This window comes from Periplaneta americana, chromosome 9 (assembly GCF_040183065.1).
Source record: "Periplaneta americana isolate PAMFEO1 chromosome 9, P.americana_PAMFEO1_priV1, whole genome shotgun sequence".
Lineage (NCBI taxonomy): Eukaryota > Metazoa > Arthropoda > Insecta > Blattodea > Blattidae > Periplaneta > Periplaneta americana.
This window is the reverse complement of record NC_091125.1, coordinates 99,579,770-99,723,948: the sequence shown is the minus strand read 5'-3', so window position 1 is coordinate 99,723,948 and position 144,179 is coordinate 99,579,770. Positions and strand designations below refer to the sequence as shown.

The 144,179-nt window shown below is 35.2% G+C and overlaps 1 protein-coding gene and 1 non-coding gene across 2 annotated transcripts; one reads left to right on the top strand and one right to left on the bottom strand.

Annotated features, from left to right (window-relative positions):
- Positions 1-21,399: 21,399 nt before the first annotated feature.
- TRNAS-GCU (transfer RNA serine (anticodon GCU)) lies at positions 21,400-21,473 on the top strand. Its single transcript has one exon. It is a non-coding gene; the product is annotated as a tRNA-Ser (tRNA).
- Positions 21,474-66,441: 44,968 nt separating this feature from the next.
- LOC138705683 (uncharacterized) lies at positions 66,442-139,832 on the bottom strand. The gene is made up of 2 exons (XM_069834263.1): positions 138,961-139,832; positions 66,442-66,656 (listed from the first exon to the last, which is right to left on the bottom strand). Exons 1-2 carry the CDS (start codon positions 139,715-139,717, stop codon positions 66,574-66,576), a joined length of 840 nt encoding a protein of 279 aa, XP_069690364.1. The 5' UTR covers positions 139,718-139,832; the 3' UTR covers positions 66,442-66,573.
- Between the last annotated feature and the right edge of the window lie 4,347 nt (positions 139,833-144,179).

The window sequence follows — 144,179 nt, the reverse complement described above, 5'->3', positions numbered from 1 at the left end:
TGAATTTAATTAGTTTCGACTTAATACAGGGTAAGCACGCCATTCCATATAATAATAATAATAATAATAATAATAATAATAATAATAATAATAATAATAACAATAACAAGAACAATAATAAAAATAAATTACGAAATCCCGACGATAGAACAAGTATATAAACAGGATTTCAATGAGGAAGTGACGTACATCTGCACAAAGACTGAGCATGTAATAATAGCAATAATAGTAATAGTAAAAGTAATAATAATAATAATAATAATAATAATAGGATTTATTATTATTATTATTATTATTATAATTATTATTATTATTATATTTCACAGCGGCAATAAGTTAAAGTGAATTGCAGGAAAATACAGGAACATCATAAATCCAGGGCATGTATATTTTTTAGAGGGCAAGAAAAAAAAAGATTATTTTTCCTAAAAATACTAAAGAAAAATTTGAAGTTCATGTGAGTTATGCTGTAATAAAAAAAATTGTCACTTCAAAGTAGCAAAGGTTTTTGTAGATAATTTTTTGTGCCTCCTAAAATATTTACTCAAATGGACAAATGGAGTTTCTGTACTTCAATGTCGCTAGAGCTTGGAATTTATTACGATGTCTCATTCTACGAAACGTGCCATCAGTACTGCTTTTCTGTCAAGACAGACAATGGGCAGGTGTTACGAAAGAAAGTTTTGGAAGCACTTTATTGGCTTTTTATCCATTTATTTATTAATTTTTTTTGATCGAGTATGGCCCCTAGTCCATTTCACCGACTGTTCTCTTGTCTCTACTTAGTCTCCACTAGTCGACAAAGGATTTCAACTCCCTTAAAGTTATACTACGAAAAATCTTATTACTGACATATCTCACAGCTGGCGGGATTTTCAATAGCAGTACACATTTTGAGCGGTCGCTCTAAAGTAGCTGACGGCGACACAACCTTCAGTCGAAGGTAGCTGCGAAAAAAATGGCGTCATTCCCGACAAAACAAAGCTCTCAATGTAACAACGGAAGTTAGTTTTTGATTATCCCTCGTATTTTTGCGCCATGAATAATTTCAATTGATTTGCGCAATTCGAATTAGGATCTGCATCGGGGAAACTGGACAGTTTTTGGGGGTAAAAGACGAATGGGGCATGGCGAAGTACAATAATTATTTTGAAGGAACATTTTTTTATTCCATGTTTTAATTATACAGGGACATCACTTCATTTTTACTTGCATTTTTATTGTACCTGCGTTTCTGAATGTACTTGAGTCCCACCCCTTTCACTAATGTTCTTGCTCCCGTCAGCAACACAAACTTACGGCCGTTGTTGCATTCGAAGTATGCTAGCAGTGAAGTAAATAGTACAGAGTATAGTGTGTTTCAGAAATATGGTTACGTTTTCTATAGAGAAAGAGCCTATATTATTGAAGCTTATTTCCAGGGGCAGATATTTATGGAGATTAATGTTATCATTTGTGTTTTTTAATGTTGGTGTCGGCGGAGATTATTGGAGATTGATTTGTACTCTTGGTGGGTATTAATGGAAATTTTGGAAAATACAATTATTTTGAAATTGGAGTATTAACTCAGTATGAATATTACTTTCCAAATAATTAATATTAAAGGTTCGTTGGATTGTCGTAAAGGTGCGGTATGGCCAATAGACAATATTTGTTGGATTGAGACTGTATTTAACACATATTCATTAAACACGAAAAAAACTTGCAGCCCTCAAATTAACACTTTCAAATTATTAGTGAAATGTTGAATTCTCCGTCTTTTGAGTTCACTAATGTAATCAGAACACCTAGAATACCATGTAATGTAGCCTACTTGGATATATAACAGATTCAAAAGAAAAAAAAAGTTCTAAAAAGAACTAGAAATATGAAATTCGGTATAAAACGATGTAATAATAATAATTCGAGGATGTGTTCATGTTTCGCTATTAGAACTCTGTTTCGCGATTTGTCGCGATTGTTTTATCCGCATATTATTAATCAGAATCACTTAATTAGTAAAGATTAGTAAAAATCTATTGTATATCTATTATGTCGTGATTTTCGCGATTTCCATAAACTCCTGGCCCTGCTTATTTCGCACAAGTAACGTGTGTAGCATGACTGAATAACTTTATCTGTGTGGACTGTGCAGAAGTGAAGATTAGAGTTACCGAAAGTACAGTAATATGCTGAATAAAGTAGCCATTACATAATGAATATAACCGTCTGAAGAGTTGAGTTTGTGAAAAAAAAAACTGTTACTACTCTACTGTATTTTGATAAAATATCGTAAAATAATAAACAAACTGAAAATCGTAAAAACGTATTTCCCTGTAACATAAATGGATACACTACCTTTCTCTCCTCCTATAGCTACTAAAATTATTTGTTTACATATTGCACTAGTAACACCAAACTCCTGTAGTGGAAGGGGATAACAGTGTTTCCGAGTATAGACAGGTTAATGTTAAAAATGTTGGTAAAAATAAAGTGATGTCCCTGTAGTTGTGTAACATTAATGTCTTTATGTAGCCTAAATTCAAAAGAAATATCACATACCTTCTTTCAATATGCAAGAATTATTAACAATTGAAGAGTCCACTGCAAGAATGATGGATGTCATTTGGAATACATATTGCAGGAGATGCAACTGAAAGTTTGAAATGCTTAGCGCTCAAAGCTTAACTGAGATTTTCCGAGCATTACTGGACAATGACTAACAGTGTTAATGCCATATAACTCTCTATGTACATTCTATATGTCTTAAGCTATGCATTGATAGTCTTGGTTCATTTTCGACAAGAAAGTGATATCCATCATTCTTGCAGTGGACTCTTCAATTATGTTTATACGATCACGACAACTTTTCAAACAAATTAATATGTGGTATTACTTTTATGTTGCTGAATTTCCTTAGCAGTTAGGCAATGGCAACTTTATTCACATAATTACCCATCGGAGTATTGGCATCACGTCTTCGTGCTGTATCGCACATGTGGACGCGAACGGATATGACGTCACGAAGCCTGCCATTATTGACTCGAGGGACACCATCTGCCGCGCCTACATTGACAACACACTCGTGTGCACCTCCAGCATCAACACAACCCGCCCTCTACCCCAAGTCATTTTCAAGCATAGCTTTCATTTGTTTAGGGAATGGAGGCTTGACGCGTTTCCTCAAGTGGCGTTACACACGCGACATGGAAGGGAGTGAAATATGTCTCGGTTATCACGGAAAAGATATTCGTATAGACTGCCAATAAAATGTTTCACATAAAAAATCAGATTATGTGGCATAAAGTCGCATATCAAAATTGGGAATGATGATAAGGATGACAATGTACGAGTATGTAATGCTGATTACTACTGCAATAATTATAATAATAATAATAATAATAATAATAATAATAATAATAGTAGTAACAATATAACAATCATTTATTTTTATCTTTATTTTATTGTGTATTGTATTTATTAATATTTGTGTGCCGTACAACAGCCAGAGGCCAATACTACAGCACATAATACAGGGACATCATTTTATTTTTACTAACATTTTTAATATTAACCTGTATAAATCTTTGGATTAAAGGTCTAGAACCGGAAACACCGCTTGCTCCCCCTTCCAAGACTGGAGTTCGATGATACTGGCGTAAAATATAAATCACTTTACTAGGTATAGGAGGGAAGAAAAGTAGTTCATCCATTTATGTAAACTAGGAAATACCGCAATTTTAAGTTTGATAATTTTCATTAGGTTTTTGTTTAATCAAAATAGAGTACTCTATTAACACTTAGTGTTTTTACTCACGAATTGAGCTATCCATTCGGACTTATTAATTAAGCAGTGTATATTGTACTGTTACAGCACATTAGCGTACAATACAGAGAACGAAAATAAATTGAAAAATAATCATAATATGGATATTTAAACACATTCTTGAAAATGGTGGCCGTTCATTTCGATACAGGCTTCAGTTCTTTTGTGCATATTATCGCACTATAGACTATTGTACTTAATTCCAATTACCAGTTTCGTCCCTCTTACGAGTAACTCATATTGAAATAATTCTATTCCTACTCTAGGCTATAAAAGAGTACCTTGCGTACTGTAAATTTAATCTTCACTTCTGCCCGATCCGAAAAGATAAAATTACTTAGACATGCTATCTACTGTCCGTTCAAGTGGTTTTGTCGCAGGGTCGTAGAAAGGGGGGGGGAGAATCACGTGACAGTTAATTACTTAACGAGGCCCTTTTATTTAAGTTATTTTAAACAGTTGTATAATATTACGTAGACGTCCAATTCCTAAGAGGAATTAATGTTTTCAGAAAAGAGCTAAGACAGCCCAGCTACTAGACTTTACAGAGGGGCGAACAGAAGTAGGTGGGGGAAACCGGGATGTGACGTAGGCAAACGGACGACAGTACCTGCTGTGCGAAAATATGATTCAATATTGAAAGCTCTTTCGTCACTGGAAAACGCGAACATATTTCTGGAACGTACTATACTCACTAATTCAGTACTGCATACACGGCCTCGGTTCTGTGTGGAGAATGGTTGCAAGTTTAGTAGTAGAGGGGGTGGGAGTGAAGTACATTCAAAAACTCAGGTACAATAAAAATTGAAGTAAAAATAAAATGATGTCCCTGTACAATGTAAGACGAATTAAAAAAAAAACACACACACACACACAAACACACAAACACACAAACACACAAACACACACACACACACACACACACACACACACACACACACACACACACACACACACACACACACACACACACACACACACACACACACACACACACACACACACACACACACACACACACACACACACACACACACACACACACACACACACACACACACACACACACACACACACACACACACACACACACACACACACACACACACACACACACACACACACACACACACACACACACACACACACACACACACACACACACACACACACACACACACACACACACACACACACACACACACACACACACACACACACACACACACACACACACACACACACACACACACACACACACACACACACACACACACACACACACACACACACACACACACACACACACACACACACACACACACACACACACACACACACACACACACACACACACACACACACACACACACACACACACACACACACACACACACACACACACACACACACACACACACACACACACACACACACACACACACACACACACACACACACACACACACACACACACACACACACACACACACACACACACACACACACACACACACACACACACACACACACACACACACACACACACACACACACACACACACACACACACACACACACACACACACACACACACACACACACACACACACACACACACACACACACACACACACACACACACACACACACACACACACACACACACACACACACACACACACACACACACACACACACACACACACACACACACACACACACACACACACACACACACACACACACACACACACACACACACACACACACACACACACACACACACACACACACACACACACACACACACACACACACACACGGATGTTTAGGCATTTATTTTGTTTAAAATAGGCAGGCATATAGGCACTAAAAATAGTAAACACAGGCAGTGAAATAGACATTTATTATTCATGGAAACAGACAAAAAAATAGACAAATACTTAATAAACCATCCCACACGGTAGGCTACTCACTTTCCGTGGTTACATGCCACAACAAGATGCTTTTTTAAGTTGTCAGCTGTCAGAGAGAACGTTTTTCATGGTGGAAACAGATTTTTCTATTTCTACTGAAGTGATTGGAGCAAACTTAAAACAACTTATATCAGAAGGACCGTCTCTACTTTCTTTCAGAGATCGGGAAAAACCGACTGTGTACTGTTTCAAAAAGAGTGGTGTGAGAAGGGATTAGAGACTTCAAAGTACCCGTGACGTGTGCCTGCAAGCGACACAACAGTAACTGGACCTGGAGACTTGCTTTTAATACTTCCCTCAGCCCCTTTCTTTCGCTGATAAATCCTGAGGCTTATACTGTTCAAACATCTTTGTTAAGTGACATAAAAGATGGAATCGGTAGGGGAGAAAAGTTTACGACTTCTTGGAAACACATGTATTGCTGGAGAATAAGATTATCAGCAAATATCTGTGTGAAGTGAATATATATTTTTAATTTGTACAACCGTTCTTTTTTGTTTTGATATAATTTATGTGCGGTTTATTTTAAATGCATTAAAATATAGAAAATGTACAATAACGACGTAAAAAGGCAAAAAAGGCATTTAACCTTAAAATAGGCAACGGTAGGTAAAACAGGCAAAAAAGGCAAAATAAAAATTGAGCCTATCGTCCCCTAATGTGTGGAAACGTGTCTATCTCTAATAGGTCTTTCATACATAACCTCACTTTAAAAAAGGCATTTTGCCTAACAACCGGGCTCTAAGATGTGAAAATAATTGAATGAGATGTGTAAACAATTGAAGACTTTTTCAAATATAACTATAATATAGGAGTGACATTTGAAATTTCAAAGGGGAGATGGGATGAAGGGGTTAAACCTAAAATGCAATTAACGTTGGTTTTAACCTTCACCTTCAATATCTAAATTGATGTTTTGTTATTTAAATTAAATTAAATTAAATTCAAATAAATATTTATTTTTACTGAGAAGTTTCGAAATGAAAGTCCTCTATTCTATTATCACGTGGTTACTATGGTATAAAACTGCATGAAACATGCATTTCATGTCGCTTTTCCTTATCTATTTTTACTAATGGCACACCTGTAACAATAGTCGGATATTTATATAGGACTACTTTCCTGTACATTAATATTATAGACTCTTCTCATTTTGTAACCCGATTTAATCAGCACTGCAAGTTGTTATGTAGTGTTTTAAGCCCCCTCGAGGCTACATTACGCAACCGGTAACATAATTCTGGCGTTGTCTGTCCTCATTTCTGTCGGTGCACAATTATTTACTATTACGCAATGAATCAGCAGGCAGAGTGGAATGCCGTGTAGCGCGGCACAGGCTACCGTGAGAGGGGCTCCACTCATTTTCATAATAAATAATCAGACAGAGTGGTAAGTTTGAGCACGGACTACCGCTCGGCGAACGCACCCATTTGCTAAGCCGTGGCGTTTATTGGTGAATGGAGTCCTTCAAACGCTTTAATTACATTTGCATTGCTGGGTGTATTAATTATTTATGTAAAAAGCTATAGTATCTTAAATTTGCAAATATATATTTTTTACAGTGGATGAATATGGTGTGTTCCGCACAGAACACAATGATTCAGAAAAAAATTAGTTACTTTGATTTAATTTAAGATTAGACCTGTTTAACTTTTAAATATCTGGTCCTTAGGGTAAAGTTACAATGGCAAAGATTGTAAATTCCAGTGAATTTTTACAGATTAGGTAATTAACAGCAATTAAAAAGTAGCTATATCATATTGAAATGAAAGAAATAAATTTATATACGCATAAAAATAATTTAAGTATTAAATAATATAGGATGAACCATATGAACATTCATCATTTTATAACTTCCGAACAAAATAACGGGTTTTACTTCAGTTTCATACTGTAAATGTGAGAGAATCAGACATCTTCCATAAAGTCACAAAAATTATTGATGATGTCTTCCGCTTTAATATAATAATAGATCTGTACCCCTTGCACCATATTCAGTGCCGTTTGCTGAAGTTTATGGTTACCATGTTATTAACTTCATTCTGAGTAGGTGTCCTTGGATAATTTATGTACACTCTGTCCTTCATATAGCTCCGAAGAAAAGAATCCGGCGAGGTCAGGTCCGGTGATCTGGGGACCATAGATTCTTTGAAATTATATGAACACTGTTAAGCTGCTTAATAGCTTCGAGAACTCGTTAGATGTATAGCTTGTAGCGTCACCTTGCTGGAAGTAGCCCTCCGTCAACTAGAGAATTATCTTCAACTTGTTCCACGAATCCCGTTAAGATGCGACTGGAAATCCCTGTTTTCAAGGTTTCATTAAAGAAATTGGGACCAATGATTCTCAGGGAGACCCTGCACACCAGACACCAACCTTTGCTCAAAGTAGAGGTGGTTGATGGACAACTTGGGGATTTTCGTCAGCCGAGCGTCTGTTGTCTTGAGAATTGACGTAGTCTGTAAGGCAAAAACATACCTCACAGTGTGATTTTGTGCTCGGATGATTCATGGCGATTGTGGGACTCCCTTTTCCTGTCTGTAGATCTCCAAGTCGTCTAGAACTCAATATCACTGCCATCTAGTCTACTTATCCCTCAAGAAATCGCGAGGAATACTCATATGCCGACGGATGTTTATGTTTAACGCTCTTCTGTGAATTGAATTGATATACCGATGCCATGTTTTATATTATTATCAGCAATAGTGATTAGCACGGTGTGTATACTGAAAACAAAATAAGCTCTGAGCTGTTATCGCGATGTGTGGGCGTGTATTTTAGTCCAAGAAAATTTATGAATGGTGCAGTAAATCATACATGTAAGAATATAGCGAGTGCATAGCTTAAGTATCTAAGAGTTTTCAATGTTAACCTTTTAAGTGCGACGAAAATTAATTAGATCCCAGTGATGTTGTCCTTCAAGATAATCTTTCGCCTTGGTGGACTCCGGAGCTGTCACATACATACGTATAGCTGGCATCAGCGTTTTTGGCGTTTGTCCTAGATAATATAGTGTCCAGATTGTGAGCTTGTTGCTAGTGCAGCTGAAAATGGTACCACTTCCTATACACATCAACCATTTGCCAAAAACAATTGTCAGACTGACTGCGGAAAATGTAAAACATTCGCACTTAACGTTCCCATTACTTATTTCACACGCCAAAAACGGTGACGCGGATTATACATCAGTCGTCATCGCTGTAAGTCACATATCGGACAGAGATGGCGATTTCTCAGAGATGTGATTTTGGAACTATAGTCATAGTCGGAATCAGTGACAAATCTAGCAAAGCAACAAAACCACAGGTCTTTAAATCATACCCCACCACTACATGGTATGGATATCATAAAAATAACTTTTCTCGTTTGCGACTTCCCTTTGCCAGTCAATAAAGGCGCACACTGCGTATAAATGTTTGATATTCTAAGACTGTCATATTCCACTGGCATAAAATTATAGCTCCTATGCAGTCTGTTAAGGAAATACAGTATGTCCAATTATTTTTATAGATGATGAACAAAAATCAATACTAACTGAAAATTTACCCTCCAATATTTTTCCTTTCTCCAACGGCTTGAGATGTACAGTAAATATCGATCAAAAATGCATTTCGACCGAATAAACATTCAAAGGGTTTTAAGATTAGACTTCCAGCAAAAAAAGGAATAGTTTCGTTTTCCATTTGAAAACTTCCTAAATCACTATTTTCAATTCATTTACTTAGGAAGTCAACATACAGTGCGATGTATGTTGAAAACATGGCGTATTTGTAATGCATGTGTATGTAGAAAACAGTAGGATAAGTATCAAAATAAATAAAGAACATTTTACTACTTTTATTGTAGAGTAGGCTATTACCCAAGCAAATACTTGCATTTATTTCCCTAACAACCTCTATGTCTCTATTTTACCATGTTTATTCAACAACCTTTTTTAACGTTCGTTAACAGAAATAAGCCCAATTATTTTTGGTGTGTATTAGTAGAATGTGCTCGGCATATAAATCCACCTTTCTTTTATTACAAGAGAAGGAACGAGACAAGACCAGAAGTTGGCGTATTTTAAAGGATTTTAATTCAAATTGTCAGGCTATAATCCTTCTCCCAGCTCAATGCCAGTTACGTACTGACATTGTACATCTGAGAAGCGGTCTGACGTTGTTGGTATTAGTGCTAGCGAGATGGTATTTTGGCGGGATAAGTCCCGAGTAGTTTCCATGGGAGCATCCAACATTCGCTTCGCAATTTGAAAAAATTTAGATAAGCCTAACAAGGTAATCAGCCATCGACGAACGCAAGCCAGAACGCTGCCAGAGCATGGGTCGAACGTGTTACCCTTACACCATGTCAGTGAATAGAGTTATATATTGTAGGAGTAATTGGGAAAGGTCGTTGTAAGCCATTATCATATCAACTGAACGGCTTGGTCTGTGTAGTAAGATGAATCTATTTTATAGATCACAATTAAAAATTATGTGCTTAATTATATGAAAAGAGTCGGTATTGAATGTTGATGTAGGACTATCTCTTTGTACTTTCATTCATTCTTCTTCTTCTTCTTCTTCTTCTTCTTCTTCTTATTATTATTATTATTATTATTATTATTATTATTACACATTATCATCGTCATCACCATCACCATCATCATCACCATCAGTAATTTCGTGGATCAGACCTCTCAGCCTGTTCAGTTCTCAAGGTTAAACTGATCGTTCCAACGCTTCTCATGGCGTCCTCTTGCTCTTCTGTCCTGTGGTGTGTAATGTAGGAGTCGATATGGGATTCTGCTTGGAGACATTCTCTATATATGATTCTTCCAATTATTAAGCATATGTAAGCTAATTTATATTTATTTATTTAATTTATTTAAATTTATATATATACAGAATAAAGAATATAATTACAAAACAAACAAGAGAAATAGAAATAAAATAATACAAGCAATATAAAAAGAAGATACAGTAGTATTAACAAAATTTGAGGCCGAATGAGCAGCGCTCGTGCTCGGTCGCAGTTCAGATATAATATCACAATAAAAAAAAAAAAAATAATAATAATAATAATAATAATAAAGTAAAATAAAATAGGAACTAAAATATAATTACAGCGGCAATGGAATTATATAATATAATATTAACACTAGAGAAGAATAATATCGCACGTGAAAAGTAGGACTAATATATATTTCAAAATTATAGAATACAAATATAATATAGGTTGATTAATTCCTACACATAGGCTATAAATTTATGTAATCAAATTGAAGATATTAACACTTTCTAATTTTCTTGTTATATGTTAGTGGGTTACATGTTAGAAGTTCTGCGTGTAATTTAGTTAAAGCATTGTACAACCGAGGGCCAAAATTTATGCTATGCTTTAGACCAGCAGATGTGAGACTTATAGGTTCTACTAATGTTGAATTAATATTTCGTCTTATGTCATAATTGTGTGTCTGTAATACAAACTTATTACGATTTTTATGATAAAATTTTAACAGCGTATACTTATAAATTTGTTCAATATTAAATACATTAAATTCAGAATACATTAATTTAGTTGGATAATCGAAACGTTTCTTCAAACAAATTTTAATTATTCGTTTTTGTAGTAAATTTAACGGACTAAGATTAATTTTTGTACTTCCGCCCCAAACAATGATACCATATTGAATGATAGACTGAAAAATGGCCAAATAAACATTTCGTAGAACTCTAATAGGTAAGTAGCATCGAAGATTAACGAATTTATAAATTGTTTTACGAAGCCTCTTACAAAGATAAGTAATGTGATGAGGCCATTTTAAATTTTGATCAATAATGATATCCAGATATTTGACAATGGTGGACATTTACATAGTTTACATTTGAACATTACCATTACCTTGTATTCGGACAAAGAAACACGAATTTACACAAAGTAAGACGTTTCAATAAATAACGTATATACGAGTGGAGGTAGAAACGGATGAAATACATTACAGCCACTTGTAACAAAAATTTCCATTGGCGCCTTGAAACTTAGTTCACACTATTGAAGTATTTCACGCAATAAAATTTGCTGTAATGGTTATTCAGATTGAAAATATTCGTAGAAAAGCACTGAGAATTTAATTAGAAATATATTTTGCTTTCGTCGACTTCCAAAAATACTATTGATAGAGGGAATAGACAAAAGTTAATGAAAATCCTAGCACAAGACCAAGTTCCGCAACAATATTTACGCAATTGATAATATATCTGTGAAAATTAAAATAGGCTATCAGCTGGCAAAAAGTTTCTACGAGAATAAGGCAAGGTTGTGACCTTTAGCAACAACTATACATTATTTATAATTATAAGCATAATTATTAACGACTGGAGACAAAACACGTTATGGAAGTATAAAAATTAACAGAAATACACTAATTGATTCACAGTATTTTGTAGACTGTTTGTCTTTCATAGCATCCAGTAAACATCACTTGCAATATTCAGTACCTACATAATTTAAACGTCATAGCTGGTCAGTATGTAATGAAAATTAATGTAAAAAAGTAAAAAATAATGATATTCTCCAGACGAAATTCTGTATCAAACATTTTTTTATTCACACCTTTGGAACGAGTGAAACAATTCGTTTAGCTTGGATATAAATTACCATTTCGCATTCGCAATAAAATACTTATATCGAAAATCATATATTAATTTCGTGAATTTTTTCCAATATTGTTTTACTGAATGCCAGTATGAAATTATAATAAGGAAATAGTGAATTACCAAAGGTTTGGATACCTACTTATTAAAATATCTTACAGCAGTGTTTTAATAGCAAATAGCATATCTTTACAAATTACAATTTTCGAGTTACGGCATTATTTTACTGGGAGCGCGATTTGTTGATGAAGTTGTACACCAGAAAAATTGTCAAATTTATAAAAACAATAGTATAATGAAACTTATTATACAGAGAAATAATAGAATACGACTTTACGAGAATTTGGCAACAACTCTACTTTGCTGTATTACTGAAACAGAATGAATTAATGAAAGAGTAACATCTGAGTTGCGATTTATGGGACCAACCCCTGGCTATACAAGACAGGATCATAACAAGTGAATATATAGGGACATCATTTTATTTTTACTAACATTTCTAATATTAACCTTTGGATTAACGGTTGAGAACCGCAAACACCGTTCATTATCCCCTTCCCGACTGGATTTCGACGATACTGCGTAAAATACAAAGAAATCACTTTACTAGGTACAGGAGGGAAGAAAAGTAGTTCATCCACTTACGTACACTAAGAAATATCGCGATTTTGAGTTTGATAATTTCCATTAGGTTTTTGTTTAATCAATATACAGTACTGTATTAACAATAAGTGTTTTTACTCACGAACTGAGCTATCCATTCGGACATATTCATTACGCAGTGTATATTATACTGTCTACAGCACATTAGCGTACAATATAGAGATTGAGGTTAAATTGAAAAATAATCATAATATGGATATGTAAACACATTTTTGAAAATGGTGGCCGTTCATTTAGATAGAGGCTTCAGTTCATTTGCGCATATTATCGCACTATAAACTATTGTACCTAATTCCGATTACCAGTTTCGTCCTTCGTACCAGTAACTCACGTTGAAATAATTCTGTACCTACTCGATAAAAAAAGTACCTTACGTACTGTAAATTCAATCTTCAGCACTGCCCGATCCGAAAAGATAAAATTACTTAGACATGCTATCTACTGTCCGTCCAAGTGGTTCTGTCGCAGGGTCGTAGAAAGGGGGGAAATTACGTGACAGTTAATTAGTCAACGAGGCCCTTTTATTTAAGTTATTTTAAACAGTTGTATAATATTACATAGACGTCCAATTCCTAACAGAAATTAATTTTTTTCGGAAAAGAGCTAAGACAGCCCAGCCACTAGCCTTTACAGAGGGGCGAGCAGAAGTGAGTGGGGAAAACCGGGATGCGACGTAGGCAAACGGACGACAGTATCTGTGCGAAAATATGATTCAATATTGAAAGCTCTTTCGTCACTGGAAAACGCGAACATATTTTTGTAACATAATATAATCACTAACTCAGTACTGTTTATTATGACCGTAAGGCGACTTTGACCGCATATACGGCCTTGGTTCTGTGTGTAGGAGGGTTGGAAGTTTACTAGTAGAGGGGGTGGGAGTGAAGTACATTCAAAACTCAGATACAATAAAAGTAGAAGAAAAAATAAAATGATGTCCCTGTATAATTCAAGATCTACAGTTAGAACCTGCAACAGAGTATATCAGACATTTTCAGAATAATTGGAAGCGTCACCTACAGCGAATGAATCGCATTAGTGGTCCTAAAACCATATTGCATTACCACCCAAGTGGGAAAAGATCTCTGGGCCGTCCCAAGTAGTGCCTACTCGTACAGCATAGGACCGTAACAGACAACAGGGCCTAACACTTGGCAGGAAGAAGAAGAAGAAAAGAACAATAACAATTAAAATATCAATTAAAGGTATTCTGTTAAGCTTATATAAAAGTTGATTATCACTTCAAAATGATTGATCTTTAATTTATAGTACTGTAAATATATTTTCACGTTCAACTAATAAATTTAATGCGAATCTATTTTCTGTAATATGCTACTTACACTGATTCTTTTTTAAATAGCCACGTCGGTATACAAATTCATCTGACAAGTGAGTTTCTTCGAGCCTTTACTTTCAACGCTCCTGCTAGAGTCTCCAAATATAGACTACATGCACTACAAAATCGCACTTAGAATTGCCTGAGTCTAGGTCAGAATCCCTACCGTACCAAGCCGATGATCTAGGCGTTCCACTAAATATATTTGAAAATTACATTTACAGGTAAAATGTTCAGGAACACCCTGTACTTTATGACATCACTTGAGATAAACTTAGTTGGAGCTGTTCATCATCTAAGTCCTCAGAAGCTCCGTGACGCGAACTCTGACATTACACAACTTCGCTACTTTGTCCGGTCACAACAGGGATCGATGTCACCCCCCACGATGGGCGTCAACTCTTGGAATATATGACATATTAGGGAGACAGCTACCTTCCAGCTTTCTGAAGAACTTCGAGGCACATACAGCATGTGCTAGAATAAAACCCATGTTCAATCCGACTCTGATAATAATGTTTTAGTTACGGAGGATTCTATATCACACGTTCAACTAAGTTTATTATTATTATTATTATTATTATATTGTCCTCATTATCATTAACAATCATTCATAGTTTTCTCATCAAGTATCCTTCACTGTGAAACCTGCATTCTCCAATCTTCTCTATCTTCTACTTTCCTCTTAGTCTCATCATACCGATTCATATAATTATCTTAATGTTGTCTATCACGTGATATCTTCTCCTGTCTCGAACCTTTCTTCCCTTCACAATTTCTTTCAGTGCAACTTTCAGTAGGCAGTTTATTCTGAGCCAATAGTCCAGACAATTTATTTCTCTCTTCCTAATCAGTTTCAGTATTATTCTCTCTTCACTCTTTGTAGCACAGGTCCATTCCTTATCTCGTCTGTCTAATTCACACGCTCCATTCTTCTCCACATCCCCATTTAAGAAGCTTCCAGTCATTTCTATTCACTTCGTCTCAATGTCCATTTTTCTGACCTATACAATGCCACACTCCACACAAAGCACTTCGCTAGTTTCTTTTTTATTGTTAGCTCTTTTTCCAGAGGTCCATAGAATATGCTTCTTTTCTATTAAAAGCTTCATTTGCAATTGCCGTCCTGCTTTTCACTTCCTGGCAGCAGCTCATGTTACTGCTTATAGTACAGACCGATTATTTAGTCCTGACATCTCGACGAATAGAAAGATGAGAAGTAATAGAAGTAGTAGGGCGAGTTCCGGAGTAGAGATAGGGGAGAGCGGTCGGTAAAGAAATGCAGTACAGCTTAACTGTACTGGAAACATACAACTCTACCTCAGACATGATATCCGATCGCTCTGAAGGCAAATGACTGACTAACGCAAACATCCCTTGGCGTAAGTGGATTCGCCTCACCCAGGCGCACATTGCCATCGACTGTCAGGACTAAATGAACATACTGTACACCCCAATTTTTTAATCTGTCCACTTATTTTACTGTCTCATTTCGAAGTCCTACATTTACCTTATTCATAATTTAGCTGCTTAATTTAAGAGAATTTTATTAATTTTTACCATCTTACGATTATCATTAATTTATTACCATGTGTCATAAATCTCGACATTTCGTTATGCTTAACATTTATTCCATCCAGCTGGTTTACCATTAGCATTAACGGCGCAATTTTATAGCTTTATCAATATAACTGTTTCAGTAATTTCACCCTCTTAGTATTGTTATCATTTTATAACTTTACTAGCCGTACCCGTGCGCTCCGCTGCACACGTTAGAAATAAATATAAAGTAATTACATAATTAAAATAGGACATTTGATCCAGGGAACATTCGTGTTTGATAGAAGGATAAATCGTTTAATATGTTACTTAATTTAAATTGTATTTAAAATATTAAAATGCGATCATTTTGATCCAGAGGCCACTCATTTGGTGCAATGACAATTCCTTTAACATGTTTCTTAATTGTTATTACCAATTATTTTTGGAAAAGCGAAAATTAACAGAAAAATTTTGGCTACAGACTTATTATTATGTTGATATTATATTATATTATATTATATTATATTATATTATATTATATTATATTATATTATATTATATTATATTATATTATATTATATTATGTAAAAAGTGTGTTGATAACGGATGTACTCGAATTAGAAAGTTTTTAATTTGTTGTGGGAGCTCTTGAATCTCAGGAGGAACAGCTTTTACAACGGCGCAACATAATCTGCTTGGCTCATTACCCAATTTTTTTTTGCATTGCATTTATTGCATATATATTTTATGTATTTTAACACGATTCAATTGAGCATAGTTAAAATTTGAATTATACAATAATGGATTGCTAAGCTAACGTACTATTACTGCATACTAAATCAATACACTCTCGTTGTTCGTTAATTCTTAGAGATAAAAATGAATATGTTCATAAACATTATTTTAAGAAATACAGGAAATGAATATACAGAATAACCTATCAAGTTTTCTGTGCATAAGAAGTTATTTTAATCTTACCTGTCCTCAATTCACTCACAAGTTACTGTAATAACATTATAGCATTATGTCCATCCAGAGAAACTACACTTTCCAATGATGAAATAATAATTAATTATACAAATCGGTTAATTTAGCTTCCGATATTACTTCATACAAACACAGAAACATTGTCTGTAGGCTATGATTCATAGCTTTCGATTGTTGTGTCCAAGGCCCCTTATAGACGAAGTCATTTGTTTTTTATTTCAATACAGTTATTTTAATATTAAAACTCATTTATCTCATTAAATATCAGCCCTATAAAAATTTTTCAAGGACTAAAACTTATCAGAAATCATTTTTAAAGGAACTTTTGTTATGTAATATTTTTCATAAAAATCAATAATAAGCGAGATACTTCGATTTATTTAATTCAGGCCCCCTTATAACCCCCCCTTTTAAATAATGTATTTTGAATGCCACATAGCCTAAAATCTAAGTTACAACGAACTTAATTTATATTCCAATTTTCATCGAAATCCGTTCAGCCATTATCGCGTGAAAAGATAACAAAGATACAGACAGACAGACAGACAGACAGACAGACAGACAGACATACAAACATAAATTTCAAAAAAGCGATTTTCGGTTTCAGGATAGTTAATTATACATGTTAACACCAATTATTTTTGGAAAATCGAAAATTACCAGAAAAATTTTGGCTACAGATTTATTATTAGTATAGATTAGTAGTATTGTTACATCTTGATAAATTAAACGCTTTCTTTTAACGTTTAACTGCGAACCTGCGCTAGACAAAAAATGTAGACCTAAGACACGCAACCACCGCAGAGGTGAAAAAGATCAATGAGAGACTATCGCTGACAAGTAGGAAAAGAACATATAAACGTTATATATGTATGTATATATATGTATATATATGTATGTATGTATGTATGTATGTATGCATGTATTCAGACTGCAAATGGGTAAATACGCGGTGGCAGTGGTAATTAATTACACTCAATAATTACAATTTATAATAAATTAGAATTCATAATATTAATAATAAAATAATAATAGCAATATATAATAATAATAATATTAACAAGGGGCATCCTAAATTAAATGAAGCACAATCACTTAATATAACACAATTAATTAAAGTAAATCTAATTTATATCTTCACCCTAAGTTCGAACTCAAACCCACGAGTATATATGATATATGTTCATACTTGCATAAGTAAGGTAAATGTAAGACTTCGAAATGATGCAGTAAAATTCAGCACTTCATTCATTTCGCTATCAATTCACTCAATGCATTGGAACTATGAAACATTTCACTGACATTATCCTGATTTCACTAACACTTCAAAAACATTTCACTGTTCAAATACGTTGCATTACCACTATTAACTATAGAACTTCACTGACACAAACACACTTCACCGACACAACACACTTCACTGACACATTTCAAGTAACAAAACATAAATAACACCTTTATTATTCCGTAGAATTGCACTTACTATATCAATCTCAAATCGCTAGCCTAGACCACATTACAAGCAATTTAGGATGTTCACTACAACTCACACCCTTTCACTATAAATCTATCTCATTTCACTACCATTATAACTCTCAGAATTTATGTGATGAGGAAGAGTGAAACAGAGAAAAATTCTCTCCGGCACCTAGATTTGAACCCGGGTTTTCAGCTCTACTTGCTGACGCTTTATCCATTAAGCCACACCGGACGCTTATCCCGATTCGGATTGAATCCTCTCAGTTTAAGTTTCACCTCTTGGGTTCCCTCTAGTGGCCTACCTCATTCACTACGTCATAGACGTATGACAGTTGGCACAATATCCACACATGTGCAGAGGTGCACTCGTTATGAGTGACTAAGTGGCCGGGATTCGACGGAATAAGCGCTGTCAGCACGTAGAGCTGAAAACCCGGGTTCAAATTCCGATGCTGGAGAGAATTTTTCTCTGTTCCACTCTTCCATCATCATATGATGACGCAGAATTTCTGCACTGAAATATTCATATGTACTTCGGTACATCGTAATATCTCAGAATTTACTTTTAAGCTCACTGCGCTTACACTACAACACACTGCACACCAAATATAAATCACTGGAGATTCACTATGTTTCTCTGCTTACTCACTATACTTGTAAAGCCACAAAATAGTGTGCATAATATTATATTACCGTCTATTAGTAAAGTCCTTAAGCATATTTTAAAATACATTTTTGGTTATGTTTATTATTATTATTATTATTATTATTATTATTATTATTATTAATCAGCATGCAAGCGGAGAGGTTTAAAGCTTTAGAGAGAAACCGATGGCTTCAAAGGCTTCACCATTGTGACGGGAAATCTGATAGCTGCACACAGCCATTATCAGGAAATGATCAGCTGCTTTGCTACCAGTCTGGTTATAGAGCGCTGAGCTCTCTAATGCGTAATAACATATGCGGTTGAGCAAGATAGCTTCAAACATCTGCTATCTCATGCACTGTGTAACAAACTTTCCATAATGTACTGCAAACATTTTCTCCTATCTATAACATGTATCAAGGTGTTCTGTTCGAATACATCTGGATATAAATATATCCGCCGTGAAGAATATTAGAATATATTGAAGTCTGCCACCCTGTGTGCGTATTTTAAGAAGAGCATGTTGCTACCTGAATTTAGGCACTTGATTTAAAAACTAGTCATTTAAATAAAATTAAGTGTACAAATAAAACACTCAGTTTCTCCCATCATCATCATCATCATCATCTTTATATAATAATAATAAACTGCCCCTTACGGACTCGGTATATCCTCAAAAAAAATTATTATACATATGTAAACATAGATATTAAATTTTAAAGAAGGGAAACAAAGAAAAGGGCGTGAAAAATTACAATTGCTATTAATGTGGCACCATGTGATTAATTAGGATTTGGCAGTATTTTTTTAACACAGTTATCACAATGTCATCCCTCAGAGATGTTGGCAGAGTAAACTGCCGTCGAAATTCTTCGAAAAAAGCTGGTATTGTCCCTCGAGCACCTATGAGCAAGCCAAATATCTCAAAGTGAATTAAGGCATATTTCAGCTTGAAATAGTTGACTCATAGATCCACTTCTTCTCAAGGTAGACCTCGGTTGACTGATGACATTCTACTTCAAAACGTATCGTGGGGTCCACAATGATGCCCTGTTTAGTGTCAGCATTGTACGCTAAATATCTACTCGTCTCGTTGACCCATTTTCAGCTAGGCAGGAGATTTCTTCTTCTACTATCCAGCCCTTATTTCTTAATGCGGCAGCAATTTTAGATCTTACAAGATGATGTCTAGAGTCCCTCAAGAGCAATCCCTGTTCACAGAATCCCAAGACGTGTGCTAAAGTTTCAATCTCCGGGAAGCCATGTCTGCACCGGGTACCGTCGAGAGATCTGCCGGGAACGGAACGAACAGCTGCTAAATTTACTGTCATTTTGATATCCATTCACTAGTCGAAAGTCCTTTGTTGTTAGCAATCCAACTGTTGGCGGCTGTTACTTCGCTATAGCCACAAATTAAGTCACACAGTATTGTGTGCACTCATATTCAATTCAATTCAATTTATTAAGCCATTAAACATACAGTGATAGCCTTCGTCACAAAAAACATACATTTGAAAATACACACATAATTGAAAACAGTAATTAGAATGAAAACACAAAACATTTTGAAACTCTAAAATTAATTAAAACACTTCACTGTTATGTAATAATTGCAACTAATCTAAATAACTTTATTTATTAAAAAACAATTTCGTGTGAATTTATGTTAAGAAACTCGTCTACAGAGTAGAAAGGATTAATTTAAAGCCAATTATAAAATCTAGCTTTGAAACTATTGGTTGGTAACTTATAATATTGACTGGGAAGCTTATTATATAATTTCATCCCCACGACAGAAAAATTTGTACTAGTTTTATGTAATCTACAGTATGGAATATTAATTTGTTCACTATTTCTAATTTCATGATCATGTATATTGGCTATTAATGAGTAATTGTTCATATTTTGTCGAGTGTAAAGGACTAGGTCGTATATATAAATTTATGACAGTTAATATCTATGAGTTCTGGCGCCTTGTCACTCATTTGAGTTGTGTGGCTAAAAAAAAGGAAGAATTGTGACGTTGTCGTGTATAGTTCCTGGGGTAGCTCAGTCGGTAGAGCGTTCGCGTGCTAAGCGAAGGGTCCCGGGATCGATACCCGTCTCCGGAACAATTTTTTCCTTGAAATTATTCAAACCTGCTTTACAGGGAGCTACTACCTGAAAACCAGATTTGTATAATACATTCGTTACTGGAGGTACGTTAACAGAAAGCCACAAATTAAGTCACACAGTATTGTGTACACTCATAGTTGAGTTCTGCGCCTTGTCAGCTCATTTGAGTTGTGTGGATAAAAAAAAGGAAGAATTGTGACGTTGTGTATAGTTCCTGGGGTAGCTCAGTCGGTAGAGCGTTCGCGTGCTAAGCGAAGAGTCCCGGGATCGATACCCGGCTCCGGAACAATTTTTCCTTGAAATTATTCAAACCTGCTTTACAGGGAGCTACTACCTGAAAACCAGATTTGTATATTACATCTCAACACCTTTTCCCCGTCCTGAAAGGGTCTTCCATGATTCATAGTCACGACCTCTCAATTCTTCTCGAAAATTTCGAATTGTAGCTTTAGTAAAGTCTTCGGGAAAAGAAAGGCAGAGGGAATCACACGACGATTTGAGTTCGACATCTGTCTCATCATGTTAACATGCGGATTATCTGCTCTGATTCAGGGCGCTGTATAGATTGCGATGTTACCTAAAGCTATCGCAAGCAAAGCACCGACTTGTGTCAGTTTCTTAAAATTCATTTTTAAACTCTGTGCTACCTGCTGTCCGAATGGAATGTCCAATAGAAACTGAATCAATCACCCGCTTTATTCTAAACCATTGACACCAGCCTCGTCAGGCATTGCACTCAATGATGGTTGGCGATTTAGGAACATTCACTAAATTGTTGATGTAACTGAACTGGAGACGAGAGGTTAGAGAATGCCTTTTTTCTTTGCTTTGCACTCTCGCACTTTTTCCGTCTACTCTCTCTTTTTTTTTTTTTTGGCTCAATTTTCAGCTTGTCGTTTGGACACATCCTTTCATGTCAACTTCTCGTGCGTTCAGCAGCTGATATCTGCATTTTCCCTAGAAAAATGCTTCTCTACAATGGAATTTCTTTTTTCACTAATTTTATTTACTAAATCATATTCTTGATTTAATTACACATTAATTTACAAATGCAATTACAAATATATTATTATACAAAACGACATTGTTATAGAACGCAAGGGTACAATTATACCAGAACTTAAATATAGATGAATAAATAAACTTAAATGGTTCTCTATATATTATCAGGCAGTACATCTCACTTGACGTTATGTGTCAGAGGAAGAACAATTGGACGGAATTACGCAATAATAGACAAACCGACAATTTGAAAAAAAAAATGAGATACCTATTTGCACAAATCTGTTGATGGTAGGCTAATTTAACCGAGAAAAAATCAAGAATTCGATATCTGAATGTTGGTGTTATTTATAAACAAAAAGTCGTTTATTGCATAAAATTCATTTATTTATTTTGCTTTGAAATATTAATTCAACTGCTGGTCTCTTATTAAAAATCGGTTAACCTTTTTTGGTATTATTTGTGGTATTTTTTTTAAATATTATGAATGTTGTAATACTTCTTACATAAAATGTTTTATAAAAACAGATTGATTTCAATGACCAATATCTCGAAACAGGTTTTTGGTGCTTGGTCTCTTATTAAGTAACTCCGTCCAATTGTCTGTATGCATCTGAAGTCTGACTAGTATAATATGTAGCTTGTCAGCGATGTATGCAATGGAGGGGAAAAGGAACTTGCCATCTTACCCCATTATGTCCTGGCTCTAGTTGCCTCATGAGTGGTGCCTTCTTGGTATCACTTGTGAGGTTCAGACCTGTCTTCGGACAGTTGACTAAACAAAACATGGCTTTCTGACCTATAACTAATCACACTTAATACTAATAAAAGTTAAAAAGAGAAAGTAATAGTACATTTCGAATGAAAATATTTCGTGCTCAGAGATACAGTAGAAGTAAAGATCTTAGCACAGACGTGTAGTGTTTAAAAATGAAGAAGAACTGTTGTACTGTACTATTTAACACATAAAAATTTGTTGGAAACAAATTTTTGTTGAATTGCTCTGAAATGTGCCTTTTTATTTTACTCTTTTAATATTAGCATTACCAAGGTGAAGGAATTTTTCTACAACTTTGTTCTAATGTTGTACTATCTTTTACTCCTCTAGTAGTTTTAGACCTTTGTTCTTTTAATGTTTTGCGTCATTCCGATCGTATAACGTCACAACACCACACATAAAGCGCAATGCTCGATAGCAGCCCCACTGCCATTAATTTTTGCATTAATATGTGTAAATTGGTGAAAAACCGCAACACGAACTACATTATTTACGCGATAACATAGCAACATACATAATTCCGCAGGAACAATACGCAAAATCGCCTCAAAACCCTCGTCACAGAGTTTTGTTTCACGGTTTTTGCCTCAAAACATTCTAAAAAAAAGGTGACTTCAAAAAAGAATAAAGTAGAAAGAAATAAAAACCGAAGAAGAAAGATCGGGATAAACAAAAGGAAGGCGGATGAAGAAGAGTACAATAATGATAAATAAGAGCAGAAAAGGGTACAAAAGGAGAATAATATCAGGAGAAAAAGTGGGAAAAAGAAGATAAGGTGAAAAGGGCTAATAAAAATTAATACATGGAGCAAAATGTGAAGAAGAAACAAGGAAAGCAGAGGGAAAAAAGGGAAAATTAATTCAAGGAGAAAAAATCAACAAGGTGGAAGAAAAAGACGAAGTATGAGGAAGAGGTACAGACTCAAGTAGGGAGACTATACATGAGAACGGTGAAGAAAGAAAGGAAGAAACGAAAAATTTGGCAATAATAAATATAGAAGTAATGGAAAAAGATGTAAGAGAGGAAGGAAATTGTGAAAACTTCGAAGAAGATGAAGAGTAATGAAAGGAAAGGATAGATAATAAACAAGAGGTTGGGGAAAGAGAGAAGTAACAATGTGACGAACAGGGGAAGGACAAGGTATAAAACTGGAGAAATTCAGAGTGGAACTGAAGATACACAAAAAGATTTAATTGAAGACAAAAAGGTCTAACATGAAGCGAAGAGGAAGAGAAAGGAGGAAAAAGCAAGATGGAAACTAGGTTATTATTCTGTAAATGAGGAAAAACTTGTACGAGAAAATAGTAAAAGGAAGAAATTAAATGGAATGTTGACATTAGTTAATCTGCAAGGAAATATAATGTGTTGTCGGTCTATCAAATAATGCGCAAAAAGTGATCGCGGTAGCAGTGATTCAACTGTTTAGTATTAATTAATGCGCAACTATGAAACGGATTCTGAATGCTGCATTTTCCGCTCATAGCAGCAGCATGAACTGCTATCGAACAAACTCATCTCGATGCAAATTTATGTGAATTATATGAATCCGCAGATCTTTCTTGCAAACCTCATTTTAAAACGCTTGTTACCTACAGAAGAAGAAATTCAGTTCTGCGCTCTATAGAAAGTTCGGAGCATACCTCACTGAATAAGGGAATGTAAGAAGTTACAAGTTGTTATCTTCTGCACACAGTGGTTAGTAGAATTGTATACATGAACTCTGGAATTGTTTGTTATGCATATCTCCTGAAGATTCAGCCAGGTTCGGTCTGAAAAACTTGAACCGAGGAAACCTGTTATTCTTTTCTTTTCCCGTGTTCAACTCAACTTACAAGATACGCATTCTCCACTAGGTAGCAGAGGATTATTATTATTATTATTATTATTATTATTATTATTATATCAACAAGACTACAATAGTTCGTCCATACCGGTCTTTCATTTCAAAACTTCCCACCCTAAATGATTATTTACTTCCAATTATATTCCAGGTTTCACCCCCTTCCCTAACCCCACCCATCTCTGAAATTTCGAATGGCAACCATGTATTATTCTGATACCTAAATTTTAAAGAGTATTCATTTGTTTATACATCTTATTCATTAGTCCTCACATCTTTTGTTTTCTTTCGTCACCTGACATCCTGAATTGTTATTATTGTTGATTAAAGCCGAAAAGAATAAAAATACTGATGAACTGTATATAGGCCTACTGTAAATTGAATGGTAGTCTGTATAGCTCAATAATTGATGAATTGTATATGCTGTAAATTGTATAGTAGTCTGTATAGCTCAACTGATGAATTCTTTATGAATATAAATTGAATTAATCTACTTGATATTAATTGCACAAATTTGTATAGCTTAATGAAAGTATGCTTGTCAATTGAATTGATCTGCTTACTTTGTATTGTATATATTTGTATAGTTTTGGCCGATGAATTTTATATGCTTTAAATTGAATAGTAATATGTATAGCTCTATTCATAAATTGTTTGTGTTTGTAATTTGAAGTAGTTTGCATGATATGTATTACCACTTTCTGTATATCACAACTGATTGAATTGTTTATGCCTTAAATTTAATTAACTCACTTGTTTTGTATTATACATATAGCTCAACTGATGAATGATCGTTTGCGTTTGTAAATTTAATAATCTGATTGGCTACGTATTGTATATTTTTAGTAGAGCCATCGATGTAGCTGAGTCGGCAGATTCGCTGGGCTGCTGATCCGGAGCTGTATTCGGGCTTGGATTGGATCCCCCTTTGGTCTCATTGAATGGTTTCTTCCGAGATTTTCCTCAGCCGTGGGACTGAAGCCGGATGGTCTATGGCGAGTCCTCGGCATAAACCCCTTTCATTTGATTACCCCCCTTTGATTTGATTACCCGGTTGGGTTTTTCCCAGGTTTTCCCCAACCAAAAGGCAAATGCCGGATAATCTTTTGGCGAATCCTAGGACCCCACCTCATCTCACTACATCTCACCAAAATATTGTAAAACATTGCACAAAATTGTAGAAATTGTAGAAAAGTGCTAAATTGTAAAACTGTAACAATTGTAATTGTAATATTGTAAAATTTTCACTTGTTGCACATCTTAAAACTTCACTGCTCATGTAAGATCTATGGAATAGAATGAATGAATGAATGAATGAACTGAAAAGACTATTATAGATTACACGTTATTTGAGGTAGTAACACAAATTAATATTAAGGAATATTTTGCTTCTCTATTATAACCTATTCTTTAAAAATTTAAAACAGGATAGAGGATAATAAAAGCCGAAATTTGGACTTATGTCGTTACTGTCTGCATGGTTTTGATACTATGGCAATACTATACAGAGAAATTCCGAAATAGGCTAGATTACTGCCTAGTCAAAAATGGAGCACATTTTGAAAATGTAATTTAGTAAAACTTTCCAACCCATCCCATTATCTCTTGGCTTAATTGCCTCATGATTGATGCTTTATTGGTGTCAATCATGAGGTTCAAACCTATCTCCGGACAGTTGACTAACAACAAGTTAGTAAATCGTGTTGATTAAATTTAGGATATTGCCCAAAATAAACTATGTTTTCATTCTACAACCAACTGACAATAACAACAATCCAGGTTGCCAGGCAACGATAGAAAACAAATGATGTGAAACATTTGAATGATATTATAGACCAGTGCTCGTCAGCACTCGCTGAAATGGGTGAAGTGCAAGGAGTGCAACGAAATATGCTCCGTCGTGCAGAAGGGATAGGGAGACAGCATACCCGCCAGCAGCCACGCATGCACGCTAGTGCAATGTCATATCCACGGGTAAAAGACGCTAGCCCGAGGGTGCACTGTGCTGATGACCGCTGTTGTAGAAAATTGAATACTTTTTCCATTTTAAGTGTCAAAATATAATTAATAATAATAATATTTATTTATTCTGGCAAAGTTAAGGTTATCAGGCATTCTCTTCCACTTAGTCAGAAACAAAACAAGTTGATAGAATTTGCAATGATGCAAGTTAATAATAACCAACTAATATTTAGAGAACGCTAAAAAAATTGATGTAGTAGGAATGTCATTTGAAATTTAAAATGGTTGTTAAGGATAGGTAAGGGAGTGTTTAAGCGTTTTCGTAGCGACCAAATTCGTCACCGGTATGTTTCATCACGGTAGATTTTATAATAATGTTATGTTTTGTCACAGAATACGTTTCGTCACACGGTTTTTTTTGTGACAACGCGTTCCATCACAGCTCCTCGAGTGACTTGTGGATTGAACATCGGCGTAGCTCAGTGGTAGAGCACCCAATGCATAGAATTGGGAATCCTGGGTTCGATCCCCGGCGCCGAAGCGAATTTTTTCCGTTATTAATAAGACCAGTAAATTTCTAAGCTTTAGTGATCCACGATAGTTCTATAAATCAGCGAATAAAAGACGCGTGTTTTTGTAAATGAGTAATTTCCCTGGTCAAAAATTACAAAACAGAAGGAGTAAAAATTAGTATTTTCCTAGTGGACCAAATTTTTAGTAAAATGGCTAAGTACACATTACTGTGGATCACTACACCGATTTCTGTCAAAGGGTTTAAAGTATCCTTCGGCATTAAACTTCACTTCCAGCAGTATACATACGGTTCTACTGTAATATTCCAATTAGACTGTGGAGTCGAATACGATTAATAACTTATTGTTTCTCTACGCTTTGTTCACCTTTAATAGTTTACTTCGCGATAGTGAGATTGAAACTTGAATATGCTTCTGTAGATCGGAATTCTTTAATAACTGTTTTGGTTACCTTAGAAGGCAAGCAACGCAAATTCATATCGTAGTGTCGTAGTCTAAAATTTTTGTCCCGTTGACTCGAAATACAGTTATATGCAAAACAGGGATTTGTTGAAATCTCACAGTTTATATTCAAGACTTCAAGATCTAGATGCCCTGTTATCAACGTTCTTAAAATGTAATAAATATATCTGAATTTTTCATAAACAACGTCATGTTGGTGTTCATACGAAAGCATCAGAAATCTCAATCTTATCTACAACAGAAATGCTAAATTTACTACCCCCATGTCCAGGTCATTAAACTGTCAGCTTGCATGAAAATAAATATGGTCCATCGACCTGGGCCGGGATCGAACCCGCAATCTTGAGCATAGAAGGCCATCGCTATACTAACTACGTTATCGAGGCCGACGCCTGTCTTAATTTTGTCTATCATTTAACATCTTCTACTCCGAACTTTTCTCCCGTTCATTACTGTTTCCAGTACATCCTTCAGTAGGCAGTTTCTTCTTAGCCAGTGACCTATTCCTTTTACTCTTCGTGTTTAGTATAGCATTATTATTTGTTCACACATTCTTTCTAGAACATCTTTATTGCTTAATTGGAAAATAGCTTGTAATTACTAGTAATACACAATAGCATAATGGAAAATAACTGTGTAATCATTCTGATTTTTCTATAAATATTTTACTCAAAATTATCTAACAAGAATTCGCATGGGTACAGACAAAACACTTAACTTTATTTCTTCCACAATGTTAATAATGTCAAAACAAGTGGATATACAAATTTTGGACACTCGAACACAAATACGAAGGCCGTCCAGAAAGAAATTTTATCAGGGGCCGTTTACAGAAACAAAACACAATTTCATGGAAGGACTTATTGGAACAGCTACAGCAATTGTTGAGCTATTTTTTAACATATTTCCCACCGGAATTGAGGCATTTGTCATACCATGGGATCAACATTTGTAACCCTGTGCCGTAGAAGTCTGCCACCTGGGATCGGGACCAGTCTGTGACAGCTGTTTGCACCTCTCTGTTGATCCCACAGTATGACAATGTCTCAATTCCGGGTGGGGAATATGTTGAAAAATAACTCAACAATTGCTGTATCTGTTCCAACAAATCTTTACATGAAATTGTGTTTTCATTCTGTAAACGGTCCTCGTAATTGCGCTCGAGGGGACAAAATTTGTATAAGCTCTTGTTTTGACATTATTAACATAGTGGAAGAAAAAAAATTAATTTATTTTCTGCCCCCATGAGAATGTTTACTTGTAAGCTATAAGCTATGAAAAACGAGTTAAACTTCGTTAATAACTCTGTGTAAGTTCGTACTACCGCTTGTCCGTTATTGATAAGCAATTCCATCGACTCCTTAAGCACCCGCCCTTCACTAATGTCACATGATTATTCTACCCTCCTTAGAGAAAATGAAAATTTCAATCAGAAAACGTATGTGCTGCTGATACTGCAGTATTTATTTTAAATCTCCGATTCATTTTTTTCTAAATGAAAGTAGACTGTTCCTGTTTTGAACTGTGCTTCATTTTGAAGCGAAATTTTGCTACCACTTTGTAAAAAAAAGTGGTTTGTTTTTTTTTTTAATACTCAATATAGCCGCATTAATGGAAGGACGTTATGAAGCATAAAAATGAGTCGCAGGTTGCCTACATCGCCTCTTGCTCACAGCTGAGCACCAGATCGACGTTGCCGCGGTTGACTGGTAGCTCAATATTTAACACTCCCCTCACACACCCCTTACACGAGGAGAGAGAGACAGGGATACTGAGAGAGAGGGAGCCACCACTCTCCGCGTTTAAAAGTTTTAGATGCAGGTAAATGTTTTGCGAGGTCATTTTCACCCCATCCACCCACCCCCGTAACGTCACAGTCATGTGGGGATCACTCTCGCTTACACGTCCCTTTTTTTCCGGCAGCCAGCCATACACGAGACAGGGTGTTCATGAATAAACATAACATTTCATAACTCGTCAGATGTGAGACCAACCAGATGTCCATTCTCATGTATGAGGTCGGTAATGAAAATGGATGTTCCGTCGGCATATGCTAACGCTATCAACACCGCGCTACATAATATTCGTAGGACTCTGTCGCCGGTATTTAAGAATGCACAGACATGTAATGGTGCCATTGTAATAATTTCTCCTAACATACGTACTTTTGATTGGCGGGAAATGAAGAAGATATATATATATATATATATATATATATATATATATATATATATATATATATATAAATATAAAATTAGGTAGGCTACGTTCGTACCCCACAACTTCTGATATTGAAAACACGCCAGATTTCAACGTTCTTGATATACAAAATAATTCCTTTTACTGCCGAGCGAGTTGTTCGGATGGTAACGTTTGAGACACGCATTCTGGAGGTCCTGAGTCCAAAGTCCATGGCCGACTAATCTGACTAGAGTTTTCCATAGTTTCTCTCAGCGACAAAGGAAAACGCCGGATTGGAAATATACATGCCATGATCCATCACCACCTTAATTACCAATATCGTAAGTATTATTTTCTTTCTTCTTAACTTCCACAACAAACTGTCTAGCATTTATTAATCAGTTAATCTTTTAGTACTTTGATTTTTATTGTATTTGTAAATTTAATAGTAATTATAATTATAATTGTAATTTTATTCTTACTATTGTAGTTGTAATCTCCTGATATGCGGGAAGAGAAGGCCTGGTAGTCTTATTTCTACCAGGTTAAATAAATAAATAAATAAAATAAAATCTAAATCAGTTCCACGACCGCAAGTCATCTATAACGTACGACAATATAAACAGAAACTTAACAATAGTCAGGGACCTACTGATATACCCTTAGATCTAACATAGGTATGCGATATCACAGTAGTTGTTGAAGCATGTATAAAATAATCCTTTTATGCTCATTTTTCTGTTCGTCGTTTCAATTCACAAACGATATTATTTAGTATTTAGTATCCATAGCTTAATGATCTTACTTTTATATCGGTGTACCCTACATATAATAATAATCCGTGGCGCTACAGCCCATGAAGGGCCTAGACCCACCGACCAGTCGGCCTCACGCCCATATGCCGAAGCAGAGTACCCTACTTAGGTTGATCTCAAATAGCCGAAACTGGTCGAAATGTGTTCCCGGCGTATTCAAGATCGACAGTCGCGAGTCATAACCGGTTTTCATACGCAGTTCAGTTGTGAGCGTAGTGCTAGTTTGACACTTTTATTGTTTGTGCTCGATTCACTATGTAATATTGTGTATCATGGCGAGAATTCGATATAATTTAGAACAAACTATATTCATTTACAACCGTTATTTGGAAAGGAAGTTTCTTACAAATTCTACAAGATGAAATTTGGTTGTAACTATCCCGGAATACATGTTCCATCATCATAAACAATTTTTGGGTTTCTGTAAAAGTATTAACACTTGATATCCCCTTTAACTTTTATTTTTGAACTACATTCAAGCAAGAGGTGTAAGCAAATAATCCAGGCAATCAGGAGGACTTGAAGGAAAATAAATATTCGTGAAGTAATTTTTGCAATAAAGCACAAGAAATATCTCGACGTTTCTCCGCAATCTTTCAACAGATTAAAAGCAGAGGTTTGCGGAAACATACAAAAATTATGGCAAAACATGCAGCAACACTTTTGACAATATCTACCACAATATTTATGATAGCCATACATAAATTTTACCACGGAATCTTGAAATAATGCTAAATTGAATGGCTTACTGGGTTTCACCTGCGACCTCCTGCATTTTTTTAACACAGAACCTGTTTCTACAAATGATCTATACTACAACATTATGAAATCGTATTTAGGCACACTCTCAAATTTAGCATACCAAAGAACACATTGTGCCCTCTATTGATTTGTAGTAGCCATTTTAATCATCTACGATTTTCATTTGTCCTTTCATATTATGCATTGTTGATTGTCATATATGGAAACTCCCATCTTTTAATCATAATATAACCAGCAAGAAATTTTTCCTTTTATCATAATAGCTTTATAATAATAAATTAATATTATCCATACCCAAACGGATCAGATTGTAAATTAACGTTTCACCAATAACAATGCCAAAAACAAAGACTAAGAAGTTAAAAACTTTTTTTAACAGACCCCTTAACTAGCTGTTATTCATCCATTCATAGATGTCGCTAGTTTCGAAAAGTGTAGACGACATAATTCGTCATGATGGAGAATGGCTGGAATATCAGAGGGAAACCGGAGGACCCGGAGAAAACACTTCCGTTGACTTATAAATTCAAGCTGGAACGACCGAGATTTGAACCCGGACTCCTGGCAAGTTCAGCGCACTAGCACTGAACCTTAATGGCCATTATATTACATTTTGGAATTCTTTTTCAGGGAACAAAGATAAATTAAAATGGCAAGAACTTTAATATAAATACCTGGTTGGATGAATAAAAAAATGTAAAAGGAAGACACGTTGCATTTAGTCGTCTTCTAAATATAATAGCTTGGTCTCATGAGAAAATTTTCCTTTAATTTCTCGCCTCGAATGCTTAGTAGGTATTCTTAAAAGCTGACATACAGAGAGAAGCCGTATGACTGTTTTCAGGCAGCAGTAGTCCATGTTACGGCATAAGAGCATCGCCCAGCCGTAGAGGTATGAAAAATTCATATGCACGTTACTCCACAGGAGAGCGAGAGAGAGATAAAAAGTTTTAAATATTTTAGAGGCACTATTCATGAGCGTAACTTCACAAATTCACGTCGTAAAATCAGATTCAGAGTATTCCAGCTTCACTATGACATCGGAAAATTAGTGAAGGCTACTACGCAAAACCAGAGATAAAACGCCGTCAATCATTCGCCTTAAAAATTGCGTATTCCATTCCTCACAACAGTTGAAATATTATACAAACCGCATTTCATTAACCTACGTTCTAATATTTCTACACAACATTACTGTGAATTCAATTATTGTAAACGACAGTGCACCTACCTGTGTTCCTATGTAGGCATGAGAATAGTACGATTTATTACCCAAACAAGCACAAATGATGAAAGATGAAAATGACAACTTTTTTCCTTATCATTTTTTCAACCAAAATTTGAGAGCATGTTTGCTGTGTAGAGAACTAACAACGTCCAAACATTTAACTCCCAATGTTTTTGGCTATTGATTTTTTTATAGTTTTCTACTAATTAGAAATATTTTTAAACCCAAGGTTTTAGTACAAAATCTCAATTTTTAAGCTTCCTTTTTTTGGTTACATTCACAAGGAATAGGAACATTTCTATGAATCCATTTGATGAAATATCTCATTTATCAACTTTCAATATATTTTTAAATTTTGAAAATATTTTTATGCTCGACCATGCCGAAATGTAGTAATTATACACCTGGTAGCAGTCCTTTAATTCGTCATTAAAGTACACCTATTCATTAAAGTTCAGGTTTTCGATTATTCTCGGATATGCAATCGAAAGACAACGAGGGAAACGTCACGGAAATCCAATACTGTCGCAGAAGGTTATGTTCTGTTACTATAATAATTAGCGTTAATTGTAAATAATATTCAAATAAATTCATTTTGTCATCTCGTTTTTCAATTCTAAATCAATTTCCAGATTATATCAAAATTAGTTCATGTTACATTACATCAAGGTCAATGACATTATTGTTCCTCGGAAAAAATCAATACTTTCGCGTCTGCGCACATCTCACATTTTAAGAGCTATGAACAAGGTCACTTCGGATCTTCTGTCAGATACAAATAAAATGAATACTTCTGAATAATTTCACGTTAGAAATATGGTCGAGCATAAAAAGTCGTATGAAACTTGTCTATAATGGTAATAAAGACGCTCGTATGAAAATTATAAAACTCTCTTGCGCTCGTTTCATAAACATACTCGCGTCTTAATTACTGTCATTATAGGCTCGTTGCATAATGTACTACTATAGTTCATGAAAAAATATTAATAAAATATACTAGCAGCAATTCTTACAAAATAAATGCACAGAAACATGCAGCTATCTCATAAATACTTACAGTAAAAATTTCATCCACATTAATTAGTATTTGGAATAAAAAATTTGGTGTTGAATGAAGAAAAATAAACTTACGGAAACACAGATTTGAAAGTAAAATTTACATTTATGTAACACATACATATAAAAATTTTCCTCCGCTATATTCACCTAGTAATTTCAGGGAGCCAACTTTAGAACAAAAAGTTACTAGTTTATTTTGTAATCAGAAATTTGCAAAATAGAATTCTTTGATGAAAAAATAATTTTGACAGCTCTTTAAATGCCACGCCCCCTTCCAGCCTTAATAAAAAAAATAGAACATTTTGTAATCAGAATTGTACTAAATCAATTTTGGGTATGAAAATATACATTCTAAAGAAGTGAAATAGCCAATAAAAATGTTTTCGAAAATTTTCATGATTTTCAGTGGAGCTCCCCTTAACGCGGCAAGAAGATTGTTGGTTTCACCAACCTTCGCTATCTTTACGACGGCTATTTAACCCTCAACTGGTATTGCTTTTTAAATATACATTACGATATCTAGCCATATGGGTCTATATTGACCCACAGATACCAGTTGAGGGTTAAACCATTTAATTATTTGTTAGGATATTTTTATATTTCTTGGACTATCGTTTAGTCTAGCGCGTCTTTAAGCTTAAACTTACTTTAAAGCTAGGAAATTAATCAATTTGAACACTAACGATGCATTTACCTAGTAAACAACATGGAGTAATATTTGGATGCTGAAATTATATTTTGGAGAAAAATCTTCTATCAGCGTCAAAAATATAAAAAATATCTGCACGTACCGCTATATAATTTATAGTCTGTATATAAACAAATGAGATAGAGCTATATAATTTTTTTTTTTTTTGCAAAATTGCCTGAAATGTAGTAGGAACATGTTGTTTAGTCAACTGTCCAAAGACAGATCTGAACCTCAGAAGTGATACCAAGAAGGCACAACACAGTCTACTATATACAGTCGCGAAGCTTGAGGTGATTTTTTGCAAATCTCGCGATAAAGCGCTCCAAGCGGTTAGCAACTAGAAACAATAGACTGTTAACTGTCGACTTTGGATTTAGAGTCGACTGTGTCGTATTTCCATCGAGTGCTAGGTCGTTGCGTATTTCGCAATGATGCGTGTGAAGAAAAATCCTAACATCTATTTCTTATTTTACTTCTAGATGCAAAAAGTGGTTAATAAACAGCAGGAGCCAGGAGGGAAGATCTAATGACAAAAAAATGAAGCATATCTTTATAATAATATAAAGTTTTGCTCGCTTCATTTCGAAAACACACAATTTATGAATGAAAACAAAAATAAATTAATCTGGAATGCAGTTCGAACTTTATTTGATGTTTCAAATAAACCTGTTCTGTTATTACCTGCAGCTGAGAAACAAAATCTTTGCATTAATTCCACGTCTGTATCAGCTGATTCCTTGAATAATTGTACATTTTCAGACAACTTAGGCCTACTTTTTTTTTTCAAAGTATATGTTTTTAATTATAGCTGTTAATTTTATTGCTATTTTTATTTGTTACTTTACTAGAGACGTAGAAAAAATAAGTCTGTTACAATAAAATTTATTGATCACGTTTTATTTCCAATTCTGGTGTGATTATTATTGCTTAACCTCATCCCACTTTGTTAACTACGTAAGCCTACACTACAAGTACCGGTACAAGTAAGTTACTACCATTAATTCATATTTCCATTATTATTGTTATTATATTATTGTTGTAAAGGAAAATGAAAATTAATATTTATTGGTTTCATAGTTCATTATCGCTATAATCTTGAATGAGTGAAGCGATTATAGTAAATTTCAGTTCGTTTTGCACAAACAAAAATAATATTAACCTATTTCTTGCAGGTATCTTCGAGTTTATGGGAGAACTTAATATACTTCATTAAAATAATAAATGAATATTATATTTAATATTTCAATAATGGAAGGAAGGTGTTAATTTTTCCAAAAGAACCCGACAACGAAAGTGTAACATATTTTGTCGTCTGCTAGGAGAGAACTGTGATGATGAGGTGATAGTAGCGATCCTAGTGGTGGGCAACTACCCATGTTTGCATTTTTACTACATATTGAGCTTCGCGACTGTATATAGTAGACTGTGGGCACAACTTATGAGGCAACTAGGTCATGAGATAAAAGGGGTAGGGTGGCCACTTAGAGCATATTAAATTAACTCTAACTTTTAAAAATTATTCTAAATTAAATGAACGATTTCCTTACACTATCTTTATTAGCATTTTGTGTCCTAGCAACCATGTGTATTTTACAGTATCTCTTTCAGATCTCTATGTTCGGTTGAAACCGCAGCCTGATGAGCACGCCGCCAGAGCGCTCTACTGTGTGCAGCATCCATAAGTGAAAACATTTATCTAGTTCCTTAATCAGGGGTCAGGATTGACGAGTCAACGGCTCGCAAAGCGAGGCAATGGATCCATTATATAACGCTACCGCGAGGCGAAACAGACAGCAAAAACGTACGGAGCTGATCAGATAAGAGCAAATCTGTGTGTGGGCTGTGCAGCTGCGAGGAGAAGCCTGCCGCCTGGCGTCTCTTTGCTGATACACACACACACACACACACACACACAATTACTTGATGGTGCACAATCCAGATAATGCAGGGTAAACACTACGTCGTGCTCGATTTGTTTTCTATTCTATCTGGCACATGGACTGAAATAATTTGAGAAGTGAGGTAGAATGCATTATTGTTGTTGTTATTATTATTATTATTATTATTATTATTATTATTATTATTATTATTATTATTATTATTTGAATCAACATCATATCAGATAAATTCTTTAGAAAGAATCCAGTATAGGACAACTAAATTTGTTAAAGGTAAAACAGAAGACGGAAACGATACGATAAAAGAACTTAAATGGGAAACTTTGAAAAAAAGATGTAGAAAAACTAGAATAACATCATTGTATAGAGCATGTCTAGGTCAGAAAGCATGGGTAGACATAACGGCTCGGTTAGAGAAGCCAACGTACTATGGTAGGAACGATCATGATTTTAAAATCAAATGTAGGAAACAGAAAACGGATGTAGGTAAATTCCCATTTTTAAATAGAACTATAAATGATTGGAATGACCTATCTGCAGCGGTCTTTGAGGACTGTACTTCCTTAAGGAGATTCAAAAATAACTTAAAAAGTTGTGTATAAAGTTACATTAAAATTAAGGTAACATTTAACATTTAATTTTTTAAGGTGACGTGTATTTATTTAGCCTGACGAGTTACTCCCTTGGTTTGAATGGTAAATTATTTAAAAATAGCGTGTAAGAGGGTCTTAGACTAGAAATGTTTAGTTTACACGTAGTTCTGTTTATAAGTATGTATAAGGGTGTAATTATTTGTCTTATATCAGTGTTGTATCAGTGAAGCGTGGTGAGTCAGTGAAGTTATGGTTTTACAGTGCAGTGAATAGTTCCAATAAGTGATAATTTATAGTGTCAGTGAAATGTGGTCTAAGTGTCAGTGAAATGCGCCATAGTGCCACTGCAGTGAGTGAGATGAGAGTAAAGTGAAAGATTACAGTACCAGTGTGAAACATATGTAGGACCTACATATGTGTAAGTTGTATTGTAAAATTAGGTTCACTTATTAATTAGGCTATTTTATGCATTATTATTCATTGTAATTATTGTGTAAAATTTTATTGTTTATTCTTATTGTATTGTGTATTGTAAAATTGTATTGTGTATTGAATTGCAATTTTATTGTGTATTGTTTATATTGTGTATACCACTGCCACCGAGTGCTTGCCCACTTGCAGTGCAAATAAATACATACATATCATACATTATTCTCTATCATTCATCATCACATGGCACGTTACTTCGAAGGCCTAATTCAAAAGGAAACAACTCAAAATTTAAAGTTATGAGAAACCTGCATTTTTAAAACTTTATGTTGCTTTGAAAAATCGAAGAATCGTTGATATTACTCCATATTCTGTTAATGATGTTTTATAATATATACTACAAGTTTCAAATTGAGGTGTTTAGTTGCAAAATCAGATACATCACTAAAACATAATATTTCATTATGAAGGAAAAACGTATATCTTTACGCCTAAAACCGCACTGATGATCCCCAATAATTTCATCTCCATATGGAAATGTTAACACTTTGAGGATATGTTTGTTATGGAATATTGTAATGTTCCATGAAGTATGGCAGTGACATTATTGCATAATTAGTAGATAATAGAGAAAATGCATTTGATGTATCTGGTTTTGAAAATTGTTCTGTGATCCATCTGGGTTTGCAAATGAATAAAAGGACTTATCTTGGTTTGAACGCAAAACAACAATTATATTATACACAATGTATTATTTTAAAACCACTGTTACATTATCACAATTAATTTATTATAATTATTAGATTTTCATCATAAAAGAAACTGAATTATTAAACAACCAGATCACCTATTTCACAGGCATGGTCACACACATTTTCTTCTTCATTTATAGAAGAAATTTGATTTTCATCCAAGCTTTCCAGTCTGTTAACAATATGTGCATAGTAGATAATGTTTGAAGTGACTTCCAGTCATTACCAAAATGTTTTGTTAGAAAAGCAGTTACATAATTTATTTTTAGTTGTGATACTTGTATTCCTGGCAGCATTATGCTTGGTGATGCAACATTTATTATTTTTTGTTCTTCTTACAAATGTTCTTGTATTGACCAGACTCACTTTTGTAGTGAACTTCACCCTTCACCAGAACGCCATCCTTCTTCTTGTTCGACTGTAAGAAAAACCTTTTACATGGAAAGTGCCAGTGAGCAGGTGGCCGCACTAATTTGGAAACAGTTTTTTTCCAGTCTGTTTTATCTGACAAAGTTATGGCTTTACCAAAATTAAAGAACATATCTGTTATACTCGTTAGGAATAATGACGAAATCTTGCTGTTTTCTTTCAGCTGTTTCTGCAATGATGCGCTGTGAAAGTATGCGCAAACCCTTGATTTACCTGGTTTTTGAAATAAATTCACATGACGTATCTGGATTTGCAACCAATACTATTTTTTCATCATACAAATCCATGTAATGTATCTGGTTTTGGAGCATAATGATGCTATAGCAGCTGTAGACTCATATGAAGATATGAAACATAATATTGACTCATTTTCGAAAGAAAAAAAAAAGTGATATATCTGATTTTGCAACTACACGCCTCAATTAGAGTGTGTGAATTTGATTTTTCAAGCAACAAGAAGCTCAGGTTTGTCAAAACTTTAAATTTTGATTTGTTCCCCTTTTGAACTGGGACGTCGATTTAACAAGTTCTGCCTGACAGGGAGTCCTACCTTATTCTAACTGGGCTTATGTCACGAATGTTTTAGTTCGCAATAAATTATTCTGTTAGTTAATTAAACTGATTCATTACTTTAATAATGAAAAGTCAACATAAGACGTTACACAAAATTACTCCGAAGAAGGTAAAGCTCGTGTACGGGTATAGATCAGTAGTATTACACAAATTCTTTCAAAGGTGTGAAAGCTAAACTGTAACACTTGGAATGTAAAGCCCAGGAGGTGGGTCTTCGGATTAAATGTAGAAAGACCAAGCAGAAAGGTATTGGGACCACACAAATGGAAAATCTAATCCTAAACAGTAGCACAATCAAACGTTCACTTATCTGGGGCAGTGTCATAAATCACAATGGTGACGCGGACAGTGATGTGAAAGAAAGAATAAAAAAAGGCTCGTTACGCTTTTGGCCTGCTGAAACCAATTTTGATGAGCAAGGTATACAGAGTGGAAGTGAAATATCCTTGCAGATTTTCAGAGCGAATAGCTCATGTTATATGTAACAAAATACTATAATATCATTTTGGTGGAAAGTTAATAGTTTTTTTTTTTTCCAGAAAAAAAATATAGATCATGATTTTTGTTCATATCGATAGAAAAGTAATAAATAATTTACCTCCCTGGCGTATTTCAATATTGTGGACGGTTTTTGTGCAAATTTAATTTTGAAAACCTGTAATTTCAAGCCACTGCACGATGCGAGCTGGCTGCAACACAGCGCCAGAGAACAGCTCATCTAGCGAAACACACCGAGTTCGTTGACCTCTTACATCTGTATCACGAGAAGAGTGTGTATTAGCGGCGATGTTGCCGGACTGCTGAAACTTCAAACTTAATTTATTAATTAACCGTGCATTTAATCACAAAACGTAATATAAGTTTTCTATTAATTTCAGTGTACCCTATCGTCCCTTTCAATCTGCAAGGTAATTTCACTTCCACCCTGTGTAGTTTTAACGAAAAAAATTGATGATTTTAACACTAATGTCAAGTCAGTATAACTCTATGGTTTGAAACTTGGAACGTAAAGAAACATTATAAACCAGATACAAGTCACCATGAACAGATATTTGCGTAGCATACTAAGAATATTCTGTCCGGATCAGATTACAAATGAAAATCTGTGGGTAAAACTAAAGGAAGGACAACAGCTTAACTATGCTAGGTAAAGTAAAATAAATCATTATTATTAAATAAATTCGGCAGAGAAAGTGAGGATGGTTAGTACATACATTTCGTCTACATTCAAACGATATAACCATGAGAGCGCTCACTTAAAATCCACAAGGAAGTCGAGGAATACGTAGACCAAAATACATGAAAAAGTACAATAGGAGCAGAAGCCAAATGCAAAGACAAAACATGGGAAGAGATTAAAAAATAATGTCAGATGAAGGAGCTTCCTGAGAAGCCTATGTTCCACTCAGGAATGATTGAATTTTGATTGTTTGTTTAAACAAATTATACATAATTCACAAAAATATCTACATCGTTTCTAAAACAAAAATTTAAAATTCTAATACCAGGATCAGATAGTTAAGAGGAGTGCAAAGATAACAACATACTCGTACATAATTCAACTACCAAGATTTAATGAAAATCATCCGTCCTCAAGTGATGTTGACCACTGGGACCCAAAATTACAAGTACACTACTCAAAAAAAGTTCTGCACCAACTCACTTTTGGTGAAAGTGTGTGGATCACAGTTGACACACTTATGAAAACAAAACAAATTTTACTGTACAAACAATTAATGAAAACAAAGGAAATTATCTAGAAAGTGTTTCTGTGGTAATAGTCGAAATCAAAAACTTCTTCTGGGGGACTCTAGTATCGTGTTACTCCACCCCTTGAGTTGGAGCATGCTTGGATTCTCCACTGCATGCCGTTCAGAAGATGGTCGAGGCGTTGCTGGTCAAGCAAGTCCCATTTTTGTACAGCGGCTCTCCCGAGAGCTTGTAGGGTGCGTGTGGGTTTCTGCGGCGTCGTACTGCAGGTTTCAACATTCCCCAACCATGTTCAATTGGGTTCATGTCTGGTGACATCGAAGGTCATTCCATTCTTTGTATGCCAACCTTCTGGAGAAAGGTAATGATGAGACGGGAGCGGTACAGTCGCGCGTTGTCGTCTTGGAAGACAAACCCATCGCCTATACATATATTGGTTGTAGGGCCGAACAATGGGTTGGAGAATCCTGTCCCGGTACTGGGCAGCTCTCGAAGTAACCTCGACGATGACGTCCTATGTCCGTCCATTATACCTGCCCAAAACATCACTGATCCACTTCTCTGCTAGATCCGATGGACAGTATGCTTAAGTCGTGAACTGGTACCTGGTTCCCTCCACACTCTCTTACGACGAATGTCAGGCGTCAGATAAAACCTGCCCTCGTCGGACCTTATATTATTGATCCAGGTCCCATTGCAGGTGCTCTCTTGCCCATCTGTTCCTGGAGCCACGGTTGTAGTAGTGATGTTCGTATAAGACGTCTGGAGGCTAAATTGTCTGTGTGAAGTCTGTTTATTACTGTTTGGGTCGACAAAGCCTGAAGGCATTGTGCAGTTCCGTGCCGTTCTCTCTGTTCCTACGAACCATAATTCGTAGGTGTCGGTCTTCAGCTGCTGTTGTTGACCAGGGCGACCACTGCGAGGCATGTCTTGGACATTTTGAGTAACATGATATCGTTGACATGTTCTAACGACGTTGCTATGGTGTACTCCAACTTCCCGCACTGACAACCTTTCCTGTCGCAAAGTAAACGTGCTGATGACCGTTCTAGGCATGTTGACAAACTGAACAGAGCACTGTTTAATGCAGTTCAGGATTCCAGACACAGCGCATTCTACTGACATACCGAGGCCAGAAGCTTTTGTTCGACTCTCAATGGACAGGTGACAATCTACTATGGCAATGTCAATGTCTATTGCTCAAGAAAACGTAAACATAGATATTAACATGAACAAAATAAACAAAAAACACTCTAGATATACGGGTGTTGCAAAACTTTTTTTGAGTAGTGTATCAAAATTAAAAAGAATGAAATTAGTGAAATAATTATTTGCTTTGTAAGCTGCATTTAAAACAAAATTTTATGTGTTATCATACAAATGATAGTGTAGAATTTAAAGAGAGGCCTTCAGAATTTCCACTAACATTTGAACACAAAGAAGAGATGTTCATAATAATAATAATAATAATAATAATAATAATAATAGACTAGGCCCTACTAATAATGAGATAGTTTATATAATAAATTAAGAGCGAAGAAAAGTTTGGCATTGGCAATGATGATACATTAATATTATTGGTATTGTCAGCAACAAAACACACGGATATAATAACAAAGGTAACTGAGAGAAATAAAATAATATTATAGTCTACTTAGAAAAGAAATAAACTTGCTTTACAATACATGATACCTATAAAGTAAGGAAATGTCATACGAGCCAAAGTAACTAAGCCAATTTGTGGATGACGTTTTATTGTAGATTTATAGACGAGAACCGTAATTTGTAGTAAGCCAGCAAATAGGTTCAACTAAGGTAAGAATTTAATTCCGTCTTGTATTATTATAATGTAGTTGAGCTACAAATTTCTTTCGATTTTTATTAAAAAGTATTTATTAATTTGGGCAATCGGAATAGACTAAATTTGTTGGATAATCCAGTCGTCTTTTTAAACAAATGTTGATTATACGTTTTTTTTGTAACAATTTTTGTAGTAAAAGTAGGTCTTGTAATGCCTCCTGAACCATTATACCGTATTGGAAAGACGATTCAACTATTGCTAATTAAACTAAGTAAGTTCTTGTTTTATCTGTACGTACCAATTAATTTTAAGAGTTTTAATGTCGTTTCTAAGTCGAATTTATAAGGTCAATCAGAAGTAACTTCAAATTTTAAACCCGTATAAATATTACAATATTGAAGATAGGAAGAAAAAACATCACTATGATAGACAATGAATGCAGTATGCTACAGAACTCCCGTCACCCGTTAGCGTGGCATCATGACCTGGAAAACAATCTTTATGTAAGTTGGCGCACGCCCCCCCCCCCCGACTGTCACCAGTATAATATACTTTAAGATCGCCAGATCTTTGTCACCTTACCCAATACGTTTTCGTGGCATACCCAACTACAGCATATGAAAGACACTAACTCGCAAGAAATTGGGTATAGTCTAAGACATCGTCCACAAAATACTGTGCATGATGTTAAACAAGAGGAGGGTGTTTGATTACCGATGATTTGTGAAAACCAAACCCCACTGCATGTTCAACAACGTGATGTTTTCTTTTCTATTTCAAATTTTACCTATATTATTGATAGGCCTAATATCGCTTTAACATTTGAAGTGAATCTTGAATTATTATATTTCCACATATGTGCTGATATACCTATTATTTAACGACCCTTCGTCAATGAATTACCTGATATTAGCTTTGAATAAATCAGACCAGATATTCAGTCCATGAAGGATTCCAACACACGCTCGATCGAAGTTTTGGAGCAAGAGTCCAGCTCTTTAAATCTAAACTAAATTAACAATATAAACAGAAAAATCATTAAAGTATATCATCAATTAAAATTCCTCTATCCTTTTCTCTCAATCAATTTACCAGCGAATATTTCGTTCAGAAAATCCGTCACTTCTCTCCCAAAATGTGTCGAAGTATTATCTTGGTGAAAGAAAAAGTTCTTCTGAAGTAGGGCCTACATGGAAGAACAAATATCTGCAACCACGCATAACATAAAGTAAATCCGTAGCGTGACAACCCATACAGGACTAAAATCTACCAGCCAACTACTGACCTCATGTCCTGATGCTTCAGCGGAGTTCATAGATCATCTAAACAGTGTATGATAACGTGTGGATAGAACGATGATCTCCCCCAGCCGTCATAGCTTTCTTTCAAAACCGGATTTCGCTACTCATTATAGCTCCCAAAATTCATCACGATGCTGTCTGCGATGTGCCCTCCAACGTGGCCGAAATTTCGTGAGAAAATTTCTTTCCGCATGAGGACTCGAATTAGCGCTCATTTCGTATCTATTTTAAAGCATGATGCTCTAAATTTACTTCTATGATATGTGCGTCAATTTTGATGTTTCTCGCTACATCTGCCCACACATTGACTTTCCGAGGATGTTACTCGTATATGCGTTTGTGCCATTAAATGAGGGGTTTCGTGAGACCACCATCGACAGTTATGATGATGATTGACGCTGTCATTCAAACATAAGGTATGAAAATATGACGTGCGTCATCAGATGTGGATTTTGATTTATTTTCTGAATCAAAGTTTCCCAGAACTAAATTCTTGTATCAAACTCGTCTTCACTTAAATGTTGCAAAATCTGGATATTGCACGGGTTGTCATTTCTCTGATTTGAACTACGAAACTGACGCAAGACTGACATTGTATTCAAGTATGTAGGCCTACCAACTATTCTTGATATCCGCATGTATCTAGAATTATATCAAGGGAATTTTCTGTTTCTGTAATTAATTTAGGTCTTTCACATTTTGGTTCATTTTTTATTCTACCCGTTTCATTGAAATTTAGCACTATTTTCGAAACATCATCTCATATTTTGATTTATTTATTTAATCTCCCCGTTTCATTGGAAGTTAGCACTGTTTTCGAAACATCATCTCAGATTTTGGTTTATTTTTTAATCTCCCCGTTTCATTGTAATTTAGCACTATTTTCGAAATGTCCTCTCAGATTTTTTTTACTCTCCCCATTTCATTGCAAGTCAGCACTATTTTCGAAACATCATCTCCGATTTTTCTTTATTTTTTACTCTTCCCGTTTCATTGCAAGTTAGCACTATTTTTAAAATATCATCTCAGATTTTGTTTTTGTTTTTTTACTCTCCCCGTTTCATTGGAATTTAGCACTATTTTCGAAACTTCATTAAATAGTGTCGGAGATATGTAACTCGTACAACACATGTTAGGAATCATTGTAACATAATTTAATTGTGTGCATAATATTATTAATGGAAGTTATATGAGGCAAAGCACACATTAGGTTTCAGATCGATAATGGCATAGCCTACGCCGGGCATGCAAGCATGTATGTTCGCGTGTTCCCAGTCGGGAGGCGACCTGAATGCTCTATATTACTTGATTAATTTCCAACGACATTAGTATGCAGTATTATATCACAAATTTAAATAAATAAATTTATTCTCAATATTCTATATAATTTTAATAAGTTCTAAGCCTATATGTATATATACCAACACATGTACAGACCCAGAAAAAATTAGGGTGCCTAATTTGATTGTTCCAGACATAACGCATTACGCATGCGCAGTAAACAAGTGCGTCTAAATATATGCTACTTGTGGACACTCTTGCAAAGATTGTCGCCTACATTAAGGAGGTCTGTTGCCAAGACTCGACCCGCATTTTATTTCCTTATCTTACAACGTCTCTAAAATATGTCGTCTTATAAGACCGGCACGTTGTAGAAACATTACATAAATTGAATATAGAGCCTATCCTCTAACCAACACGTTTACTCCCTCAGTAAAATGGGAAACAACTTATGTTTGTTATCAATTGAAATATGCAACCCACGACTCTCTCCAAATATCTTGAAGTAGCCTTTTATAGAGAATCATAGGAACCAGTGCTGTAATATTATGATGACAAACTACTTAAGCATATTGTAGCATATTTTCTAACCATAGGGATAAAATTGAAAATTAGAGGATAGTTTCCTATACTTATTTACGTATAACTTGATGTCCACTATCATGTGTTGCTCATACGAAAATTACGTATATCCTTTTATATCATTTCTGCAATATTCCTGCTTTTTCATAATGCTTCCATAAACTGGTAAGCTGCATCATTAGTGATTGTCAATTTTATTCCTGATGTGAGAGTATTTCGTCGTCGTTCCTACAATAACTCCTATGTGACATATTTATTTATTTTCAGATTTTTTGCTCTATTAAATAACTTAAATAGTGATACAGCAAATAATAAAATCTCCTATAAGTAATTATATTTCTTTCTTTCGAAAATGTAAGAATTCACAGTCTCGTATGTACGGCTGCTATAGGATGAATAAATGTGTTTTTCTTCCTACTAAAAATTTTATATTTTGCACGTATTGCAGGAACAACGACGATTTACTTTATTTACTGTGCAGTTTACACAGTACAAAAAATTATTTACCATCACTCTTTCAATAACTTGTTTCACGTAGATAACATTATTCCATTACTGTTTCTCCCTTTCAATTGTTTATTTCGGTCTCATATGTGAACTGTTAGGTCTAGCAAGATACTTTAATCGGTTATCGACACTATCTCAACTACTACGTTATTTATTTTAGTGTCGATAGAATTGGTAATAATGATATATTTGGCCAGAAGAGTCCCAGGAATTTCCGTGACATTACCTAGCATTCGCCTTACAGTTGGGGAAAAATAGTCGTAGTTGTAGTGAGAAAGCGGGATTTTTTAGAATTCTTTCGTTGCAGTCTTGGTAAAAGTCAGAATGAACTTCGGAGCCGTTTTGGAAGTTTCCTCAACGAAAATAATCGCTTCAGTGCTCGGTATTGAACCCAAGAACTTCCAGTCTGTAGTCTATTGGGAAGGAATAATCTATGGGGAAAACAGATAAAAATGCGGAAACGCCAGGAGAATACCTACCGTATTACTAAACTTCGGAGTTATACTCTCAACTGTTTTTGTTAATATAGCTCGATCAGATTGCAGTGAAACTGCCTAAACATATGGTTAGCATAAACAAAGTCACCGTTTGGCAGAACACAGAAAAAGACAAGAAAGGTGCACAAAACCAATTTTCTACAAAATACACCATCATTCACTTCACTACTTTAAAATAAAGTTTCATCCTTCATCTCAGTGGTATATTTTCATATCCGTCACTGTAATTAATTCAAAATTGCATGTATTTTTCATTCACCTATATCCATCCTATGATAACATATATGCAGCTGAAAAGGAAAAGAGAAAATCTTTATACACCCCTCCCGTAAATCTAACCTTCTATAAATATTGCTCTGCAGAGATCTAAACGAAAAGCTCTAACAAAAACCAATCGCTCAGAGCCACGTCACAGGAGTCAAACTGTCACTATAACAACAATACGTACACACACTGTACCTGTTGCTGCAACATTGTTGTTCAAAGGGGTTGGGATGGGTGCAGTGACAACAAAATATAAACTTTGTTCGCACAGGTACAGGGGTTGGGGCGCGGGATATATGAACTCCATGTATGTGTGAGGGGTTGTAGGGAAAAGCAACGCGCAATGCATTTTAAGTGGTCTAGAACCCCTCATGGGGGTTGTAAAAAGCCCTATATAATACTCTAGTTACTCCCATAACGGGGGAAACTGCACATACTACAAACAATCGGTTGAGAGCAAAAACCGCTCAAGTGATCCCCCTTGTATCGTACTATTTGATATTCTTATGGGTGCTTACATTTCAGCACCACACTTTGGGGGTGTGTTACAGACAGAGAAAAAGGGACGTTACACTAGGGGGTGGATGGCATCTAGCGTTTTCAGATACCGTAACTTGAAAGCGAGAAACGAGTGAGAGAAGAAAACTTTTCTCTCTTGTGCTATGCAGAATATTTTGATAAAAATAAAAAAATATATACGCATTCAGACAGTTTCTATTCCCCTACTCTAACCCTCAAATTAAACAAGTTAGAAGGGTGGACAAAGTTACGGATTTGCTAGAGCGGAACTGAAATATGCAAGTTGGTTTAAAATATTATTTTAACGGTTCTAGGAACATGTTATACAGAGTGTCACACGTATTTCCACCACAACAGAAGAACTAGTTAAAGCAAAATGTATCATATTTATATACTTGTACTGTAAAGCAAATATAAAACTTTGATCATTAATATTTGGATTATTTCGGTCTCAAGTTGTACAGAGTATGACAGCAGCACACAAATACAGGGAATCACAAAATGTCGAGAAATAGGAAGACATACTGTGTGGTAATACATAGTATTAAAAGCAACAAGGATATTCGAATCCGCCCACCAATGGACAATGCAATCTGTCCCGCAAACAATTAAAAAGGTGATATTTCATTTAGAAACAAAATAGTTAATATAACTAAATGTAATATAAAGAATGTCCCAATAGGAATGTAAAATATTAATTTTCTGACATAGACATTGCTTGTTTGAATTCTTTTATTATGACTTTCACAAACCCTAATTAAAACTTTATAATTTAACATTTCATATAGAATCATTTGAGAAATTATAAAAAAGCAATAATCGGTGCAAAATTACATAAAACTATAAAGCTGTTTAGAGCAATCACATCCTAAATAGGGATGTGTTAAACTTACGAGGTGTGTGAAGGATTATAGTAAAGCAGCCAACATAGTTTAAATTAAAACAATTTGCCAAACAAACTGAGCAATCAAGATTAACTATCCGGCAATGGAATGTACAAAGAATGCGATTTAATGTGTGCACGTGGATTGTCTGTTATTAATATTCGACAAATTATTTATCAGTAGGCCTGTAATGTTGGGGACCGATTACACAAGTATATTACAGCAAGGTAATATGCCGGGGATGTAAGCTAGTACGAGGACACTGACTTGGTTATGCGATCGATTACACGCATAACAAGGTGCACATAAACAAATCTGGATAGTTCTAAAAGTAAATATACGCTAAATAGAATTACAAAGATATATCTTCACGTATCTTTCTTTATGTGCAGAAGAATTGTCATAGAATTATTCGTGAGTTTGAATTTCCGCCTTTCTTTTCGTGTGCTACAATGCCTATGTATATAATAACGCTTGTCACCTCGTATGTTTGTATTATATAATTTACATATAATATTCCCGTCATTCACATCAAAACATTCACCAATTCTCGCTGCAAAAACATGCACCTGAAAACCCTTAACCCTACATCATATATGTAACAGATAACTCATCGCTATGTTAAAATCGGCAGCACTTTGAAGAGAACAACCGCCAGGATCGCCACCTGTCCGCCGTAAACGAACACGAGATGGCAGTACATTCGCTAATGCAATTCAAATGGGAATTATGATGTGACTCCTTATGTAACAACTAGATGGCAGGGTAGTAAACCTGACAAAAGTTGTTAACGTCAAAGCCTATAAGGCCGACCTATCTGTTACATATATGATCTAGGCTTTAACCTTCGACATTATTATTCAGCAGGTACACTGTTTACGCGTGCTAGAGTACTGACTGGTGAAACGAATAGTCAACTTGAAATCACCGTAACGCATTCTATCGGTCCCCAACATTACAAGCCTATTTATCAATATTGACTTCATCACTGAGAGTAAAGTGGCCCCCATCTGTCCACATCATTCGAGATAATCAATCCAGTTAATTTTCTATCTGAGCTAACACATATAAAGAAAAGCTGCTTCTCTTAGCCATCTCTAAGACGGAAATGCGAAATTTGTTTGGGAATCATGTCATAAATCAAGAAATGGAGACATTCCTTGGCCTGCACGATGCCCTGTTTAAGAGCATGTTATTTCATTTTAAGGAGTATCTAAACCGCGAAATATTGAACTGAAGACAGCAATTCGTGAATAAATTAAAAACATTACAGTCCAAATGCTGCGAATTCTAATGAGAAACTTCAAAGAGCGATTAGAAGAATAAATGCACGTTGGTAGAGGGCATTTGAAGGAAATAATTTTCAAGAAGTAGTGGTTACATGCAAATGACTTACTATATTCGATATTTTCATGCAATAAAAATTAATTTAATACAATATCTAAAATTTCATTTCACTATTTAAGAATATCCCGTTTCTTTGGCCCTCGCTGTATGAATTCTCCAAAATGAATTATCTTGAGTACCGTTGAGTACGAGTACCGTTTCATCTAATTGATAATTTCACGGGTGAATTTTAGTAAGATCATTCAACGAATAAAATTAAATAATTTGCAAAACCGAATTACTTACGTAAATGATGATAATTATTATAAAACACAGTAATAAGGCACTAGGCCTATTATCTTTTCCTGTAATGAAGTTCAAAAACAAACTGCTATCTATCACAGCTATCTAACTTTATTTTAATTTTCTTTCTACAAATTTATGTAAGCATTTAATATTGTAAAATTCATGTAGGAGGGTATACTGAGTCCTTCTGGGCTACCTCCAATGGGAGGCAGTTATTATTATTATTATTTTATTATTATTATTATTATTATTATTATTATTACTATTATTATTATTATTATTATTATATATATAAATACTATTGCTAACTATTCAGAGCGGAAATATGAAACAACAATACTTAACCTCAAAAGTAAGATAAGCTGAAATATTACATTAACATAATAAAAGCACGAAAGGTTTTTACAGGCATTTATCTATTACTTGAAGTTACAGTTATTCAAAACGCAATTTCCGAAGTTAAAATTTTGTTGGCATTTCTTGATTTTATGTGATTGACACTGAAGTGGACTGGACTGACGTGAGCTGGAGGTTGAGGGAGTAGCAGTGGGATGGATAGAATTTCGTAATTTCTCTACGATAGATGAATGATTCTGTGTTTTGTGATTTTGATACATTTATCAGCTCACCAATGTCTTGAAACGACTCTTGGCCGAATCGTGAATTCGCCATGTTTGAATTTGTCGCTAACAAAGAGTGATGACGTAATCACTGCATACTAAAACAATTACATGTCCAGTATTGTAGGTAAGAGGCGCCGTATCAGATCATTGGTCAACAGTCATTTTGCGCCAGACATAAAACTAACAAATTCTTACTAATTTCGACCTCCTGAATTAAAACATAACAAGCAAAATGTTCCATCAGTTCGAGTTTTCGAGCTGCACAATAAAATTCATTTTCTATGCATTTTATTTAAAAAATCACCCTATTTCGTGTGTAACTATTTTGTTTTACAAATGTGACGACCCATTATGTGAAAACAATATTAGTATAAGTAGGCCACCATGTTGGAAGCACTTGTAGAAGCGGAAATTATTTTATTGCCCTTTTACGTGTCTATATGGAGGGGGTGAAACAAGTTCACGGTATGAATTCGTTTGAGTTTATCTGATTTTATTTGAGATGTGTATTTCTTTCACTGTGAGCTTTAATGACATTACTGTGGTTTATATTTTGCAATAGACCACCCTGTCAAAACCACTTCTAGAAGTGGAAAATGTTTTATTGCCATTTTAGGTTTCATTTGGAGGGGGAGAAACAGGTTCACCATAAGAAATCACTTCAGTTTACCAGGAGATTTTCATGGTATTAGTATTCTATGATATATCATTTCAGCACAGCATGGACAAAGAAATTGATAGACGAATAGCATCGGCATGGAGAAAGTTTTGGAGTCTGTCCTTCATCCTAATGGACAAGAGCCAGAAATTGCAGAACAAGAGGCAGATCTTCAAAAGTTGCATTGCACCTGTACTTCTATATGGGGCGCAATCCTGGTCACACACCAAGAAACAGGCATTAAAATTAGGAAGATGCCAAAGAAGAATGGAAAGGAAAATACTCGGAATAAGCCTGAAAGACAGAATCAGAAACGAAGAAGTACGGCGACGAAGTGGCGTAGAGGACGTGGTGACACTCGCTAAAAGGATGAAATGGCACTGGGGAGGACACGTGATACGAATGCAACCTACCAGATGGGCACACACGGCGACACTGTGGGATCCAAGAATTGGCTGGAGAAATCGTGGACGACCGAGGACCAGATGGGAGGACGAGTTCAAGTTGCAGCCAGGAGGACTGTGGACCAGAATAGGACGCCAAAGAACACGGTGGAAGGACGCAGTCAACCAACTTTGAGCGGGAGCAACAACCAGTGCTAGTGAAATTGTGGACAAAGAACTAGGAATGTAAATAGACCATCAGGTCGGCTCTTCTGATGGTCAAGGCTTGAGCCACCCCTGCCCAAGCAGGAGGCCTTGCCCCACTGGGGATTTACGGCTTTTATTATTATTATTATTATTATTATTATTATTATTATTATTATTATTAGTATTCTATGTAAGACGTGTATTTCTTTAAAGTGTGCTTTAATGATATTATTCAAAGTACGAATGGTTTATATGTTCGGATATAAAGGTTGTAGCATTAGCCTACTTCTTGGAATGAAATTAGGCTACACAAAATGTTGTTGTTTTCTATGCGAATGGGGACAGTCGCGCTTCAGATAAGCATTATAAAACAAAACGAAAATCACTAGAGCCAGGGAAGAAAAATATTATACACCAAGCCCCTTTACACATTACTTTAGAGTTAATGAAGAATTTTATGAATAATGAAACTGAAGCATTTAAACATATCCAGGAAAAATTTCCTGCTAATAGTGACTCAAAAATAAAACAGGGAGTTTTCAATGGACCACATATTACATAAATAATCGAGGATAATCACTTCGAATCTTTCTTGGAAAGAAAAGAGAGAGCCACCTGGATTGCATTCAAGGAGGTTGTATTAAATTTTCTGGGTAACCGTAGAAGTGAGAACTATGAAGAACTTGTGCAAAGTTTACTGTTGGCGTATGAAACTATGGATTGAAAAATGTCCTGAAAATTCACTTCCTTCAATCCCATCTTGACTTTTCCCCCCGAGAATTGTGGGGATTTTAGTGATGAGCATGGTGAGCGTTTTCGTCAAGAAATTTCAACTATGGAAAAAACATACCAAGTATAGTGGAGTACCAATATGCTAGCAGACTACTGCTGGACTTTAGTTCGTGATGTACCTGATGCCCAATATAAAATAAACTACAGACAAAGAAAGCTGTACTCTTCTGAACATATTGGCATTATATAAGCTCAGGCCTTTTACAAAACGAAACTTTAAACCAAGTTACTAAAGCAAATAGAGTATCGGGATATTTGAACGACACCATATGGAGAAATAAATATCTCCACATTGAATCTAAGGTTCGAATTTACAAGACCGTGGTGCGCCCTATTCTCACTTATGCAGTTGAAATAAGACCTGAAACAGCAAAAACGAAACAGATGTTGGACACAACAGAAATGAAAACCTTAAGGAAAATTGTAGGAATCACAAGAAGGGACCATATACGGAATGATCAGTTCAGAAAACAATGCAAAATACAACCAATTAGAGAATGGACGCAAATAAGAAGACAACAATGGAATGAGCATGTATCTCGAATGGGAGAGGATAGAATTGCGAGAATCGCCAGGGATAACTACCCATCCGGAAGAAGATCCCCAGGAAGACCATTAAGTAGATGGAGAGATACTCTGGATTAACAGGCTGGAAGCCTAGAGAGAAGAGAAGGAGAAGAAGAAGAAGAAGGCATTATATAAAGCAATATTTTGAATAAATATAAATTCGAGAATTTCTCAAAAAACTTAAAAATCAACCGTTTTTTATTGTCATATTCCTATTCAGGAGATTCAAATTATATAGAAGACATGTAGCAGATGCCCAGCGCAAAAAAAAGTTAAAATTTGTTACGCGGTGCAATACGCGTTACGGATAAGACGCTTCCTTACAAAGCGTCTTATCAAGAAATACAAGTGTGATTGGTTCTGAAACGTTATTGGCCAATATCGCAAATTCGTCTGTAAGTTGAATAGTCTGTAGTAATGTCACGAGAGGTCTGAGTTCGCGAGTGGATTTATCTGGGAAATCTCAGACCTCGAGTGACATTTGTTAGGAATATTTCGTGAATAAAATAAAAATGTAAGTAATATATCCCTAAAATTCGATCACAAAATCTTAATAATTTGTATATTTACGAATACTTAACCTATTCAGGCATTGTGAAGTTGAAATAGATGAATATCGATTACTGCAATAAAGAAATTCTATGTTGTTATTCAGTAATGCCAATCGCGAAAAGCGAAATACAGGTTTAACAATGTTAATTACATGTGCTGCACTTTTCTCTTACTATTATAACATAAATACAATTGCATTATCTGCTGAAATCATAGTTTAATTTACAATTTTATAATATAATTATAGTAACTTGATTAATACATTAATTAAATGAAGAATTGTGTAGCATTTCTTAGGTATTCACAGCGAGACATGTTACTACACAGTGAAGCCATCTCTGTATAGGTAATTTTTAGTAGGTTATTTTACGACGGTTTATCAACATCTTAGGTTATTTAGCGTCTGGATGAGATGAAGGTGATAATGTCGGCGAAATGAGTCCGGGGTCCAGCACCGAAAGTTATCCAGCAAGTATAGATAATTAAAACACGAATTTTATTACTCCATAAGGAAGGCAGTTTGATCAAAGACCTTGTATTTACATTACTATACAAGGTCTTTGGGTTTGATATGCGATGATGTTACATAAATTTGAACATCTGACTTTCTATCAACTGTTTCATTTCATTCACAAAATACAAATTTTATAGGCTACAATTATAGGTTAAGTTACCTGTGGGAGCAGGACCAGTGTCAGCTATGCCTTATTTCGACCGTTACTAGTGCTACAGGAAAGCATTTTTATAGCTCGTCAAACGCATTCTCGCAGTAGTGTGTAACGGAACTAAAACTGCATCTACACAGTGCAATATTCCAATCGCGTATGCGTGCAATCTGGGAAGAATATTGAAAGAATCAAGTTTAAAAAGTACGTTCAATTAAGATGCATGAAGATTTTGTGTCTATATGGTGCGCCGTTTTGAACGTCGTCTTCACTGCGTAAATATATTAATTAATATTAAATATCAATCTTGCATTCATTGCTTTAAAGTTGAAAGAACAGTTTAACCGCGTAGTTGCATCTTAATGTATTCATGATCATCAATTTACGGGGAAACAGTTGGCGACAACGACTAAACAAAAGAATGACCATGCGATAAATTGATAGTGATAAATCAAGCTGCAAAAATTATCGCAAAGTGATTGGCTGGAATTCAAAATTTCATTACACTTCATTGGTCGAAAATGGAGTGACGTCATATAAACGAAATAATCACTGTAAATAATGTCTTCCGAAATATCAACAACACATAATAACGTAAATAAATTGCATCGATACTTTTAAGCTATAGACGCTAGTCAGTTTGATGGCATGACGATGTGGTCATAATGAAAGAATATGTGGAAGATAAGAGAGAACTAAAGAATGTTAATAAAAAATATCTTCCCAACTATTTATGACCACTCAAATTCCTATCACTTTCGAGACAGAAGCCTTCCGTTGACTGTGTTACAACGAAGATATCTTCATTTTGAAATTTGTATTAACCACAGCTAAAATACACAAAATAAACATGATACTATATTTCGTGAACTTCATAGAAGTTCATGCGCGGTCCCCAAGGTGAAAACCGCAGCTCCGGCGCACTTTATTAGAAAATACTGTGCGCTACCACAGCAGAACGACCTTGTGAGTAGAATCCGATGTAATATATTGCAGAAGTAGATAATTGTCATCGTCGGCTTACGCTGTGGGTATTTACCCGTACAAGTAGAAATAGGAAATTTCGCTTACGTCACTGTAGCACAGTCTAGGATGCAGTGTTGTGTGCTGGAGCAGAACTAACCCCTCGTAGGAAGGGTTTAGAATATGCCACTACGAGAGAGTACCATTAGCAGAGGGAGAGTAAAGGTTTGGTAGAAGGGGATTGGAGCAGGCAGGCAACCACCTCGATCCTGATTTTACCTGCGGTCACCTGGAATATTCCAGGAAGAGGCTTTGTTGCGAATTAATTGAAACTATCTACCGCATTGTCTCCATCTTAAAAAAGCCTCAAATCCTTCACACGAACACGGCAGAAAATGTGAATACGGACAACTCCATCTCTGTTTATAAAGATATCGTCGACAGTAGCTTCATTTTATTATTTTAACACTACTATTATTATTTAAGTCATTATTACACTACAATTACTAATATAATAATCACCACCATTCTTTGCACTTGTTATTTAACAATACTACTCGTATATAAATTGCGAGGTTATTTTGAGTTTATATAATTGCGGACAGCAGGATGTTATTTTGCTAATTTGAATCCGACCATGAGGAGACCAGATGTACAGAGTTACGAAAAATTAATGTAAATTTCGAGTGAAAATATTTAACTATATTGTTGCCAGATTTACCTATCATTTTGATATAATTAATAACCTAATATAAACTAAGCAACCTTAACGTAACTTGAACTAACCTATCCTACCTACACAAAAAATTCCAGCCACTCTTCTCGGAAAACACAGAGACATTTACGTGATTTATCACTAGAGCTATCAGATCTTATTACACTTGAGATTCTACGGTATTTTACAGGTCTTTGTTGATGTCGATGTTGATATCTAAATCTATCGTAGAAGTGGTCATAACAATTTTTTTTTTCACCGAAACCAATGAATGACGCATCAAGTGGAACAAAATAATGCATATCTAAAACGAATGGCACAAACTAAAGTCAAAGTGCATAAGATCAGCTCAGAGTAAGTACCCTACAGGCTGTGATAAAAAAATGGTTTATTTAACGACGCTCGCAACTGCCGAGGTTATATCAACGTCGCCGTTGTGCCGAAATTTTGTCACACAGGACTTCTTTTACATACCAGTAAATCTACTGACATTGAATTGAAAGAGGAGAGTTTGGAGGACAAATTTAAAAGGTACGCAAAAACGCGTCCTTGCAAGGGGTTCGGGGCTGTAAGAAACTAAATATGTGAGCTCCAAGCCTGTTGGCCACTAGTCTCACTCCGGATTACGCTGCTCCACTGAAGGAGTTCTAGAAAACTTTGAAGGAGAAAAAACCGAAAATGGACATAACTTCTTAGGTACCACATACGCGAGGGGACGGAAATGTGATCAAAGTGATCACGGGGAGGGACGAGGAAGAAATGGCTGGTGTAAATCTGCACATTGAAATGAACTGTGTCATTTCGCAGTGCAGGAGGAGTCGAGAAGACTCTGTCGTCTGTTGTTCGATGACAAGGCAGGTGAAGACCGCTAGGAGAGACGCCGTGAGTTCTGAATCTGCAAATTGAAAGGTTCCCTGTCCTTTCGCATTGCGACTACATGAGTGACCTCGCAAATTAAATAGGCATTTTATAAGTTCTGAACTAGGGCATTACGTCGTTTGAAAGAAAAGGGGGAATATGGTGAAGGGCATATAGGTCCGTGGCCCTTTTATTTTATGGCTCATCCCGACATTTGTCTTAACGCCTTAGGAAAATCACGGAATACCTTAGGCAGGATGAGTTGTCTCATATAAGAGACTAGCCAATTTGGCTTTTAGGTTCTACTGACATCATGAGCCTGTCGTATTTAAGCACACTTAAATGCCATCGACCTGGGCCGGGATCTAACCCGCAACCTGGAGCACAGAAGGCCATCGCTATACAGACCACGCTAACCAGGCCGACAGACTGTGATCAAACCTGCCCTAACTTGTGTATGTATGATCATTATACCCATCACTCTGTTGATACATAAACGAGATTTAAATTTCTGCCTTGAACATGCGTACTAGAATAATTTATCCATTTCGTCACATACTGTAAGCATGCCTGTATGAGACTGTGCGATCCAGATTAAATCCAACAATCTGATAGGAACGAAAATCAGCTGTAAATGTCTAATATGCCATGAAGTCGGGACATTTTGATGCGTGTGAAAATTATTTCGGGACCGAAGATGCAATGGTCGAAATCGGGACCGTCCCGCGAAATACGGGACGGTTGGCAAGCCTACCAGTAGATGACGTAAGAGACTATTGCGTTTAACTCAGCAAAGTCACGTTGCCACTAAGAAAACACCATTTTAAAAATTCTAACATCTGGCTTGTTTAGATGGTTGCGTGTTTTTATTTCCCATTTGATGGCAGCGGATTGCACGCTTGCGCAGTGAAGCTGTTTTTTTAAACAGCCAAACATCCAGTGGCAGACACACATTAGAGAAATAACATACGCGAAGCTTTATTGCAATAGCATTTTTATTGACCACTACACGTGCTGAATATTGTACGCCAGAGTTTTTCAACTGTCATGAGGCTTGTTTCCACTGTTTGATGACAGGGGTCTCTGCTTTATTTCTATTGTGCGTGCCCGTTGCCATCAGGTGTTTGTTGTGTGTCTTTAAATTCATTTAACGAGTTCAAATGGTTGCTTGGTTACCTGGTCTTTGTAAACAAACGCCGGCCGGATTTCCAGTTTATTTGAACGTACATAACATACGCGCGAAAGGTAACATAATTTTTAGGCGTGAATGGATGTCTATTCGTCCGTGTAAACTCCGCTGTGGAAACAATTGTCATGTCGTCAACTGAATAGCTTTTCATGAAACAAGCTACATAATTCTGTGTTCTGCTTAGAGTTCCTTACAAATGGCTGACGTTTAAGGATTTCAGAATACGTTTAAAGCAGAATACGAGAGCATATAAAGAAGTCTTCAACCATTTTGCTTGCATAGAGACGAATCAAAATTAGATATGTTCAAGGGGAGCGAATAATTCTTGACAAAGGCATTTAAAACAAGTTCCGAGTATTTTTGGCATCATTAGATAAAATGAAAATATTCTGACATTTTCGCGTAATACAAAAAAAAAAATAATTATGTCAGGAAGGCTAAAAGTAATTCTGAGAGACGTTGGCTCAATACTGATGTAACATCACTACTATTTCGAATAAGGCAAGGCGACTCCACTGCAGAAGTGCAGTAGCTGTGACGATTTTACAAACTTAGTTACATTGAAGGGCGTCAACATTTATACATTGATATCAAATATTTGATAAACATCTACAAAACAAGGGAGAAGTTTCATATACAGTATATTTAAATTGAAATATTTTGTGTAGTTCAACGTAGCAATAAAAGAAACTGACAAAGTTTCAATACCTGATTATGTATCGGAATGATATAAATATTTCTCAACGTATTAAACCACAAGATATTATTCGGTTGAGAAGCTTTTGTCATCTAGTGTGCTGTCAAAAAATCTGAGAATTAGAATTTATAAAACAGTTATATTACCGGTTGTTCTGCATGGTTGTAAAACTTGGACTCTCACTTTGAGAGAGGAACTGAGATTAAGGGTTTTTGAGAAAAAAGTTCTTAGGGAAATATTTGGGGCTAAAGGGATGAAGTTACAGGAGATTGGAGAAAGTTACACAACGCAGAACTGCACGCATTGTATTCTTCATCTTACATACTTAGGAATATAAAATCCAGACGTTTGAGATGGACAGGGCATGAGCACGTATGGGCGAATCCAGAAATGCATATAGAGTGTTAGTTGGGAGGCCGGAGGGAAAAAGACCTTTAGGGAGGCCGAGACGTAGATGGGAAGATAATATTAAAATGGATTTGAGGGAAGTGGGATATGATGATAGAGACTGGATTAATCTTTCACAGGCTAAGGACCGATGGCGGGTTTATGTGAGGGCCGCAATGAACCTCCGGATTCCTTAAAAGCTATTTGTAAGTAAGTTGCAAATATTAAATCACAAGATATGTTGTTGTTGTTGTTTAGTCAACTGTCCGAAGATACGTCTGAACCCCACAAGTGATAACAAGAAGGCACCACTTATGAGGCAACTAGGTCAGGAGATAATGGGGTAGGGTGGTCAGTTTCTTTCCCTCTCCATTGTATACATCGCCCACTAGCTACATATTACACTAGTCAGACTTCAGATGCATACAAACAATATTGTTCTCTCACTGACAATTATCGTGAAGTGAAGTGCACTGTCTAATAATAGATGTGCACATCAGCCAGAACCTCAATCAGAGGAAGCTTCAATAATAAGATAATGAAATATTGCACGCCCTTGAAACCACTTTATATTCGCCTGTGGGAAGAGCAAAACCATTGCACTATGGTCCCTCATGGAAACTATGTACTGTGTTTATCCCGTTAGCTTGACGCATTCCATCCATGCTAAATAACCTAGTAGTCTTTAACAACCGAATAAAATGGAAGATTTATTAACTTTCACTAAAAACTTGAAAGAAAATTCATAGAATTCCTGTAATTCCGTGAAGCGTTTATGCACTTGGTTGGATGTTAGGTAATGTAATAGTTAGATTAATAGTACATTATGCAACGAGCCTATAATGGTAGTAATCAAGACGCGAGGATGTTTATGAAACGAGCGCAAGCGAGTTTCATAATTTTCATACTAGCGTCTTAATTACCATTATAGGCAAGTTTCATACGCCTTTTTATGCTCGACCATATTTCTAACTTGAAATTATTCACAATTATTCATGTTGTTGTTATGTGAGTGCAATAGTCTACCTCATGAATTGTGAGATGTGCGCAGACGCGAAAGTATTGATTTTTTCTGGGAAACGAATGTCGACGACCTTGATATAATCTAGAGAGTAAGATAGACATTACTCTTGATATAACCTTGAAATTGAATTCGACATTGAAAAACGAGATGACAAATTGAATTTATTTGAATATTATTTACAATTAACGCTAATTATTATAGTAACAGTACATAACCTTCTGCGACAGTATTGGATTTCCAGCCTCAGTGATCTTTCAATAGTTGTCTTTCGATTGCATATCCGAGAATAATCGAAAACCTGAACTTTAATGAATAGGTGTACTTTAATGACATGCATTAAAGGACTGCAACCAGGTGTATAATTACTACATTTCGGCATGGTCGAGCATAAAAAAGTTTCTTATTTCTAATTGTGAATATGATTGAGAGTAAAAGTGTAATGTGTGAGTTTTATTGTTACATAAAATGTTTCCTTTTTATTGAATATTTACCGTGCTTCCTTATTACTGAGTTTAGCTTCCATGTTGCACAGCCAATACCATCAGGACTTATATTTTTATGCATGATGGGTTCCTACATTTTAGTAGTTAGCTCACTTTATTAATCCATAAGAAGTACATTAAGAGGATTATTTAATTTACTTCCAGATTTTCCTTCCCTACGCCGATTCGTTCGTCTGTTACAGGTAGTGTAACTCTCGTTGACGTTTTAAAGCAATAGTTTGACATAATTAGTTGCTAAACAAGTTGATACTTCCGTAACGTTTCATCTATTTGACCGTCGAGAATAATCGTTTTACGTTAAAACCCAGATCACATATAGATTGCTCATCTCCATGTTAAAATCGGTTGCACTTTGACGAGAACAATCGCCAGGAACGCCTCCCGTCCGCCGTAAAGGAACACGAGATGGCAGTACAGTCGCTAATGCAATTCAAATGGGAGTTATGACGTGACTCCTTATGTAACAACTAGATTGCAGCATAGTAAACCTGAGAAAAGCTACCGTCAAAGCCCATAACTTCGTGGGTATATAATTATGACCTAGAGTTAAGATTACTGTAATCTATGTGCACCATTCCCGGAAAGATACTGACTCGCAGATGTTTAATATGAACAAAATCTGTTTTATAGTTTAGGAGAAATTGTTTTATAATAACAAACAGAGAGATGGCTTGTACAAAACCACATTCTCGGTTTCAGGGATGGGTAATGCCACGAAAATATCAAAACTGATTACTGAACCATTATAACAATTTGTCTACTCCGAAGGTGAAAATACGTACGTATTTTTTTTTTACACAAAGAAAATGCATTAATTTTCAAGGTTTAAAAAATAAATAATGAACATATATAACTTTAAATTAGCTCTTCTTTCCTAAATTATTATAGTAACTGAATTTCCCACATCGTAGCTGCGTGGTTTAAGGCGCCAGACTTTGCACTAGCGACATGCAATGAGTGCTAGTTCGAGTCCTGAAGGTATGAAAAATTGTCGTGTGAAATTTTGACCAGTGTATGAGATCGGTGCCCTCCTAGTATCGTTATGACGTGTGAAAGCTACAGTGATTAGCGAAATGAGGTTTTGTAAACCAGTAATAACAGCTAAGGGTATATTCGTGCTGACCACAAAGTTTTCCGTACTTGTTGGATGATCGCTCGCCTCTGCTGAGGATTGTGGACGTGAGGTCAGCAGTGGTTTGATAGATTTTGGCCATTTATAATCTGTATAATATAGTAGACTAATCCTTTCCAATTTCTTATTACAAAATTTATGACTTGATAGCGATGTATACAAGAGAACCGTTCAAATGTTAACAGCAACATTTATGTACATTTCAACTATCATACGAAGGAACCTCGTTTGCAAAAAGCGATATTTGATAGGCATGTATAAAATTCCAAACTTTAATTCGTTCTTCGTATATATGTTTCATTCAGTTTCCCTGGCGACGATATGATCTGACTATTAAGGCTTGATGAAGCCGGATGTTATTTTAAACAAGTCTCATTTTATTCGCTGATTGGACGCCAGATATCGGGTTCCTACATAACAAGAGTGTCAGGTTACTACGTAATGGACTTCGTTAAGGTTTTATGGAAAGCTACAGGCATGCCCATTGTTTAGTCTTCTCTCCCACACAATAGTTCTGACGGACTAACAATCCCTAAAATAATTTATAAAATGTATATCTGTATGAAAGAAGATCTCACATAACTGTTTCTGAATTATCTAGCCAGACGCTGTCTCCAATTATGCCCCTTAATGTGATATATGAAACGCTCTCCACTTTGACCTTATTGGTAGCGTAGAAATCCAGCATACACTTCTTCATCACGAAAGTGGAGATTCGTGTATTTTCAAAGAGAAACCCTTTGTGTTTCTTGTCTCGTGACAGCTTAATGTTGTGTTATGTCATGGCCTTCAGCCATGCTCACCAAATTACGACGAAGAAACGCCTAAGTAAATATCTAGTTTTGGTTTAATTATATTTAAAAAGAGAGGCTGGAATAGAATATTGAACTCTATTTCGAATTAACTTTGCGACGTAATTTTTTGGCATCTCTTACACAAAATATCAGAATTAAAATGTATTCTACAAGACAGTCCATTTAGTACTGGCGAAGAAATTTTGTTTACCCTGGATACAGAATAAGGCACACAAAATTCGGATATATATAGTGTAAAGGCGGTACCATTGAAGAAACAGAAATAGCGTATCTAATTTTGGTTGTATTAAGGACGTTAGTAAAAAAATATATATTTCAAAGAACAGGCCACGTAACTTGGAACCATTCTGAAGATAGTTAATATACTACAAGCGCAACAATTTTTAAACTTTGGATGCAAAAGTAACAAACATACATAAGCTCATTGATCACTGGTCCAATGAGACCTTAAACTTTGACTGTAGTACTAACAAAAATACATCAGTTCATTTATCGATGACCAAATTATTTTAATAAGTTAAGTATAGAACTGACAATAGTACATCAGTTCATTTACCAACGGCCCTATGAATTTTAAATTCTGACTACAGAACTAACGAAAACGCATCCACTAAATTATCGTCGGTCCAATAATGTTTAAATTTTGAATACAGAACTAATAAAAATACACCAGTTCATTTATCACTATTTATTATTTTGTAAACTTTGGATACAGAACTAACAAAACCACACAAGTCAATTTATTATCGGCCAAATTATTTTTAAACTATGATTACAGAACTAATCTAATTATCAGTTATCAGTTACCACTATCATCATTGCTATCTCTGTTTTTCTTTCTTTTTTTTTTCCTTGTATTAGCGCGATGAGAGCTCTATAGCGTTCTTTTGACCCTGTTGACCCTCTATAGAGCTTTAATTTAATTTGTATTATTTTCACCCGATATATGTATTTACTGTATATGTGCTATCTGGTGGGATGGAAGAGAAGGTCTTATGGCCTCAGTCCTGTCAGATTAAATAAATAAATAAATAAATAAAAGTACTTCAGCTCAATTATCACCAGCCCAATTACTATTTTTAAACTTTGAATATAGAATAAAAATATTTCTGTTCATTTATCACTGGCAAAATTTATTTGTACACCTTGGCCATGGGAGTAACAAAAATAAATCAGTTCATTTAATTTCGGTACAATAATTTGAAGAAAAAAACATTGGTTCATTTATCATCAGCACCATTATTTTTAAACCTTTTAGAAATAACAAAATTAGAACAGTTCACATACCATTGGGGCAATGATTTTTAACACTGGATGCAGAACTAACAAAATTGCATCAATGGATTTACCTTGAAAATTATGTTTGCAACTGATAATTTCTTCCAACAAGAATTACACGAATTTCTTTGTGAAATTAATATAATAAAACCCACCAGTCCTTACATGAATAAAGCGCTATTAAAGGACTAATGTTGTTCGTAAAATATTTACTTTTCAGATGAAGTTGGAAATAAATCTTAGTATCTTGTATGTTTATCGTCTAAATTACTTAGGCCTACTAGTCAAGTATGACCCCTTTTGAATTAAGTTTCATATGAAGATGATCACTTTCAACACGCCACCACTTACAAGCCAACATTCTCGTGGGGGGCAGATAAAGTTATTTTTTTTCTTTCATGTTAATAATGTAAAATCGAGTGCTGGAAACAAAAATTGGCCATTTGAGCGCAATTATGAGAGTCGGAAAAATAAGTTTCCCTGGGACCGTATACTTAAAGAAAACATAATTTCATGGAAAAATTTATTGGAACAGATACAACTGTTGAGCTATTTTTCAATATATTCCCCACTGAAATTGAGCCTTTTCATACCACAGGATCGACAGAGAGGTGCAGACAGCTGTCACACACTGGTTCCGATACAAGGCGGCAGACTTCTACGACGCAGGAATACAAAAGTTGATACCATTGTAAGATAAATGTATTAGGTGGAGAATTAATTAATTAATTTTATGCTCGACCATGCCGAAATGTAGTAATTATACACCTGGTAGCAGACCTTTAATGCATGTCATTAAAGTACACCTACTCATTAAAGGTCAGGTCAGCCAATGACGACTCAGGTTACAACTGTTCAGCCAATGACAAGTCAGCTTTCTACCGTTATAAAACCGCAAGTATCGATTATTCTCGGATATGCAATCGAAAGAGAATTAGCGAAAAGTCACGGAGGTTGGAAATCCAATACTGTCGCAGAAGGTTATGTTCTCTTACTATAATAATTAGCGTTAATTGTAAATAATATTCAAATAAATTCAATTTGTCATCTCGTTTTTCAATGTCTAATTTAATTTCAATGTTATCTCTGTAGGTTCTTATGGCCTAGCAAGGTCAATGTTAACATCTGTTCCTCGGAAAAAATCAATACTTTCGCGTCTGCGCACATCTCACAACATACGGGGCATTGGTCAAGGTCAGATACAAAGAAAATTAATAATATCAAGTTAGAAATATGGTCGAGCATAAAAAGTCGTATGAAACTCGCCTACAATGGTAATTAACAAGCTCGTATGAAAATTATGAAACTCGCTTGCGCTCGTTTCATAAATATCCATACTCGCTTCTTAATTACCTTCATTATAGGCTCGTTGCATAATGTACTATTCTCGTACTCCTTGTTTCATTCTGTGAATTCATTAAACTCGTGACTATCAGTAAGTGTTTTAAACTTACTTCTTATAACCAGGGAGAGGATTTTGATGACATGCCATCATTTTTTCTTTACAACCTTTGCAACGCTCGTAAATATATATAAATCCTGGAAACGAGTTCCTGGTTACAGAAATGTAGAGTTTTTGCGTCATTTTTGGTCTCTTTTAGCTGTTTTAATCTTTTCTCTCACTTTAAATTTGAAGGCATTTTTGATCAGTTTTTAAGAGGAAGGTCTCGGCTGAGTTATTGTTGTACGCTCTACCTTAAAAAAATAATAATAATTGTGTAAAAAAATCGGGATACAAAACTTTTTGCACAGTCGTTAAAGTCCTCTCGAGAGAAAGCTTTGAAACGGCACAGATACAAGAAGAATTAATTTGTGATAGGTTTTTACTACGTATGTATGGGATTGTTTTTTTTTTTTTTTTTTTAGGATTTTCTATGAATTTTAGGTCATTTTCTAACAATTTTAGGTTATTTTATAGGTCATTTTTTTAGAATTCTTTTAGGTCATCAAAATCCGCGCCTTGGTCATAACTCTGCAGATATTTTGTTCGTTTGTTTGAATGTGTTAAACAGGGTTGCAGAACGGAGAAGCGTGGGGTGGAAACTTGGGGAAAAGAGTTCGTTCTCCCATGCACAAAGCCAGAGCCTTCAATGATGTTTGTGTGAGGTTTGGCATATACACTGTTCTCTCTTCTCCTCTCCCCCTACCGTACAATGACGCGAGAGTTGAAGGGAAGGGATGAGATACGTGTTTTGGGTTATGACGTGTGCTTCAATTGGAGCAAGTTTTGCATTCCTGTGTTAAACGAATGACAATGTCAGTTCGACTATTGGTTCAAGGAGAAACCCATGACGGACATATAACTACAATGGAATGAAATTTCATTTTGAGACTGAAAATAAAACACAAAAATTTCCCAGAAATAACATATTAATGATTATGATAAAATATAAAAAGTGCATTAAACAATTTTCTATGGTAGAAGACACACACACGTGATGCAACGTGTAAATTCCTTACCTTCAATAATAGGAGACCGAGGCTTGTAGGTCATATCTGTAACAAAAAAAAATAAGAGTAAGCACTAAGTCAACAACAATATTACAGTACATGACACAAGGATACTGAAACGATCAAGGAATTGAAATAATATTACAATGGTGAATTACGTACAAATCACTTTGCTGATAACATAACCAGAAAGCGGAAACTACTTGTGCATAGTGAAAGGAAATTCAAAATATCTCAGTTCTACAGGCCATACTTTACAGAACAGTGTCTGGATATCAGTGAACATAAAAAAGGATAGTAGGTAAGCAAGTTCTTCGTAAATGTGGTCTTATTCCACAAAAAGTAAATTAAGTATACAGAGTGAGTCAGAAATATGACTACACATTTGATCGCTTCGTGTGATGACAGTACAGCTCATGCATTTTGTCAAGATACTTCCCCACTTTTCCTACAGAGCTGCGCTCAAGATCGGATGAGTCTACTTACGAATTATAGGGGAATGGGTTAGGATTAGCCTTTGCCTTGAACTCGGTAGACACACGCCCGACCTTCCCTTCTACGCCTAACCCCTCCATTGAAACGTTGTTCCCATACTGCACATCACGAGTGTCTTTACAAAATGCATGAGCTGTACTATGGCTACGGGAAATAAGGCATTATCGCCGGAAAGAAAATTTTTCGTACTAAAAATCAATACACAACACAACAACACAAGAAAGATCACTTCTTTATTGCCTCACACTGCTCGACGTTCGCAAGCAGAAGATTCGCATTCCTAACAATCCCTGTCATCCGATCACTACCCAAACTGTGACTGATCCACATTTGGAACGTGCCTCTTCAATAACTCGAGGACTCTCTGTAGCATAATAATGACATCTGTGTCGATTAACACTTCCGTTCACGTGGAACACAGCTTCATCAGCAATGAATACAATGAGAGCAAACAGGGACTTTCCAAAGCGTTGCCGATTATGATTGTATGTGAACGGCGAGCAGTTTGAGGCAATAAAATGACTCTGACTAGTATTGTTGTGTATTGTTTTTTAATCTAAAGAATTGCCTTTCCAACGGTAATGTATAATGTTGAGAATTATATGCACTAAAAACCCACAGATATGCACTTACCATAGTCTAAGAGCCCACGAATTAAAACACTAGCCAAATGATGGAAAATATTCAAATTAAAAGGAAAACAGTCCCTGTATAACTTTTTATTGCATTATTGGATACTGCTATTTATTAGAACAAATTTTAAACAGATAATTTATTTTCTTTCATGCATGTATGAAACTTTTTCATGTTTTCAGGATCCAAATTGTTTCTTCTGTCCGTAAAAATAAACGTGTTCATAGAAAAGGTTATTTCTTTCTGCATCACATGAAATCATCCACATTAATATCGTATACTTGAAGCAATTTGTCAATTTTCTTCAACTTTTTCCAGACCATCATTCGTTGCGAGGTCTTTCTTCAAATTCTCTTTTATAACGCCACCTTACATACCAACTGCTACATCTACATATTCGATGGCCCCATCAAGCACCTTCAAACTTCCCTAAGCTCCATTCAGGCTCTATGTTTCAGGCTGGTTGAGTGGAAGAGAAAGCCTTATGGCCTTAACTCTGCCAGCGAAAATAAAACATTATTATTATTATTATTATTATTATTATTATTATTATGTTTACTGCCCTGTAACCCTTTAAGAGTTGCATGTTTTTATCGAAGTCCAGAAACTAGAAAACATTAAACAAATTTTAAATATGCGGTAAATATGTTCTTAATGTCCAAATATACACACATGTCCAAAATGTGTGTGTATATATGCTCCAATAAATATGCGTCAGTCATCTTAATTAAACATGGAACATGTAATTAGCGAGTTTTATTAAGATATGCTCTTACGATACAAATATGCATTTGTAGATATTTCTCAACACTACTAATGCCTCACTTCTCTCATGCATGTTCTCATTACACTAAGGTCCAGTTTAATCAAGCTTTGGAAAGTATTTAACATGCCGCTAAAGCAGTTTATTAGTAAACTGAACAGAAAAGATTTTTCATCAACTACTGTTACTGCTAACATAATGTTAAACCCATTGTTACATTAACTCCAGCAGTTAAAATTTTTACATCCTGTTACAGTGCGAATCATGGCTGCTAGGGAACATAATTATGTTACGAGCTGGGTTATGATATCAAGATGTATTTGGCATTGTTGGACTCAGGAGAATAATCATGGAAGAAAAATGATATTGTAGATTTATCAGAAAGTAAATTTCTTGAACGATACAGAATTTCAAAATGTGTAGCAGTTAAAGTATTACAAGACTTTGGAGTGTGGTTTCCTTCTCTTGATTTCTATTATATTAGTCCCTAATACTTCCGAAATGTATAACCAGGAAGCTTGAGTTGTTGAGAGTACTAGGAACAATAGACTGTACCGGTACTATTTCGCATTGTCTGTGATGAGGCGATAGTAGCTATCCTAGTGGTTAGCAACTATCTATGGATGCATATTCCCTAGGTATTGAACTTCGTCACTCTATATACTAGACTGTGGTAAAACAATTATTTACCGCTAAAACAAATGACAACACGACAATTATAGGCACATTCAGAAAACTTTTCATACAATCACTGCCTCTTTGATTCCTATTACTCTGCTCCAAACATAATGTTACCTAACCAAAATTCTTCAAAAGGTTGGTCAAACACTATCACATACTCTTGGTTTCACAAGTAAAGAACCTTCGTTGCAGGGTTGGGTTCAGGAAGCCATAAATCTGACTGACACGCTCCCCCAATTAGTGAAACTGTGGACAAAGATACCGCCAGGAGACCGCCGAGAATGCTGTGTTGTGAATTTTCCATTTTTGAAAGAATCCAACCAGTTGCAAAAGAAAATACATTTAAAGAGTCAAGACAAGCGCAAACATGGCAACAGCTGAAAGTCTTAGCAAGTTTACTTCCCCTAACTGGCTTGTCAAACACTGTCATCAGTGTAGAAGTGGTATGAGGCCAGGGTTCTTTACTTGTGGAGAAAGGATGTTTAATTTTTAACAACATGTTAGTTAACATACTGTAAGTGTTATTTTAACAAATCTTGATGAAACTCTCCCTAAGTGTAGTCATTTTTCTGTCTTATTAATAAAATAGGTCTGTTTATTTGTATTTTTGGCCTAGGAAAATCTGAACATTGAGGAAACTGCTTATAGTTTAAAATACCTGTCATATCTAGCTATTTCCACAGTCTAGTATATAGTCACGAAGCTCAATACGTAGTAAATATGCATCCATAGATAATTGCTAACCACTAGGTTCGCTACTATCGCCTCATCACAGACAATGCGAAATAGTACCTGCACAGTCTATTGTTCCTAGTACCTTCATAAACTCGAGCTTCGTGACTGTATATACTAGACTGTGCTATTTCCATACTCTTAGTCTGTAACCACTGTCCCATTGATTCATGACTTCATCAACCATCGAGTATACATTTTTACCTTAAACCAGGACAGATGTTGAACGTCCAGTGACGTGTCATTAACACAACTTAATCCTGCCACTTAAGTTTTTAGAAATTCCTTTCAATTAATATCTCGATATACAGAATTCCGACCCATGTTAAGCGGGAAAGTCTAAAATATGAGAATTAATCATTTTACAGGGACAAGCGACAGTATCAGTCATTAAAAATTCATGCTGTTCAAAAGCCGTTGTTTTGAGGGAGGGGGTAATAAATTCCAGAGGGGCTCGCGCTAACGGGTCACGGGCCGTTAGCTGAAAAATGGCTTCGCTGTTGTGTGGTATCTGTGCATGACAAATATGGTTCCGGCCCAGTGGTCCGCGCCCGTGAGCGTTCCGGGTGACCGGCGGCTCCTTATCGAATCTACTACTCGCCCGACGCGACGGTCCCGCACGGCCGGCAGCCTAACAACTGGTCTCGACATGGCAGATATGCTTGAAGCTTGACCGTTATATTTGACGACGCTTTGTCGACTGCCTTTGTGCTGAGCGCTCTCAAGAAATTACTGGACTACTATACATGATTAATGATTTTGAAACATTGAAGATCCCTTACTTCACTCCTCAATGTTTATCAACTTTGTAGGATGTTAAATAGCTGTGAAAACGTTGCTAAAAACTTAATATCTCAGAGAATAAAAAATTGCAGTATATCACATTATTATTATTATTATTATTATTATTATTATTATTATATTCATTCATAGCGTTCAGTTTAAGGGCAGGTCTTTCACAGCAAACCCAGCATTCTAAAGTCTTTCCTATTTTCTGCTTTCCTCTTTGTCTCAGCATATGATCCATATATCTTAATGTCGTCTATCATCTGATATCTTCTTCTGCCACGAACTCTTCTCCCGTTCACCATTCCTTCCAGTGCATCCCTCGGTATGCAATTTCTTCTCAATCAGTGACCCAGCCAATTCCTTTTCCTCTTTCTGATCGGTTTCAGCATCATTCTTTCTTCACCCACTCTTTCCAACACAGCTTCTTTTCTTATTATATCTGTCCATTTCACACGCCCCATTCTCCCCCATATCCACATTTCAAAAGCTTCCAGCCGCTTCTCTTCACTTCGTCGTATTTTCCATGTTTCTGCCCCATACAATGCTACATTACACAAAGCACTTCACTAGTCTCTTCCTTAGTTCTTTCTCCAGAGGTCCGCAAAAGATGCTCCTTTTTCTATTAAAAGCTTCCTTTGCCATATTATATTATATTATATTATATTATATTATATTATATTATATCATATCATATCATATCATATCATATCATATCATATCATATCATATCATATATCATATCATGTCATATCATATCATGTCATATCATATCACATCATATCATATTATATTATAGGCCTAATATATTATATTATATTATATTATATTTTATTATATTAACTATTATGATTATTATTATCATTATTATTATATACTATGAGTTCAAACAATAACGTCATTTCTCACAAATCAGCTTCCAATGCTCACCATCCTGCCAAATTCACTTCTGAAATTTTTTGTTTTTCATCACTGATATTATACCATTCTTCCATGTTGTTGTTGACCTTCCCTCCTTCTTCGCTGTTTTCTATGCAAAACAATGTCCATCCATCCGATGTACATATCCATAACACCTTAGATATTTTGGTTTTATGGCATCAATAATGGAAGAGCTTATACCGAATTCTCTCTTTGTTTCATTTGTTACGTGATCCTGTAATGTTATATTCCATAACAACGCCGCCAAAATTTAATGTGTGTTTCATTTGTTGACTAGTTCTGCTATAGTCTACTTCTTACAATACGTAGTTTTACGTATTCTGATTTTGGTTTCGTAAGTATTTTGTGTGGAGTGTAGCATTGTGGGATCAGAAACTTGGACATTAGCCTATGATGCAGTGAAGAGAAAAACCGAACGTATTTAAAATGTGAATATGGAGAAGAACTGAGCGTGTGAAATAGACAGACCAAATAAGAAATGAAGCTTTGGTAGAAAGAGTGCATAAAGAAACAATATTGCTGAAAATTATCAGGAAGAGGAAATAAAATTTGGTGGGCTGAGAAGAAACTGCCTATTGATATGGAGACTAAAAGAGAAGCGAAAAATGGAAATATTAAAGAATACTTGGTTTGCAGTGAAAGACCCACTCTTGAATAGAAAATATGAATAAATGAATGAATTTATCACTTAATCCAAGTTAGAGGATATAACTGTGTTACTGTTATTCTCTCTGTTTTTTTTTTTTTGTGTCTGGCACCATTTTTATTTAACCCTTAAGCAGTCGCGCGGGGTATTGTTAACACCCCACTCACAAAAACGGAGCTGTTAACTACATATTGAGTACTACTTCTGAAACTTTCAGTACGGTACCTTCCTTAGAATTGGTAAGGCAAAAATAACTATAAACATGTTTGAAATCGCATACTTGAGATAATAATGGTTTAAGTGGTGTGGGGTGACGCCAACGTCCCGGGCTCCTATTGTAAATAGTGACAGTGACTAAACTGAGAATACTTGTGTAGCAAATAATTACACTGGATGTTAAGCAGTGACTGTGCGCACAGAAAAATCAAAGAAAGAAATCTGGAAAGAAAGATAAATTATAGATAAACACAATATAATATTTGTTACTCAGTCAAATGACAAATCAATGTAAAATAATGACTTATATTATATGGTCATTAAGTTTTATATACATGAGCTACAAATTGCAAACGTTTTCGCCCATTCAGGCATCTACAGGCACAATTATACAATATCTCAATATCAAACTATGTAGCTATTACATTGGTGGTAGATAAATTGTTTAAGATTAATGGTGTACAAAACATCTCCATAATTAAAATGTAATATTACAAGTCATAAATTAAAATAATGTTTAAAACCACGTAGGATGTTTTATAGTGATCTATACAGTTGCCACGTTCAAACGACACATAATTCATCACTCATTGGACTCTACTGAACAAGAGTTCCACAGAATATTATGAAGTTTAATTACAACACTACGTGGTTTTTAACATATTGTTTTATAGTGATCTATACAGTTGCCACGTTCAAACGACACATAATTCATCACTTATTGGACTCTACTGAACAAGAGTTCCACAGAATATTATGAAGTTTAATTACAACACTACGTGGTTTTTAACATATTGTTTTATAGTGATATATACAGTTGCCACGTTCAAACGACACATAATTCATCACTTATTGGACTCTACTGAACAAGAGTTCCACAGAATATTATGAAGTTTAATTACAACTCTACGTGGTTTTTAACATTATTTTAATTTATGACTTGTAATATTACATTTTAATTATGGAGATGTTTTGTACAACATTAATCTTAAACAATTTATCTACCACCAATGTAATAGCTACATAGTTTGATATTGAGATATTATATAATTGTGCCTGAAGATGCCTGAATGGGCGAAAACGTTTGCAATTTGTAGCTCATGTATATAAAACTTAATGACCATATAATATAAGTCATTATTTTACATTGATTTGTCATTTGACTGAGTAACAAATATTATATTGTGTTTATCTATATTAATTGACAATCTGAATGTTTCCAACATGCTTTCTAAGTTAAGATAAATTATGATTACGAGTGAATAGACGTTCGAGTATTACATTTAACTACTGTACATTAATTATAACATTGTAATAGGTATTAAAGTATTTCTCATAGCTCTATAAATAAAAAACAGCGATATTTTAATTCTTCACTAAAAGAAGAATCCCTTATATTAGCTATGTTAGCAACACCCCGTCGCGACTCTTAATGTTACAAAGTTAGGCGCGACTGCTTAAGGGTAATTATGTAACTTCACCTAGTATTAGTATACCTAGTTTCTACAGCTTGAATGTAAATGTCACTTCCGACATTTTATGCCACAGCAAACCATAAAGTACGTATGATCTGTCGAGAGGATCGCTTAAAGCAAGAGAGTTAATGAGATTTATGAATTTATTCAATTTAAAATCGCGTAATAAAATATCTAATATAAACAATAGAACTCTTGATCTCATAATAAGCAATATGAATATTTAGAGTTTGAAGAAGAAATTCCGTCTTTAGTACAGATAGATATTAACCATCCTGCATTGTCTGCAACATTTAAATTAGTTAAATTAGTAAATCTGTCAGTCAGTCAATCTGGACAATATAATTTTCATAAATCTGACTTTGAGAAATTATATCGACTTATACAACAATGTGACTAGACAAGTATTTATCTTTGTGAGGATGTTGATCGTGCTGTTCATATATTCTATACTAAAATGTATTTTATCATAGATCAATGTGTTCCCAGACCTAAACCATACAAAAATAAGTATCCTTTATGGTTTAATAATAATTTAATAAAAAACTTAAAACTTAAAGAAAAGTTTAGAAAGAAAAAACATATTTCAGAATATTATTTACTTATGTATCAATTTTATCGGAGTCTCACGAAAAATGAAATGAAAAAAGCTTATGATTAATATGTCAATAAAATAGATAGTACAATTTTATTTGATTCTAATAGTTTCTGGAATTTTGTTAAAAATAAAAGAAAAAACACAAATTATTTGCGTTGCATGGAATATAATGGGAAAAAATTGTCATTGTTGAATGACATATGTGAAGGTTTTGCCAACTATTTTCAATCTGTTTATTCTTCAACTGAACCCACTTATAATGTGGACCCTGTGTGTGATGTATCAACTGATATAGTCAATGATTGTAATCTCTTAAACATAATGTATTTTACACATGAAGATGTAAAATGTGCTACAAGACAATTACGTCCCAAAAAATCTGCAGGACCAGACTGTATACCACCTTATGTATTTAAAGCTTGTGCAGATAATTTAGTATATTCAATCTCATTATAAAATACAACTATTTCCCTAAAGAATGGAAATGTACAAAAATTACTCCAATATTAAAGTCTGGTAAAATTAACGAAATTCAAAATTATAGATCTACTGCAGTTTTATTAACACCAGCTAAAATATTTGAATCATTAATATAAGGTAGGGTGCCCAATTATCGTCCCCCGTTTAGTTTTGTCTCACCATTCATAGACCATTAAAGTTGAAGACTTGAATCTAATCTAGTTAAGAACTTTCAACATTTAACTACAAGGCACAGAATTCGAAATTTATAAATTTGGAAGCAAGTAGAATATAAAACATGAAGAATGAAATTGTGCAATTTTTGACATCTCAATAAAGCCGTCTAAACTTCATCCCCTATACTTTTTAACATATTGAATGACATTTCTTCAATAGTACAATGAAATGAAAACATAGAACATCAAGGATGTATATTAATCTAATATATAAAAGTGAATGTGGGTATGTATGTATGTATGTATGTATGTTCCCTATACAAATCTACACGCTTTGACCAATATGTACCAAAGTTTGCACATTTAACCTTCATAACCAAGAGAAGAACATAGGCTATATTGAAATTGTTCAAATGGACGTTAAATTAATTAGAACAGTAAAAAATAAAAATAAATACGATCAAACATTCATGTATAATACTAAAATGCAATCTTCTATAGTCAATTGTTCTTTATTATTGTCTGTTGTATTCAACATCGACTTTCATGAGGCCATGGAAAAAGCAAAACGATATAAAATAACATTGTAGATACATCATGAAGGCCAAAATGTAGACAATTCATGCAGTAAGTATCCTTATGCAGTCCAGAACCGTATTATGTATTTCTCGAGACAGTTGTAGATAGTGAGCAGACTGTGTTTTATCAAACTGAATTCTTAAATTCTTTGAAATCACAAGAATTGCCAACAGATAATTTAATACTTAATATTGAATCACCAATAGTACTATTGCGAAATGTTGATCCACAAGAATTATGCAATGGAATAGGAATTGGTGTGAAAAAACTCATGACAAACGTAATCTTATAATTATTTTTTCCCTGCCTCTGTACAATGTCACATTTGTGGCGGGGAGGAAAGGAGACGGCAGAAAAATTAATGGTGTTTAATACGCTGACAGCCACGACTAAGATAAAGCACTTGAAATTTAGCGGTATCTGACCGGCAGAGATAAATAAACAAAACAGATAAATATATAAATTTAAAACAAAGTTGATCGTCTTGCACATGATGAAATATTTTCTTTTCGGTGCCTGATCTACAATTGTTTTAAATTTAGTTAAACCTGGCAGACATTTGGCTAAGGAGTATTAATTCATGTAAGTCAAGTTAAGTAAAGATTCATCTTTATGTGCGAGGAAAGCTTAGTAAAACAATTCGTTTTGGTTGTGTATAGTTGGGTTTCCGAAATTTCCGAAAATTTAATAACCAGTTCATTTGAAAACAGAAGCAGAAAGGAAAACCCGGGCAATGCCGGGTACTTTCAGCTAGTAACTAATATTTATTGAAAGTACGTGAGAGAGCATTTAGAAAATTATTTAATTACATTTTGTAAAAAAAAAATTCTTCCTATGATATTTTCTTAAGTTTCTTAGCACTTTCAAAACAAAATTACATAGTTTAACACTTTAACCTAAGATGCGTCCAATGGAACTAAAACCATTCAATTTGATGTTTCACCCATTCAGACACAAGTCACAAATAAATTTTTGCGTTTACAAGATGGACACATTTCGTCAGCATTGCGTGCATTTTATAAATTCCTGTCCTTGTTTTCGTATGCAATTTTTTTTCCACAAAACGGGCATACTACAAGACGTGTTCTTAATGTAAGTTCCGTTTTCAATTACAGCCGCATCACTGCAATCTTTATTTTGCGCATGCATGTTTCCTTCTTGAGTCCTCAGGCAAGCTGTGCATCCAGTTTCAGAGCTTCAGTCCGTGTGTGTGGTTAGTTGTGATCAGTTTAAATGTTTAAAGTGCTCGAGCACCCGCCGACTGTGAGATGCGGTCTGTTATCCGTTTCTTGAATGCGAGAAACATCAAACCAGCTGACATTCATCGTCAACTTTGTGAGGTGTATGGTGATGGCGCCATTAGTGATGGAATGGTCAGGAGATGGGTTAGGAAGTTCAACGAGGGCCGCGTCTCTGTGTATGACGAGCAGCGTACCGGTCGGCCACCTTTGATCAATGACGTTTGGTGCGTGCCGTCGGTGAAAAAATTCATGAGGACAGGAAGTTCACAATTTCTTAGATTTCCTTGAATTTTCCACAAATGTCGCGAAGTGTTCTCTACAAAATTGTGACAGATCGATTACGATATCGAAAATTGTGCTCACGATGGGTACCCAAGATGCTCACCGAGGAACACAAAACCAAACGAGCTTCCAGTGCATTGAGCTTTCTCACACGTTACAGTGAGCAAGGCGATGAGTTTCTTGACCATATCGTGACAGGTGACGAGACTTGGGTGTCTCACATGACACCTGAATTGAAGCAGCAGTCCATGGAATGGAGACACACTGCATCGCCAAGGAAAAATAAATTCAAACAAACCATGTCAACACGCAAGACCATGTGCACTATTTTTTGGGACAGAAAAGGAGTCCTACTCATCGAATTCTTGCCTCGGGGTGAAACCTATTGTCAGATCTTGAAGAAGCTCCGTCGCGCAATTCAGAACAAGAGACGTGGGATGCTGACCGACGGTGTTGTGTTGTTCATGACAACGCTCGACCACACACAGCTCGTGACGCCCAAAATCTCATCTCGAAATCTGGCTGGGAACAAATTGACCATTCCCCCCTACAGCCCAGATTTGGTTCCGAGTGACTTTCATCTCTTCCTGCACCACAAGAAGTTCCTCGGTGGTCAACGTTTTGATGGCGACGAATAAGTGAAAACAGGAATGCGGGAGTGGTTCGCATCGCAATTCTACAATGAGGGGATAGAAAGACTTGTGCCACGATTCGATAAATGTCACAATGATGGTGGTTATTATGCTGAGAAGTAATTGAAATGTGGGGAATACAATGCAACAAAAATGGTTTCTAAATATCTTCCCGTTTACTTACTACACCCTTTTGGAACTTACTTTAAGAACTCGTACATCTTCATCATCACTTCCTCTGTCGCTAGAAGACTCGCAGGAAATTTTATTGTTTGTTTGTTTCGGTGCACTTTTTATCGTTGAAACAGGCTGCAGGTTGTGAAGCGATAGTGGTGCAAAAGTCGACATTAAGATTTCTTCTCGTCTCCTTTCGCTTTTGGTTTTCAGACTCATTAGCTTTCTTTTCTGCTGCTGTCTGGATATTGTTGTTATGGGGTGTACTCGCTACTAGAAGTGCTGTGCCACACCTATTGGAAGACGATGGCTCTATCACTGGAACTTTCCGAATATCTTTTGGACTGATCACAGAATCTTAAGTTTCAGATTCAGTTTCCTGCTATCTGTCATTTGGGTGGGTTAATGTCGATTAGATGCAATTTGTAGCCCACCTTTTTCTCCCTAACAGCTTTTACGGTTTCTATAATTTCGTCCTTGCTTCAAAGTTCCGTTTTCCTATCTGAAACCCACCAGAAATATAAATGACAACAGCCTTGTTGAAATTACATGATATGGAAATAGGATTCCGAAATCCGTCCCGGGGACGAAATTTAGACACACTCTGGGTGACGAAATATAGGCATGTTCACCGCAAACGTATGGCGGCATGTTATTCTAAGCCCGCTGCAATGTCCAATCCGTTTAATATATGTTCTTACACTACACACTTTACTCTATATATAGAAGCAAAAAATGTTACGAAAATACGTACTTTAGGTTGTGAAACACTGCTGAGAATATATAAGAAAAATAGTTTTTCACCTTCCAGATATTTAAAAATTAAATAACAACTAAACAGACAATAACACTCGCTCCTACTGAAAGCATGCTTGCTACTGCATAAAGAGAGATAGTCTGTATTGACCATCACCAGGGTGCGACACATTATGGGCGAAATACTGTGGGGGACGAATTTAGGCAAGGGGACGAATATTGGGCACTATACCTTATAAACAAATTTATACTTATGTAACAAAATCAATTTCACATGATCAACATGGATTTATGATTGGAAGATCAACTGTTACAAATTTACTACATTTCACTCAATTTGTTTCAATCCAACTAGATAATAAATTACAAGTTGATGTTATTTATACAGATTTTCAGAAAGCATTTGATAAGGTTGACCATGATATTCTTTTATTAAAATTGAAACAATCTGGATTTTCTTTTTAATTGCTATCGTTAATTCAATCTTACTTGAAAGGAAGAGTACAAGTTGTGAACTTTCATGGATATACTTCTAAGCCTTTTAGGTAAATTCTGGTGTGCCTCAAGGTTCCAATCTTGGTCAATTAATGTTTTTATTGTTTGTTAATGATATTGTGAACATTCTAAAATTTTGTTATTTGCGGATGATATTAAATTGTATAAAGAAATCAAAACTATATCAGATTGTAAGCTACTTCAAACAGATATTACAAACTTACATATTTGGAGTATTAATAATAAATTGTTATTTAATATTAATAAGTGTACACATATGAACTTTTCTAGATTGAAAAATACAATTAAATGTTCATATAAAATAAAGGCAAAAGTTTTACCAGCAGAAAATGAACATAAAGATTAAGGTATATTATTTAGCAGTAATTTTACATTTCATAGTTATATTAATAATATTATAAATTTGTCCTATAAAAGTTTAGATTTTGTTATGAGAAATTCTTGTAAATTTAAAGTCAAAACTATAATAATTCTGTATAATTCCATTGTTCGATCTAAATTAGAATATGCTGCTGTTATCTGGAACCCAGTTACTAACAAATATATTCTATTACTAGAAAAAATTCAAAATAAATTTCTAAAATGGTTATATTACAGACTTTATAATGATTATCCTACCTATGAGAGTTATGCTACAATGCTTCAACATTTCCATTTTACTAGTTTGCAAATTCGACGAAATTGTCAATCTTTAAACTTTTTTTATAAAATTATTAACAATAAGTTGGACTGTGTTGATTTATTTTATTATATAACATTATATGTTCCTAAGCTTAAAACGAAATTTCGAAATTTGTTTTACATACCAAGGACAAATACTGAATCCCACAAAAATTCCCCAGTTTCCAAATGTTACAGTTGTACAATATATTACATCCTCATCCGAATGATGATATTTTCAATATGAATTTCTCTAGATACAGAATTATTTATTTATTTATTTATTTATTTTATTTATTTTTTATTTATTTATTTATTTATTTATTTGTTTATATATTATTTTGCTAATAATTGTAATATAAAATATAATATATACAGAAAAACTTCATCTTATTTTACAGAATACTGTTGTTAGTTAATTTGAAGCTACTTTCACACCTTAATTCAATTTCTCTTTTTTTCTTTCTCTTATTTCTATTTTGTTCCAGTTTTTAATAAGTGTATGTTTCCTTTTCCTTGTTAATGTTTTATAAATTAATTTGTTAGTTGTGAACACATTGTAATTGGGCTTTGCCTGTTAAGTTCAACAACAAATGAATAAATAAGAAAAGTAATTTAGGGGTGGCACTATCATATGCTTTGTTGAGATTAAAGAAAACCAATTAAGTTCAAACATTTAATTTCTAACCTTTTCCATAAGTTGTCTAAGTACGAATAATTTATCCACACAGTACCGTCCTGCTCTAAAACAAAGATGTTCTAAGTTTACGATAAAATTGAAACTTCAATATACTATAACATTTTGGAAAACGTATTATGTGTCTTTCACGTGTTAAATTTTATATTACCATGTTAACATGTTTCGACCTGCTATTGGCCATCATAATAACTGGTTTTTGCTGGTCTTAGAGCCTTTTGTTTTGTTTCCTGTGGGGGTGTGTTTGTGTAGCGTGATGTGGAGTCAAATAGTGTGGGTGTTCTGAAATTGAGTTGTGTATTGAGAATTTGTTATAGCGTAATGTGGAGTCAAAGAGTGTGTGTGTGTGTGTTCTGAAATTGAGTTGTGTATAGAAAAAATTTGTTGTAGAGTAATGTGGAGTCAAAGAGTGTATGTGTTCTGAAACTGAGTTCTGTGTTGAGAATTTGTTGCAGCGTAATGTGGAGTCAAAGAGTGTGTGTGTTCTGAAATTGAGTTGTGTGTTGAGAATTTGTTGTAGCGTTATGTGGAGTCAAAGAGTGTGTGTGTTCTGAAATTGAATTGTGTGTTGAGAATTTGTTGTAGCGTAATGTGGAGTCAAAGAGTGTGTGTGTTCTGAAATTGAGTTGTGTGTTGAGAATTTGTTGTAGCGTAATGTGGTGTCAAAGAGTGTGTGTGTGTGTTCTGAAATTGAGTTGTGTGTTGAGAATTTGTTGTAGCGTAATGTGGAGTCTAAGAGTGTGTGTGTTCTGAAATTCCCAACACACAACTCAATTTCAGAACACACACACTCTTTGACTCCACATCACGCTACACAAACACACACCCACAGGAGACAAAACAAAAGGCGCCAAGACTAGCAACAACCAGTTCTGATGATGGCCAATAGCAGGTCGAAACATGTTAACAAGGTTACATAAAATTTAACACGTGAAAGACACATAATACGTTTTCCAAAGCGATATAGTGTTAAAAGTTGTGTAATCAAGATGTATAATATAATAGTTTTATGTTAAAGTCTTAAGAGGAGAAGTACCAGAGGGCGGGGTTATGCGATAGGCATAATGGCAACAGGCACATTCAAACGGAAATACACAACACAGATGCTGTAGGCCTATTACACGTCAAAATTCTGGTGCATGTCTACTGCTGTAGTTAACGCGAGTACTTCAATGTATGTATATTGTAGTATAATGGATCCATCAGAGTATTCTGTGTAGGTGTATTATTATTTATTATTTTTGTGACGCACGCGAATACTACATTGCATGTCCATTCCTACTCTTGTGATCCGCTCCTATAATGCGACAGACTTGTATTATTAATATTGTAAACCACGCGAGTATGCGACGCATCTATACTGGATCACATTTTTTATGCAGGCGAGTACTCTGATGTTGATAAATTGGTTTAATTATGTAATCCATGAGAGAATTGATGTGCGTGTGTTACATTTGTATAGTTAGTTTATGAAAAGTATCTTCAATGGGCTTAAGGAAAATAATTTTGAAGAAAACAGAAATTTTTATTTTTTTTTTAAGTTCAGATATTAAGTATCAAGAACTATGTAACAAAACAGTAAAACTGAAAAACGTGTCTAGAATTTCAGAAAAAAAATCGTTCTATTCTTCAGAACACGAGGAATATTTGTACAGAATTACAGAAAATAAATATTCCTTATATTCTCTAGGACTCGAGAAATGTTTGTACAGAATTTCAGAAAATAAATTTCTATTGATTCTGTGATGCGCAATGGTTTCTACAAAATTTTATAAAATGAAATACTTATGATTCTTAAGAAGGCGAAGAATGTTTATCTTGAACATCAGAAAATAAATTGCTTACAGTTCTTTACAATGCAAATAATTTTGTGCAGAATTTCAGAAAATAAATCATGATTCTATAGAGCACAAAGAAGGTTTGTAAAGAGATTTAGAAAATATAATACTTAAGATTCTATAGAACGTGAGGAATGTTTGTGAAGAATTTCATAAAATAAATGTCTTAAGATCTGTAGAACGGAAAGAATATTTGTACAGAATTTAAAAAAATAAAATGTTTATAATTTGGTAGAACGCAAAAAACAATTCCCCCCCCCCCCCAGAAAATAGAACGTTTATGATTCTGTAGATCGGGAAGAGTGGTTCCAGAGAGTTGTGTAAAATAAAATACTTATGATTGCGTAGAACGAGAAGAGTGTTCGTGTATAATTTTCAATTTACATTTCTTATGATTCTGCAGACGGCGAAGAATGTTTGTAGTACCTATGTACATACAAATAATTTCAGAGAATAAATTTCTTGTAGTTTTGTAGAACGCGAAGAATGTTTGAACAGAATTTTATAAACTAAATTGCTTACGACTCTGTAAAACGAGAAGAATGGTTGCGCAAAACTTAGAAAATAAAAATATATTTATTATTTCGTAGAACGCATATCCATATGGGTCATTCTTCAAGCAAATGAAAAAATAGATACCGTATTCGTGTTTCAAGAATATACCTTCTATCCCCGTACCTCATTCGAATTAAAAACATCCAACATGGCAATAACTACGAAATCATAGTAACTGTGTTTTTCTTTAAGCGCAATCATTAGAATATTTCTCATTATTTGGCTAGAGTTTTGCTTTTCGTGGGATCCTATACTGCAGTAAGTTTGCCGGCTCTTCAGTTTCAGTACATATACAGAGTGATTCACGAAGAAAGGTAAATCATTTAGGATGTGAATTCTGAAGTCATTCTGATTCAAGAAGTTCACATGAATATGGGTTCGTTTTCGAACGGTTACGGAGATATGGCTGTTTGATTTCACAAAAACTTCTGAGATTCCATTGTACTAACTCGTTTTTAAAGACAGATAACGGAAAAATTTAAAGTTTATATTCACGTATGCATATATACCTAATATTCTAGACATCGGGGTCAATGTTTTCGCACATTTCAAAGGTAACACCTTCTGCTTCAACGCACTGTTGCGCTCAGGCGTGAATCGCGCTATTCGCTCGGGAGAGTTGCTCGTGGCTGTTTTTTATGTAGCGAGCAGCATCCAAAATACGATCGATTAGCACCTCTCTCTTTTCAACCTTCCTTTGCTATACCAAGTCTTTCATCCAACCCCATAAATACTATTCGATATGGTACCCTTCTGTTCGGAAAGCGTCGTTCATATTCAGCAACGGCACGCAAGGAACTTCCATCGCACAAACGATAAACATACACAATATCGACGTATTCTGTAGTCGAAAATTTATAAGGAATCTTGAAAAACACAACTTAACACTTCCGATAACTGTACCTGTATAACTACTGTACTGTAGGTAGCCGACTGAACTGCTGTGAACTGATAGTGTATTTGTGTTATATGCTGGTTCTGTCTCATTACATCAGACAAGGGCAGGCGATTGGACATTTGTAATGCGCCATCACCCGGTTTGTAAGATGAACTTCTCTTATTTACATCTCTCACAATTCAGATTCCAATGTTACGTCATTCACTGCGATCGGTGACCTTGTCTCACGTCTCACATCAGCAGCATATGTTAACGTCTGATTCACATTGGGGCGAGAGGTTTTACCTAAAAAAAAATGCACCTAGCTCCGCCATAGTTCGAAAACGGACCTATGTTCATATGAACTTTTTCATTCAAAATTGCCTAAGATATCGCATCCTAAGTTTTTTACCTTTCCTCGTGAATCACACTGTATAAGTGGACATTTCTACATTTTAAGTGCATATTTTGAGCCACCGACGTAATTCAGTCGATTAAGGCTCTTGCCTGCCGATCCGGAGTTGAGCCTCGGATTCGATTCCCCCTTGTTTTGATTACCTGGTTGGGTTTTTTCTGACGTTTTCCCCAACCGTAAGGCGAATTTCAGGTAATCTATGGCGAATCCTCGGTCTCATCTCGACAAATACCATCTCACTATCACCAATCTCATCGACGCTAAATAACATAGTATTTGATACGGCGTATTTAAATAAGTAAAAAAGTGCTTATTTTATAGTTTTAGCGCATAGGCCCATAATTCTCAACACTCGGTGTTACTTATATACGCTAGACGTGTTGTAATTTATCTATGTCATTTCTTAGGGCCATACTCCAGGTCATATTACAGTTGCTAAATTATTTGTATTAATATTATTCTATATTCATCATGTTAATCAACAAGAATTCTTTTCATAGTATTTGTTTAGGAAATTCCACTCATTCAGTAAAAGCCGCAGCATGTTAGAAATTAAATAAAGTAGCGGTTTTAAAAATATCTGTAAATGAGAGAAAAAACAACGTTTGACTATACGCAAAAGGTTTGAATTTAACTTTCTCAATTGCTATGGAAAAATGAAATTAAATATAGGCCATCAATAGTAGGAGGAAGAAGAATAAAGTGCATAAGATTCGCTGATGATACGGCGTTTTAGTAGAAGAGGAGAACATTCTAAGGGATATGCTACTGGGGCTAAATGACAACTGTGAGTAGTGTAAATGAAGATAAATGCAAATAAGACGAAGTCCATGGTCATAGGAATGAAAATAAAGAAGATAAACTGCGAATTTGTAAATGAGGCTGTAGAGCAAATGGACAGCATCAAATACTTGCGTTGTACTGTAAGCAGTAATATGAGCTGCTGCCAGGAAGTCAAAAGGAGGATATAAATGGCAAAGGGAGCTTTTAATACTCGTATAATAAGGAGCATTTTCTGCGGACCTCTGGAAAAATAATTAGTAAATTGCTTTGTAAGGAGTGTGGTATTGTATGGAGCAGAAACATGGATATTACGACGAAGTGAAGAGAAGCGAATAGAAGCTTTTGAAATGTGGATATGGAGAAGAATGGAGCGTGTGAAGTGGACAGACAGAATAAGAAATGAAGCTGTGTTGGAAAGAGTGGATGAAGAAAGAATGATACTGAAACTGATCGGGAAGAGGAAAAGGAATTGGTTGGGTCACTGGTTGAGAAGAAACTGCCTACTGAAGAATCCACTGGAAGGAATGGTGAACGGGGGAAAAAGTTCGGGGGTAGAAGACGATATCAGATCATAGACGACATTAAGATATCATATCATCATATAAGATATCATATGAGGAAATGAAGAGGAAGGCGAAAAATAGAAAAGACTGGAGAAGGCTAGATTTACAGCGAAAGACCTGTCCTTGGGCAGAACACTAAATGGATGAATTAGTTTAGAAGATTAAATTTGCCTCGGTCTTGTGGAAGAATGAGTATTTTTAATTATTCCAAACGTGGATAGAAATTTCAAATCGTTATGAATTGAATTTTTACTTTTTTTCACTATCAATGCAGAAAATGTAAACAAAACTTCTTTTAAACAAATAAATACATGTGTCTGTAGGAAGTATTCGTAAGAATATGGAGAGCAATGAGATAAAAATTGATTATACAGCTTAAATGTCTCCGGTAGTCAGTAAAAATTTGTTCTTCTGTCAAAATCCAGAAAATAATCGATCGCGTAGCAACATTTTCAACACAAAAACTTTCGGTATTCAGCACTTCTGCACACCTGTCTGACACACTCTGAGAACTATCGCTTAATTTAACCGTCAGAGCCTTGATGCTCGCACTCCAAAACAAAATTCCTTCACGTCAATCAAGTGCTTCTAAGGAAGTGTGCGGAGTTCATGAAGGTAAACACTTCATATAACGCTTGTTTAATCCCAACCATCAAGAAACAGACAGTAAATTATACCCCACTTTTCACAGCGATGTCAGACACCTGTCAACGATTACGTTATACATTGAGCTTGGGTGAATTATGAAATAGATTTCAGTCTTAGACAACCATGGACACTAACTTTTTAACCACGTGCACCTGTTAGAATCAAGAAATGTCTTAATATACTACAATTAAGGAAAGTAAAGCTGTTATTAAATTTGTGACTAATATTAATTGGACTCTTTAATCATAATAGAAATTTTCGAGGTCTAATAACTCAGTTTGTACAGTAACTAGCTAAGGAATGGAAGGTCCTGGTTCAGTCCTGGGTAGTGCCGGGATTTCGTCTAAAACCATGAGATTGTCCTCGAAGTCTACTTTGCGTTCTATGAAATTGAATACCGAGTATTTCCCGGACGTAAAAACAAACCTGGCAGAGCGTGGTATCGCCTTTGCCACCTCATTCTAGTATCGAGATCATAGAAGCATAGAGATCTACCTCTATGGATCCCATTTTCCTACAAAATTGAATGTTTGAATGTCTTTTTATGACACCTTACCGAAAACTGAAATGTATATAGTTCGTAGGGTAACAAATTGTGCTGGTATTGCTTAGTTAACAGTCCGAAGGCAGGTTTGAGCCACATAAGTGACACCAATAAAACATCATTTATAAGGCAAAGCTAGGAGATAACAGGGTAGGGTGACCAGTTTTCCTTCCCCCACCATTGCATACATTGCTAATTAGTGAAATATTACACTAATCAAACATGAGATGCATACAAACAAAATTGTTCTTCCTCTGACACATATCAAGTGACATGTACTGCGTGATAATAGATGTACATATCAGCGAAGTCCTCAATCAGAAGTAAAAATAATATGAAGAAATCAGCATTGTTCTATGTATTTTAACTATTACAAAATATAAACAGCTATAACATATTTTCGATAAATATTTCAGATAATTAATGACGAAACTAATTTTATTTATTTATTTATTTATTTATTTATTTATTTATTTATTTATTTATTTATTCATTTATTTATTTATTTATTTATTCTGGTGAAGTTAAGACCATCAGACCTTCTCTTCCACACCACCAGAAATACAAAAACAATAATAGAAATAAAAAGAAAAATCATGCTATGAACAAAGTAAAGCCACACAAAAATATACACAGGTTGCAGTCACACAAACTTTAGATGAGTGGTTAAGTATCATAATTAATTATATCCTAACTAATTAACGAACGTAAACAAGAAACTTGCAATTTTTATCTAGAGTAAAAACCTGCAGAATTTTTTCAGCATTGTCCCTCATTCCGGTGATTTTTTTAACTGTATAATAATATATTGAACTTTAAAAATAAAACAACAATTAATGTATCAGGACTTGGGAGGATAATTCATATTTAATTTGTATTATCCCAGTCTCACAACCTAGTATCTTCCCACTCGTAATAAAATGAGTGAACGAATAAGAGAATGAGTGAATGAATGAATTAATGAATGAATTAATTAATTAATCAATTAATAATTGAAATAATCTGCTTACTTTGAATTGTATATGTTTGTATAGTTTGGCTGATGAATTGTATATGCTTTAAATTGAATAGTAATCTGTATAGCTCTATTGATTAATTGTTTGTGCTTGTAATTTGAAGTAATTTGCATGATATGTATTATCAATGTCTGTATATCTCAACTGATTGAATTTTGAAGCCTTTAAATTCAGTTAACTTACTTGCTATGTATTATATTTTATAGCTGAACTGATGAATAATCGTTTATGTTTGTAAATTTAATATTCTGATTGGCTATGTATTGTATATTTTTAGTAGAGCCATCGATGTAGCTCAGTCGGCAGACTCGCTGGCCTGCTGATCCGGAGTTGCGCTCGGGCTTGGGTTGGATCTCCCGTTTGGTCTCATTGAATGGTTTCTTCCGAGGTTTATCCCAGCCGTGTGACTGATGCCGGATGGTCTATGGCGAGTCCTCGGTCTCACTTCACTTCACCCCTGTTTGGCCTGATTACCTGGTTGGATTTTTCCGAGGTTTTCCCAACCATAAGCCGAATGCCAAGTAATCTTTTGGCGAATTCTCAGGCCTCACTACATCTCGCCAAAAAATTGCAGAAAATTTCAAAATTGTAAAAATTGTAAAAAATTAGTAAAAACTATAATTGTAATCTTGTAAAATTTTTACTTGTTCCATATCTTAAAGCTTCATTGCTACTGTAAGATCTATGGAAAATAATTAATGAAATAAAAAATAATTAAATAAATGAATAAAATAATAAATAATTAATTAACTATTGAATAAATAAATAATTAAATATGTAAATAAACGATCAATTAATCAAATTAATTAATTAATACTTAAAATTATAAATAATAATGAAATTATAAATACGTAAAGACGTAACTAAATAAGTAGGCTAATTATTTTTACCTGAAATCTTTCCATGTTTAACGCATCTGAAGTCTCTCGCCATGTATAATTTTACATTTCTCTATTTTTATAGTCCTCAAACTTAGCCCATAAAGTAGCCTATCTCTGTGAAATTAACTATACTTTCTCCTTTTTTTTTCCACATTGAAACATTAGTAGTCAAGGAATTAAACACGCAATACAGAAAACAAACACACCTCAGTCTCAACCGAAATAAAATGCTCATTTTCTCGACTATATCGGCAACAATTTTGCGCCTGCATAAATCCGTTTTAACAGTCTCATAATATGTTTGCAACATTTCTTAGGTCTTTACCTTTTATTGGTGAAAAATTATAGTTTTGTTACCAAAATGTTGTCTACGTGAATGTTCCAATATTTGTAACTGCCTTTTTACGCATATTTTAACGACATAATATTGCCAACATATCACGGGGTCAGAATGACAAGGTTCTATCTGAAATTTTTTAGCAAAATTGAGATTTTTGTTGCATTGAATTGTGGTACTTCACAGCTACCTACCATATAATTATATGTTGATATATTAATTATTGTTCGTGATAAAGTTAGTTTGAAAAGGTTCTTATCTGCATTGATTTTATTAACAACGAAACTTTTTAAATGCTCTCCTGTAAAATTTAGTGAACACTAGAACACTAGATAGAACCTTGTCATTCTGAACCCTCGATATGTTACCAATAACTATAGGCAGACTTAAGTGCGCCTTAGCGTGGGAAACTGGAGAACCCGTATTAACGCCAAATCCTACGACTCGAGTGTAGGCCTCCTTTTGATAGGTAGCAACCACAGGGACACAATCCCATACTGTTTCACTTACTACGCACAATTCACTTCATGTGTAGAGTGCTATAATTCCAAGCATTTCCTGTGCTTTCCTTCAGTACGAGCTGTGACATTTCCATCGTATTGGCTACGCATAAACATCACGGATTGTTCAGCTTTGCTTTACTTCACAGTTTTGAGCAGAATGCCATTTTCAGCGCTGTTTTTAATCATTCGTGCTATTTATAGTAACTGCCGTCCAGACAGAGAACTGAGTAATCTCCCGCTGTATTAAATTTATTCACTAAAGCGAATACATAAAAACCATAATCGATATCCAATTCAAATTCCAATTGGAATTCCAATAAAAACAAAATAAAAAACGGGCCAGAGGTGAAAACATAGCAACGTGTTAACTGGGCTCGCAACTTCTGGATTATTCTGTATTTATTTGTTTTTATGCGTGGCGGAAGAGCGTTGCTACAGCTACGCAGCACAACTGATGGTCATTTATTTTGAGCTTATATGTTAAAGTGTCTATGTGACAGCCTATGCCAAACCGAGCCACCGATTAAGATAAACTTTACACAGCACGATTTTCTGTTTTCATTCAGACAAATATTGATACAACTGAAGTCGACTTCATCGGGTTAAGTCTAATCTGTATCACGAAAGTAAACTTAGGAAATATTAAAACAAGACATGGTGTGAAGTTTAACATGCTTGCAAAGTGTCACAGGTTTAGTAACATATAATATCGGGGAAAGACGTAAAAGGGAGAACCAATATCTTGGAACCCTTCATAAAGAGCTAATCTCCAGGGCTGCATTCCAACAGACAGGTAAATTTTTTTAGTAGGCTATTTACGACGCTTTATCAACATCTTAGGTTATTTAGCGTCTGATTGAGATGAAGGTAATAATGCCAGTGAAACGAGTCCGGGTTCAGCACCGAATGTTACTCAGCATTTGCTCGTATTGGGTTGAGGGAAAACCCTGGAAAAAACCTCAACCAGGTAACTCGCCCGACCGGAAATAGAACCCGGGCCACCTGGTTTCGCGGCCAGACGCACAAACAGTTACTCCACAGGTGTGGACCAGATAGGTAAAGGATACATAATACTGGAAACCAGTTTGTTGGATTCATTACAAAAAACTCTTCTCCAGGTTTGGATTTAAAAAGGTATAATATATCGCAGTGGTCGTCAGCACTCGCTGAAATGTGCAATGAGTACGCGGTGCCGTCCTGTGTGCACTGTCGTGCAACAGGGAGAGATAGAGAGCATACCCGCTAGCAGCTACGAGAGCACTATACTGCACTGCGTTTTCCGCGGGTAAGAGAGGCTAGCCCCAGCGTGCTCTGTGCTGACGACTCCTGATATACAGGATCTCACAAATAGGGGGAACCAATGTGTTGGATCTGTTACACAGAGCTATTCTCCAAGGCTCCAGATGCAACAGATTTTTTTTTTTTTTTCATTTTATTTCATTTATTGTATTCCATAGATCTTAAATTAGCAATGAAGCTTTAAGATGTGGAACAAGTCAAAATTTTACAACATTATAAATTTTTTACGAGATGTAGTGAGATGAGGCTGAAGATTCGCCAACAGATTACCGGCATTTGCCTTATGGTTGAGGAAAACCTCGGAAAAAATCCAACCAGGTAATCAGACCAAATGGGGACGAAGTGAGATGAGGTCAAGGACTCGCCATAGACCACTCGGCATCCGCCCATGGCTGGGGAAAACCTCGGAAGAAACCAACCAATCAGACCAAACGGGGAATCCAACCTAAGCCCGAGCGCAGCTCCAAGTCAGCAGGCGAGCGAGTCTACCGACTGAGATACAAGCCAACTTGTTTGATCCGTTAAGAAGAACTATTTATTCTCCAGGACAGCGATCGAATAGTTAGGTAACGGATGTAATATCAGTAATAATAGCAGTAGTAGTAGTAGTAGTAGTAGTAGTAGTAGTAGTAGTAGTAGTAGTAGTAGTAGTAGTAGTAGTAGTAGTAGTAGTAGTAGAGTAGCAGCAGTGGAACACTAGCTACATTCATTCATCCCCATTTAAACTAAAAAGCATAAAAAAATGATACTCTGCCTCACATGAAAAGAAAATATTGGTATGTATTTTGAACTAATTCTGTATTTTATATACCTGTAAATACTATTAGTTTAATGTAAGAGGCGTGTTTTAATGTACTCTCCTGTGATTTATGCTCACCTTACACTGCTCAACTACTACAACACGTGCGGCGCAGCAGTTGCATAACGTCTTGTGGGGCAAGTAAAATAACTTATTTAGTTCCATCTTGAAATTCTGCATATTAAAAATTACATGGAGGCAACAACTATATTTTTTCATATTGTTTTACAGTAACGAAATCCTATAAATTAAAATTTTTTCAACATATTTATTTTCTACAGTATGTTTATGACTACTTTTCGACTCACAAAAAAGAAAAATAATATATAAAATCAATAATGAGTGATAGTATAGAGCAGAGAAGTAGGCCTAGTGCAAATTATTATTATTATTATTATTATTATTATTATTATTATTATTATTATTATTATTGATAGAGAGTGGATTAATCTTGCACAGCATAGGGACCTATGGTGGGCTTATTTGAGGGCGGCAATGTACCTTCGGGTTCCTTAAAAGCCATTTGTAAGTAAGTAAGTATTATTATTATTATTATTATTATTATTATTATTATTATTGTCACTATTATTATTCACCTGGTGCTTTCATCTTATTTGCAATTTCTCACATATATTTTTAGAAACCACATTATTGTCGTGATATTGTTTCAAAGATTTTAGAGAACGTATCTTTCCTGTACTAAAACAACTAATTTAGCCGCATCTAGCTCCATTATGAATAATGTGCTCTACACAACAATATAGTATTTGTATGATAGTGAAAGCGTGCAATTATAGCCAACACTAACGCATGCGCAGTACACTGCAGCTATCAGACAATCTCCTCGCGACGGAACTTCAACCAGTCATTCGATGTTGTCTCTTCGTGTCTCCTCGTGTCTGCTCGCGACCGTCGCGCCGCGTCTGATTCTGTGTGAACCCGGCTTAAATCTTGTTACAGTGAGTATTACATGTAGGCCTACCTTCAGAATAATAAGGGATAAAATGTAGATATGAATGTTAAACTCGTTAATTAATTATTTTTGTTGGTTGTAATATTTGGGAAAAGAAAGATCGAGGTAAAGCATTAATTTCTTACTGATTGTACATTGAATATTACATTTTCTTTGGCAGTGCGCAAAAGGAATAGCAGTACCTAAAGTGATTAATTACGTTTTTAAGCACTAGTATTTTAAATATTCACTTTTCGCGCCGATGACAGTGGGTAAAATTCAACTTTACGTACTATCGTAGAAAAAAGATTTCAATTAAAATTAGTGGAATGAATGTCATTTACCTCTTACGACTGTCCGAATTGACGTGGAATAACTCTTATATAAATAGATATGCATATAAAAAGGCAATAGAAAGATATATAGGTAATCGGAGGGGTAGCTAGAGAGATGTACAAATAAAGTTAAACATAGAGGAAGATAAACTGAGGTGCAAGTAGAAGTATGTACAGATAGACAGCACACAACACTAATTTAAAACAATATATACTTTTCCGCATATAGAACAAATTGTTCTTATGTAGGAGCCTTGGTATCAGGGATCGTCTGTCGGGAACCGGTGTTCCGTGAAGCGCTTACAAGAGAGGGCGGGAATTGGAATATGTCGTACGTGGCAGTGCATCAATTCGCACGTGACCGATGTAATTCTAAATTCCTTCCAGCAGCTTTTCTTCTCCACACACCCCCTTCAACCCCTTTCAAACGGATCCGCCCGCATTTCTCGTGAAATCTATTCTTCGTCTCTCGATGGAGGGCGGCTAGCAACGCTGTCGTGGCCACAGCAAAGTGAAACAAAACACGACCTGTTGGCTAGTGTTCCTGAGTCAGTGCATTTCGAGCAGGAAGTGATTTTGTTGGCGGTTTGGGCGTTTATAGAATTGTGTTGGATATCTATATTTTGGAAATTCTAACCGAAGGCTACATACCAGAAATTGTAACTAATCATAAATCTACATATGTTGATATTTATGGGTAAAAATCATTAATATAACAAGTTTTAGGTTATAATATGTATGCCTATTGCAGTAGAATTTTGAAAGAAAATAAAGATAAATTTCCAGATTATTCGAAGTCACTCTATCTTCAGGTATTTATATATTATTTATTTAAATATTTACTTATTCATTTATTTAAATGTTTGTTTATTTATTTATAATAGCTCAACTAATTAATCATTCTCTTATTTATTTACTCATTTACATTTTTAATTACAAATTTATTTTTGTTCTCATTTAGTTACTTATTTACTTACTAAGTTATTTACTTTATTTATTATTTACAAATTTGTCTAGTACAGTTAAAGTCTCCCTAGAAGTAACTGCTGCACAAGATATATAATATAATATTATATTCGGAATATGTATGGTAAGACTTTCCTGTGTTAAATTTCAATGTACCTCCTTTACATGTTTCGACCTATTTATGGGTTATCTTCAGAACTGGTCGTTGTTGGTCTTGGCGCCACTTGTTCTGTTTCCTGTGAGGGTGTGTTCCTGTGGTATAGTGTAGAGTCAAAGAGTGTGTATGATTTGAAGTTGAGTTGTGTGTTGAGAATTTCGTCGGGGTGTGTTTTTGTGTGTCTGTATATTTCATATTGTTCTAGTGTGTTTAGTTTCTGGCTTTTTGGTTGGATGTGAAGTATTTCCATGTCTGTGTTGATGTCTCTGTGGTTGTGGTTAGCATTTGTGATTTGTTCTGCATATGTGGAGATGTTTTGTAATTTTGTTATGGCTGTGATGTGTTCTTTGTAACGTGTTTGAAACGATCTGCCTGTCTGTCCTATGTAGAAGTTGTTGCAGGTGTTACATTTGAGTTTAATACAGGAAAGTCTTACCATACATATTCGGAAGTGATACGTGTTAAGTGTTGTGTAATCAAGATGTATAATATTATAATAAATTATTTATTTTATTGGGTTATTTTACGACCCTGTATCAACATCTAGGTTACTTAGAGTCTGAATGATATGAAGGTGATAATGCCGGTGAAATGAGTCCGGGATCCAGCACGGAAAGTTACCCAGCATTTGCTCGTATTGGGTTGAGGGAAAATCCCGGAAAGAACCTGAACCAGGTAACTTGCCCCGACCGGGATTCGAACCCGGGCCACCTGGTTTCGCGGCCAGATGCGCTGACCGTTAATCCATAATTATGGACTATAATAAATTAAGTAAATTAAAATTAAAATGGAGACAAAATTATTTTACAATCCAGTAATGCCATATAAAGAATGAAGTATTACGTTCAAGTTAAAAATGTAACATACACTAAGATGTAATCCTCTGACTGAGGTTCTGGCTGATATGTACAGTAGTGGCAAAAAAACCGGACCGACGGAATACTCAAAGTCCCCGAAATGAGCCACTGCGTATTCCACGCCCGCATTCACAAGATAGCGAGTAATCTATTGAAACTGTTGGAGATTACTCGCTATCTTGTGAATGCGGTTGTGGCATGCGCAGTGGCTCATTTCGGGGACTTTTGTTTATTTCGTCGGTCCGGTTTTTTTTGCCACTACTGTACAACTGTTATCAGGCAGTACATCTCATTTGACGATATGTATGCATCTGAAGTCTGACTAGTGTAATATATAGCTAGTCAGCGATGTATGCAATGGAGGGGGAAAGGAACCGGCCACCTTACCCCATTATCTGCTGGCCTAACTGCCTCATAAGTGGTGCCTTATTGATATCTCTTGTGAGGTTCAGACCTGTCTTCAGACAGTTGACTAAACAACAACTAAGAAGTAAATTATAGTATTTAGTAATTAACTATACTTGTATTAAGCCTAACAATTACACACAAATAGTAATTATAATTTTATTAGTGAGAGAGGAAGAAGATAAAAATTATAAGTAGAGAAATTATATTTCGTATTTAATGATGAGTTATTTTATTATGTAATGGAACATTTTCAATCCTTTTTTAATTTTAACAGCCACCGGCAATCTGTTGCATGGAGGGAGAGTGATGGGACTTTACAAGAAATTGTATCGTAATTATGTGCTAAGCTGACAAAAGATTTTCTTAATTGCAAAATGCTATGAAATAAACATAGCACATTGCAAATTTCTCTAATTCTAAGAGAGTTATGTAGAACACTGAAACAAATGGTGAAAAATACTACGTATATTTTATAAACAAGTGAAACATCGGATAAAGTTCACGAGGAAAATTAAGTACAGTAGTGGCAAAAAAGCCGGACCGACCCTTGTAGCTGATTTCAGAGCCTTGTTCATTCCAGAGCACGATAGGCTGGTAACTAAGATTTTCGTGGTTCGAATCCTGCCTGGGAAGGAAACTTTTTTTTTTGTTCCTTATTCAAATTTATTCCCAATACTTTTCGATTTCTGGTAAAATTCATGTTCTGGAAATAATGTGTTAATTAAGCAGTAAAATATCGCTGCAATCGAAAAGTATTGGGAATAAATTTGAATAAGGAACAAAAAAAGTTTCCTTCCCCGGGCAGGATTCGAACCACGAAAGTCTTAGTTACCAGTCTATCGTGCTCTGGAGTGAACAAGGCTCTGAAATCAGCTGCAAGGGTCGGTCCGGTTTTTTTGCCACTACTGTACATATTTTGTTTGATCTTTCGTTGGCATGCGACCCATTGACTGAGAACTATTACATCAATAAATATCTATCCCCTTTTCCTTCTAGATTTCACATTCTTTTGCAGTCTGTAGATAAATTTATTGGAAGAAGAATATTAAAGTACTTTTTCACAGCCAATACAAGAGCTGATTTATATATCCAATAAAATACGAGGCAGCTGCAATAACGATAAAATATACTGCAGGGATATTCTTAAAACTATTTAAAATAAATGCAGCGTAACTGTCTGAAAATTTAGGTCAGCAGAGGCATGCAATGCTTGAGTGCATTTCAGTTCAGGTTTCTTCAATGCATATCAGTATTCATGTGCGAGCTTTGGTCTATCGTTGCGGGACAGAAGAGTAAACTGAATAAAATGGCTGACTTTTAAAATACTTATATAATCTTCCAGAAAATACACTTCATATAAAAATGTTTACTGCCATGTCTGTCACGATGCTAAATGGACGGTTGCTCAGACTGAAATCACACCTAGAGTAAAAAGAAAATTTAATGGGTGACCCCTCTGAAAATCATGAAAATTAAAAAAAAAAATAGCTATTTCATTTCTCATAACCTGGGAAAGGTAAAGGAATTACATTCTGCTCTCACTGGAAAAAAGGTAACACCTAGATTAGCAATAAGAAAGGTCTATCTTGTGGCCAATGGACCGAGGCCATTAAAATGAGCACCAATGTCATCGCAGTTAGATCTCTCCCCGGTAGAAGCCTTAGCAATACCCATTGCAGGAGATGCAATGAGCATGAAACGTTACCCCACGTGCTAGGTTTCTGCCCTCAGGGCGAATTACTGCGAATTGACAGACATAACACAGTCTGCTCAATAAATGCTAACAGATTAAGGGAACTTGGTGAATACGAAGTATATGAGGAAGTTCAATGTCTTTCTACGGAAAGATCTACACGGCTTGCTGACATAATAATTGACCGAGATAAAAAAAAAACTGGTCTCATTCTTGATCCCACTGTAACGTTCGAAATTAATGAAGATCAACCAAAGCAGGTACATGAAGAGAAACGCGCTATTTATCTTCCATGCTGTGATGATCTCAGTCATAAATATAATATTCAAGATTGGAATGTCATTGGACTTACGTTCGGTGCGCGAGGAACAATTCCCACATTTACATTGGAGATCCTTAGAAAATTAAAGGTTCCTGAAAAGACTCTTCAGACAATTGCATCAACCATTTTAAAATCTTCATTGAACATCATCAATCACCATCTCTATCCATCTTTATAATATTCAATGTATATTATTTACTTTCAATAAATTTTTATCGTCTTCATAGCTACATCATCTTGTCGCAGAATATTCTTTTCTTTTTTAAATTTCATTATGTATTTTTTAACATTAATTTAAATTTTCTCTTTTGTTCATTTGAATTAATTAGGATGCCGATATTTTAAATCCAAGATATGGACGGCTATCATTTCGATCATGTTACTTTCATACTCCAAATAGACTTAATTCAATTCTGATTACAAATATATTTAAACATGTTATTGAATTAAGGCTGTAAGGAGGTGTGGCATTTAAAGAGCTATAAAAATTATTTTTTCATCAAATAATTATTTTTTACAGATTCCTAATTACAAACGTAGTAACGTTTTGTTCTAAAGTTGGCTCCTTGAAGTTGCTAGATGAATGTAGAAGAGGAGAATTTTAATTTACATAAATATTCATTTTCCTTTCAAATTCATTTTTCCGTAAGTTTATTTTTCTTGATTCACCAAATATTAATCAATATGGATGAAATTTTTGCTGCAAGTATTTATGAGTTAGCTGCATGTTTCTATGCAATTATTTTGTGAGAAATGCTGCTAGTTTATTTTATTAATATTTTGTTCAAGAATTATAGGAAAAATAACATTTTGAACATTTCAAATTTTTTTTTCTAAGTGAATAAATGAAATATTTCATAAAATGAATGCATAGAAATGTTTCTCTATGTCTTGTCAATGTAACAAAAAAACGAAGCTTAAAAACTGAGATCATCTACTAAAATCTTGAGTTTGGAAATATTTTTAGAAAGACTAGAAAAAATGAAGAAACAAAAGCAAAAAATATTTCATAGTTCAAAATTTGCATTTTGTTAGTCTTTTACATAGTAAACATGCTCTCAAAATTTGGATGAAAATAAATGATTTGGAAAAAATTTGCCATTTTTAGTATAGTGTTCCCTTAAACACTTAATTTACCTTTATTTATTATCTGTCCGTAATTCATTTTTCACTTATTACCCCATTTACGCGTTAATTTTTGTATTACCTCATTCCTGCACTACCTCAATAGTTCACGCATACACTAACCCAGTGATTCAACCGGATGGCTGCGGCCTCCTGGGAGTCCGCAGAGCTGTTAATGGCGGCCGCGAGCAAAACATAAATAATAATAATAATAATAATAATAATAATAATAATAATAATAATAATAATAATAATAATAATGAAACATTGTGTCTTAAATAAAGCCATATGTCATGTAATTGTCTTCTTTTAAATTGACACAGAATTTCATATTACTCTGTTCTATATTCTGCTCCAGTGTTTTTTTTTTTTTCGATAAGCCCCCAACCCCTCTTTTCTTAATATTACTTTAGTGCGCCTCCCTGGCCTTAGGGTGTAGAATGTAGCACTTGATAGTGCGAAATTTAGTTTATTTTAAAATGATCTAAATGGATTAGGATTAAGTGATTAGGTCGGCCTTGATAGCGCAGTCGGTATAACGCTGGCCTTCTGTGATCGATGTTGTGGGTTCGATCCCGGCCCAGGTCGATGGCATTTCAGTGACATGTAAAAGAACTTTTGCGGGACAAAATTCCGGCACACTGGCGACGCTGACATAACCTCTGCATTTGCGAGCTTCATTAAATAAATCATGATTTAATTTTTAAGTAATTGGGATATTTTCAAGGGATTTATGTCTGGAGTAATTTGTAATGTTTAGGGCTATTCAAAAGTAAGTTATATTTTGAAATAGATATACCATTTTCTTTAATTAACATAGGCTATACACAAAATGATAACACATTTGTATTTATTCACTTATCACTCTCATTTATTTTGGTTAACATGGTAACAGGTTTTGTTTATAATATGTCAAAATTAAATTTACTTCTTTTTTAGTTTTTAAATCATTATCACTGACTGTGTTTTAAAACGGTTTTGACTTTACCACCCGATATTTATACACCAGTTAAGCGATTGTTTCGTAACACGTTTGGTGATTGCATAATAAGCAGACATTTTCCTAACACCTAGTCAGTGCGTTCCCTGATATCAATCAAGCAGATTTTTGGCTGTGGGCTTATTTAAAAGACCGAGTTTTCTTAACTAATCCTATCACTACCGACGAACAAAAATATGCAATTTCGCAACAAATTTAAAATATTACACCAGCTCTATTAGTAAGTGCTGTTCACAGCATAGAAAAAAGATTGTTGCTCGTTGAAGAACAAATTGGCGGACATATTCAACATTTAAACTTAATGCAATAAACCCCGTATCTTTATGAGTAGGCCTTAAGTTTGTTATTATTTTGTGTATATCTTCATTCTTAAAAAGGTTATAACGACGTCAAAATGTAGCTTACTTTTGAATTACCTGGTATTATAAATTATTAATCATACAAATAATATTTAAAAAATATTAGATTACATTTAAAATTTACAATAATAAATTTTGTTTTCGACCTCCCTTTAAGGGAGAAGATGAGAGAAACTTTGGTCATTTTTCGAGAAAACTATTTTCAATTTTTTATAAAATGTGTATGTGATTCATGCCTACCCACTTTACTTGCGTGATTCGGGTTCTGCATTCTGCGGATAGATAGCAGGACTGTAATCCATTTTCAAATTGCACACCACTTCGGCAGGCCACGTGTAGTGTAGAGAAGAGGTGAGGATGATGATGGTGAGGAAGGGAGAAGGGGGAAACCCGGTGCCGGCACGTGCCTGCTGTCGAATAGCACTAAGGGGGCCGCCAGACTTAACGTCCCCATCCGACGGACGAATCACTATCAACAGTGACCTATGCCTTCCCTTCATATGCAGTGCAGAGAGATTTGGGATTTAACCCAGGCAGATTGGTGCACAATTTAGTGATTAGTGATTATCTCTCCTAGTTCCGAGATAGAAATTTTACAAGAAAATCTCTGATCCCATCGGGAATCGAACCCGGGCCGGTTAGTCTGTAGACATACGCTACCACAGAGCTAATAATTGACATTTCATTTACACTTTGCCCAATTTTATTAACATAATCGTCCTCAAAAATGCATGGTTTAGTTATAATTCACAGTCGCGAACAGGTTTTTGTGGCGGAAAATCGGTATTTTAGTCATTCTTCCACTCTTTTACTTTAGTTGAATTTACTCACATTCAAATACAGGTAATCCAGGCACACAACAAATTTAATGCTAAGAAGTAGAAATTATTACTGCATTTATGAAAAGTATGGTTAACGAAACTACAGACCCTTTCTTGCATCAGGTAAACATTTTAAAAAGTAAAAATATATATATTATTCGGACACTAAAGAAATTAATTTTTAAACCTACTTTTATGTAATTTATATATTCAGAATTAAAGTTGTGGTTCTGCTGTTAAATTATATGCATGTGAAACAAAGTAGTGTAATTTTTTTTAAGATCTGTATCTTATATTTTGTATGAGTAGATATTATGTTTTGAAAGAGTAAAATATAAAAGAATAATAACCAAAAAGTATTAAAGTGATATTAGTGAAACTTGGGGACACTGATACTGGTAACAAGAGATTGCTGTACAGGAAAAAAAAATAATTTCCCTAGATTAAAAATAATGTACAAAATATACATTTCACCCAATTCATCCCTCAACTCCTCCTTGGTTCCCCAAAGGGCCTCTGTCTTCCAGTTTAGAATCACTGTTCTACTCTACATCTTAGGCCATGGGGTCGCGCTAAAATAAAGTGAGGAAATAAAATTCTAATTGAAACAAGTTACCTAGTTGGGGCTTTTCTTGGTTTTTTCCTCAACCAATTGAAGCAGAATTGCTGGATAACTTTCGGCGTTGGACCTCGGACTCATTTCGCCAACATTAATTCACATATCATTATCAAAACCATAGCCCAGATGAAGGATACGGTGCGGTGTGCTGTACTTGTACAAGAGCACTGCCGTTCGGTTACACAATCGTTCACAGAATAATAGTGGTAAGTACAATAAGCCTCAGGCTACAGTGCAAGTGTCCTTCCTCAACACACGAGGGAAAAAAGTGAGGAAATGGAAGCCTCCTCATTAACAAGCTTTAGGAACATTGCACTAGCCTGCTATTTTAATAATTCACATAATAATTCAATCACTCATTCATTAATTGATTCTTTCGCACAACATTCATTCCTTCACGCATTCACTTGTATGATGGGTACATGCACCATTACAAAAAAAAAAGAATATTTTCCTGCTCGTCACTGCAGTCTAAAATGTGAAATAAATAAACAAATAATATTCAGCTTAAAAAAGTGCCCAGCAGCGGTTATGAAAACATATACACGCCTGAAAGAGAGACTACCCGCAGTTCACAACTCCCGATTCAATATGAACTGTGAACAACGGTTTCGGTTTTTATTATTAGGTTACATATATCGGATCCGATTTTGCTTGACTGATTCCCAGTTCATGATCGAGCACTGAATGACAATTCATGGCACTCTCACATGTCCCATTTATTTCCTGTCTCTCTTTATCCATTTTATTGTTCAGGTTTTTAATGTATGGGTCCAGAGGTCAAAACTCAGCGACACAATTGATTTTGACATCTACCATTAGTGGGGGTCATCGCCCACTCTTGTTATTCTCTGCTATCTGTATGTTACGTAATTTTTAGACCTGTATCGTTGTCATTAGTCAGGAATTCGCTAACAAATCATAAAAGCCTAAGGTAATTCATGATTTTAAATTTCTTGTTCGATGTCGCTTTTCAACCACAGAATCTATACCGATACTAAAACATTATGTATCACTTATACTTTAGCCATGTGATGTAGAGTAAACAATGCAACAAAATGTTAGATATCAACCAATAATGACCCTCTACATCAGGCATGCCAATATATTCCCGCGGGGACAGTCTTAACACCACCCCTTCGTTTGTTGCACCACAAATATTCTCTCTCTCCGAGTGTACGTAGGTATACAGCGTATTCCAAATCTCAGCGCTGAGCAATCCGATGGCATCATGGTGTTCCGAATTCCACCGATGACGTCATTGATGCTCCACCGGTGTCGCACCGGTGCCATCAGCTTGCAGAGGTGGTGGCAATCTCCATCAGCCGCCATCAGTGATCTGATTGGTTCTTGTATAGGGCGGGAATTATCAGACTAATGACATCGTGTACTGTTGTGTCATGGCGTTGTGTTCTGCTTTGGTTCTGTTCTATTGTTTATAATTAGCATAAAGTAAAAAAAAATAATAATTGCCTATGAACGAACATGTCAATGGACCAGTTATTACTACTGGTTCAAGAAATAAATTTTTCATGTTCTCTTTTCTTTGAACGAGATGACGACAGTATGGAAATTTAGCAAAATCTTGCTAGCGTAGCACAGACAACTTGTACAGCCGCCATGATAGCCATCCAACCTTCCAGCAATTTTGTTCCTATTTCACTGCAGCGTGACGTCATTGTTTTACACCGGTCCGGTGAGATTCAGAATACGCTGATAGTGAATGAAGGTTGAACCTGGCCAATAGTGCCGTCATCGTAGTGAGAATAATCTCCCCTCTTATCGCTAATAGAATCGTCCATCCCTGGAATAGTGCAAGTGAACATAGATGAGACTGAAAGGAAAAGTGAAAGAGTAAGTAATGAGTAGGCTTCGTATTCCAGCTACCTAAAGACTGAAGTTAAAGACACATTGGGTATATAGTACGCCGAACACAGGTAATGCAAGGAATAAGGATATAAACAAACAAGTCGTCGCTGCGTGTTCGTGGAGTACAGTCAACTCCCGACACAGTAAACACTACTTGAGCCATGATGTTAATTTTGATCGTGATCTTTGCAGTGAATAATAACCTGCAATCCTAAGTTACGGAATTTGAACATATGCGGATGTCACTTGAAATGATTATATATCGCAATAAATTATTTCAATAGCACATAATGTTATTAGTACACGATGTAGTACAACATATTCCTATTGTGTGATATTTTTTGGTGTTTCAGTAAGATATTGCATGTCGCTCATCACTGAAAACCTACTAATTTTCTATATTATATGTAGATTATTCATTTATTAATTGGGATGTTGGCACTAAACATCATGGTAAGCTACACAAATCCATGCTAAACGTAGAGTTAATATCTTCATAATTTTCTGATTTTGATGGTAGTGGTTCTTTTGGATTACATTCAACACAGTTTCTGTGCCTTTTGGTACTGCAGTATCTTCCAGTGCTCTATTTTTGTTACTTTTAAATTACTTTACACAATATACATTTAATGTTGTCTATATTGACAGTGAAAAATTCAGTACTGTTTACTATGATCGTAAGGCGACTTTGAATGCATACGAGGTGTTTGTTCTGTGTGGAGGACGATCGGAAGTTTACTAGTAGAGGGGATGAGAGTGAAGTACATTCAGAAACTCAGGTATAATAAAAATTGAAGTAAAAATAAAATGATATCTCTGTATAAGATTATTACAGAGTAAGTTCTCATTTTGAAGCAGCTATGTCTTCTGTACATATCAGTAGTTTGGTTTCATATAGCTATAATTACTGTTTAGAAGGTTTGGAGGTTTTTTTATCCATGCGTGTTTCGTTGCTATGGTAATTGTGTCACGCTTGTATAAACAATAATTATTGTTGTTCAGAATATAGACGGCAGTTGTAGAAGAGTAATTCTTAATAATTTTTACAATGATTTTACGTTTATCAGTTCGAACTGGCCTCCTTCAGTGCTATTACGAATGCAATAGACAATATGCACACGCATTGACTTTACAGAGCAGGTCTGCACAAGGTTTGCGCTCTCCGAGCCGGCTCACAGCTCATGAGCGGAATGCAGATATTGGCTGCGCTCTGTATCAGGTGGACTGGAAGAAGTGGTGATCTCGTACAAAATATACACAAAAGGAAGTACTATTACGAGTGTTTATGAAATGAATTCCCGTTCAGTATTTGCAAAACTATCTTGGACTATTATTAATTAATAAAGAAATAATTATTTTACAGAAATAATAGAAACTCTATAGCTACTTAAATGTGCAATATCATTTTGTTATATTTTTAGTTATCAATACATCAGAACGAGGTTTTATGCTGTTGGCAGCTGAAAGGAACAGTAGCCTACTGATCGTAATGAAACATCAGTTACAGATGTTCGATGTCTGCCTTTATTAAAGTTGATTATAGAAAACAGTTGCTCACAAATATAAATGTTGAGCCAAACATAGCAATCATTTTCACAGGCAGCCAGTGGATATTACTGCTAATGTTTAGTCTTGTAAAACTCAACCAGGCTAGTAGTATTATTCAAACAGTCTTTAGCCCTTAGGTCACATTGAAAATCAATAAGTTCGAGCTGTAAATCGTTAAATGTTACGTTCCGTCTTTTAGATTCCTCCATACTGTACAATAGCAGTAGGTAAGCAACATGAAACAGTTACTGAGAATAGGCCTACACACTGCACTCCACTAGATAGCTGAGTGGTCGTTCCCCTCTCCTCTACCCACTGTAAGTCTATGTCATTCTGACGTATCTTCCTCTTCGTTTCGGCGAGCGGTAAACACGGCTCTCCGAAGGAGCGCGCGCGCTCGTTGAGCGCTGTTTGTGCAGGTATGTTCTAGAGGAAGAGAGCAGAGGATGCGCAACTATTTTGTATTCGAACGTACCTGTACCAGCGCTGTGACGTCACATATACTTCGAATCATGCAACTTAATTCCAGTTAATAGGTAGCTGGAGTTCGGAGCCTAGTAATGAGTGATTGATTTATCGAGCAATTTAACTATTGATCAATACCCAAAATTATGGATTGATTGATTGAGTCAGAGAGTAAGCTAGTAGTCTTATTAAATTATTAGTTGTGTATGAACCAGACTCAATCAATTTCGAAATATAAAATAAGACAACTTGTTAAAACAAGTTATTATGAATTAGTTGTTTGAGTAGATTAATTTGAGTGTGAATTTTGAAATAAGGTTTTTAAACGTTTGGTGACTTCTGCTTTTATGTATGCCTTATATGACAGTAAATACAACTGGGATGTGGATAGGCCTATACTCAGATGTCCACATCAACAAACTCCATATCAATATACAGAAGCGAGAGTTGGCGTATCTCACACAGAGGGCTTCAAAAAAGCCAATACTTGTTTATTGAATTTGTTTCATATAGTGAGAACACTCGGCTGTGAAATTAGTAATTTACAGCACTCAGATTACGCCACGTTGAAGGAGAGGAAAGCGTGAAATCATGCCTTTCTATTCCCAACGCATGCCAATCGTGCTACTCCCGATAGTCATTAAAATTATACACAGAGGGAAACGTAACACATTACCATGGAAACGTTTTCAGCGCGAGAAAGGACCGCGCAGCAAAAATGAAATTAACTAAAATTTCCTTATGCCACTTTCACTGTTAATGCAATAATTTTACAGCATATCCCAGAAAACATGTAACTGATAAAGTTTGTGCTCTATAAGAATTGCTTTTAATCAATAATAAGGGGTTATTCAAATGGAAGTAGCCATTTTTAAGGTGTTAATGCAGCTTAAAGCAGTAAAAGTTTTGGAAATATTCAATTTTTTTTCCTCCATTACTGTTTCTTGTACAATAATGAAAATTGGGCTGTGTAAAACACTGTCCTTCTGCTATATGAAAAAAAAATTACGATTTAAAAAAAATTATTTCTTTTTTTTTTTTTCAAAATTCAAAATGGTAGCAGTTTACTGTGCAGTGATGAAGCGTTTCTCTCGTAACTCATAAACTTGTTAACTTTTTCATGTTCTCTCTCCTTTATTTTATTGCTGAAAGTCATGTTTACAATATCAACTACATTCCTTAATAAATAATATATTTTTTTCATTTTGTGTTAGAAGAAAATACTAATATTTCACCTTTTTTAAGAATATTTTTTATCAGACAATCTGTCAAAGACAGAGAAGTGATCTTACATCATATTGTAGACATGGCATGCATTAATACACATAAAAAATTTCATCACAGAATATTGGATAGTTTTTTAGTTATGTGGGAAACGCTTCATCACTGCACAATGAACTGACTTTTGAAAACAAAAAATGTAAAGAATTTTTTTTTTTAATTGTAAAGGATTTTTTTTTCATATAAGAGAAGGACAGTGTTTTGCACTTACTAATTTTCATTATAGTACAGGATACAGTAATGGAGGAAAAAAATGTTGAATACTTACAAAATGGTGGTACTGCTGTAAGCTGTACCTAACCCCTTAAATGGCAACAATTTCGTCAAATTTTTAGATTCCACAGAAAAAAAACACCTATTTGTTCGTAAAGAAATGGGATTTTATTAAAACACGAAAAAATTAAATATGAGCACTACCGTGTTGTTCAATAAGATATAGACTTTCTTCATGCTATCTTAAACGGCATTACTAAGCACATTCCTTATTAAATTTAAATGTGTGTGGATCAGAGTGCTGCAGAACAGCGCTTAGACCCGGTTTTTATTCGACAGGTTGTAGATTAACCGGCGAGATAGGACATTTGTTCGAATATCCGGCCTTGAAGCGATTGCGCCTGGCTAGAAGAACCACAGAATAGGACAGAATACCAAGTGCATTTCATCATACAGGAACTCTGATAAGATTTTGTAACTACACAAAATGCAGTAACAATTGAAGGAAATTTACTTTTCCTAATTAAAAAAAGTGATAGCTTGAAATTCTTAGAAACATATTTGGGGCTAAGAGGGATGAAGTTACAAGAGAATGGAGAAAGTCACACAACGCAGAACTGCACGCATTGTATTCTTCACCTGACAATTAGGAACATTAAATCCAGACGTTTGAGATGGGCAGGGCATGTAGCACGTATGGATGAATCCAGAAATGCTTAAAGAGTATTAGTTGGGAGGCTGAAGGAAAAAGACCTTTGAGGAGGCCGAGACGTAGATGGGAGGATAATATTAAAATGGATTTGAGGGAAGTGCGATATGATGATAGAGACTGGATTAATCTTGCACAGGATAGGTACCGATGGAGGGCTTATGTGGAGGAGTCAATGTACCTGCGGGCTCCTTAAAAGCCAGTAAGTTAGCTTGAAATAGGATTATAATAGATTGGCCACTTTGGTACATTTATCTTCATAACTAATATAGCCTATGAATCAACTAATGGACACCGGTAAGAACAAAGGAAATAAGCGTAACGCATAGATGAAATCTGACGTGTAAACAAATACTAGAACAAAACAAATTACAATTACTTACAAAATAGAAGAGCAATTATGTAGTACACACTTACTAACGCTCATACTTTAAACTGAAAATACATAGGTTATCTCTGAAAGAGTAGTTGTTAATATAGCCTATGTCTTTTAATTATTCTAAGTGGATATATTATTATTATTTCTCTAATAAATCGCTTTTAGGGAGATAAAAGTTATTTTCATAAATAAAAGCACTCCCAAATCTAATGATTGTAGTTTCATGATGCGTGCTTCAATCAATGAAGAGAGAGGAGGCAATATCATTTGAAAGGTACACGATGATAATCGCGTCCTTGCAACGATTCTTGGAACTCCTGGATGGCTCAATATTATCTGTCTTTCATGATCCAAAGCCGTCAACCGAGTGAGACTCGGACATTCGTTAAACCGATCAGTGGACCACTCCGCGGGACGCAAGAGCGTCGCATACTGTCTATAGCGCCAGGCGTTCAGTAGTAATATGTCTTTTCCTATCTTTCGTAACCGGTAATGCAGGATCTAGTTTGGATAGCGCGCTTTGTGCCACTGTTGCGCGCTCGCGCCTGGATTGCCCCGTGACCCCTGCTTCAGACTCGCTCTAATTGAGCGGTCAGCAAGCTAACAGTGCGGTTAAACGAAACTGCTTTTAGAAGTACATCGTGGTGTCCCCACCCAGAGGAGAGTCATTAGTGCAACACTTGCACTTACTCTGGGGTGTGCGGACACACCTGCACACCATTTACAGCTGACAATCAGCACACATCCAACTCACTGGAAGGTGGTTGGGGTGTATTAACATTTAGATGTGGTTCCCCAGACCGAAAGAAGTAAAAATTATTCCGTTCATTTTGTTCGTCGTTATCAGGTTAACGTAACAGTGGAATATGACCTGTTCCTTTAGCATCAATGTTTAACAACTTATCAATATTTAGCACTATCAGCTGTGCTTTACTCTTTATAAAACAATTGCTGGCTATATATAAAAGTCAGAACAGAGTGTGAGTGTGTGTGTGTGTGTGTGTGTGTGTGTGTGTGTATCCAATGCCTACCCACTTCACTTTGCGTGATTCGGGTTCCGCATACTGCGGACAGATGACAGGACTGTGACCCATTTTCAAGTTTCACACCACTTCGGCGGGCCACGTTATGCATGATGTGTATCTGCGAAGAGTTATGGTTGTACTAGGGTGTGTATGTGTAAGTGTTCGTGTAAGTGTAGTGTAGGGCAGTGGTTCCCAAAGTTTTTTGACTGACGACACACTTTACTAAACGCCCACGATATCACGACACACTTATTCGTTTTTATTATCAATAATAATAATAATAATAATAATAATAATAATAATAATAATAATAATAATAATAATAACAGGGACCAGTGCCTTCTTCTAGAGAAAAAGGTGGTGGAACTCTGGGTGGAATATTTTACAGTGAACGAGGAGATGATTACTGTTCATTGTGAGGGAATTTTGCTGTTTTTAAATTCTTTTTCGTCCAATTAAGACTTTCAAGGTCTAAGCCGTTCCAGCGCGTTCCGCCAGTAAAAAACACTGACATCAATTTCTATGTGGTGTTGGACATTCAGTGTTGTAGATGTGTCGATGTTAACACGCAATCGAAAATTAAAAAAAAAAAAAAAAAAAAAAAAAAAAGCAGAAACTTGAGTGGCATTAAAAAAACAAAGGTACAGCGCCTATGTGTCAAAAATTCCAACCTACTGTATCTATACTGGATGTGCGATAAAAGATTTTTATCGTTTTTTAAAACTCACCTATTTAAATTAATGTGAAGTCTGCGCTTGGTGGGTTGCACGGAGTTTCTCTATACGTGGTCTTATATGGTTGACAGGCCAACACGTAAATCATCTTCAAGATGCAGCAGTCTGTTCCTTTTTTTTTTTCTTTTTTTTTTTTTTTTTTTTTTTTTTTTTTTTTGGTAGAAAAATGCTGATTCACAGAAGTATGAATTTGAAAACGCCATTTCTAAATACATTTTTAGTTTAGTCGGCACCATCTACTGATTTCACAAAACATTTCCGCATATAATACACTCGGGATTTTGTTTATATTCATCTCTACGCAACGTAAAAACCATATTACAAGTATTCATCACTATATTTACGAAACGCAGTACGTTTTTGTGAAACCTGAAAGGAAGTTTCGCCCACATTATTTGAATTAGCAATGCTGTCATATAACCCAGAACTTGATTCATGTTGTCTTTCTCGAATTAAAAATTTATCCATGATAAAATCTAAATAAAGCACTTTTGATAAAAAATACTCGCGAAATCAGCCGCTCACACGTATACACTGAAACTGACCAATATGTTGTGACAATTCTAAACTCTGTTTTTTACTAAGTAAACGAATTACAAAGCATTGTTGCAGGTGTTCACTTTCATTGGAATTATCGCCAGGCAGAAAAATTAAACTGAGCATTGTTGGAGGTATTCAAGTTTCATTGGTAAAGTCTGTGTCAAAATAAAATATACCATAGCAAAGATTTTATTGTAAATAAAAAATGCGACACACTCCAAGGGGTTGCGCGACACACCAGCACACCAGTTGGGAATCCCTGGTGTAGGGAATGGGTAATGATTATGATAAAAGTGAGGAAGGGAGAAGGGGAAACTCGTTGCCGGCACGTAGCCTACTCCCGACGATTAGCACCAAGGGGGAAAAAGTGGAACACAATGTTCTTCACTGCAAGAGTCCTTGTCCATAATTCAATATATTATTGATGTTTTGACCCGTGAAACACACGAAATTGCAAAAACCGTTTCTGAAGAACGTCAATGAATGTTTTCAAAATGTTCTGGATACCAATCTGTTTGAAAGATAGCAAAATTGATACCAAAATTGTTACGTGGTGAAGCAGCAGATTAGAAGAGAATTTGACATAAGAATAATTATGGAATTTTTTCCATGCACCTTTTGCTTCTTGTGATGTGGACAAGTTCTTTTCAATGCATAAAAATCTGTTTTCCGATACGCGCAGGAGCTTCACCACGGAAACATAAATATGAACTCATCGCTTTCTACAATTCTCAGCTTTAACCCTTTGGGTGCCAATCATGATTCTATAATTTTGCTAAAAGTACCAGTCTCGATCTAATCGTGATATAGTTTCCATTTTACTGTTATTCTCCAGACGGCAAAGACCACTGTTGTGTTGTGTTGAGGAAGGTTCAGTGGAGCGGTGCACTTGTGTAAATTTATTTGGCATTTTTCACATAATACTGCGCAAAAGGGGTCGGTATTATTGGCAAAAGATAGAAATTTTCCTATGTAATTTAGTGACACCTAAGGTAGTTCTTTAACTGTGTTTTATTTCAATATACAATACAATAACAGAGGGTTTGGAATTGAACGGGTTACATCAGCTTCTTGTCTATGCGGATGACGTGAATATGTTAGGAGCAAATCCACAAACGTTTCGGGAAAACACGGAAATTTTACTTCAAGCAAGTAAAGCGATATGTATGGAGTAAAACCCGAAAAGACGAAGTATATGATTATGTCTAGTGACCAGAATATTGTACGAAATGGAAATATAAAAATTGGAGATTTATCCTTGGAAGAAGTGGAGAAAGTCAGATATCCTGGAGCAACAGTAACAAATATAAATGATACTCGGGAGGAAATGAAACATAGAATAAATCTGGGAAATGCCTGTCATTATTCGGTTGAGAAGCTTTAGTCATCTAGTCTGCTGTCAAAAAATCTGAAAGTTAGTTGGGATATGATGATAGAGACTGGATTGGTCTTGCTCAGGATAGGGACCGATGGAGGGCTTATGTGAGGGCGGCGGTGAACTTCCGGGTTCCTTAAAAGCCATTTGCAAGTAAGTACCGGTAATACAAGATTTTTCACAACTTTCAACAAATTGTACATGCATTGAGTTGAAAAAACTGGAATCCTTTTACTGTAATATTAAAACTAAAAACATTTACGAGGTGCTATTTTTTTCCGAGTTTATATTGCATATTATAGCGCATAGTTTAAATTGTTATAGAGCATATTTGCATGAATATTTCGAGTTTTATAAATGCACATAAATCCGGGCTCTACGTATCACACTTCAAACTGCACGACGAAGGCAATTGCGGAATTAAACTGTGATAAATGCACTCCCATTGTTTGAGTAAGGGTGGCAGAAAAGTGAAATATCTTGTGACCTAATCTAAAACCATCACAAATAGTTAAAGGCAGCATGAACCAAATCCTGTCATTACAATCATAATTCAGAGAAAGTAGCAAAATTAGACTACTCCAAATTTATCTATACTTTTGTCTGACAATTCTGTTCAAAGAATAATAAAATAAGAAATACAGCCAAACATACTAATAAAAATTGCAATATTTATAAAGGAAATAAAAAAGGAAGAGATTATGCAGTAAATCTAATTTAATACTGAAGAAATTTATAACTTCTTCACTGTGTTAACATTAGAAAATTACCTGGCTGACTAGTTTCGAAATGGTATTCTTCACTGTCAGAACAGGTAATTTTCTAATGTCAACACAAGAAGTTATAAAATTAATTAGTAATTATGTGAGTGTTAAAAGTATGTATCCAGCAATGAAGAGTCCACACCTGTGGAGTAACGTCTAGCGAGTCTGGCTGTGAGACCAGTTGACTCGGGTTCGATTCCCGGTCGGGTCAAGTCACCTGGTTGAGGTTTTTTTTCCGGGGTTTTCCCTCAACAGAATATGAGCAAATGTTGGGTAACTTTCGGTGCTGGACCCCGGACTCATTTCACCGGCATTATCACCATCTCATTCAGACACTAAATAACCTAAGATGTACAGTAGATAAAGCGTCGTAAAATAACTTACTTAAAAAACAATAAAGAATTAATTTAATAACTGAACTTTCAAGAAAATCTGCGTGATAACATTCAGTTTACCCACAGGTCTTGTTTGCCTCAAACATTTACATAGAATTGGCGTTGCAGAATTTCTTACATGTTCTCTCTGTACAGTAGTCTTAATGAAGAAAATAAACAGTTAAAGATAATCTTCTACGCTGTCTAACCTTTACTTAAATTTCCAGTCTTACTGCCAAATATCGGAGTGAAAGATAGCGAATGACATCAACTTCTTAATATTATATCAACCAACCAGAATCTTAATTAAACTGTTGCTAATACAATTATAACCCTGTGAGTCGTATGTCGAGGTGCAATTATTATGTACAGTACGATTATTTAGTCCTGACAGTCGCCAACAATGTGCGCCTGGGTCAGGTGAGTCCATTAAGTTACGCCAAGGGGTGTTCGGGGTTAGTCAGTCGCTTGCATTCAGAGCGATCGGATGTCACGCGTGCGGTAGAGCGGTGTGTTTCCAGTACAGTTAAATTGTACTGCATTTCTTTACTGGCTGCTCGCTCTTATATCTATTCCGGAGCTCTCCCCACTATTTCTATTACTTCCCCTCTTTCGCGTCGCCGAACTGTCAGGACTAAATAACCGGTCTGTAACGGTATTTGCAAACATCATGATGGACTTGCTCTGCGGATTTTCCGGTAATCATTTCTCCTTTATATATATGATATAACTGAAGAGGTTAATCTTCTTGAGGTCACTTATAGGGAAGAATATTTATGTCGGACGATCGGAGATAAGAAAATTATTTGGGCACTAGATGCAATCTAGCCATTGTCAGAAGTGTCGTGAAACATATGCATGGATACTATGGAAGGAAATGGGGAATAGACTGCAATCATTCTATGTCGTGCGTACTAATATGTATATGGATAACTTTTAGTCTTATTTAACAACGCCGTTTTGCTACTAGGTTATTAAGTATCGATGGAATTGGTGACAGTGAGAAAATGTGTAGAGATGAGGCCCAGGATACGCCATAAATTAACTGACATTCGCCCTACAGTTGGGACAAGCATCGGAAATATATTAACCGGATAATTAGCCCAATAGGGAATCGAACACACGCTCGAGTGCAACTCCGAACATCAGGCAAACGCGCTACCGCAAGAGATACGTCGGTAGCCAATACATATGTTGTCTCTAAATAAACAGCTGTTACATATTTCATGCAATAAATTCTGAAACTCTGAGTGCCTGGACTTCACGTATAACCAGTAAACTTTCCCGATACTACAGCAGAATACCTTTGGGAATTCCTTAAGAATAGCTGGCATTATTCATTCTGTACTGTGGCGCAATTGGTGGTTCTTGAAACTAGGAATACAGCACGCGTCGTAAGTCCAGCTTTTGACAACGAAGTGGATATATACTATTATTGTATGGGGAATAGATGCATGCCCCTCACATTGCATTTTTCCTGTGTTATCTTAAATGTCACACTTATCACATGATCAGGGGGTTCCGATCAATGTGAATATATAATCCTATATTGGTCCAATATTCTCAAAAGTATCCGAATCTAAAAGAAGTAACGGGAAATGTATGATATTTAGGAATAAGCGCATAAGGAAATTAAGAAACAAATAATGGAAGAAAGGAATTTAAATTGTGGTTTGTTTAACGACTGCAGAGGTTATATCAGCAACATATTTAAATGCCATCGATCTCGGCCGGGATCAAACCCGCAACCTCGAGCATAGAAGGCCAGCGCTACACCATCTACGCTACTGAGGGCGACGGAAGGGAGGAAATTTGAAAAGATACGAGTAATTGATAAAGACATACGAATTGAAGTGATGACTAATAAATAAGAAAAGTAACAAAAATGTACAGAAAACAACATAATTAGACTATACAGCAAGACATACGTAGAAGGAGGAGTAAGAAAGTTTCTTTTTTTTTAGTTGGTTATTTAACGACGCTGTATCGACTACAAGGTTATTTAGTGTCGATGAATTTGGTGATAGCGAGATGATATCTGGCGAGATGAGGCCGAGGATTCGCCATAGATTACCTGGCATTCACCTTGCGGTTGGGAAAAACCTTGGAAAAAACCCAACCAGGTAATCAGCCCAAATGGAGATCGAACCCGCGCCTAAGCTCAACTTCAGACCGGAAGGTTATTATCAATCCCATCGACGCTAAATAACCTCGTAGTTAATACAGCGTCGTTAAATGACCAAGTAAAAAACACTAGACGATAAGGTTATAAAGTGATACCAAAAACTTTTTCCTTCAACTTTTAACTATGTCCTGATTGTACCTATGCAGTGTAAAATATCATCATGGCAACTAAAACTTACCATTAAGAAAAGCCTTCATGGTATAGTCAAAAAACAAGTTACAATAAAAATGTACAAAAAAAAAAGTTTTTGATGTCACTGTACAAATCTTGTGAAATGTAGCCTACTATGAAGTTGTCGAATGTTTTAACTAGGGACAAATTAAAAAAAAAAGCAAGTGACTATTTATTTAGTCAAACAAATAGTTTGGTGAAAACTCGGAAAAATATCAAGAAACAGTAACTTGCGTTATGTTTATACATATTGTATCATTTTCCTAAAGGTGCCCACCCAGCATCGTGATGCATTTGAGGAGCTACGATAGGTAACGAAATTCGGTTACGGAAACCAGCTATATCGACTGGTGGGAAATCATGCTAACCACACAACACTTCCGTCCTGGGTAGGTCATTTTTACATCTTTGAGGAAGCATGTGTACGAGAGGCCAGTAGTCGTTTGATCGGTCTTGGCTTTCATCGGATTATTTTTTATTATTTCCCCACAAAACGAGACAAAACCCTGCTTCATTACTATCTTGCTGTACAGTGCCGTTTCTTTACAAGCTTTAATCAAAATCAAATTCTGGATCATTCGAAAATGACTTCCAATTGATCGTCATTTATATGAAGGGTTCAGAGCCATAGTAGGCCAAGCGCCATTTATTAAAACGGAGAAAGCAAGGGTTCAAGTTAAGTGAATACCATACTTTAATGAAGATTGACATATCATTTAGTTTTAATGTGTATACTTTATATTACTTGCTATATGTTGCCATTGAATTATGGTAATAACTTCATTTTAACCCTTGTTTTCTACGGTTTTAGTAAATGGCGCTTGGCCCACTATGGTTCTGAACCCTTCATATGAATTATGCTGGACAGAATACTGGTAGTTTAAAATGAATATGCGTTTGTAAAGTTGATCCTATAGTGGAGTAAGTTCAGTAATCCAATTTCTGCGTGAATAAGACAATACGGAGGCGAAAATTCACAGGTTAATGGCTTGGACGTTAAAGGTGTTCCTGGTGTGTCAAAATTATGTCCAAAATCTGAAAATGTCGAACAGAGTGAGTTTTAGCAGATAATCAACAATCACAAAAGACGGCAACATGACGTGCGTTGATGGCTTCATGAGAGAAAGTAGGCGTTTGACCGTTCATCAGGTAGCTGATACAGCGAATGTGTCCATAGGAAACACCCACTCTGTTATTCATGTCATCCTCCAATACCACAAAGTTTCACATTTTGTAGATGCCACATAAACTGTGGGATGTCAAAAGCGTTGCTGATACAGCATGATTCTGGCACACAGGGAGCTTTATCGGAATGAAGTACAGTTTATTTTACCTGCCAATTATTTCCACCTTCCCAAGACATTAAAAGGTATCTGGAAAGAAAAGTCTTCAGAGCAATGAGTTTAAAAAATCGTGGTTGTTACTGGAGTCAGACTTCTTTAACAATTGCATGAAAAATCTGAATGTAAGCGATGTCCGTGTTAAAAACATCCTCTTATTAAGCAAATATAATTTACAACAGAAATTTTTTTACTACATTAGTAAAAGCTTTATAACGACTGAGGAACTCACTTTGTGAATGGCTGCATACATTCCACTTTGTGAAAGAAACGTTTGAAAATTATTCATACTTGTACTGTTTCCTCTGTTCCTAAGCAAAACATTTTCAATTTGTCAGAAAAACAACGAATCTTGAAGTCATACGAATTACAACGTTCCATTTGTTAATTTATAGAGGGAAATTCCTAAAAGCAGATCTTTTAACAGTAGGTCAACGTGTTAAAATTTGAATATTAGACGGTAGCATGAAAAAACAATTTTAACACTAGTGCGAAAAATATTCTTAAGATTAAATTTCAATTGTTTGCACCGATTGTCAATTGTTTCCCACCAGATGTCACACAGCGGCAATCGCAACCGATCAATGAATCTGATCAAAATATGGCATACCTATTTTTTAGAACGACTCTTTGGATAAGAAACGGATACAAAGTAAATAATTGGTTCAATTAATATTTTACTGTTAAGTGATAACTGATAACTATACGAGACTTAAGAGTTAAATATGTAATTATATAAACATTAAGGGGCTTTCGGGATTCGTCCATGAACATCTCGAGCTGCAGTCGAATGCTCTACCCTTTAGCTATACCATCCACTGCATTCAATGTAACGAAGTTTCACTGTTACAATGATACGGAATACAACCGTGGAGAAGTCGGGGAATTGCCTCTACACCTGTACGTACGAGTGGCTGCTTAAAAGCTAACGTACGACACGCATTTTGAAAATGATATTAGTTTTTTCGCTAATTTTCGCCTTTTTAAACAGTATTGTAAGTAGCTATTATTTGAAGTAAAAAAACGAGAAAATCTTCAGGAAAGGCTTAAAGTAAATTACCATTTTACGTTATTTATTTGACATGAACACTCACTTGTTTAATATTATTTTTTTATTATTATTTTAACGTACATCATTTCCACTTAAATTATATAGTAGTGAATGTTAGTATAAATAAATTCCACGAAATACTTGTATACGAAACATCTCCTCAAAAACCAATGAAAAGACAAGATAGATATTTGATAGCCGTCCCAACCAGAATTTAATAATCGGTCTCCTAATCAATTCCAAATGAATATTTATATTTAATCCAATTTTTTAAATAGAAACCCTAGTTAGATAGGCTAAAAAAAGCCATTGTTTCGATATACTGTTCATAGATTATTTTTATTTATTTGCTTACTTACATATTTATTTACTGATTTACTTATGTATTTATGCCTATTTATTTATTTATTTATTTATATCTACGACAGACCAAAGCGTCAATTACAATAGACAGTAGAAATTACTGTATAGTTACTTACTACTAAAAAGGAAAAAAAAAGCAAAAGACAAGAGAAATAAGGACGCAAATACGAGTTATTAACATTAATACAAAATGAAAAAGGAGATAAATACAGATATAAATACATAACAAATAATGTAAATATAAATGAAAAAGCAACTAAAAAAATTAAAATTTAAATATAGATATACGATAAATACGAGATTCAAAATGTGTAAATGAAGATTATAGAGTGAAAAAAGATAGACCTTAGCATTATTATTTTAAATCAACTAACTTCAATATTTTAATAAAAAAAACTTCATATTTAATGTAAGACATGCTGAAATCTGGAACCAATATTTTACAAAATTCACTGAATTTGGAACATATTTCAACACTGGTGAATTTCTATGTGATGAGCTGTTTGGGTTTAGTAGTGTAACAAGTTACTATTTCTTAAATGTAATAATTGAGAGCTAAGATCAATTTGTGACAATAATTCGCTATTATCCAATAGACCGTTGAATAGGCCTACTTCATACAATAAAAGTTGCACGGCAAGTAATCTGCTAAATTGAATTCAGTAATTAGAGTGACTATTGCAAGAAATTATTTCATCGAAGATAGAATATTGATTTTTTTAATAAAAGTATCTTAAAAACAGTTTTTGAACTTTTTAAATTTTTACTAGCCTAATATGCGATTTGCGATTGGAAGAACACATTATTGAGGCATATTCTCATTTAGCGCGTACCTAGAAATAAATCCCTGAATTTTGAAAACATTATTTGTTGTAATTAAATATATGATTATAAAAGGTAAAGGTAAAGATATCCCCGTAACATGCCATGAAGGCACTTGGGGGGCATGGAGATAGAGCTCCATGCTTTCCATGACCTCGGAAATAGGATGAGGTGGTGTGGTCGGCACCACGCTCTGACCGGGAAAGACCCGGTACTCAATTTTATAGGAGGCTGAGTGAACCTCGGGGCCGTTCTGAAAGTTTGGCAACGAGAAAAAATTCTGTCACCACCTGGGATCGAACCCCGGACCTTCCAGTCCGTAGCCAGCTGGTCTACCAACTGAGCCCAAATATATGATTATGAAAACTCAAATTATGATTAACAGTTACACCTTGATGTTTAGCATCGTAAGTAATGGTGATGACGACATATTATTTTGACGAGATGAGTCCATAGATTTATTGGGAAATATTTTGACAATCATCTTACAGGTAAGAAAAATCTCTGGAAGGAATCGAACCAACTATTCAGTGCAAGCGAGATTGCAACTAACTCCCGAAAGCAGTCTAGCGGTGAAAGTCCCTTCGATACATCTGTACCCCGCCGTTTTTTATACGGACTAGAGATCCGAAGGCTTACACTGCAGCCTGAGGCTTATTGTGCTTACCACTCCTATACTTGTGAATGATTGGGTAGCCGAACGGCCGCGCTCTTGTCCGAGTACAGCACGCCGCACCGTCAACTTAACTCGGGCTACAGTATGGATGATGATGATGATGATGATGCTGATGATGACGATACGTGAATTAATGATGACGAAATGAGTCCGAGGTCCAACACCGATAATTACGCAGCAATTCTGCTTCAATTGGTTGAGGGAAGACCCCGGAAAAAAAACCCCAACCTGATTTGTCCCAACTAGGATTTGAACCTGGCCAACTCGTTTCATAGCCAGACATGCTGTCCATTACTGCACAGTGGTGGACAACCCGCCGTTAGTCGTTTCTCAATGCATCTGGCATGATAAAACGCAGATTTCACATATCGTCGTTGTTCCTGCAATAACTCCTATGTGTAAAATATGCAATAAAAATTGTAACAGTAGGAGGAAAAAACACATTTATTCATCCTATAGCAGCCGTACATAGGGGATTGTGAATTCTTACATCTTCTAAAGAAATATAATTACATATATGAAATTTTATTATTTGCTGTATCACTATTTAAGTTATTTAATAGAGCAAAAATCTGAAAATCGATAGATATGTCACATAGGAGCTATTGAAGGAACAACGACGATATATTATATGCTATACGTACGTATTAACGAACATAAGTTATGTAGGTATACGATATAAGATTATAATAGAATTGTCACAAGTGAAGTGCTTTGTATGGAGTGTGGCATTGTATGGGGCAGAATCATGGAGACTATGACGAAGTGAAAAGAAACGACTAAAAGCATTTGAAATTTCGATAAGGAGAAGGATGGAACGTGTGAAATGGACAGAATAAGAAATGAAGCTGTCCTAGAAAAAGTGGGTGAAGAAAGAATATTGCCGAAGCTGAATAAGAAGAAAAAAAGGAATTATTTCGGTCACTGACTGTGAAGAAACTACCTACCGAAAGATGCAATGGAAGGAATGGTGAACGGGAGAAGAGTCCGGGGCAGAAGAAGATATCAGATGATAAGAAGACATTTAGATATATGGATCGTATGCGGAGACTAAGAGGAAGGCAGAAAATAGGAGAGATTTTAATGCTGGGTTTTGAGTGAAAGACGTGTCCTTGGGCAGGAAACTATGAGTGAATGAATGAAATGTCAATCTAGAGCATCCAACAGCCACTGAACGAATATTGCACACTTTCAGCACTGCCAATGTGGTGTTATAAACTAATTTCCAATACTTTTATCACAACCACAACACATTTCAAATCTTATTGTACCATATATATATATATATAATTATTACTACATTAACACATTTAGTGTATTACAATCAATCTTCTTAAAGTATCCAGCTGTTTGCTGACAACATAAAGTCCAATGTAGTATATTACGAAACATGTAAAATGTGATTATTATGAAAATCGCTATATTCTTCTTAGAATTAGTACGATCTACTTCCACTAGATAGCAACCGACACGATTGGCAGAGCCAGCAATAGGCCTACTTGAAAACGAAATGATACTAAATGTGAGGAATGTTACTACAGGTATGTACTATTATGTGACAGGTTAGATTATGTTAGGTTTGCTTAGGTGTGTATTATGTGACAGGTTAGGTTAGGTTTGATTAGGTGTATAGTATTATGAGAGAGGTTAGGTTAGGTTTGATTAGGTGTGTAATATTATTACTATGTTGGCGACACTGAAACCGCTGTTACATTAAAGAAATATGGCGGTATTATTCGTTCACGCACTATGATTTTCGTATGTAAGTAAGGTACATATTTAGGGCAGGTTGGGTGGGCTTACAGCTCTCCCAGTGATCACATTAATTTCTACTAATAAATGCTATAAATCCAAGGCATTTTCAAGGTATTTTATCAAGCTTCTATAGTGGCTGGGACATAAGAAAGATTCACCGAATGAAATAAGATTGTCATACTTTATCAATATAGGCCTATTTATCTTAATGAGGAATTATACAAAATGACATGGGAAGAAATTATAATCAAAAAGACATCTGAAGGAATATAAAAATAAAAATGATATAAGCATTAGAGAATGTAAGATTGAATTAAACAAAAAGAAAAGAAAAGGAGCTATTGTAATAAGAGATAAACTAAAGGGTAAAAAAATCGAAAGTCTAATACACTGAGAGAACAGTCACGTAATCTCAATATTCTGTGTTATCAAAATAATCATGGATGACAATATTCCAACACGATAATATTATTGTTGAATGCCCCAGATGTAATTGTAAAGCACACCACGACTATTGCAACCGTCCTGAGAGAGAGATCAGAAGATCCCCTGGAATTACACAGCTGTTCTTTCGAGTCCGGTTGCTAGGATACGCGAAACAAAGGGGACACGGGCACAAAGGACCGCAGCTAACCAGGTGCATTGTGGGTGCAATAAGATACCGGCAACTTGTGAACTATGGGCCCACAGCTCAAATTATTTACAACTTTGTAAGTTGTATGCTCGCGCAACTTAACACAGATGTGTACACGCCTCTCAGGCAGTTACAAGTAAACTATTATATTTAAGCCTACTATCACGCTGAACTTCGTAAAGTTCATTTATTTATTTTAAGAATTTCTGTACAATTAATAAGAAGTTGTCATTGAAATAATTTAGCAATTATCTACCCGACTACTTTAAAGCCTATTTGTCTGTCTGTGTTTGTGTGTGTATTTGTATGTGGGAATGTAGGCCTACTGTATTTTTACATAAGTTCTATACTGTATATCAGAATCTGTCCACTCACCTATATCACTGCCTGCCTACTAATGTGTGTATATGTATGTATGTATGTATGTATGTATGTATGTATGTATGTATGTATGTATGTATGTATGTATGTATGTATGTATGTATGTATGTATGTATATCATTGTATAATGTATATATTTTTTCATTTTATTTTATTGCTAGCAAGTTTCAAATGAATATAAGTTAATACAATATAATATAAACTAGCCCACTCCTGAATGAATAAGACTCGTGCTTAGGAGGGGATTCCAACACAAAGAAAAATAAAATTGAGAGTGAATAAATTAGATTGTAAAGTATTATATATCTAAACACAACTTTAAAAGCAATACAATTTTTTTATTTTTATTTTTGATTAATTTGGAGATGATTAGTAGTTAAATTAATATTAGAATAAAATTTATTTAATAATCTAGGACCTTGACTCATCCTATGATAATTTTTAGTAGGTTATTTTACGACGCTTTATCAAGAGCTTAGGTTATTTAGCGTCTGAATGAGATGAAGGTGATAATGCCGGTGAAATGAGTCCAGGGTTCAACACCAAAAGTTACCCAACATTTGCTCATATTGGGTTGAGGGAAACCCTGGAATAAACCTCAACCAGGCAATTGCCCCGACCGGGAATCGAACACGGGCCACCTGGTTTCGCGGCTAGACGCGCTAACAGTACTCCACAGGTGTGGACTCTATGGTAAAAAAAAAGCTGCATTGGTTTTACATTTAGTTTTATATAAACGCAGAGAATTCATATTCTTAGTTCAATATTTATGTATATACCTTTCAAAGTTATTAAGATTTCTGTGGAAATATTTTAATTAAATAAAATAATAAATTTTTTCAATGTTGGAAACTTTGAAATGTTTAAACAACAATTCAGTTGAATAATCTTTCTGCTCTTTTAAACAAATTTTTAATACTTTTTTCTGTAGTAAAATTAACGGATAAATGTTAGATTTGTAAGTTCCACCCTAACCTTTAATACCATACATAAATATAGATTGAAATAATACTAAATAAATTGTACGCAAACAGTTAATTGACAAAATATTTCTTAGAACAACAAAGTAATATAATGTTTTACGTAATTTATTACTAATATAATGAATATGATTATTTCTTTTTAAACGATTGTCAATAATTATACCTAAGTATTTAACCTCATTAACTTCATTAATAACTGAAATTGTAATATATATTGGAACAGTCAAAATTATGCATTTAAATTTTTAGTATAGATGAAATTGGTTTATTACCTTTATTATTTAAAGAAAGTGGAATAACTATTGTTTTACATACTGTAAGTAGACTACCTATTATTCCTTGTACAAACACTCGTGATGCCACACTTCTATTACTGCGATGTTATAAATGTCACATCTATTCATATATATGTATATCTTTAGAGGAGTTTGTATGAGTCCATTCAACGATATTTTGTTGTTTAGTTAACTGTCCGAGACAGGTCTGAACCTCACAAGTGATAGCAACAAGGCACCACTTATGAGGCAACTAGGCCAGGAGATAATGGGGTAGGGTGGCCAGTTCCTTTCTCCCTCCACTGAATATATCGCCGACTAGCTATATATTACACTAGTCAGACTTGAGATGCATACAAACAATTGTTCTTCCTCTGACACATATCGTCAAGTGAGATGTATTGCCTGATAATACCGGGTCATCAATTTGTTTTTACTAACATTTCTAATATTAACCTGGCTATATCTTTGGATTAACTGTTGAAAACCGCAAACACTATATTACCCCTTCCACGACCGGAGTTTGATGATACTAGTGTAAAATACAAACAAATCACTTTAGTAAGTATAGAAGGGAAGAAAAGTAGTGCATCCATTTACGTAAACTAGGAACTATTACGATTTTCAGTTTGATAATTTTTTTTGGATTTTTATTTACTCAAAATACAGTACAGTATTAACAATAAGTGTTTTTACTCACTAACTGAATTATCCAGGCGGGCGTATTCATTATGTCATGTATAATATACTGTCTACAGCACATTAGCATACAATATGGAGAGTGTATTTAAATTGAGAAATAATCAAAATCTGGATATCTATACAAATTGTTGAAAATGATGGACGAGCTTAAGTTCTTTTGTGTGCATATTATCGAAAACGTTTTAAGCATATTTTCTGAAATTGAATGTATTGTTTCTGGAATGTAATTCTTTAATTCTTCTATTGTTGTAAGATGTTTAACAAACACAAATGTTTTACAGTAACCCCAAAATAAATAATTCAAAGCATCAGTCGACATGGGGGGGCACAATCCTGTGCCTCTTGAAATAATAATTCTGTAGCTACTCTATAACAGAGGACCTTACGTATTGTAATCACTTCACTTCTGCCCGATTCGCACAGATAAATTTACGTAGATTGCTATCTACTATCCGTCCAAGTAGTTATGTCGTAGGGTCGTAGAAAGGGAGGAAATCACGTGACAGTTACTTAACGAGGCCCTTTTATTTAAATTATTTTAAACAGTTGTTAATATTACGTAGACGTCCAATTTATGACAGCAAAGGTAAAATACAAATTGAAGTAAAAATAAAATGATGTCCCTGTAGATGTAAATATCAGGCAGAACCTCAATCGGAGGAAACTCAACGATTATGGAATGCTAATTCCTATGTTGTTTTGAGAAGTATATGATTCCACTCCATCGATATTGAGTGTCAATTATATTTATATTTTCTTGGAAGCGAACACAGACTACTCGTATATGAGGTTACTTAATACATATGAGTAAAATGTCAATTCAAACAAAAAAGTTTAACATATTCCCCGATTATGTATAGTTTGAAATTAAAATTGTTCACAGTATTTATTCGTCATTTTAACTTTCCATAACTAATATTTCCGCCACTAACCCCATTTTCCACTTCTGACTCTAACCTAACTACCCTACAATGAAAGGCTAAAATATCAAATTCAAAAGTACAGTTTTGGTTGAATTCCGTTCTACCTCAACTGATTTTCAGTGACACATACAACATACAGACAGAAGGACGGACACCATTTCATTAATGTCCGCACAGATATAAATGGGCCTACAGTCATAAACGTTGTCATGGATATTCAATCGAAAGTGGTTGAAAACAACAAACGTAACAACAGAGATTTATATATTATTTCAGCTGTCTATTGGTGCGATACTTCAAAAAAAGAAGGAAAAAAGACAAATCGATTCTCTGATGCATTCACTCATTCATTCATACGGTTGAATTCAATAATGATAATGTACGTGTCGACACGCTACCCCCTCCCTCTACATGCTAAATGCGACAGGGTGTTAAACGAACCGGATGGACAGACAGACATATAGGCGTGACCTGGGGTCTATTGTTACAGTTAAACAAATTGAAGTTTTCGATCAATACTGTACTTTTGCAAACTTCATTTACTAATGGAGGCAGCGGTAAACAATTGTTGGCTATGCTCAATTTGTAAATATATGAAACACATACGCGCTCCCAGATTTAATGTAATATCGGCGGGAAGAGGGGAGGATAAAAAATCCTCGAGGAAATAAGGAGGGAGCAATGAATATAAATATTTCATGAATCGAAGGTAAAAGGAATGAACATCATGTCTGAATAAACACAAATTAAAAATCACCGATTTTTTCCTCTCTTTTCTCCATTTTTATACTCGGGGATATCAAACAGGGAAACGCTATTTAATTATTCCGTTCAACCGGGACGTTGTTGCCATGACAACCGTTCTATATATAACGCGCATAACTGTAATAAAGCCGTCATCACACCGAAGTTTTCAGTCCGAATCTAGACTCGAATGCTTTTATCAACATAAATTTTATAAATAAGGAGGGGAAGGGATAGAGGTAACATAACCCTGCACATTTTAGCAGTTTATTCCTTGGATAGTGTACAACAAACATAATCTGATACCATACTAGTCCTAAGTCCTATCTTTTTTTTATTTTATTTTTTTTATTTATTGAGTATGCCCCAACGAATATAACTCATATATAGGACTATACAAGAACACATACATATGTTATACAATATAATTGAAAAGTCATGAAACTACAGTCTGTGAAAAACAAACAATAACACAAGAATTCATGAAAGAAAGAAAGCAAAATAAGAACAAATAGTAAGATAACATAAAGTTTTGAGCAGAAAGAAGAAAAAGTTTGAAACCATGAAATGAATAAATCACCTGAGAATTAAAATAAATAATCTTCCCAAAAACGTATTTTTAAACAATTCTTAAAATACCGGCAATTTGGTAAAAGTATATGTTCTAAAGGAAGTTGATTAAAAGTTGTTGTTAAAAAATGTTCGTTCCATAAGTTACGGAGCTATGCTGAGAAAAATATATATTGTCTTTTTGTCTTGTTAAATAAGTATGTATATCTTTATTATACTGAAATGTAATATTACTATGTATGAAATTGTTAATAACTTTGTACATGAAAATAGCAGCACCTAATTTGATAATTGATTCAACTGGTAGAACGAAAGAAAATTGATATAGATATTTAACTGGAGTCAAATAATGAAAACCCAATAAATTTGTTAAAGCTCTATTTTGAATAATTTGTAAAGGTCTCAAAGCAGTTTTCTTATTATGTCCCCAAATAAATTACATATACATTAAATGAGAATGGATAAAAGCATAATATACATTCAAGAGACAATATATAGGCAAAGATCTTTTAAGCCTTTTCAAAATACCAGACATTGGAGCAATTTTCTCACAGACAGCCAAAATATGTTTATCCCATGTTAAATGTTCATCAACAATCAAACCTAAAAGTTTAACTGATGTAACTTTTGTATTACAGAATCATTCAACTTTAATTCTTTCGGAATAACATAATAAAATGAAGGTACAGTAAAAAAATCGTGTACACAGTTTTTTTTTAAATTCAAAGAAAGCCTATTTGCGCTTAACCAATTTTCAAGAGTAATAATGTCTGTCTCAAACTTTTCAAATAGTTCAATGGAGTCAGTAATATAAAACACAGAAAAATAGTAATTTATGTAACTAGTGTATAATTTTGACACGAGTGAATGTTAGCGCGTGAACGTAAGCCAGTGTGCATCAGTTCAGATAGTCTCTTAGCAATAATAATTGGTTGCATTAGTATGGCAGTTACACGATGTGCACTAGAAAATTGGTGTCATACGATTCTTGAAGTTAGAATTGGAATTTAAACACCAACTTGGATGACTTAAATGCAAACTACATAGCAACGAGCTTCTTTTTCGTTACATGTTTGAGATTCTTGGTTGGGGTACTACCGTGCCAAAATAACACTCTGGAAGTACAGGGAGAGTATTAGAATCTTTGAATTGTTGCCTGTTTTAACATCATTTTTTTAAAACTAAGGGATATTTATCACAAATAGAAACAACGAATGTCCATTATCTCAGTACTGGTACTTATCAGGAATACCATTGTTTCTGGTAACTGCCCATCCGATCTGGCATTACAAAGTCCAAGGAAAATTTCACATGTTCGATTGCTCATAACTGCAAGTCTTACATTGCGTCTTTATATTGCACTGAGAATTCTTCACACAATTTAATAATTATTACAACCCATATCGTTCGGGTCAGTATGACCACATGGTTCAATATTTAAAAAAATTCTTTATATATATATATATATATATATATATATGAATTGAATCTAGTAGTCAAAGTACCTGGATGACGAACTAAAAGCAGTTAACTATTTGGTAATTTAGACGAATATTATTTCTGCCATCCGAAAAACAGGATATTTGTAATAATGCTCGAAGATAGTAGTCAACATGTAAGTGAACTTGGTTTAGAATAATTTTCAAGAAAAGAAAAAATGAAGCAAATATGAGAGATCTTGAATCTGCATTGGAGTTTCCTTTTCTTTTCACACAAAGCCAGTCGAGAGATGCATGAAACTTGTGATGAAGCATCTACAGTCTGTGCATTTCGAACTGGCGCACAGTGGTCTAAAATTCATATTTAGGAGGACAAATGGAGAAAAATGACATGTAAAAAAATGAAATTAAACCCTTAAATTATTTTTAATATATAACTGAGTAACACTGAATTGATAATCTTAATCAGCGGAGGTGGCTGCATAGGGAGATAAGAAGCCGGTAACATGCCACATTTCGCCACCCAGCATTCTTACTCAGCAAGCGCCGCGAGTCTGCCGTTTTCCTTGTGCCTAACTCTGTTCTAAGTGGTCGATTCCATTCATATTTGGTATCAACATGTCAAGTAGATCTTTAGGTATGTAACACTGTTTGTTTGTGTTACATTTAATGTTATTATAGCATGTCAAATTAGCATGAATGGACACGGGACAAAATATAAATATAACCATTGAGTGCAGACTTTGCTAAGGTAGAGAACAAAAAACCCCCTTTGGTTCGTCCAAAAATGATTTTTTTTTTCACTTCCTCCACTATTTACCTCTATTTTAAATCTAGTCTTAAGGTGGGCAGATTTGCGGTAGTAATAATTTATGAGCACTATTCTTTCTAGGTGCAGTAGTGCAATTTTTCTCAGTTGCAGTTATTTCAATATCTGTGAACCGAATCTGCTTCCGCAGTATAATTCAGGGAATTCAAGATGACAGCTTGTTAATTATGTACCAAATAAGCTTTCCGAGTGTCCAAAAGGTGCAATAGTACCTAAAATGTTACATTTTCCCCCCCATAAGATTTTGTCTAAATACATCCCCCTGTAAGGGGCACTTCTGCCTATATCAACGTAAACAGAGTTTGTACACAAAACAAATGTACTAAGTGTAACTACTGTATAAAATTTCATAAAAATCTGTTAGATAGGACAAAAGTTACTAATTTTGTCTAATTGCGCCCCCCCCATAAGGGGTAGTTACACTTAGACCAACGTAATGAGAGCTTGTATACAAAACATACATGCTACCTGTAACTACTTTGTAAAATGTCATAAAAATCTGTTAAATAGGAGAAAAGTTGCTAATTTTGTCTAATTGTGTCCCCTAAAAGGGGTAGTTCTCCTTATACCAAAGTAATCAGAGCTTGTATACAAAACATATATGCTACTTGTAACTGCTCTAAAATTTCATAAAAATCTGTTAAATAGGAGAAAAGTTACTAATTTTGTCTAATTGCGCCCCCACTATAAGGGGTGGTTCTCCTTATATCAACGTAACGAGAGCTTGTATACAAAATATATATGCTACCTGTAACTGCTGTGTAAAATTTCATAAAAATCTGTTAAATATGAGAAAAGTTACTAATTTTGTCTAATTGTGCCCCCTATAATTCGAGCTAATAGGCCGTGGTCTACTGGCGATGTTACGACCAGACGTTTCGTCTACAGCTGCGGTAGACATCAACAACGAGGCATTCTAGGCCATAGTGATCTCCTCAGAATGCCAGGGACAACTCTTGTCCTGATCTGACCGCTAATGGTCTACCGCAGGGCCGGGCATGAGAGTGACTCAGTCTAGCCGGCCAGAGCTGCTCTCGCTCCGCAAGGCACTTCAGTTCCAAGCCAGAGCAGAACGCTCACGCAGTGGCGGACTCACATTACAGCTACCTTCCCTACTTTAATATAACAAGAGCCACTGTTGTTCTAGTCATTCAGTCTGTCAGTATATAATAGTTTATAAGGATATTACATCAATCCATTGTACATTACAGAATTTATAACACTCTTATTAATTTAATGAAATAAACTTCGCTCTATGCACACACAAATCATTAGGTTTATTTACATAACCCATACGCACATACTGCAATCTCCTCACCACGGTTCTACGAGACAGGCGTATGGCTTCCACTTCCCCTATTTGCTGTGGACAGAGTTCATCTGCCAATATAATTAAACATCGCTTGATGAATTCACCTTCGTTGAACGTTTTCAATTCCTTTGCAATTTCGTCGCAAATTTTGTAGCTAATTCTCATAGACGATTCACTAAGTGCATTATTCTCATCCTGTTAATATATAATATAATATAATATAATATAATATAATATAATATAATATAATATAATATAATATAATATAATATAATATAATCTATACTAATAATAAATCTGTAGCCTAACCTTTTCTGGTAATTTTCCATTTTCCAAAAATAATTGATCATAACATATATAATTAACCACCCTGAAACCGAAAATGGTATTTCGAAATTTTTGTTTGTATGTCTGTCTGTATGTTTGTTACCTTTTCACGCGATAATGGCTGATCCGATTTATATGAAAATTGGAATATAAATTAAGTTCGTTGTAACTTAGATTTTAGGTTATACGGCATTCAAAATACATTATTTAAAAGGGGGGTTATAAGGGGGCCTGAATTAAATAAATCGAAATATCTCGCTTATTATTGATTTTTGTGAAAAATGTTACATAACAAAGTTTATTTAAAATGATTTCCGATAAGTTTTATTCTTTACAAAATTTTGATAGGACTGATATTTAATGTGATAAATGAGTTTTAAAATTAAAATAACGCCATCTAAGACGGTGCAATGAAATAACAAATGACTTCGTCTATAAGGGGCCTTGGACAACAACAATCGAAAAAGGGGCCTTGGACAGCAACAATCGAAGCTATGAAAGATAGCCTACAGACAATGTTTCTGTGTTTGTATTAAGTAATATCGGAAGCTAAATTAACCAATTTGTATAATTAATTATTATTTCACCATTTGAAAGTGTAGTTTCTCTAGATGGACATCATGCTATAATGTTATTACAGTAACTTCTGAGTGCTCTCTGGACCAAAATGGTCGCATTTTAATTATTTAAATACAATTTAAATTAAGTAACATATTAAACGATTTATCCTTCTATCAAACACGAATGTTTCCTGGATCAAACGTCCTATTTTAATTATGTAATTACTTTATATTTATTTCCAATAGGTGCAGCGGAGCGCACGGGTACGGCTAGTATATAATATATGGTATGATATGATGTGATATGATATGATATATGATATGATATGATATATGATACGATACGATACGATACGATACGATACGATATGATATATGATATGATATATGATATGATATGATATGATATGATATGATATGATATGATATGATATGATATGATATGATATGATATGATATGATACGATACGATATGATGCGATACGATACGATATGATATGATATATGATATGACCATAAATTAATACAACTTAAAAAACATGTTTCTCAGGTACATTATATTAGAGTATGTATTCGATATTTATATTGCATTATAAGTTATTATAGTACATTTAGTAATATATACTTTTAAATTATACAAGTATTATGATATATCATAGTATAGTATATTACAGGTCATGATATATAATATGACATATCATGAACTGTAATATGGTATACTATGATATATCATAATACTTGTATAATTTAAAATTATATATTACTAAATGTATAATAACTTATAATTCAATGTAAATATCAAATAGATACTCTAATATAATGTACATGAGAAACATTTTCTTTAAGTTGTATTAATTTATGGCGTTCATTACCAACATATTTGTCATATTCAGTAGCATGTTGTAAAGAATAATGTCCTTGGATATTGAACTTCTTAATCAGTTGGAGTGTTTTATGCTAAATTTAACACTTTGCTAATCCACTGCTCTCTACCAAAAAGAACTCCTCCTCCCATGATACATTACAAGCATTGGGAGTAGCGGGCCGCTTTAGTGTATGAGCGGAAGCTCCGTCTTCAAAGTTCGTCTCATACTGCAGAGTCACCACTGCACCGACACTGAATGACGTACGGTATGCTTACGTCACAGCGCTCGCAAGACGCGCTCTTTAAAGCACACAGCGCTCATTTCTCAGAATCACGTAATGTGCCCAGCCCTGGTCTACCGGGTTCCACGCTGCATTCCTGCCATGGTTTCAGAGCTGGCGCTCAGACATACATTGTAACTTATCACTCCATGTACAGGTCCATGTGGAAAGAGGAAAGAAATTTCCACACCTATTCTGTTGTCCAATAATAATAATAATAATAATAATAATAATAATAATAATAATAATTATTATTATTATTATTATTATTATTATTATTATTATTATTATTATTATTATTACTTCAGCTTCTTGTCTAAGCGCATGACGTGAATATGTTAGGAAAAAGTTCAGAAACGATTAGGGAAAACACGGGAATTTTACTTCAAGCAAGTAAAGAGGTAGGTTTGGAAGTAAATCCCGAAAAGACAAAGTATAAGATTATGTCTCGTGACCAGAATATTTTACGAAATGGAAACATAAAAATTGGAGATTTATCCTTCGAAGAGGTTGAAAAATTCAAATATATTTGGAGCAACAGTAACAAATATAAATGACACTCGGAAGGAAATTAAACGCAGAATAAATATGGGAAATGCCTGTTATTATTCAGTTGAGAAGCTTTTGTCACTTAGTCTGCTGTCAAAAAATCTGAAAGTTAGAATTTATAAAACAGTTATATCACCGGTTGTTCTGTATGGTCGTGAAACTTGGACTCTCGCTATGAGAGAGGAACAGAGATTAAGGGTGTTTGAGAATAAGGTTCTTACGAAAATATTTGGGACTAAGAGGGATGAAGTTGCAGGAGACTGGAGAAAGTTACACAACGCAGAACTGCACGCATTGTTTTCTTCGCCTGACATAATTAGGAACATAAAATGCAGACGTTTGAGATGGGCAGGGCATGCAGCACGTATGGGCGAATCCAGAAATGCATATGGAGTGTTGGTTGGAAGAACGGAGGGAAAAAGACCTTTGGGAAGGCCGAGACGTAGATGGGATGATAATATTAAAATGGATTTGAAGGAGGTGGGATACGATGATAGAGACTGGATTAATCTTGCACAGGGTAGGGACCGATGGCGGGCTTATGTGAGGGCGGAAATGAACTTGCGGGTTCCTTAAAAGCCAACTGTAAGTAATTAATAATGTTATTATTATTAATCCTAGACACGACAGCCCATGGAGGGCCAAGGGCTATCAGCCGCCTGCTGACTTCACATCCACATGCCTCAGAAGAGATTAACGATCATGTAACCAGCACGAGGGGTATCTATTTGTAGCTCGCTACCTATTGTTGCTCCCAAAATTCGTCACGGTGCTGGGTGGGCACCGGTCCCATACACTAGCCACAATTTTAACAGAAAATTTCTTGTCCAGGAACCGGCGCTCATTAGTTGACGCGAGTCCAGGTACAACGGTGAATTATATGAAACTATGAAAACTGTTTTTCGCTTTTGATGATTTAAAATATAGAACGCTTAAAAATTGTTAGGTAGCACTTAATATGGAGAAGGTGTACATGTGCTTTCAGGTATAGAAAAAAATTTAATCATCCTCTAGATTAATCTAGTCAACTTCCGCAAGTTTACACTTTCATTTGGATTACCTATTTAATCCCTGCGGATGGAAAGCACAATCGAAAAAATTAAAAGGCTAAGTGCTCCAGACTGTAAATAACTTCAAAAATGAAGGATTCACTCTGCTGTGTGTTGTACACCCAGATAAACAGAACAAATAAAATTACGCAACTGTATAAGCGATGGTACACAGGCAATGTTTGCTAAATAAATATAAACACACCGTAATGCATTGAAATTCCAGGAGGTAATGTCTGTAACAAAATTATTAGAAGTATCTATGGATATACAGCAAAACACTGACCGGTGCGGTCTAAAGATACCTAGCAGAAATCATGCTCCGATATCATCGTCAGGAATGTGTTTCTTGGGATGATTAGCTTGTCGTGTTGTAGATTTCCTTCAATCGTAAGACGAATGTCAAGTAATCCCATGACGACTTCCTGAAATCATAATATCGCTGAAGTACGGTCTAGTTATTTTAATTTCATCGACGCTAAGCTAAGAAAGCAATATTAATCTAACACCGTTGAATAATGATGTTTTTTATCATAGCAAAAAGCTGGAGAGAGAGGGAACCTGCCACATCGAACTTTTTTTCCTAGTTGAAAAAGAAATAAAGTCATCGAAAACTAATAAGATATATTAATATATTGACTTATTTTAGTGTTGTGGGATTTAATCGATTAACCTACTCGATTAATAGATCAATTTATGTTGTAAGATTAATTGATCAAAAATATTTAATCGAATAATCGAGTCGATTAAAATTAATGGGTTGCAGTGGATATTAATCATTATTATTTTGTTAATGCAAACTCATTATAATTTTCCGACAATATTCCTCTCTCAGAAATTGCTTACTTAAAAGCACAATAGTACTGTTATTTTCTAACTATAAACCAGGTAGCGTAGGGAAAATCTTTGCACAAACACTTCAGAAAGAGATGGAGATATGAGGACAGTGACCTAGTCTACCTCTATCAAAAGTTGAAACACAATGCGAAACCCTTGTTAAGTTTTATGGTTTTCCAAGAAAATTCCCACCTTGTTGTCAGCTCATCTTCCTAGGATATGAAATAATAAAAAAAATACTTTCCTGGGATTCGTCTCTCTCATCCCTTATAAAATAGCCATGTCTGCACTGTGTGCAAGTGAAAGCGTAACTACCTTCTTCTCTTTCTAAAATGTGGTAATTCGATTACAATAGGGGCCAGTCTTCTGTTTCGACCGCTATAGTTTTGCAGTTGCAGTTTCTGTACTGAGTTTCTGTGTTTTTAGTTTGATAAAAGAAGAAAACCAGTTTTCTATGGTTTGTGAAAAGTTTAAACTCTATTAAGTTATGTCATATCAGAATTTGAGAGGTAAATTCGGTGAAACGTTTGGATTTAAATAAAACGATCGTGGAAAAGTGCTTGAGAGAAAAAAAGTTTTTTCGTGTTGCAGGAAACATTGTTACTAAACGTACAGCGGCACTTAATTCGGAGCACTCAAATGTTTAACATCATGGATGAAGCAGTATTAACTACTGTAGGTGAGTCTTCATACTTTGTGTTATTTATATTTGTCTCAAAAATTCCCGGAGAAATTATAAGCCTCATAATAAATACTTTAATAAGCAATTGAAATAGTTGTTTTGTAATATAACGATACAATTTATACAGATATATAACATTTAATACTTATACTTATCACCGAACATAAGTTAAAATTAACAATAATTGTGTATTATAGTATATTAAAACATTTTTCAACTCGATCAAAACTCGATCAATCTATTAAATTCAAATAGTTAATCGATTAAATATTTTGATCGATCAACAGCACCAATTTATTTACTCTAGCTTTGTCTGTCCTCTCGGAAAATCGCCCGCCCGTTTGTTGGTTTGTACGTCTGTCTGTTTCTTTCTTCGTCTCTGTTCATTTCTCTGTGTTTGTTTGTCTCTTTGTGTTTACCTGTTTGTTTGATTGCTTATTTTTAGATTACTTATTTATGTATATATCTATGTACATATGTATTTACTTATTTAAGTGGTTTCTTATTTACTTATGTATTCGTGTATTCATTTATTTGTATATTTATTTACTTATTTAATTACTTACAAATTTACTTACTTACTTAATTACTTATTTATATGGCATCACAGAGCAAATGCCCAAATTACAGTACCATTGTACAAATTATGTTTTCTAGCTAGGTATAATTTAATACAAAAAAAACTAAAAAAAATATTACAATAACATACATACAATAGTGTTGGCATATAAATATATCACACAAAGAAAAATCGAAAGCTAGTAAAGGTGAAATAAAACAAAAGAAGTGGAAGAATTTCAAATATTGCTGAATAACTGTTCACGTTGCCACAGTCATCAATCTATTTGGAAGTAGGCCTATTCCCATGACCACCAAACTCACCAGACATGAGAATATGCGACTACGATCTATTATTGCCAATTGAAGACATATGCAAAGCATCGACTTTCAAGGAAGACATGGAATACAGAAGGATTTAGAGCAGTCTGCGTGAGTCCTATTGGAAGAACTGGGAAGAGATGAAGTAAGCCGCTTTAGAATGGTTGAGCAATCTGTCTTCTACATGTCAGGGAACTTAATTTAATGTCTGTAACTTCAAAATGTCGCCCCTTGTGGCCGAGTTCGGGACAGAATGTTGGAAAATCTATGATTTATTTTATTTTTCTGAAGTTTAGAGTAAAGTCTAAGAAATTAAGTTTCTAATCAATCCATGTTCTTGTCTTATTGGAAATAATCTTGTCATTAGAAAATTCAGAGTTAAGTATAAATTATCTACGCTCATATCACAATATGTTAGTTTCATGAATATAAAGCATTACAATTACATTATTGTTATTATCCTAAAAGGGGAAGACGAACTCAAAAGTTGTATTCATCAGAATGAATATTATTTACTCAGAGTCTCACCTATGCGCATTCCCAACCCATACCATCTGACTACACTAAGGTTAGCTGAAGTTACGAATAATGACTTGAATCGAGTCCCGGTGCTGGAGAGAATTTTTCTCCGTTCTACCCATTCTTCATATGATAATGCAGAATTCCTGCACAGAAACATATATGTACTTCGGTACACCATAGTAATATGATATGCGTAAGTAATCACTTTGTGATTCAAGACTGCGCGTTGTTCCGTCGGACCCCGGCCACTTAGTCACTCATAATGAGTGCAACTCTGTACATAGTGTTGGACATTGTGCCACGTCACATATTGACACAGTATATGAGGGTAGGCCACCAGAGGGAGAACACTGATGTAGAACTTGAAGCAAGAAGGATTCAATCCGGCATCGGAACTAGAATCCGTTGTGGCTTAGTGCATAAAGCGTCAGCACGTAGAGCTGAAAACTCGGGTTCGAGTCCCGGTGCCGCATAGAATTTTTCTCCGTTCTACCGATCCTTTATCACAGGCATGTCAAAACCCTGCACATTGTGCAGTCGCGCACATTATGCAACTGTCTCTGTGCGATGTACAGTGGGAGGGAGGGAGGGAGGGAGTGAGTGAATCGCCTTGGAGGGGAACGCGACAGGGCTATACAATACCTGCAGCAGCTTTTGTTTCAGTAACACAGTTTCAGAATGAGTGCCGATTTGGCTGTATCTGTGAATGATAAATAAAGTGAGGAGTTCACAAATAATGGAGAAGAGAATTTACGAATTGGAATATATCAGTCCCCTAAACGTCCATTGTGCAACTCAAACCAAGAAATGGATTCGGAACACCTCAAAATCTGTGCTTCAGTGGCTGGTCATGATAATATCTTTGAAAAATATTGGAGTGCAAGAGGTCAAATGACTTTATTGTCAAACGCCTGGCATTAGAAAACAACAACAAAACAACAACAACGAATCATATAACATAATTGTTATAATGTTTTTCTCAGCCAACAATAATAATTATTTTGAAATGAAAGGCTTTCATCAGCCTATATCGAGGTAATAGTGTTTTGAGGTGACAATTTAGATCAGATTAGTAAAGTTCTCAAAATATGATATTGCCAGCGCTTATTTCTTAATCAGTACTCTCACGGCAAAACGTACTTGACAATGGCGTTGTTTTGGAGTCTGTATTAACACAGCCATCAAAGGTTAGACGACTTACGACTTACATTTCATAACTGGTAAGTGATGAGAATATAGTGAGGAATACATGTGAGGCCCTTGAGGTTGTAAGGAGAGAAGAAAGCAACTATTTGCAAGGCGGAAAATTTTTCTGGAAAAATATATAATGGCAAATTTTCCATTTCACGTCACAATATTAATTCAATATACTTATATTAATAAATCTTTAAATCTGACATAAAGAGAATATCGTCGCTTCACAGGAACTACACTTTTAATTTCTTTGAGTAACGCTCCCAACTTTTCGATACTTGCTCTCAACGTTTTCAAATAAACTATATGTGAATTTAAATTCTAAGCTTAATTTATATTTATTAATATTAATATTAATATTAATTTATATTGACATACAGCAAAGAAATTATTTCAGTGTAAAAACTTTACAATGTCCTACTGCATGTGATTAATTGGGAGTATAATATTTTCTTCAACATTTGTGCACCCATGGTCACAGTAAATGATAATGCTTGACGAACAATGAAAGAATAGGGTCTATTAGTACCTACTACGTAAAATGAAATACTTGTTCGTTTCTTGTTGTTTCGAAATTACTGCAATATATTTTTTTTCTTGAAATACTTTATAAAAATCATATTAATAAATTATGCTTTACAAACCACTACTTTGTGAAGTATAACTGAGTAAGCCTAAAGTTTTTTGTATTACAATTGTCAAATATAGACACTGATAATAACTGTGTTTTTTTCGTTCTGCTAACTACGTTTATAATGTCCAAATGTCTATCTAATCCGAGCCTAGAAGCGCAGAATAGATTATTGTACACCCCTCCAGCTAAGAATGGGTAAGAGCAACGCTTGATTGATGCAACCTGCACAAACCGGCGATCCTCGCACATAACTGCACATTTAAAGTCTGATTTCTCACATGCCTGCTTTATCATATAGTTACCATTACTTTTCGAATGCCCTAGTATGTTCCCTCTGTTACTTGAACTAAAGTACAATACAAAACCTGGATAAATTCATTCTTCATATTATCGACAAGATTATACAATCAGTTTATTAAAATAAACCTAGAATTACGTTATCTGAAGAATAACATTTTCAGTAAGAGAAATAATTATTATATTTCTTTCAATTGAAACAGTTAATTGTTTAACTTTTTCGTATTTTACTTTTCTTCTTTCAACTAGTGTTTTTCCTCAATTTATACTAAAATTGTTTTAATTATAGACTATCACTTAACTTTCAGTACTGTATTGTATTATGTAACTGAAACTGACCCAAGCATGAGCATTTTTTACTCTTTTGGGTGCAAATTATACATCTTAAATATGTAACCAAATTCATTTCAATAAATTCAGAATATACGTACAGTTGAAGTAGAGCAGGATCCCAGATATGAGCACGAAAACCACCACCAAAAGCACCAGCAAGAGAAGCAAGATGGTAGGTCTGCACCAGTTGGAACAGCAGTTTGGTTCGGGAGTGGTGGTGGGCACAGTGGTCGCTGTATTATCGGCATCCTGCCTCGAGCAACACGACCTCCGCGTCGCGCACCACGAAGACACACAACACGTCCTGTCACCCTCCCCCTCTACGTAGCCACTCTCACCCCTCAAGATGTTGGTGCTGGTCGTATTGTTCGGCGTAACGTTCACAACACTGTGGTGGTACCGGTAACCCCCGCCGGGTCGCGGCACGAACCCATCGTCGTCGTCATCATCGGCAGTATTGGCCGTGCCGTAGACGCCGTAGGACGCGATAACGTTCGAGGCGGAGCGATTGTTATCGTTGTTGTACTGTATCGTCTCACTTGCCGGGGTCTTGCAGCAGCCAGTGCTGCCATCACACGGCGGGTAAGGGAAACAGCTGCAGCAGGTTTGAGTTTCCTCTTTGGTAATCGTTGCAGCTTCCTCGTACTGTGGCACAGTGTGTTGTGTGGAGCTGTCAGAGTACCAGTTGTTGTAATTCATGGAGGGCTGCTGCTGTGGGTACTGCTGGTTGTTGTAGTGGTGGTAATTGTTGCTTCCGCTGTTGTTGTACAAATCTTTATTGTTGGACGGTGAATCCAATTTGTAGTTGTTTCGACTAGTATTCATAACCATTATAGGATTTAAAACAATCACCATAGTTACAATAACAACAATAATGATGATAAACTAAGGTGAAGGGAAGACAACATGGTTACCATGTCCCTTATCCCTTTCAATTGTTTCAGAATCATTCTGGACTTTATAATCGATTTAACCTAAATTCTCCACTTTCATTACGCATTAACTCCATATTGGTTCTTCGTATTCGGAATGGAATTTCTCATTGGTATGCAACTCATCGTCTTTTTTCCCCCTTTTATCGAATGGAAGACGAAGTTTTAATTTTTAGACGGGAGGGACATTGTTACGTATTAGTTCGTGACTGCATGCACAACGGTAGGAATTCACTATAATGATAGTAACCATAGCGATTAGTTGTTATCGTCCAAGAGGTAGCTTTGATTGTTGGAATGTGGGTGTTAGGATATACCAAAATAACAAGAATGAGTTCCAAAAATATAAGATATTATCAATCATTGTTAACTATTTTATCTCCAAACGCGTATAAAAATATCTACTTAATTTTCGTGTTTTCCACCACCAATCACTTTCTATACATCACTTCTCCGTGTTGGGTTTACCTGAAACAAAAGAAAAGGCAAGTGTTAGTGTGACTTAGAGATGACAGAAACAAAAGACAAATTACACAAACAAAATACAGTAGCCTATAATATGTTATTTTAATAGGATAAATCGAATTTCTATTTACAAGTACCAATGTACAGCTGTCAAAAGAAAAAGTGGCCGCTCTCCTGAAACAAAGTTCCCTTCGGGTATCTTCGCTACAATTCGGAGACAGGCGATGTTACATGTTGTTGGACCACGTTGCCTGATATCTACAGTTATAATTGAAGTATTCTGTGTGTTATCGATAGCATAATGGTAGCGTTCAGGACTATTATTCATGAGGTCCTGCGTTCGACTACAACCACGTGCTTTTTATGTTCTTTTTTGTTCTGTTTTTGAGAGAGACAAACTATACATAATGGCTCCTTTCTCTTTTACGATTATATTAGTAATTAACATCAGGTTCATTAATATATTATGCCATGACTTTATCATTGTGATATTGTGGCTGCAACTGGAAAGAAAAAAGATTTTATTCTCAATAAAAATATCTTTCGTGGCATAAACAAAACAAATTTACTGGCGTCGGCCTTAAAACATTCAAACAATTAAGCGTTCAAAAAACAAAACAAAAAGCCACAATTCAATATTTAGTCTATCTTCCTCTTATCTCGATCATCTTGCAGTCGAGTGGGCATGGAATCGACTAGTCTTTGCAAATAGCGACTGTTCTTAGACACGATATTCCAGGCATTCTGAACATACCCACATACGTAAGTGCTCTGTCCATGGGCAGGTCTTTCATTGCAAACCCAGCAATCTCCAATCTTTCCTATTTTCTGCCTTCCTCTTAGTCTCCGCATATGATCCACATATCCTAATGTCTTCTATTATTCTTTTCAACCAGAGACCCAAACAATTCCTTTTTCTCTTTCTAATCAGTTTCAGCATCATTCTTTCTTCACTCACTTTTTCAAACACAATTTTATTTCTAATTCTATCTGTCCACTTCACACGCACCGTTCTTCTCCACATCCACATTTCAAATGCTTCAATTCGTTTCTCTTCATTTCGTCGTAATGTCCATGTTCCTTCCCCATACAATGCCACACTCCACACAAAGCACTTCACTAGTCTCTTCCTTAGTCCTTTTTCCAGAGGTCCGCAGAAGATCCTTCTTCTTCTTCTTCTATTTAAAGCTTCCTTTGTTCATGTTTGCAGTTTTTCTTGGGAAGGATAGGCCTAAATGCGGTAACATCCCGTTGCTTTCCGCACACCACTATCTCTTTCGCATCTTATTAAATTCCAGGGGGCCCAAGCGTGGAGATGAGGAGAGTGGATTTGACTAATTGGGCCCTCCGGACTTCACCGAAAGTCACGGCAAGGGTTAAATATTAATTTTATCAGGATGTTTGACCCTATCAGAGATCGGGAAATCTCAATTAGCCTTTGCCCCCCGCATCCTGGACTAGCTTCTACGAATCATCAGAAAATCTTAGAGTGATTGGGCCAATTTTTCCGAAAATGTTTCCACACTTTTGCTCTCGTAGCTCAGCGGACGAACGTCGGAATTTAGATGTCAACGTCTCAGGTTCAATTCCTCGTTACTCCTTTTCATTTTATTGTGGTTCAAGATAGTATAATGTAATAATACAAAAAGAAAAACTAATAGCAGTATTATGCAACTGGATTTTTCCAAGCCTAATATTAAATTTATGTTATTTATATCGCTAAAGAATGATTACAATATAAATAACTTGAATATTATTTATACAGTATCACTAAAGAACGATAACAGAATATAAATGATAAATATCGGTTTGTTTAATTAATATAAGATATTATATAATACGTATTTAATTATCTAAATTAAATAACCTATTTTACAAAGAAAGATGTTTATTTGTGTTATAATAATTACCTACATAAAATACAGATTACTTATATTGCGAAAGAACAATAACAATATAAATAACTTGAATATTATTTTATAATGCTAATGAAGGAAAACAATATAAATGATAACTTGAATATTATTTATATCGATAAAGAACGATAACAATATAAAAAACGTGAATATTATTCATATCGGAATTTCACAGATTTATTACAGCTGTATTTAAGAAATTGTAGAAGAATAGTAATTAGTAACAGTGTCCTATTTATTCTTCTTGGAGCCAAATTTGTAACTTTTAAAAGTGTGGTTACTATGTTGAAGTGTATGTGTTGTAACGGATGCTTGATTTGTTATGTATGTGAGTCAGTTATGGGATGCTTGATGTCGTCGCAATGTCGTAATTATAGTTTGATTGTGTTTGTGTGACTATTGTGTATTATTTTATGATGTATGGTACGGAAAGCTGCATATTTGTGTTATAGAAGTGTTACGTATGTGTGTTGTTAATGTTTTCGTATGTTTCAAATTGATAACTGATATTTGTTTTGCAATCGCAATGCCTAATTTACGGTTTGTTTATGTTTTGTTTACATCGCGTAAGCTAATTTAATTTTCTTTTCCATTTCTCTTTATGCTTATCTTTTTTGTGTATAAAACTATAGCCCTAACATACATATGTAAAATAGGGCTAACCCCCATTGGAGATACTGTAGCTACAATAGTAATAATTATTATTCATATCGTTATAAAACGATAACAGAATACAAATGATGACTTGAATTTTATTCATATCTCTAAAGAACGATAACAAAATATAAATAACGTGATATCCATAAAGAACGATAACTGGATATAAATGATAACTTGAATATCATTTACATCGCTAAAGAACGATTAAAAAATAAAATGAAAACTTGAACAAGGCGCGAACCCAGAACCTTTGAATCATTAAACAAGCACTCTACCGCTGGTCTGCGAGGAGCAGATATGGAACGCTTTCATAGTTCCGGAACTGCTTGTACAAGCACATGCATCGTGTAACATCGCCGCGACCCGAAGTGGACTTTGAAAATATTCGCTGTTCACGAGTGCGGGCACTTTTTTTTTTGACAGCTGTACATACAAAGGATTCGAATCTTGCATATATCGTATTAAATGATACTTATTGCATTTCCTGTGTACTGTAATTGCATTGAATAATAAATTAACAAATATCAGGCGTCATATTAATTACTTATTAAATATTTCATTTACACAGTGTATCCACTCATTCGTTTATCATTCATTTACTGTAGGTCTAATTAGTTATTTTCTCTCACCAACAGCGACTTATTGCGTCTCTTGAAATTATTTCCTGCATTACGTTAAGCCAGCCATTTTTAACCGGCACACTAACCGCGAGAAAATGAAAATAGTAAAGATTATAGCAAAAACTGAAAAAATAAAGTGAAAATAATAGTAAAATAGTAAGTCCACAATACTCAACATTCAGCTAAAGCGGCAGAAGTAACATTCAGTAAACATAAATAATCCGTGGCGCTAGAGCCCGTGAAGGGCCTAGACCGACCATCCGGCTGCTGGCCTCACGCCCACATACCGAAGCAGAGGTGGACGATCATCCAACCAGAATGGAGGTATCGTGTGGTTAGCACGATGATCTCCCCAGCCGTTATAGCTGGCATTCGCAACCAGATTTCGCTATCTATCGTAGCTCCCCAAGTGCATCACGATGCTGGGTGGGCAACGGTCCCATACACTGGCCGAAATTTCATGAGAAAATTTCTTCCCCCATGAGGACTCGAACCAGTGCGCATTCCGTAACGCGAGTCCTAGGCGGGATACCTTAGACCAGGCATGTCAAAAATCAGACACTGAAAGTGCAGTGTATGTGCGCGGAACGCCGGTCTGTGCAGATTGCGTCATTCACGTGTTGCTCTTACCAGTTCTTAGCGGGAGGAATGTACAAGAATCTATTCTGCGCTTCTAGTGTTCAATTAAATTGAAAATGTTATGTTTTATTTACCGACGCTCGCA

What these genes read in the sequence shown, in the direction of transcription:
- LOC138705683 (XM_069834263.1), bottom strand. Translation starts at nt 139,717, where the DNA reads ATGGTGATTGTTTTAAATCCTATAATGGTTATGAATACTAGTCGAAAC. An exon ending in GATCCTGCTCTACTTCAACT is followed by an intron (nt 66,657 to 138,960) that starts GTACGTATATTC and finishes TTTTTGTTACAG; the next exon opens with ATATGACCTACAAGCCTCGG.